Below are 144,179 nucleotides of genomic sequence, written 5' to 3' on the forward strand. Positions count from 1 at the left end.
TAAACTGGCTGTGTGCACATTCTGGCACAGCAAGCTGTGATCAAAATAAAGGAAGTAAGAGCAACCTTTGGAACTTTTAAATTCATCTGACCTGAAGGGCATCCTGTGGTCCAAAAGCCAATGTATCTTGTGCGAGTAAATGGAATTTAAGTGGTTTTGTAAGCAAGTTGAAACATGAACCAGTCTTCTAAACCAGGAACACAATTTAGCACAGTTAGACAAGGTTAAGCCCAGTAACATAAATAGACTTAAATGCACCTAACAGAGATTTTCTCATATATATTCATTTTTAGGCAATGCCTACAGGTATTAAAAAGGGACGCGGGTGACGCTGTGGGTTAAAGCCTCAGCGCCTAGGGCTTGCCGATCGAAAGGTCGGCGGTTTGAATCCCCGCGGCGGGGTGCACTCCCGCTGTTCGGTCCCAGCGCCTGTCAACCTAGCAGTTCGAAAGCACTCTCGGGTGCAAGTAGATAAATAGGGACCGCTTACTAGCGGGAAGGTAAACGGCGTTTCCGTGTGCGGCTCTGGCTCGCCAGAGCAGCGATGTCACGCTGGCCACTGACCCGGAAGTGTCTCCGGACAGCGCTGGCCCCCGGCCTCTTTGAGTGAGATGGGCGCACAACCCTAGAGTCTGTCAAGACTGGCCCATACGGGCAGGGGTACCTTTACCTTTTTACAGGTATTAAAACTCAGAACTGGGGGAAGAGAGAGGTTAAAGCAGCTTCTTCTACCTTAGGAAACTCCTTTATGCCAGGTCAGACTTTTGGTTCATCTAGCCAAGTACTGTCTCATCTGCCTGACAGGAGCTCTCTGGCAAAGGCTCTCCTCCTCACTGGTTACCCAACCTTTTAGGAATACAGGGAGCTGCCTTATACTGAGACAAAGCAACCATCCACCTAGCTCAGCATTGGTCACATCGGCAGACGCTCTCTGGGATTTCAGACAGGAGTCCCTCCCAGCTGAACCTGAAGATGCCAGGGTTTGAACCTGGAACCTTCTGCATGCAAAGTCAGTGCTCCCCCACTGAGCTGCAACACTTGCCTAATGCCAGAAACCCCAACATAACTGTTTGGGTTAGAGCAACTAGATGGGGAAAGAAACTGAGAGCAGAGTGCATGAGCAAGAAGAAGGTGGGCAGGGAACGCTGATGGCTTGCAGTGGCAAAGGCAAGGCCGCCCTCTGTGCCCTTGCACGCCTTGCCCTGCACACCACAGGCAGTCCTCCTGCCTGTCACAGTGAGAGGTGCTTTGCAAGTGCTTTAAATAACATTGCTGCAAATTGCAGGTCTTTTGTGCCTCAGCGGCGTCATTCAAACTCTAGCGGAATCGCTCAGAGCACAAAAGCATGTGCTGTGAGCCTCCTACGCTGCTTCTGAAATTCTGTCCTCCACAGTTCAGCTTGTTCCTTCCTTTGCTTTCTTTGGGCAGAAAATGTGTAAACACGTTTCTGCTGCGCATAGTTAGCTGCACAGGAAGCAACTGCAGAAAACAAAACCTGCTTCTTGCCCAGCCAGCTGCCCCAGGGCAGTCCACAAGCAGGGCTCCTCCCATGGTTGCTCTGCACTAGCTGCTATTCAAGGGCATTAGGAGATTTGAACTGTTTTGTTTTTAAAAAAAGGAGTTTTAATTGTATTGTTTTAGTATTGACATGGGATCCTTTAGAGCAGGCATGGCCAAACTTGGCCCTCCAGCTGTTTTGGGACTACAATTCCCATCACCCCTGACCACTGGTCCTGTTAAGCCAGTGTGGTGTAGTGGTTAAGAGTAGTCTCATAATCTGGGTAACCGGGTTCGCGTCTCTGCTCCTCCACATGCAGCTGCTGGGTGACCTTGGGCCAGTCACACTTCTTTGAAGTCTCTCAGCCCCACTCTCCTCACAGAGTGTTTGTTGTGGGGGAGGAAGAGAAAGGAGAATGTTAGCCGCTTTGAGACTCCTTAAAGGGAGTGAAAGGCGGGATATGAAATCCAAACTCCTCTTCTTCCTCTTCTTCTTAAGCTAGGGATGATGGGAGTTGTAGTGCCAAAACAGCTGGAGGGCCGAGTTTGGCCATGCCTGCTTTAGAGGAAGATGTGGGATCTAAATTTAATAAATAAATGAGATAGCGATATGTCATACTCCACTTACTTCAAAATGTGGCAAGCCTGCCCTGCTGCTCATTCTGCTGGGCAGGGCCCTGGACTTCTGCCCCAAAGTCCTGCCCTGATATAGTGCTACTGAGCACAGGTGCTGTAAACTGATACATATTCCTAAAAACGGTTCTCTAATCCTATCAACCTGAACTGGTGCTGAAATGACATTCTATGTTCAGCTGCGCTTTATTTACTTATTGGCATTGTCACGCTGACCTCATCTTTGCTGCTGCCATCACTTTCATGGGTTATTTCATTTTACTGTTTCTAAATGATGGTTTGTTATTATGTGCTTATGGTGTACAGTAGGGGTCGTGAACCATTTTTGGCCACCTTCGCCCATGGCCAGTCCTCCAGGGGTTGTGTGCCATAGGTGAGCATGGCCCAAAGTGGGAGAGACTACCCCACATTCTTATTTGCACACACAGGCCACAATCTGTCAAATGATCCAGCTGATGACTGGGGAAGGAGGAGAGCTGAATCCCTATCAGGGTGTTGGGTTAGGTCAAAGGATTTAAACTTCTCCACTCAACTCATGCCCCATTTGTGCCACTGTTACAAGAAATGGTGGGGGACAGAGCAAAAAAAAAAAATGCTTTGGGGGTCCTCATATATAGCCATCCCTAGTATACAGCAGAGGGACACGGGTGGCGCTGTGGGTTCAACCACAGAGCCTAGGACTTGCAGATCAGAAGGTGGGTGGTTCGAATCCCCACAACAGGGTGAGCTCCCGTTGCTCGGTCCCTGCTCCTGCCAACCTAGCAGTTCAAAAGCACGTCAAAGTGCAAGTAGATAAATAGGTACCACTCCAGTGGGAAGGTAAACGGCGTTTCCGTGCGCTGCTCTGGTTCTCCAGAAGCGACTCTGTCATGCTGGCCACATGACCCGGAAGCTATACGCCGGCTCCCTTGGCCAATAAAGCGAGATGAGCACCGCAACCCCAGAGTCGTCCACGACTGGACCTAATGGTCAGGGGTCCCTTTACCTTTAGTATACAGCATTTTACTTCATGAAAGCTGTCCTGTGAGGGAATTTGCCCAGGAAGGCAAGTGGGAAATATCTTTAAAAAATAAATATGTAACACAGTAACTGTAGCATCTCATGTATGCACTAGGCGGACCATGTGTTAGCTCCACCATTACATACCTGTATTCCCATCTTCCTTCAGCAAATGGCCGTTGGAGTTGTACCACTTGTACTCGGGCCCCGGATTACCTTGAACGTTGCAGTCAATCAAGGCACTGTAACCTTCTTTGACTATAATGTGATCAACTCTGGAGACGACCACAGGCAAAGATCCTAAGAGCATATGAGTGTGGTTTAAAGTGCTGTTCGTGACATCTTCAGCAGCTGTCAAGACTGCTAGCAAGATGGAAAGGTGTACGGTAGTCCAATAGTACAAAAGGAGGTGGTGGCTGAACATGTTCATCTGTCTTCTTGTGCACTGCAGAGCAGACTTAAGGATGGGCCAGGAATCGTGTAGTGCACTGTCCTGAAGAAGCCACGGGTAATATTAACCTCGATCCATGAAATTTTAAGAGCCAAGAAAACAATACCCTGCAAAATAAGACAAGTAATATCAGCAAATGGGAGTGAGGAACATTACTGAAAGTGGAATAATATGTCCTTAACCAGTCCAGCTATGCCAACCTGCTTACACCATGAGAAGCCAATGTGGTATCCTCCAGATGTTTCTGGACTCCAATTCCCATCAAACTCAAGCATCATGGCCAATGGTCAGGGATGATGGGAGGTGTAATCCTACAACACTGAGAGGTAATCACACAAGCACATATGTAAAAGGCTGCTGGGGGGAGGGTCCAAAAATATTTAAGCACATATGATTTTTGTGTGACAGAATGTAGCTAAGGTCATAGCCTATAATGCAGGCAGAGCCCTGAAACACATTTGAATGATTATAACCTTTTAGCAGTCAATTATCCAGCAAAAAGCCTCTCTACTGGCGATGCAATTAAGGTTTTACTAGAACCAGAATGTAAATTGTGATCTGTTCCATTAAAGCAGTGCAATGTGGTTGATATTATTAATAGAGCAACAAATCTATCAATAGTTGAGTCATGGGGGCAGAAAAGTCCAGCAATCCTTGGAAACAACTGTAGCACAATAGGACTTGAGAAGATGTGCCCAGGGAGTAAATAACCATCTCTCTGCTGTTGCTGCCTCCCTGTATTAGTGTTTCAAGAAACACCAAACAGCTGATGTCCAGAGTAAGTGCTGTAAGGACCAGGAGGCTTTTCTTTCCTCCCCGACTGAGAATTGCCCAAAAGCAGAAACACCAAGGGGAATGGTCTGCAAAAAGCTTCTGCAGAAATTAGGCTAGCCCAGTAGCTTCAAATGTCCATGGCTGGTGAGGATTTTCACAGCCCTCAGTTGTAATCCTTCCCTTGATTGTGTCATGTAATGAAGAGTAGAAAGCATTATGGAAGCAAAATGTTGTCACACCCCCATTAATCCCAACACAACAAAGCAATGCTTGGCCACCTCTTTAATGTGGTACTGTGGCCTGCAAATTAATTAAATCAACCATTTATAATGACATAGGACACTGTGAATTTCATGAAGACATGTTTTAAGAGTATCCAAACCAATGTATTTCTAAACAAGATTATCATATGCAACCTACAGATTTTGGCTTGGAAGGAAAGGCAAAACATTAGGATTTACTGATGCAGCACACAGAGGCGGAGGAAGGGGGTGAAGTGGGGCGGTTTGCCACAGGTGTCATCACTGAGAGGGGTGATATTCGGTGTGCCGCCCGCCCACGACTCCCAAGTCTACCCCAAGCCGTCGGGGGAAGGGGCGGAGCTGTTCCGCCTTGCTGGTGGCCTTCCCCCTTCCCCCTTCATTTTGACATCTCAGGAGAGGCTTGGGAGTCATGGGTGGGCTGCACACCATTGCCCCCTGCTCCCAGGCTGCTTCTGGGGGTAGGGGAAGCGCCTCCTGGGCTGTCAAAAGGAAGAGGGAAGAGAGGAAGGCTGCTGGCAAAGTGGCCCTGCTCCCTCCCCCTCCTGCCCAGGAAGCAGCCCACCATGGGCGGCTCGCTCCATCCCCCATGGATGGGTCGCACCACCCCCATGGGCGTCTCAACCCCTGGGACGCTTGCCCAGTGCTGGAGCAACTAGCTCTGCCTCTGGCAGCACATTGGGTTCAAAAGTTCACTGGAAATGTGCAGTCTCAACGATATGAACTCAAGGCAATGACAGGCTAGAAAGGATGGTCGATAAGTCCCACTCATTGGTAGCTGTGATCTCTCTGGCTTTTCACAGTTTTTATATGAGCAAGCAATTGTCTCCAACTCTATGAGCCATTTATAGTTGAACAACATCACCTCCGGGATCTCTCCATCCCCATCCTTTTCACTAGCGCTAGCTGAATTATAGGCACTGAAACACACTCAACTTATATACTGTGGCAGGATTTTCATGGCACCACACCCATCTGAAAGCTACTACACCAAAATGCATGTGTGCATACCTTCTCTCACAATAAAATCTCTTTCTTCCCCTCTTCCAACTTCCCTGCAGCAAGCAGAAAAAGGAATATAGCAGACGAACAGTATGATCTGATGTAGCACAATCCTATGCATTATTCAGAAGAAAGATCTACTGTCTTCAAGGGAACTTGCTTCCTAGAGAGAGTGTACAGCATTAGACACAGCTGACAGTGTAATCCTCTTCATGTTTACTTGGAAGTAAGTCCCATTCTGTCCAATGGAGATCACTCATTAGTAAGGGTTCTTAGGAAATGCGGAGAACTGGTTAGGGGGAAATGAGAAACTCTGTCCATTCCTACCTAAACGGCCTCGGTCCAGTATACCTGAAGGAGCGTCTCCACCTCCATCGTTCTGCCCGGACACTGAAGTCCAGCGCCAAGGGCCTTCTGGCGGTTCCCTCGCTGCGAGAAGCCAAGTTACAGGGAACCAGGCAAAGGGCCTTCTCGGTAGTGGCACCCGCCCGGTGGAATGCCCTCCCACCAGATGTCAAAGAGAAAAATAACTACCAAACTTTTAGAAGACATCTGAAGGCAGCCCTGTTTAGGGAAGCTTTCAATGTTTAATAGGTTATTGTATTTTAGTGTTTTGTTGGAAGCCACCCAGAGTGGCTGGGAAACCCAACCAGATGGGCGGGGCATAAATAATAATATATTATTATTATTATTATTATTATTATTATTATTATTATTATACTTAGGAACATAAATTACTTCTGAATAAACATGCATAGGATTATATTAGACAGGGTCCTTTCCATCAACAGTCTTACCAATCAGGAACAGCAGGGTTGGTTTGTTTTGTCTCATTTGTTTTCCCCACCCCACTCCATGATGGAATACAAAAGGTACTGTATGTTTATCATAGGAAAATTGGCAGGTATATTCAAATCAAGGCTAAACTTACCCAGGTACATATTATTTCATGTGCAGATAGTATTTCTCTTAGCAGTGGGCACGAGTGCATTCTTTGCAAACAAATCTGTTTTGTGATACTTATTACCATACACTGGACCTGCAGTCAAATTTGCTTGCTTTAAAGCCACATCACTCTGCCACATCTACAAATCACATGTTGTAATGTGCAAATGAAGCATTTAATCACTCCAATACCAGTTCTGGGTGGAGTGTAGATGCAATAACTTCTCTCATAGTAATCTCTTTCAGACACATCATTAATTTTGGGGAAAGGACTGTATAATCATTTCTTTCATCTGCTCACAGATTCAAGTAATTTTAGTTATACCTATAGATATGGGCTGGAGAATCACAACTCAACAAACTGCACAGCACAACAAATGTAAATTTGGATTTAAAATGAGTGATACTCTTATTTCTTTCTTATGAGCTTGTGAAGTCAAAACAGTTTCTGCCTTCCAAGTTTATTGGAAATTTTTTTGTCCTTGGTGTTACATTTGTAAAAGTTCCACCCTAGAACACTTACAGTGTAATTATGTACATGTAGGCCTGCATATGTCAGGTAAATTCCTGCCATGTGCTGGTTTTCTGGTGTAGAAATGGCATAAGGGGGGAATTTTGCCGAATCATAAAAATGTCAATGAGACTTACTCTCAAGAAAGTGGGATTAGGATTGCAGCCTTCATGTGATACTGCATTTCCTTATCAGCAGGGATTTGAATCTCTGCAAGATGGGGTATAGCTTCGCTGTGGGGAAAACCAAGTTGCTGTGAGCCTTCGCTAGAAGCAAATAAACTGAGGAACACCAAACCTACAACACACACCCAGTCTGGAAGCACCCTTAAAACACAAGTATCAGAGAGCTGCATAATTACGAAATAGCACAATGGAGAACGTACAAGCAGCAAGAACATTTTTAACAATTAAGTAAAAGTGGCATGGGAACAGGAAGAAGGCTGTGTTTGCTTTTTACAAGCAATGCCACAGGCACTGTGCATAAGTGCTTATGATACTTGCACAGCCACATTCCATGCAGCAACTGAAAAGCAATGAATGATTGCAATAATTGGCAGAGGAGTTGCATTTCGACAAGTTTTTCCAGCCAAATGAAAAGGACTCTGTCTTATGTTATGCATTTCAAACCCTCTTTGCAGTTGTTCTTTGTATTGTTTTTAAACATATGTTTGCGGTTTTTATATGTTTGCAAATCACCTTGAGACAGATCTGTAAAAGGAAATTCGTGAATTAATGATTAGTGCTACCATCATGACTAATAATAATTTCCCAGTTTATAAAGTATTGAACTTTGAATATGGACTCTCCTTGAGAATATAAAATGTGCAAAAAGCCAACATCCTCCACCTCTCTAGCTATCTGCTCACTTGCGGAGTAGCAAGTACCAATGAAGGTAGCCAAGTTATCATAGTTTTGTTCTTTGTGCATGGCCCCAGCAAAATCTTTCTTTGACTTGTAAATGCCTTCAGCATATGGATCGTAACAACAGGTCTTGAAACCAGAAGGTGTCACCTTCATTTTCTTTTAAAGAGCACAACTTGGAATAGCCTTTTGCCATTATCAATGGGCAGAGCAATCTTGTATGAGTAGGGGAGGGAGAATTTGTGATAGTAAAGGAGGTAGCCTGAAGGGAAAGAGGTACTCCAGCTGTAGGGCTTTCATCTCTCCCCAGCCCCACCTGGGGGCATCTTGGGAGAACAGGGGAAGGAACAGTGCAAAATCCCATGGCTCCCGGGATGCCTTCTTAGTGACCACAGGATTGTGCCCTAAATGTCACCACACATTACATTCCAACATTAAAAGCTAAAGGGACCCCTGACCGTTAGGTCCAGTCGTGACTGACTCTGGGGTTGCGGTGCTCATCTCGCTCTATTGGCCGAGGGAGCTGGCATACAGCTTCTGGGTCATGTGGCCAGCATGACTAAACCACTTCTGGCGAACCAGAGCAGCGCACGGAAATGCCGTTTACCTTCCCGCCGGAGCGGTACCTATTTATCTACTTGCACTTTGACATGCTTTCGAACTGCTAGGTTGGCAGGAGCAGGGACGGAGCAACGGGAGCTCACCCTGTCATGGGGATTCGAACCGCCGACCTTCTGATTGGCAAGCCCTAGGCTCTGTGATTCCAACATTAGTCATCCTCAAAAGGAGATCCACTGAAATCAATGAACTTAAGTAACATGTCTACTGATTTTGATGGATCTACTCTGAACATGATTAATGCTGGATATCACCTATAGGATGGTTATGAATTGGATTATGGATGCAAAAATCACTTTTGTGTTTGAATTTCCAATAAAATTATAATGCTCAAGGCATGGGTGGGGGGGGGGACTCTCAGTCCAATCCATGCATTCCAGGTGGGTTTGTATGGGAGCAGCAATCTATGAAGCCCCTAGGGCTCAAGTGTCTCTCCAGATATTGTTGACCTCCAACTTCCCTCAGCCCCAGACAACATAGCCAATGGTCAGACATGATGAGAGCTGCTGTCTGGAAACACTACTAGGGGGCGGGGATTCAGAAGCATGAGAGATTCCCACATCTGCAGTCCCCAGAGTTTTATATAACATCTGAATCAATGCTAAGGCTGAAATAAAAAAGAAAGAGAAGAAAAGAGTAAAGTTCTTCCATATAGAAACATGCTTTTTCTGTATGAAAATGGTTTAGTGGATTTTTTGTGTTGAAATTTATCTGCATGCCTTTTAAACAATATTGCTCTGCTGGTAAAAATCTGGTCAACAGAAACAACACGGTGCAGCTGAGGTGAAGATTTTTTAATAAATATTTTTTGATGAAGGTCTTTTTTTTTTTTTAAAGTTACTTAGTTCCTTGCTTGGTTGATTTCATCTATTCTTTAGAGGAGTTCTGAGGGGCTTGTGAATACGACAGCTGCATAAATCATCTGGATTTATTTAGAAGCCCTGTTTATTTATGAGGGCGGGCAAGTCACTCTCTGTAGCTTGGTACACAAAGCTATTATTCCAGAAACAGCTGTATCTCTTTATTAGATATTTGTTTAACTCATTACAAGAATACCCCAGGCAATGACTTTGAGTACAGCTGCTTCTTCAAAGCTGTAGTGCATGTGGAATATATGCACGTTAACACCACATATGTATCAGGCAGTTAAATCCCTCTTATTGTTAAGAATGAAGGAGAGAAATGCAAAATCAGGACTCTTAGGCTAATTCCCCCCATCTTCTGCCTGCAACCTCCCTGCCACACCACTTGCCTCTCCCCCTGCCCATTTAACTGTTTCCAGTGTTTAATTTCCAAAAAAAGATCTGCTAGGGCTCAGGGCTCTGTTTACGGAAGCCATCCTCTGATCTGGAAGCCATTGCCCCTAATCCCTGATATGCAGGGAAAACTGTTTGCGGCCACTCAGTGGTTAGAGAAATACAATCTGCACCTGCTGGAGAACTCTTTCATCTATTCCTATTTCATATGCTTCCTATGGTTCAGCTATGCGCAGGCAACAACACCCTTCTGTTTTCCAGTACGCGTAATGAATCAGCCATTAGTCAGAGACAGGAATAAGGAGCAAATCTAATTTTGTGTGCTTGCCCTCCTTGCTTCCTTTCCTAAAACAGAAGCAAGATGCAAGATCCAAACATGGAAAGTGGTACATTTTATTGAATTCCAGGTGTCCAAAAGGGCTTGACTTGTTACGGGACAATAGTGCATTGCTACTAGGAAGAGAAAGACAAGGCTAAATTGTAGATCGTGCTTTAGGGGATGTGTATGCAAACTTATCCCTTTATCTATACAGGGTGTCTAGAGACTTTGGTAGATCTCATAAGATTTGCTAGAGCCACATCAAAATCAGTGTTGGAATACGGCAAGCAGTATATTCTGGTGAGCTGGACCAGGCCCTCCTTTAGAACAGGAGCAGGGAAACGTTTTCAGCCCAGCGTCCAAATCCTTTTCAAGACAGCCTTCCAGGGGGCCACATGAAAGTGGTGCACAGGGCCAGATGCGAAAGTGGGAGGAGCAAGACATATGAATTTTACCTTTGTATGATGAGTTAGTTTCTTCACACTCACACTTCCCACCCTCCAGTCAAACAAGAAGCATGGTCAGAGTGCAAGGACACACTACAGACAGGCAAAAACACGTAAGAAGAAGGTGCAAAGCAGCTCTGGTGATGGGTGTGGCCTGAGAGAGTCCCCATAAACAGAGTGTATTCTAGGGGAAACCCTATAGTGTGCGATGTGAAATACAGAAAGAGAAAGACTCTCTCTCTTGAGAATGAATCCCAAAGTTCCTTACCTCCTGCATAGGCAAGAAGAATCAACAGGGCATGGCAACAAAAAAAGGCAGCAAGAGGGAGAAGAACCATAAAAAATCAGGGATATTGAGGTTTCATGGTTCCTTGATATGATTTATAGGCCCTGTTGGCCTCTGGTCTCCAGAGTGTATGGAGGAACCAACACAAGATTCTAGGGACGGCAAACAGTGTCTAGAAAGTATTTGGCATTCCTGCATTATTGCTATACATACTTGCTATTAACTCATGTCTGGCCATAGATACCTAAACTTAAGGAGCTTAAACAAAGGGAACAAAGAAAGAACTAAAGGACACCAATCCATCCAATTTTTCAAAACAGCCATGGGATTGGAGGAGACCTGCTTGTGTAACGAGGTGTTTGGGCTCAGAAGTACTATCAACAGTCCCAGCTTAGTGATAATTTGCAATGGGTTTTACCCTGAGGCCATCTCTCCAAGCCCTCTGCCACTACTTCCCTTTCTCTAACGCTTACCAGGGAGCAACAACAGTGGGAGCAACTTTGTGGCAGGGCTCCTGTTAAGACGTTGGTGCAGTTGCAGAGGTATCCCCAAATGCAAGAAATTATAGGGCAGTATTCAGCTGAATAATTGTGTGAGCGGAACGACTTCCACAACAGGACCCTGACCCCATGGCAATCCCAAATCTGATCCAGAGTGTTGGGGGATCTGCCAGAACAGAATTAGGGGGTGCTGGTGGGGGGAGAATGGAAGAAGTCCAATTGGGCAGACAGAAGTTCCACTTGCACAAGGAGCATAATAATAATAATAATAATAATAATAATATTGTACCCCACTCATCTGACTGGCTTGCCCCAGCCACTTGGTGCTACTTTGAATACAACTCATAGTAAATACAGTCCTCGGAGCGTCTGTTGCCTTTAGTAGAATAATGAGAGCTACATTTCCAATGGTTTGTGTTGCAAGCATGCAAAACAATATCCTATACTGGTCCTTATGTTGAGATGGGCACTGCTGTAGCAGAGCTGAAGGCCTAACCAAGGACTCAGTGCGAGGCCTCTCTGTCCTGCTACCCAGGTTGGGGTGGGAAAGGAAAAGGCAAATACCGCAACAGAAACTGAACCCAAGGGTTCAGCAAGGTCATCCCAAATTACAGGTTTGGGTGCTATCACTATTTCAAACTAAGGTGCAAGCGTATTTCTGACTTGGGCCTACAGGTCAAACATCCTTAATCAAACATTTATAATCCTCCTGGTTGTTAGGTGGAGACTGTTCTTAAGGAACTTGCACACATTCTTAAAAAAAGGGATTAACTCCTTTTACAAGACCACAAAGTGTTACTATTGACAATAGTGTTACATTTCCTCAAGCTTTTTTTTTTTTTTTAATTCACTGAACAGTTTGTAGTTCTCATAAAAGGTAATGTTTCAACAAAAGGCTCCGATACTCACAAAGGAGAGAGAACAAATCTGCACAATACCACCCCATTTCCGAAGACCCATTCGTAGGCGGTGAAAGTGGAGGGGTGTGTTCAGGGATTAGTTTGGGGATGGGAAGAAATTCTATGAATTTTTAGTTTCCTGGGAGCAGAAGCTCTATATCCCACTTCTTATATATCTTTAGGTGTCATGCGAAACAATTCCTTTATAACCAGGCTTTTGGCTTTTAACTATCTGTAGGCTATTAGAAGTGGGTAGAATGTTTTTAATGATTTCAATGTACCTGTGTGGGTTTTGTTTTTGGCTTGTTTGTTTGCAAGTTGCTTTTGGTTGCCTTGGGCAAGCTAAAGCAACAAACAAATTTAATCAATAATAGTAATATTCAGTGTTGCTGTTGTAGCAGCAGCAGGTCTCTGGCCAATTACCATGTATACCCATAATGCTCAGTGGAATGACACTATGTCAGAAGGATAGGCTAATCTGTTAATTTTGGTACCAATCAGTTTCTCATTTTCTCGTTTTAAGTTCAGTTCACCACATCACCTTGCATTTTTAAAGAACTTGAAAATTCATCAATATTTTAGTGTGAATTTATCTGAACATGTTTGTATGCATTTTTTATACTATATACACACTTTTGGAAATCAATTTCCTAACAGAGATATATTTTGTGTGTTGTTTTCACTAACATATGCACACGTTATCCTAGTATGTGCATTTTTGTACACATTACTTGCACTGCAAAATTCAGAAGTGTGAATTTTGAAGGTGGCTGTGTTTTGCTTCACATGCGGTTTTGAAAGTGCAAATTAGGTAGCTGTGCCTTTAAACGCACACTCAGTTGAATTTCTTCCCAATCCTTAGTCAGTGTCACTCCAAGTGAGGCTTCATGGAGGAACATGGCAAGCCCACTCTATGTTCGCATAATTGCAGCATCTGTTGATCTGCAGTCTTCAAAATCTCCCTAAATTTCTTTCCATTTCCTACCTACACATACTTCTCCATACACAAATCTTCAAAAGAAAGGTTCTGAGATAGAACCTTCAACTCAGCTCTAATATCTAGGGCTTAAGGGCGTAGACCTATTTCTGTAAGCTGCATGTTTTTTTTTTAAATTATAATTATTATTTATTTGATGTATATCCTGTCCTTCCACCCACAGGACCCCAGGGGCACATGTAACTACCAGGTGTTAATGAATGGTCTTTCCTCATTCCAATATCATAAGATAGATACAAGGAGGCTGATTACCAGTTTTGTGATTAGGACCAGTTTCTGAAACATCAGAAGCAGTTCATAAGCAGTTATTAAATCTAATCTGAGCAAGTTAATACTTGCAATTTTAGAATAATTGTTTTAAGTCAATAATTAGCATGACAAAACTAATATATTTACTAGTTTTGAGGCTGCAGTAGGAATGAAGGCAGATTTGGAACTCTAGCAAAGCAATGGACTTTGCAAAAGTACTCAGGAATCCTCATATAGTTTGGGGGGAATGAAGTCTTAGGGTGTATTTACACCTGTAGTAGTAATGCTGTTTGAAGTGACCTTATAGCTGGAGATGGCCCAGAGCCTGAAGCTTCCAGGAAGGCCTCTAACAGGATTGAAGGCAGCAATGCTGCCATATTATTTGTCCCCCATCCACAAGCAACAAGAATTCATCGACTTGCTAACCATGAATTTGTAAGCTCTAGCTAGCTAAAACAGGATTGGCCAATAGCTGTTGATAGACCTGTTCTGTATCTTTTTAAACACAAAGCAGAGACATTTTCAACCAAAGCATTTCTCATGTGCTTGCTCTTTGCCAAAGGAAATGGCAACAATACTTTTCTATTTATTGGAGCAAACACATTCAGAATACATACATGAAGAACACCCTTAACACTTTAGTGTAAGGATGCAAAGTGGGTCATTCACATTTCATTGAGGTGAAAGAACCCCAAATTAATTAAACTGCAGGATTTTAACACTCCCCCATATTTGCACACAGACCTATGCATAATGCTTTCTTTTGAGTTATAAAATGAAAAGTTTTCACATTTTCCTCTGCATTTCATTTTGTTCTCTAGTTTTATCCAAGCTTTTCTCTCAAGCTTTTCCTTGCAGACTAGGCCTATGAATGCTTATCTAAAATGATTTTATTATTTAACATGGGCAAAGACAGTACAGTCTCTTTTACTGAAGTGCCAAGGCATCTGGGAGAAACCCAGAACATTTGGACAATAAAGCTGTTGTATATGGACATACTTTATCCAGTCCCCAAACATTGGTTATTACATTGTAAACAAAACACTTCTCAGCACTTCTCAGCTCTTTTCCAACAAGGTATTTATAGTGAAGTGGCTACAATGGCTTTTTTATGAGCGCAGTTTAATCGGGGCTAAATCTGAACAAAATCACAGCCTTCGCTAATATTTTATGAAAACCAAGGGACTGCTGGGACAGACTGAGGTTTATGTGGATCCTTATAATAAGAGATCTACAGTGTGGGTCTCCCACATCCTTGGCAAGAAACTTGATTCACTTCTATAATCCTTTTTTAAAAAAAGTTTTTTAAATTGTTATTTCATGTTATAACGTGTATAAAACAGAGATAACAATTATAACAACAGACAACAATTAAAAGATGAAAAACAAAACTTTAAAATAGGCACATAAAAGAGTTAAAATAAAAGTTCAAGTAAAGACTATCAAATTGATCAGGTATCAAATAGTTCCAGATCTGCCTTGTTTGTGACAAGGCTTGTCTTGAAAATTAAGGCTCCACTGTATATGCCATCAAGGAATGCCAAATCATATAAAAAGGGTCTGGAGGTTCTAGTCCATGTCAAAATCTCAAATTATGTGTGATTTTCTCCATTATAGCTATACCCCTGAGTGAGCAATACCAAGCATCCAGTGCAAGATTTGGGGCTGTTTTCCACTGAGTTGCAATGACGGTTTGTGCTGCCAAGATCATATATAATTCTTTTGATTTCTATAATCCTTGATCTGCCAGCCCCAGTGGTGTCATTGCCATTGTTTAAGAAATACACCGGATCTCAGGCTCAGCAGGATGGGCCTTGAAATATCCATGGGCTGTAAGCAACTCTCTGACTTTGGAAAGATGTTGGTATGGGTCATTAACCAGGTCTACAGTTGCTGAAGAAGAGTAATGGCCTGTGTCGGCTACTTTACCTTGTCAGGTCCACTTCCTATGTGACGATTATGTGGGGAGCGGGAAAGATTAATAGCTGTGGCTTCTCAGTGAGGATGGTAGGTAATTTTCCAGAAGCAGCTAGGAATGCAAGCCCTAGAACTCATTTCTTACCACTTGGCAGAGTGAGGCAGCTGCTTCAGGGGGCAAATGTTGAGGAAGGGGGAGCAGTGGCAAGGTGTTGGAAGACAGAGCTGTGTGTGTCACACGGCCTGCCTTGCACCCCCAAAACTAGCTTGCTGCTTTCAAGCAGGTGGAGGATGCTGTGCTGTGTTGAAATTATTGCCAGTCAGGCTAGTTTTTGCATGTGGATTAGCCACTGAGAGCCTTTTCACCTCAGGCAGCAAAATGTCCCATTGCCCAAGGCATGAACCATACGAACCCTTCTCCCCTCTTTTTCCTGGGTGCAATCTGTAATTTTCTCTGCTGCTCTCATAAAGCATGGTGACTCTGTGCTGTTTCATAACTGCCATCAGCTCCAGCTTCTCAGATGCAATTTCTTCTTCACAGGTCTCTGTATGATTTTGTTCTTATGATAGATGCTCGCAATAACTCTTTAGTGCTCTCCCAAGCTCTGTGGGATAGGTAGATTGGGAGCTACTTGCTTTTTCAATCTATTGAGCATCTATGGCCTATAGTGTGGATTTAAGGGCTACATTGTGCATTGGGATTATATGGTTCTCTGTTCCTGCTTACGTTTTGCTTGTGGACTACTATTCGGGCTCAGCAGCAAGATATATATTAAATTTCCTCCAGTGTTTATCAGATGAAAATAGATACATGTAACACCAACAAAGTAAAGTGAGAGAATGGCTCATATATGAGACAGTAGATCAGTTGCGTGGGAAAGCTGCTTCCATGGTGATCCAGTGACTCGTGCAGCCTGTTAAGAAAACTTTCAAGTTATAAGTCCAACGTACACATTACTGCTACCTAGAAAAAATTGGGGAGGACATTGCTGGCATGGTAGATTACCATGTGTCCCACCTTTGCTTAAATACTGTATAAAAATGTTGACTGGGGATGGTGGGACTTGGCGTCCAACCACTTCCACAAAGCCACCGGTTTGCCATCCCTGATGTAGATGGAGTGATGCAGGAACAATCTTAAAGAAGGCAGCAATCACACTAGTCCAGCTCCCATGTTTATGGGAGCTAAAAACACTCTGGCAGCCTCTGTGTTCAATAACAGGAAAGAATATATACCAAGTTAGACCAGTGGTCCATCTAGCTTTGAACTGTCTGCAGTATCTGAAAGGCATTCTCCAGGGTTTCAGTCAGGAATTTTACCCAGCCCAACCTGGAGATGCCAAGAATGGAACCTGAGACCTTCTGCTGGAAAAACAAACAAGCAAGCACCCACCCACCCACCCACCCACCACTGAGCTAAAGCTTCATTCTCAGCTTCCCTAAGTTGAGAGAGAGATAACAAGAAATGTCTGTTTCCTTACATTAATGGAGAGCTCTGGCTGGCCACTACTGGAATCAGAGTACAGGCCTTGATAAACTTTGTCTAATCTAACAAAGGCAGCAGCTTCAATCGCATTGATAAAAAAAATTATGTTGCACTGATGTACATCAAAAACGAGAACTCCTATCAACCAAGTAGATATTGTACCTCTGAAACAAAGAGAGGACATGACCTTGAAAAAGGGAAACACTTGTGGTTCTGGAATTGCAGCAGGGGGGGGGGACCCATCATTGGACAAGTTATCTTTTGTGTGCGGGGAGGAGGTTCTGAAAAGGTTGCATTTCATTCTCTGAAAGATCCAACCATATTATTGGAGCGTTAGAAATGTATAGTGTCACATGTGAAGTTTATATATTACAAATGAAATAGGAATGAGTTGGATGCTCTTGTCTGCTTTGTTTCACACAATTTCCCTTCATTGCAGGGTTTGTACTGCTGAAGTGGATAATGTCAGGTTGCTACGAAAAGCATGAAACTGCATGGCTGCTCCTTTAGGCCATTTACAGTATCCAGATAAGCATCTTGTGGAACTATTCTAATAAGAAACACCTTTAATTAAAAGTGCTGAAAGATAGCAGACAGTTTAAATTAAATTCAAGGACTTTTGCAAAATCCCAATTTGAAAAGGTTATTTGCTTGCATTTACTGCTTCAGAGAAATGGATGACAAATTAAACACCAAGTTCAAATTATCAAGGTTGGGCTGGGTGAAGGTTAGGGAACCCTTAGCGTGCTTCTTAGTTAAGTTTATGGCAACATTAGTATAAACCCTCTTTTGGATATTGGGCCACCCACAGCCCACAGAAAACATCCCTGGTCTCTAGCAAGCAGGGATCAAACTAGGCATGTATTGCATTGGGCAACAAGGCAAAATGAACAAAGGGAACTTCAAAACACAAAGTGCAGCATTGGTCTAGCCATGGCATCATACCCGACTCCAAGAATTACCTGATGGGTTTGTTTCTATCTCTCTCTTTTGCAACGCTTTCATTGCATTGTTATTCCACCGAACACTCCCAGGCAGGCATGAAACAAACTCGCTCCCCAACCCCTAAGTCGCATACACACAGATTGCCATCAAAAGCACTCACTCCAGGCCTTTGAGCTGTACTTGGCCATTTCAGTACTTACTAAATAACCCTTCCTGAACATTTCTCTTTTCCTGGTTGTGCATGCACTATACTTTTAAAGCACCCTGAAAACACATTTCCCCCCTCAAAGAATTCTGGGCACTGTAGTTCACCCCTCAGAGAGTTACAATTCCAAGCAACCCATAGCAAACTAGAGTGCAAGGAATTTGGAGAGGGCTCTGAGTGTGCTTTAAATGTGCCTTTTGGGCATTCCTTTACACAGCCTGAGACTAAAGAAACATTCCATATTCGTTGGTGTCAACTCTGATAGACCCCCTTCCCAGAAACAAGTGCTCCAAAGGCAACACAGTATCATCCTTATGTCTAGTTTGTTCAAGGACCCAGTTCCTAGAAAAATGTCAAAGGTAGGTGAATGGGATTTGAGGTTCTCTCACTCACAAATATATCCACCAATGGTATCAAATCCAAGGCAATCTCCAGACTGTTAATGCTGTTTACTTTGGATGCTCTAAAAATCCTTAATTCCTTAAAAGAAAGGGATTGTGACTTAAGCCTGCTGGGCCTTTTTTGGCCTGGAAGTCCTTCTTCACGCAAAATTCTGCATATGCTCAGATGCACTCTCTTAAAAAGTTTCATTTTCTTTTTGCTTTACTCCCATATGACTTAGACCAAATGAATCTTGCTAGCAATCAGAGGCACGCATCCTCCTCTCCTTTCCCCTTCCTCTCCCGTTGCCTCTTACAGAACCACCCTACACACGTCTACTCAGAAGTAAGTCCCACAGAGGTCGGATTCGTTTTCTCCCAGGTAGGCGGCTGCATTAGCATGGAGATCGCCTGGAGCGCTTTCGCCCGAAGAAAGGCGGTAAGATCAATGTGACACATTTAATAGCTCCCTGCTCTGGCACCGCAGAAGCCCTGCCCGAGTCTCACGTCGACTTTCCACGGTTTCATCATCCCCATCAAAACCTGTTTCGGGCGCCACACTCCTACAAGTTGCAACAAACAGAGCGGCCAGAGCAGTCATTCGCCTGAAAACATCCTCTCTCTCTCCAACCACCCCCACCTCACTTCGCTAGTAAGCGTCAGCGTAGCTGGAAAGGCGATCTCTCCCCATCCCACCCCACTTTTCTTTCTCTCTCTCTTTTTACCTGCAAATCACCGTCCCGACGTTACTCGCCGCCACTGCGCCCGGCGATACGGCAAAGGGAATGGGATACAGGAGTGCTCGCAGCGGCGGCTTCCTTCCTGCCGTCCCGGCTTCTGGACCGCAGTCGTCCTTACGAGCTCCGCCGCTGCGCCTCGAGCAGCTTGCCGGGCGACGCGTTCGATTTTGGAACGCCGGCGTGTCCACGAAGGTTCCACCGTGGAACGTCGGGACGCTGCAGCATTCCACGCGCGCGCGCGCCCTGCGCGCCTCCCCCGAAAGCCGCAGCGCCGTCGCCGGCTCCCTCGTGCAGTGAAAGCGGCAGCCCCAGAACTCCCCGGCTTCGGCGTGCATAAGTAGGTCAGAGCGCCACTGAGCATGCTCGAGGTCGAGCCAAGCTGCTGTGAAAATGCGACTATCCTCCTCCTCCTCCCTCCTTTCCGCAGCCGCCGAAGGTCGCTCGCAGAACCTAGAGGGGGCACCGGGGTGGGGTGGGGGGCGGGAGAGGCTTAACCACTAGGAAACACTCCCCTTTGTCCTGTAGGTAACCTTGGGACAGGAAGATGGCAGATCTCCGCCCAGCAACGTGCAATGACAAGGGATAACGCTGCACAATTAGTATCTGGACCGTAGGGATCCCTTGCAGAAGCTTTGAAAAGGGGTGGTTGTTGTTCGGTTACTATTCAGCAGACTGCCTTTAAATACAACTGCCTATTTGTTGCCGGGTTTTTTTCCTCTACTGGGGTAAAGACTGCTGCCTTCACAGCACACAGATGTCTGTGTCTGTTTTAAATGACTGGTACCCAATAGGAATCAATTAAGTCTTTCTGAAGAGCTACTGGGATTTATTTGGATTTCCTGGGATTCTGTCCAAAATATATATATTTTTTGCAACAAATTGGGAATTCCCTCAATTACCCAAAGAAGGGGAAAAGACATTTAAAAAGCACCTGCTGTATAGTAGTAAATTACCTTTGTGCCGTGCTGGTAATTTAACTGCTAATTAATATATTCTAAATGCCTGCCTGGAGGCCTTCATCTCTGTCTTCTGAAATTGCGTAGATACTAAACAGGAGTGGCCACTGCCACCCTTAGTCTTTGCTGTGGTGATCGAGGTTCTGGCTAAAATGATAAGGGCAGTCAAAGTCAAGAAGGCGGAAGATAAACCAAACCTCTTTGCAGACGATACGTTACTGATGTCGCAAGACCCTTCCTCCTCCATCTGCAAGCAATCTTAGAACAGTTCTGCCTGGTAGTTGGACTTGAAATCAATTGTGCCAAGTCTGTTATATTACCTGTAAATGTGCCACCCAATGAAAAATCTTGCCTTTTTTGCTGAATCAGGTTTCACTCCATTCTTCACCAGCTTTAGATACTTGGGGGTTGTGATGAGGAGGTGGGTGGGTGTGCAACTTCTGCCAAGTGTGGCATTGAAACTCTGGAGTTTGAAAGGAGCTTCAAAGCTGGAGCCACCTTAATTTTAACGGCTCAGAGAAATTGCTGCTGTCAGAATGCCAATCCTTCTGAAGTTTCTATACCTCTTCCAGGTTCTGGTGTCAATCCTCGTAGTGAATATTAGGAAATGGCAATTGTTATGTACAGTACTGAGTTGAATCGGATCCAAAAGGCAGCTGCCTGGTTGGTCCTGGAACAATAGGCTCCAGAATGCAGCAGTCTGATTGGTCCACAGGAGCCACCCAATCCAGCTCCAGGTGGAAGTGAATCTGCAACCTGATTGGCCTACAGGAGAATCCTGGAATTAGCCAATCACGTGGGGCCCATTGTGTAAATAATGTATATAAAGCAGACATTCTGGGGGAACTTCCATTCCTCTTCACCACTATGAGCTGAATAAAGAGCATGAAATCTACTCTCGACTCTGAGTATATTTCAGCAATGTTTATTGAAAGATTTGCTACCAGAGTGAAATGAAGCAGCTCATCCCCATCATTAAAGTGTACACCTCTTGTGTGTGGGTAGTTACATAGGGATCTACACTTATCTCTAAACTTTGGATATAGAGGGAATGATAGATACATCCTCTCCAAGCATTGTTGGACTACAATTCCCATCATCGCTGACCATTGGCTAGACTGCCTGGGGTTCATGGGAATTGGAGTATGATCTCAAATTAGGAGGGCACCATCTTGCTTACAATTGCAGTAACCATTCAGAAGGCACGAGTGCATTATTTTGCCATTTGGATGGAGAATGAGTTATATAAGAAGCAAACAAACAAAGTCTATGGAAATGAATTATATAAATAAGTAGCAGGAGAAATCATCGCCATTTTAACAGTATAATTAGCTTTATCCCCCCCCCCCCCATTTCTTAAATTTGTTTTTGTTGCCTCTTGGTGGTCTGATGTTCACCAGCCAAGTAAACTTCATTAAAAAAATATTCACAGATTAAATTGCTTTTCAATAGGATTGCATTCCATTCATTGCAGGACCAGCATAATATGAATTATAGAACCTCAATGAAAACAACTTCTTCTTGTCTGTAATGCATGCAGAAGAACAGGATGCAAAATTTGACAATGATCTACACAAGAGCTAGAGAGTGAGGTGCAGGGCATGATATTTAACCTTCAAAAGATTCAGGATTTGGGTCATGAGGGAAAACAGCCAAATTATTCATGAGTGTGACAAAGAGATGAAATGTGTAGACTTACACATGTCAAAAGAATACTGGAAGAAAATATTTCCTCTAGCCTTTGATATCAGCATTATGTACTGTTTAACAAAACCAAACCAAAAGAATCCTGGAAAGAGAAATCTGCCTATCATTTATTTATTTAAAATATTCACCCCTTACCTTTCAACTAAAATTCTCCATGGGGCTACTTTCTAAAATTCTCTTTTATACCAACAATCATATGAAACTAGCAGAGTGTTCCGCTCCTTGAGTTTTGCCTGCTGGGCTGGATAGGAAAATTCATAAACCAGCTTTTGCTGGTAGAGTACAATGCTGATCTAGTGAGAGAGAAGCCATGCCGTCTTAGCAATACCCTTGTACAAAAAAGGAGGAACAAGAGTAGAATGGAAATATGGCAGGACACAAGTGGAGGTTAATCAGAATCCTGCTTTCACTCTATGTCCACAATGCCTTTATGGTATGATTCTAAAACAGGTGGCCAATGAAAACATCCCCATTAGAATGCAATGGAAAGCCACTTCTCACTGGCTGTCCTTTCAACTGCAACAGAGATTGTGATTCTGACTAACTGGAGCTAATCTGGGCACAACCCTAGGAGTACAAAAGTCTCAGAACACAGCTCATGGGTACAACATGTGGCAAGGCCAAAGCTGGGTCCAGGTGTGATCCCCCCACAGCTAAATGTCACCTAGTAGACTCACCCTTGTGCACCCTCTGTGGTGGACTTGCTGTTAGCAGATCTATGCCACAGCAATCTGCAGCCAGAGTCTGTAAGCCTCATGTGACTTCTGGCAGCAGTGACCCTCAAGGACAAGGACACATACTCTAAGTATGGATTTTGCAGGAAGGGTGTCCTTCCTAGCAATCTCCAGTGTAGGTACCGCCATTAAGTCACTAGATGATTAAGTCACTCGATGGCACTGAACTTAGTTGCATGTGAATGGAGTCAAGACTGTCCTGTGTAGGTTCCATACATTTTGGAGTCAGCCAGCCATTTTCTTGTTAAGCTTCGAGGCTGGAGTGTCCTCTGAACCAGTGTTCTTCAACCCTGGGTCCCCATCATCGCCAGTCATCTTAGCCAATGATCAGGGATTATTTGATATGTAGTCCCAACAACATCCGGGGACTCAAGGTTGAAGAACATTGCTCCAAACCTTCCATGACATCTCCCACCCTGCACTGATGAAGGTAACAGAGTGCCCACTCGACCGCTTGGATTGGAAGAACAGGCACTACCACAGGTGCCAAATTATACCTGTTGCGCATTTGTAAAAACTCAATTGTTTACTGTGGTGGCACCTGCACTTTGGAACTCCCTCCCTGACCAAGCAGGAGCTATCACTGTACTCTTTTTGGTACCAGCTAAAGGCTACCCAGATGCTTAGAAAGTTGAGATAATGTTAACCTGTATTTAACTTGTGTTTTCAGTATTTTTGGGATGGTTTTAAGCAGTGGCGTAGCGTGGGTTGTCAGCACCCGGGGCAAGGCAAGTAATTTGCGCCCCCTAACCCGTGGATTTGCGCCCCCTAACCTGTGGATTTGCGCCCCCTAACCCTAACCCCCAGATGTTGCGCCCGGTGCGGCCGGCCCCCCCTGCACCCCCCACGCTACGCCACTGGTTTTAAGCAGTGCTTTTTTCTGGGGGGACACAGGGGGACGCATACCCCATAACATTTTGTGAATCTAAGTTTGGCCTCATTGAGGGGCAGTATTTCAATATGAGTAGGAAAATGAGAGTACCCTAAACATTTATTTATTTTTAGAAAAAAGCACTGGTTTTAAGTATGGATGTATTTTTTTCTTGGCATTATTGTTTTATCTTTTTGTAAACTGCTTTGAGGTGTACTTTTTACAATCAAGCAGTGCATAAATTTTATTAACATTTATAAACGTACACGCCTCCATATGTAGACATCCAGGAGATTATCATTGGGAGTGGGAGAAGCTAGGCTGCTGCATCAGCCATGGCTCCATGCAGAAATCTCTCCTGTATCTGGATTTCTGTCTTAACAGAAATAGGATTATTAAAAATTGATGCTCAGGTAACTTTCAGAGAATGTGCTGTTCCTCCCTCTTCAGTAATAATACTACCTTTCTTCTAAGGCAGCTGTGGGTTAAATGAAAGAATAAAAATTGCTGTTGGTTGCACATCAATAGACATTCCAAGGTGCACATGGCACTAAGTGACTGCTCTGTTCTCAGTGCTACTCAATTCAGTGGCTGGGAGAGAGATGCAAGTTGCACACATTATATAGGCAGTAGACCACAGAGTGAGGAAAAGGGGTTGGGTCAATGCTTTCCAAAAACATTTTTTAAAAAAAATTCCAATCATGAAATGGAGAGTCCCAGGAAACCAGTGGACATGAGTTCAGAATTTTGCTTTCTCTGTTGCGTCTGTATGTTTTCTACCCTGCACTGAATAGCAACCACGGGAAGCACACGAGTAGGACTGGAGCACACCAGCACTTCCCACTCCCCTGGTTTCCAGAAGCTGCTATTTGGAAGCATGACTGCCTTCAGCTGTGGAGGCAAAGCATGGCCACCATGACTAGTAACTCCAATTCAAATTAAGGGCCCTGTGGCTGCTTTTAGAAAAAGAGAATCAGACTGGCAAATCCAACCACAGATCTTCCATGTAATGTCTTGTTAGGCACCGAACGATTGATGTGCTATCTGCACATGTGAATCAGCTCTGTATGTATTGACAGATGAAATAAACATTTATTTAAAAAATCTGATGAGTTTTATTGCCGACATTCCCAATATGGCTTGAGGAAAGGTCTTTCCTACCTAACTAGTCCATCTCCTCCCTTCCTCCCTAAAGCATCCACAGTCAAATATTCATTCTGAAGGTTAGAATGCAGTATTGTATTGTATTGTATTGTATTGTATTGGTTTTGGCTGGGGGAGCAGTGTTCTTAATATTTAAGGTTAAAAACGTTCAGTTTTACATTGCAGAGGAATCATGGTAGTTATATATTCTTATATGCACCACCTCAAAAATAAATTATTAATAACTTCAATGTGTTTTTAAGAGTATATCACACTGGTAGCTATTAATTTTACAGAGTTACTTGACCCTATACTTTTCAATCATAGATAATTTTTCATGAAGTTCGGGTGCCACCTGGTGGGAGTTTGATGTAACTGGGACTAGTGGGGGTTTTTTATTTTAAAAAATATACTGTATATAAAACCTTTACCAGAGATTTCCTCTCTAACCTTCTGAAGAGACTGGGTGTGCTCCCCTTTTTGGCTTTGGTAAAAAAAAATCCATAGAGCTAAAAGGAAATGGCAGGGAATTTATCTCAGCATTGTACTTCAAGCTAGTCTCTTGCTTCTCCTATAGGCGCAGCAGCCTTGAATCCAAAGCAGAAAGCTGCCATGCTCTCTGACTCTTTTCTACGGTGTATAAGCAGGCAGCCTCCCTTGTGCTCTGACCTGCCTCCTTTGTGGGTTCTGATTTCTCAGCAGTGCTCTGTGCGAAGGCCAAAGTTCTGTGCGAAGGCCAAACCTCTCACCTTCTATTCTGCTCAAGTCACTATGTTATACTTGCAGCACCCTGAGGCACCCCCTAGGCTCAGCTCCCGGTGTGGTGGAACTGTTTATACCACCCTGAATCTACCTGTCTCCCCCCTGTCACCACTAACAGACCCTCATCAGGCAAAACCGCAATCCTAAAAACTAATGCTGGCCTTTGCCTTATTAACTAAAACCAGGGCTCAGGGAGGGGCTTCTCCAACTTGACAGTCTGGCACTGAATCTTCCAATGGCCCAACTGCCTACCTTTTGTTTCGTTAACAGCTCAGCCATCACTAGGCTCCGTTCTCCTAACAACCCACACTCAGCAAGGCTGGCTTGGCTTGTATTTTCAACATAAGTGGTTTGGCACAATTTAGCTCCTCAAACCTTGATTAATTCCAACTTTTATTGGGCCCAGGAATTTAGGGGGTTTGCACCCCACAATCTCATGACAATAATTTTGACAGGGTTTTACCCTATGAGCCAATGAATCCCTCCCAGCCACCCTGTCAGGTCCTCAGGAGGCTCCGTGTGCCATGTTCCTCATCAACTTCACTCTGCACTCGGGTGGTTTTTCCTGGCTGGAAAGTTTCCTTGAACTGTGTTGAAGCTGCTTGCTTAACTGGATTGAGAGGTGGGTGGGTGGGGGACTAGAAATCTCTGGCTTCTGCACAGCTGAAATGGAACCCATGATATAAAGAGTGACAGCCATTGTTTCACTTCTTGCTACGCCTTTGGCCCTGCTCCACACTGGCATACAAACCCTGGAAGGTTTTCTATGAGGAAATGCGTTTTCCTTGCGCTGGAAAATGTCCCCTACACCAGTTTACAACATGATCTTCTGTCTGTGATCCTTTCAACTGGCAATGCCAAGGATTAAGCCTGGAATCTTGCATCCAGTATATAGGATGCTACATCATACCCAGCCAGGGCCCTGGTCCATCAACATGGTGCCCATAGGTTCCATGGTGCTCACAAAGTCCTGTCAAGTTCCAAGCCAAGTTCTCCATCCTCCTCACACACCCTGGGTGGAAGTCTAATCTTGAGGAAGCTATCTCCGTCTCTTTAGTAGTTGTACACGTCTGCAAAGGCATCCACCTTCTGTGCTGACCACAGGAGAAAAGCCATGAGAGTTATCAGCGGACACTAGTATTGGACAAAAAGGAGTTCCCCATGAAAAGAGATTGGTGGTTAAATGACCTTGGGAATTGTGGTGTCATGCATAGAATCTAGTGGCTATTATGTTTAGGAGAGAGACCACTAGAGGGAGTCAACGCAAAGGTTTATAATTTTTCTAGGGATGCTAGACTGCCCAGGTTTGCAGTAAAAATAAATTTCTCCAATGACTATGTAAGCTTGTGCATGTTGCTGTGGGTAATCCAAATTTTAGCTCTCCCTTTCCCTGGATGGAAGAAGGCAAAGCTGGCTCCGGGTTAGTCAGGTACAGCAGCAAAAAGGCAGGGCTGGCCTTTTAAATTCCCTTACAATGCCCCTGGAGCAAATCTATGTCAGGGACCAAGAGGAGACACTTGGGCCTGCTCTAGCTCTGGGCTGCTGCTGGTTTTCCTTTGCTCTGTGCTGAGAGAACCACCAGGCTTGTGGGAGCTGTAGCTAACATTTTGTATAGGTTCAGCAACAAGTCCTTCTGAGGGCTTGGGTCATTGGCATTTGCCCCATGGTGACAAGCCCTGGTGCTGAGTCTGGAAATAGATAATTCTGCTATTTCAAGATGTGGGTTTTGTTATGTTATTGAGAATACATTAAGCAGCATTGGAATAATGCTCCAAAAAGGAGCTTGAAATTTTACCTTAAGTAACCACCAAATAATATTAACTGTAATAAATTATAGGTCACAGTAATGCTTGCTTGCTTTTAACAAAAGCAAAAAATCCGCACTATTTAAAATAATGAAAGACTGCTGTATAATCAATGATTTATTTAACAGAACATTCTGTGAAATTAGAGGCACAGTTTTGAATATTAGCCAGTGAAGATTTTGGTAAAAGCTAGTTCGCTGTAAGTATCAAGCAGTTTCTTCCTTTATAAGTTCAGCCAGTATCTGGAAACCCTAAAAAAAAGAGCAAGAACATGCTTTCCAAAATGCTCATAGTTCATCTTGACAAAGCTCAGTATTATTTAAGTAATATTCCTGTAGTTAAACAAAGCCCATTCATCTGAAGGAATCCAAAGATGGGCTTTATTGAATGGTGTGAGCAACTAATTTAAATAATAATAATAATAATAATAATAATAATAAACCTACTCTTGTGGGAGTGCTGTCCATTAATTAAATATTCGTTTTAGTGGACTAACTCTCTTAACTATTAATGCAAATACCGTTGTCGCCTTTGATCATTAGGAATTCATCCAATACAGATGATACTTGAAAGTTATGTGCAGTGCAGTGCAGTGCGCTGATCCTACATATGCTTACATGAGAGTAAGCCGCACTAAACTGAAACTTAATTGTGAGTAAACATGCATAGGAATGCAGTGCAAATTTCTTTTTACTCCGATCTTGCTTGTAGGCTTCCCATGGTGGGAAAAGGGTGCTGAATTACCTGGGCCTTTGGCTTGATCCAGCAGGGTTCTCATAAAGCCATTACTATCAGGGCTTTTTAATAACAGTACTCACTGCTTACAAAGTACAGGCACCTCTTTTTATTTTGCTACCCATGGCAGCTATTTAGTATTTGAACCCACAGTATTTTTCAAATACATAGATACCTAAAAATGCAATGATTATTATCATTCTATATGAGTTTAGATACCATTCTTATAATACTTCATGGTGCTTCCCTTTTATGTTTATACAGCAGAAAAAAGCTGGTCATTCAGTAAAACAAATAAATATTCCTATTATCATGCATTTCCTTCTGGCTTCTCAGTGTTTTGGTGTGACTTCTGGAGAAGAAAGACTTTTCTGCTTATGGAAAATCTTAACCATGTGCTGAGAGCCTCCATAAAAATGGAGAAAATCGAGAGAAGTCCTCCTTCTGTCCACACAGAGGAGGCACTTGATAGTGGGGGCAGCTTATTATGCAGGAGGAACAAAAGCTTAACGGTAGCTCTAACGCTATGCAGGCCCGAGGTCTCTGGTTCAGCCTTGGCACCACTTGTTAAAGACTGGGATATCTGGGAGACTGATGCTTAACCCAGTATCCCAAAGCAAATTCACCCTCCTGTTCTTGCTTGTTGGATGTAGAAGGTAGGGCAGGTGAAAAATTCCCTGTCTTGACTACTGGCTGTCATCACATGCTCCCGTGATGGGACGCTTTTCTGCTTTCAAGGTGTGTGCCTGTGTGTACGGTGGGGCTGTTCAACACTTCCTTTCTCAAAACTGAGCTGGCCGCAGAACAGGAATGGGCAGATCAGGATCTATACTGGTAGTGTCAGCATTTTCGTCTCTCCCATTGCAAGGATCACCAGATCATGTTTGTTTTACTTTCTGTCTGAGAGAAAGGAGGGGGCGGAAGCTACTCTTCCAGACTTCCATCCCTAGTAATGTATTTTTTCCCCTCCTTTGATCTGTCTAGAGACAAGATGGCAGTATGAGAGAGCTGTTTCTCTCGTACATGTTTGTTATGTTCTTTTATTTGTTTAATTGGAAGAAATAAATTAGGTATGCAACAAAACCTCCACAGCTTTCTTCCGTTACTCTGCTGCATTTGAGGTGCTCACATGAGCAAATGCGAGTCCACTGCACCAGGACCTATTCCTCGGGAATGCTGTGTTGCTGTCCCTACGTTCCTGTGATCGGAAGGTCAGAGAAGGTGCTCCCGACACCCAGCCCATGCAGGCACCGAAGACGTGGGCTGAATATGGGTGTACGGAAATCTAGCGCACTGGCTGATTTACAGCAAATTGGCAGGAGAACATAGGAAACCGCCTTATACAGAGTCAGACCATTGGTGCAGCTTGCTCAGTGTTTTCTGCACTGATTGGCAGTGGCTCTCCAGGGTTTCAGACAAGGTTCTGGATACAGCAGCAGTATGAAGACTTCTGCTGGGGAAAACCTCTTTCAGAGACTTCTGAGAACACCTTTATCAAAGGCTAGATGGTCTGCTTCAGAGATGGGTTTTGGGTTATTTCCCAACCTACCTGCTTTCTAAGAACCCCTTTTTAAGTTTCTGAAGTGACAAATACCTATATCTGACAAAATAAGTACCGTATTTTTTGCTCTATAAGACTCACTTTTTCCCTCCTAAAAAGTAAGGGGAAATGTGTGTGCATCTTATGGGGCGAATGCAGGCTGCACAGCTATCCCAGAAGCCAGAACAACAAGAGGGATCGCTGCTTTCACTGCGCAGCGATCCCTCTTGCTGTTCTGGCTTCTGGGATTCAGAATATTTTTTTTTCTTGTTTTCCTCCTCCAAAAACTAGGTGCGTCTTATGGTCTGGTACGTCTTATAGAGCGAAAAATACGGTATATTTGCTCCAGTATACAGTGGTACCTCGGTTTACAAACGCTTTGGGTTACAGACTCCGCTAAGCCAGAAGTAGTACCTTGGGTTAAGAAATTTACCTCAGGATGAGAACAGAACTCGCGGGTCAGCAGGAGCCCCATTAGCTAAAGTGGTACCTCAGGTTAAGAACGGACCTCTGGAACAAATTAAGTTCTTATCCAGAGGTACCACTGTATTGGTTTGGTGGCATTAACACAATACATTGTAGTTAAAACTTGTCTATTCACTGCTGTGTTGTGTGTGTGCCTTTCTTGTATCTTCTTGGCTTGAGTCTTTCTGTTTCAGCAGCACATGTAAAATACTGGCAGTATATGGAACCGGAAGGACACTTTAAGCATAACCATAAAGTGTAAAAATGATCACTAGGTGGTAAAGTCTACTGGGAGTTCAAAGAGAGGGCAAAATATATGCCACTTCTTTGCAAGTTATCAGACTTTTATTGTAATTTAAAATTCTTAAGACGAGACTGACTGAGAGTATTGGAAAACCCACAATTATTTTAATACAGAAAGAGAAAGTCAATGTTTTTGTAACGATCCAGAAACCGACTGTGATTTATTCTTCGTTTTTGTCAAATGCACCTTGTTCCCTTATTCCTTTTTATTCACAACATAAAAAAAGAAAACAATTTGCACTTAAACTGGAATATTCAAGCCAATGGGTTTGGTAATTTTTCTAATGTTTCCAATGGGGCTTATTTACTTGCACTAATGATTTTCAATAAAAACTGTTTCAGTTGTTTCTTCTGACAGAAAGAGAATGTCAAATCAAATGCAAAAAAACCTCCATTCCCTTCCCTGGAACCAAGATGCAACAATTGGCTGTAGTCCTATACATAATTAACATACACACACTGAACTCAAGAGGAGTTTCGTCTCTGTAGACGTTTACTGGCACTGGCCATCACAGTTACGCAGCAACTTAAATTCCCAATCTACACTGTTGCCAGGGACTTCTCTCTGCTGCTGGGCAAAACACCACAGAAGCCCCTGCTGTGCTCGCTGAATCCTGCTGGCAGTAGCTAACAACCTAAATCCCTAAATGGGACTTTTGTAGGCAAGGGCAGAGCAGGGCCATAGATGAATCCACTGGGTCCACAGCAGGCCCATTTCCCTCAGAATGGCCCAGCTCAGGCCCCTTTGCTGCACCAGCCTGAGAGTTGGCACAGCAAAAATGGACAATTCAACTGTTTCTCCCATCCACACATACCCTTGCCCCCTGGCAAGGTTGTGGATCCAGCAATTAATCTACCGCTCTATGCCTACTGCTTCACTTAGGATGGTGCAGTCCCATACATGTCTACTCAGGAGGAAGTTCTATTGAGTTCAATGGGATTTAGAACCATAGAATTTTGCTTCTCATATAATTCCTTTTTTTTGGACAACAAGAGAGTAGATTGCACTTACCCGGTCCATTTCATCTGGAGTAGCGAAAGAGTAGGAAACTCTGACATGAGGAGATGGTTCTGAGGGATCAATCATATAAGGTTTCCCAGGAAGTAAAGACACCTAAAAATGTTGATTATTTTTATGACTTGTTCATTACTTTTATTGCTTGTGTGTATGTAGATACTACTAATTTATCATGCATGAATATACTGTTTGTAGATCTGTTATTGTCCACATGTTATCTCCGCATGTTTACGTAGTGAAATAAATGGAAGGGAGGAGTTATAGAATGGAAAATCAACATATTTCCATCAATGAAAGCATATACTTTAGCCCAACGAACAATCTTTCCCTGTGTCCTATTGCACTAGCTTGTACTGGCTTCCGCTAGCAGAACAGGGTAGTTTAATCCGTCCCCTAAATTTTAGTTATCTCAGATAGGAGTAAGAAATAGACCTTTCCATACATATTAAACTAGAGAAAAACTGCTGAAACAAGTTCATTTCTGGCCTGCTTATTATAGTACACTTTATTCTTGTGGATGATGTGGGCTCATAGAAAGCAATCATATTACTTACGTAATATGATTTATGCTGTAAAAAAACATAGGAAATTAAATTCAAAAGGATAAATCAATGGTAGTTCTATGGAGCTCCACCTTACTGAACTGGATTACTTGGCATGCATTTATATTTTTCAGGAGTATTTCATTTTCAGTTGCAGAATTTCTACAAGAAGTTCTTTCATTTGCATTTTCCTCAGAAACGGCTTTTTGTTGCTAACACAACAATGAGGCTATAACAATAGAACTGGTAGAAGCTGAGCGCCACAGAAATTTATGGACTGCATGATTGGGTTAGAAGCAGGGATGCATGAATTTCAGCCCTCCCCCCTATTTTTCCAGCCTTAAGATCAATTTTACACATCTCCACACCATTATACAAGTTGTCTTGAGAATTCATCAACATTTTGCTGTGTATTTCTCCCAGTATATACACCTTTGTATGCAATTTGCCAAATAATACACATAATTGGATGTTATTTTAACTAATATATGCATTTTTATGCACACTTTCCCCTAATGTGCCCATTTTTCTACACATCACAGTTGTATTGCAAAATTCAGAAAAATGAAAAATTCAAAGGATACAAATGAGCCTTATCTAATTATGTTTGACTCAGAGTAGGTCTACTGAAAGTGCTGTAAATAAATTAATCATGTCCATTAATCTTAATGTGTCTACTTTGAGTAGGATTAAGATTTCTTCGGGAAGTGCAAATTAATCAGGTTTGCAGTAAAATGCAAACTAAAGCAGAATTTCTTTCTCATCCTTATTCGGACATGACAGCCCAGTGACATCAGCCCATTCACCCACCAACTCCACATCATGATATATTTCAGCCTTTCCCATTACCACAGCAGTAGAGTAATCAATTTTTCCTACCCCTTTCTCCAGTGCTTTTTCCATGACCATCTGGAATGTATCTGTAACCCCCTTAATTTTAATCCACAAAAATAGTCCAGCATTAGGAGCATGCCACTCTGCTAAGCCTAGAGGAGAAAGCACAACAATGAAGTGAAAGCATCCCAACAAGCTTATCAAGCGTTTGTGTTTTTAAAATATTCAGTGCTTACGACAAACACAGTGGTGTAGCAGAACACTTCAGCCTTCTTCACCAGGGCCTCAGCCAAACAGTTTCTCATGTCAGAGGCCAGATTTTCTACCACACTCAGCCAACTAGCTATCATAGTCTTGTATATGTATTGGTTTTGAGCACACGTGGTCCTTGGACATTCCAAGGGTGAGTTCACACAACCTGAGCTTCATGCTTACATGTGGGTCAGTTAAACAAGCATTAGAACTGGAGTTTAAAGTTGCCATTTACCATAATACTGTTTTTCTGCTTGGCCCAATAGCAAAGCAATGTCTCTTTTTCTGATAATGTGAGACACATCCAGATACTACTATGGTGGTGTTATAATCTGATGACAGTAAATAGAAGGCACAAAATGAAGCCCATGTCATTTGCTAATCACACATCCAGGAAGTACCATTCCATAGTTCTGGTTGGCTAATTTATCTATAAGGATCTCCTCTAGCAAGTTCTTTTTACCTTCCTGCCTTCCAGACATACCTGCTTTTACTCTGGAAAACAAGCGCTACTGGCTGCAAAGACTATGTTAGAACTGTCACCAGTTCTTGACAGATGTATGGTTGCACCCAGAACAACCTAAGATACCTAACATGATCTAGAGCTCTTAGTCTCATGAAGTGAAGGCCAAGAAATGTGCTCTACAGGCTAGTCTAAATGTTTCATTTCTAAAGCAGATACTGCTTAAAATAATCTCTCTGTGTTGCATTTTCCACAGTAACTCAGAGTGCAGCACCTAATGGACTTTTCTCAGCAGGCAGTTTCCATGCACTCATTCTTGACCGTGGCTGGTGCCGCCAACACGAACACTTGACATGATGTGGACAAATAACTTGATAACCCATGCTGTGCACACCAGTGGCGCATGGAGGAGACACACTCCATTCTGTTTGGAGTTCTTTTGAATGGCAGATGCTCGTTTCAAGGGGCAACTGTTTGACAAGTAGTAATGGCAACCCTAACCCATCCGTTTTCTCACTCCTACCATGTTAAAATCATCTTAGTCTTTGTGTTTCTTCTTTAAATCTGTACAGAATCTTTTGTGGTTTGTTTTTTTTTAAATCCGGGCACATTGTTACATCTAATTGCCCATGGGAGTGAGTTCACTGACCTGTCAGCCATTTGTCTGCTGCAGCAAGCATCGCGTCGCGCTGTTTTTTGTAGAACTCTGCCACTCTGAAAACAACCAATCAATGCTTGCATTCTTAGCGAAGAAAAGTGGGGGTCATGTGTCAGCCGTAGCACTTCCATTAAATTGTTCTAGACAAGTCACATTCAGAACTAATATAACTTGAACAGCAATACAAGGCACTCAATCTCTGTACTGTGGATGGAGACTATGGGCAGTTGCTTAGGTCACACAATAGCTGGCAACAATTTACTGCAGAAGAAATGGCTAGCTTAGCACTGTTTCTTCTACTACCCCTTTGATGGATTAAGCAAAAAAATGCATTGTGGCCCACGATCTCAGGTGTGACCAAGAAGACAGCATATATTTGGGTGAGAATTTAATGATTGCATCCTTCCTAGTTAGTATGATTTCTTCAGAATTCATTTTGCTTATAAGTTTGAGTGAAAAATAAGCTCCCCAAATTCTCCACCCCATTTGGGTGGGGAAATGGACAGGATGGGTTTCTTTGTATATTCTCCTACATAACCCTAGGCTGTCCACTTCTTCCACGATGTAGCAGCAGTAAAGTTAATGGGAAACCTCTACCGGCCAAGAACCATAACAGAATGAATGAATGAATGACATCAAGAGAAACAGGGAAGGTAAGTAGGACACATGTCAAGGGGAAGATGGTACCATATAAGACACAATTTTCCCCTCCAAAAAAGTAAGGGGAAATGTGTATGTGTCTTATGGAGTGAATGCAGGCTCCATGACTTTATCGGAAAAAATGGGAAACCTCCGGAGCATCCCACTGTGCTCCGGAGGTTTCCCGTTGCTTTTGCTGAAACAAGGAGAGCAAGAGGGGGTGGTGCGCCCCGCCCCCTCTTGCTCTCCTGGCTTCGCTTCACTGGAGAGGTGCTGCGCAGCTTTCCCTCTCTGCACAGCACCCCTTCAGCAAAGCGGGAGGAGAAATGGAAGGGGCTCCGTTTCTCCTGCCGCTTCGCTGAAGGGTCGGTGCGCAGAGAGGGAGATTTTTTTTTTTCTTGTTCTCCCCCTCTAAAACTAGGTGCGTCTTATGGTTGGGTGCGTCTTATAGAGCGAAAAATATGGTAAGTTAGAGAGGTCCAATGGTTGTAGAAGAACCCTATCCCTAAAAAGGCATGCCCAGTGCCAGGTCCTTTATTCTTTTGGTGTCATACAAAGACCTATACATCTGCTCAGGTCTTTTAATCTTTTATCTGGCTTTACTGGCAAATGCTAACTGTTTCCTGCTTTCATGCAGTTGTTCTTTGGAGTTGTTTTATTGTAATTTGATAGCTTTATTGTTCTTCATTGTAAGCCACCTGAAGATCAATTATTTCAAAATAGAATGAAGAGACGGTAGGACCATGGAGAAAGTTTTCACAGGCAAAGGTGCTTTTTTCTGATCTGGTGCTATGAGATACTGTGGTCAACTGTTAACCGTATCCATTAACTATAGCCTGAGCCCAGTTTTTGCCGGGGAGGGCGGGATACAAATAAAAAATTATTATTATTATTATTATTATTATTATATCTATGGAATTGATGAAAGTGACACTTACAGGCTATGGACTGTGAGCATGTTAGAAACATAAGGAGCTGCCTTATACCGAGTCAGACCACTGGTCCAATTAGCTCAGGACTGCTTGCACCGACTGGCAGCAGCTCTCCAGGGTTTCAAGCAGGGAGTCTCTCCCAACCCTCCCTGGAGATGCCGGGGATTGTACCTGAGACCTTCTGCATGCAAAGCTGATGCTCTATCACTGAGCTATAGCCCTTCCCCAAATGCTAGCATTTTCATAATCCCCTTACCGGTCTGCATTATCCAGAAAACCCTTTTGCCCCCACTTCTTAAGAAGTTCCATTACGATGACCTGCAAGAGAAAGCAAGAAAGCACCCAATGTGATGTCACAATCTAAATAAAATATACAAGATTTGTGTATTCACCCTTAGTTCCCAGAATTCCTTGGAGGGGAACCATGACTGGGAGCGCTTTGACTTTTAGCTGAATTCTATATATGTTTATTTAGGATCAAGCTTTCAATTGGGGCCCCAGTTTCAATTAAGTGTTATCAGGATTACAACTTTAGTTTTTGAAAGCAATCCAGTATATGACTAATGCTTACCTGTGCAAAAGTGTTGGGTTGCATTGTTGAGGCCTGAGTATGTAGAACAATCTTGTCTATAAAAGGTGCAGGTCCTGTTATAAAGCCTATTCTCAAACTATAGAAAAGAAAATACAACAAAGAGTTGAAAGACACACACCCATTTGGCAAGTCCCCAGTTTTAAATTTTGTCCTATTTTGTTTTGCACGTTGTTTTGTACAATGCTGCCTGGATTTTGTGAGGGCTGTCAAATCACTGAGAACACCCATAGCCATGCAACGAGCATTTAAATTTGCTGTATTTGACCGATTCAAATGTCGTTATCGTTTCAAAATCTCCATCGTAACTCTGATTTAAGGTGATAGGGGCATTGCTACAGGGAGCATGTTCTGCATTTCCATATTCTACTCACCCGGAAGAGATAATTTTAGAGAAAGAATCACCTCTGATAACTCGACCATCAACATCCATTGAAAGAAATGATGGCGCTTTAGTCTTAAAATGCAAATAACATAATATTATTAAAACAAAACAAACCAATATTAAGGTTTCGTTTGCCACAAGAACTATGTGGAGGTGGGATAAGAACATAAGAAGAGCCGTGTTAGATTCAGGGGCAAAGATGTCAGAGGCAAAGGGATGGAGGCTGTCAGTGTTATTTACTGCTGAAGTGGTCCACCTAGTCCAGTACCTAGTCCAGGAGGTTCTGGACCACATAGCTATTTTCAGCAACTGGAGTATTGCTTCCAGCAGTGGAGGCATAACATAGACATCAAGATTAGTAAACATAAATATGATAGCAAACTATTCCCCTGAAAAGTACTGTAAGAAATGGGAAGGGGAAAAATTGTATTTTTTTCCTACCTAGAAGTTGTACAAATGGTGCATAGAACTTTTTTTAAAAAACGAACCAACCTCTAGACACCAGCACAGATCAATGGAGACATTGACCGTCATCATCATGCCAAGCCTACAGATCAATGGAGATATTGACTATCATCATCAACATGCCAAACATGGGCCTAGGAGAGCCCAGGTGTGTGTAGGGGTCTCTGAGCTGATCCTGAAGTTTCTCTGGGATCTGGAGGACCTTTCCCCATAAAAGACAGAGGGCCATATGTTGCCACTGTGTGTGTGCTCTTTACAATGCATTGAAAGCACCTGGCACTAATCATGGGGCTTGCACATAGCCAGGAAAGTGGCTTTGGGGAAGCTACAGGATGAAGCAATCAAGGTGTTAGAGGCAAAGATACTGGAGCTATCAAAGCATTAACTTCTGATCTAGCATCGTTGCTAGAAAGAAAAATATGACCATTGCACTTAGACATGATGGAGGACAATAAAAACTGGATATTCTTAAAAGAGACAAGCTAGGGCAAGGCAGAACTGTGTGACATGTGACTCAAGACTGTCAATCATCTACACTTGGGTTGTCACCTGCTTTTGGGGGAAGAATTGTGACTTGGTAGTAGAGCACCTGTTCTGCATGTAGAAACTCCCAGGCTCAATTTTTGGTATCTCCTGGTAGGGCTGGAAGAGACTCCTGACTGAATTCCTGAAGAGCTGCCAACATTCAGTGTAGACAATACTGCTCTTGATAGATGAATGGGATGACTTGGTTGTAAGGCTTCCTATATTCCTATGTTCTTGAGCCTAAGTGCCTAAGGAGCCTTAAAATGTAGATCAGCGGTTCTCAACCTGTGGGTCCCCAGATGTGGTTGGACTACAACTCCCATCATCCCTGAGCTCTGGCCTTGCTAGCTAGGGGTGATGGGAGTTGTAGTCCAACAAAATCTGGGGACCCACAGGTTGGGAATCGCTGATCTAGAGGGTGAACATGCTTTTCTTTTGTGTCAAGAAGAAAACATACACAGAGCAAACCAATTAGTACGTTTAGTTTGGTAAGCGCTATTAGTTTGATTTTACCTTCTGAAACTGGATGAAATAGTATGGATCATCTTCTATTATAAGAAAGTTGTATTCGTGGGCAAGCTAAAAGGTAAACCAACAAGAAAAGAAGAGAAAATAATTTTGTGGGATGATCAGTGCATACACAACTATGGTTTGCCAACAAGCCAAAGCAATAGTGGTCCTATCAAACATGAGAAAACCTTGGAAAATTGATGCGCCCCAAGTTTATGTTCATGTTTCCCATTTTGTGCAGAGTCGATGAACAGTCACCTCAGGTGGCAGTGGAGGGGAGGAGGAAGCAGGGGGCACTATGTTGTTTTGCCTCAAGTGGGAAAATGCCCTGGGTTGGCCCTGCTTTCTGTGAACTCTCCTTTGCTGCCTTCTTCCTTCCATTCTTCCTTTGCTGTTCCAGAGCAGTGAGGATGGGAGCACAGAGAATTTGCTTAATTGTTTTGGGAAAGAGACATCTCTCTCATCTGCTACTGCATTTGTAGGACTGCTCTCTCTTTTTTGATTAAAAAAAAAAAAAGGTGTCAGTACATAGGCTGCAAAGAGGAAGAAGAGGTGACCACACTCCATATTGGTAGGTAGTTTCTTAAAAAAAGCAAAAAAAGCAAAAAGAAGAAGCAAGCACAGTTGTCTATACTAAATTGCTGCTCTGTATACCTGCCTAGGGTTGCTTAGTGGAAATGCTGTCTTTGTTTCTACTTAAGATGATGCCGGGTACCAAGGATTACCTGGTAAATCTCTTTTTTGCGTTCCGCTGTCAGGGAGCTCCCAGAAGGATTGCCACCATTAGGAACACTGTACAGGAACTTAGGGGGCTTGTCCGTGAGCTTATGCACATTGTCTGATTTCCACCTGGAAAGAATCTCCTTCAAGCCTTTGGGAATGATTCCATGTGCATCACTAGGTACTTTGATGATGTTACATCTCGAGGCTTTTAGCTGTTTATGAAAAGAAACATAATTTATTATCCAATCCACAGAGGCCATTAAAACCAGGATATTATTTCAGCAGCTAAGCTCGAAACCACTTGTATACAGAAGTCATATACCGTGCCCCTTAAAACTGGTTCTGAAATGTCATATGCTGGTGGTAGTAGCTGATGGAGGATGGATCGCAGTTAGAGGATGGATGGCGGCTAACAGATTGAGGTTGAATCCTGACAAGAAAGAAGAACTGTTTTGGGGGGACAGGAGGTGGGCAGGTGTGAAGGACTCCCTGGTCCTGAATGGAATAACTGTGCCCCTGAAGGACCAGGTGTGCAGCCTGGGAGTCATTTTGGATTCGCAGCTGTCCATGGAGGCGCAAGTCAATTCTGTGTCCAGGGCAGCTGTTTACCAGCCCCATCTGGTACGCAGGCTGAGACCCTACCTGCCCGTGGACTGTCTTGCCAAAGTGGTGCATGCTCTAGTTATCTCCCGCTTGGACTACTACAACGCGCTCTATGTGGGGCTACCTTTGAAGGTGACTCGGAAACTACAACTAATCCAGAACGCAGCAGCCAGACTGGTGACTGGGAACGCCTGCTGAGATCATATAACATCAGTCTTGAAAGACCTACATTGGCTCCCAGTATGTTTCCGAGCACAATTCAAAGTGTTGGTGGTGACTTTTAAAGCCCTAAACGGCCTCAGTCCAGTATACCTGAAGGAGAGTCTCCACCCAGCACCGAGGGCCTTCTGGCGGTTCCCTCATTGCGAGAAGTGAGGTTACAGGGGACCAGACAGAGGGCCTTCTCGGTAGTGGCGCCCGCCCTGTGGAACACCCTCCCACCAGATGTCAAAGGAAAAAACAACTATCGGACTTTTAGAAGACATCTGAAGGCAGCCCTGTTTAGGGAAGCTTTTAATATCTGAAGGACTATTGTATTTTAATATTGTGTTGGAAACCGCCCAGAGTGGCTGGGGAAATCCAGCCAGATGGGCGGGGTGAAAATAATAAATTGTTGTTGTTGTTATCCTAAGAGGGGATTGAGACTTTGTAGACTCTCCAAACCCTCCCTGCCAGATTTGGATGATAACAACTTCATTTTCCCATGAGGGATGTTGAGACGTGTCGTTCCAGCCTCTTTCCTGTGTAGGAAATGGATGCTCTAAGTCCCCATGCTGACATTGCCACCTTTGCTGCTGTCCCTTTACCGGGATAGAGGCAGGGGAAGGGGTGGAGACAGTGGGTGCTCAGAGATTCAGCTGAGCACGCCTTCGTGCAAGCCTGATCATGGCAAGCTTCATGTTCAGGGCCTTGCTTGGACGGGTCTAGTCATGAGAAATGAAACTGAGCTGCTTGCTATGCAAATATTCCTGTTGATTCGTCACAACATCCACACTGACAATGAAAAAAACCCATGAAGAACAGGCGAACACAAGGGAGGCAGTGGTAGGCAAAAGAAAGCAGCTCCTGGTCCTGTTTTGTAAACTTTAGGAATTCAAAATGGAGGCTCTGTTAGTGTGGTTCCGGACATAGCTCAACAACTTTTCTGTCCGGATTTTCATCACTGTTTGAAAATGGCAAACCTAGCTTAGATACATAGCTTGTAGCCACCAGAAGCTTTGTATCCAGCATTGTGGGCCTGATTCTATGGAACCCCCTCCCAGCTGAGATAAGACAGACCCCTCTCCCTGTTTCAGTTCGTTGACAAGGACCTCCCCCTACCATCAAGGAGGCATTTTCAGGAAGTTTTCTGTTTTTATGATTAATTGATTTTATCCATATTTTGTAATGTACACCACTTAGAGACTGAGATAATTAAGTAGTATATAAATACCTTAAATTAAATAAAACACTTGTTACTTTTTGATACAATTCTTGTCATACATGGCAAACCACTCAAGGAGTCCCAATATGAACTTTTACAATGGCGTGTTTATGCACCAAAGAACTAGAGTTGGCATAGCATCTGGCTGTGATGGGACCCCAAAGATAACTCACTGCTAACATTGCCCCATGGAAGTTCGGCTCCTCTACAAGGACGTTGTCGCCTGGGTTGATGAGCATATCAAACGCCTGCAAAAAAAGATCAAAAAGGTTTGAAACAGTGAGCATCCTACTGGATTTTAGTGGGTGGTGTGGTGGAGTCCTATCCAAGTTTTAATATTCAAACCTAATACTTTACCAATGTTGATGTAAGGCATCTCACCACCACCTCAACCCCCATAGCAATTAGGCTTGGCAAACAAAAAGAAAAGTCCTGTTTTTCTCTCTCAACCTAATTGCCACAAAGGCAGGTTGGGGCCCAAGAAGGGAGATGGCAAGGTAGATTCAAGTCATCAGGTCATATATGGCCCACAGGTTGGCCAGTCCCCCCAATCTAAATGGTGACATTATCTTGCTCTTCTTTTGACACCAGCCAGGAAGGCTGTCCTGAATGCCTTTGTATCTGAGATATATAGCAGAGACATGCTAGGAAATCTTTCTCTGGTTATATCTGGGCTGTGGGAATCATTGTCCCCTGATTCTGTTTTTGGGCTGCCTTCTTAAGATATCCCATCAGAAGTTCAATTTATCTGGCTGACAGTTGATATCTATCTGCTTCCCGGTTTTAATCTTTTCTTCCATTAGTCAAGTGTTTTTGTTTTAAAACTGGGTTTGAGCAACTTTTAATTGTGTAGTATTTGGCCTTAGGTCCTTCTCAGAATTGGACAACCAGAATTAATCTCATTTTATAAATAAATAAAAATGATAAAATTGCACTACCCCTAACTTAGATTTTACACAACTTTTTTTTTTTTACCTTGAGCATATAGTTTACATATAGATGCTAAGCACAAGCAAACATTACAGAACTAGAATGCAGAAGATTAAAAACAAAGATGATAAGGAACAGATCTCTGGTGAATAAAACATTCTTAGGATATGTCCCTGAAGTCAATCATCTCTATAAAGAACAATGGACGTGCATCTATTTATCTATATTTAAGAATCAGAGTTTAGAACTACATAATTGGAAAGCTACATAACTGGAAGAAATTTCATCTGGCTCTGTCTCCACTGAGGACAGGGGTGCCAACTTGAATAAAAGATTGGTGGGGGGGAGCAGGTAAGATGTGGCACACACACTCCATTTGAATGCCAATGGCCATCAACTTTGGACCCTCATCCGGCACCCTCAAATATTTTATTGGGGTGTGTGTGAAGGAACCTCGGCCCCTTGGACTCCTATGACTTGGGACAGGAGTCAACAGTTTCCATGAGCTTAATTCTGAAAATAGGATAGTTCTGCTGGATGAAAGGAAGAAGTAATTTTAATTGATTTCTCCTTCTCCTTCTCCTTCTCCTTCTCCTTCTCCTTCTCCTTCTCCTTCTCCGCTGTTCAAGAGAGTTGGAGGACCCTCCTGAACAGTGTAGGAAGCAGCATGAAGGACTGAAGGAGGAACAGGGATTTGATAAAAATCCCTTCCCTTCTACCAGTGGGGACCTCCAATGGATCTCAGACCCTTCTATGGAAAGGAACAACAACAACAAAAACCTGATGGAATAATACACTTGTATTTTCCAATAGTGCTCATGAAGCAGTCATGTCAAGTCTTTATTTTCAAGTATTAACTTTGCTCAGCTGATTTGATATGATGGGGAAGAATCATCAGCAGAAAAATATCCTTCCGATTTAATTGCCATAGAGGGACTCAGTGGGCATTTGGCTCAGTTGTCTGAACTGACATGGTTCTGTTGACCTTTGAATCGCTCGTACTTTAGTAAGGCCATCCTGGCTGCCTGAAGTGAGACATATCTTCATTTGTCCTTTCTCAGGGGTATACGTCGCTGTTGGTGGGTTGTGGAGCTTCATCTGCAAGTCTCTGAACCAAGACAATAAGTTGTGCATTCTGGAAGACAGAGATTTTATTCCTCTTTTTAAATATCCTCAGTTCTTCATGCATAATATACCACTTCAGGTTAGCTTGAAGTTAGTGCGATGAAGAAAACAAAACAAAACAAAACAGAAATACATAAACATCTTAACACTTACTTAGAAATGGATATGAAAAACTTATTTACATGGACCAGGAGTGTTTTCATTAGTATTATTTTAAATAACAAGTCTTTTGAATAAATGACTAGGGAGTTGCTTGAGCTAATTAAGAACATAAGAAAATCCTTGCTGGGTAAGGCAAAAGGGCCATCTATTCCAGCATCCTGGGCTCACAGTGGCCCACCAGATGCCTGTGGGAAACTCTGGGCACTCTCCCCCCAAAGTTTTATATTAAATTGTAATTTATTTTGTATCTGTTGTGCATCCATGGACAGAGTTCCCTGGAAAGAGGGATTGTTGGTTAAACCACTCTGGGAATTGTAGCTCTGTGTAGGGAATAGGGATTTCCTAAAAACACTCAGTACCCCAAACAAACTACAGTTCCCAGGATTATGTTGCAGAATACACCTGCAATAAAACACCAGTCTGGAGGGCCCCTCTGCATGATTTTTCATCATACCCCTCTGTAGCACTGTACTGAAGAGCTCTCTTCATCAGTTGTTCTCCAATTTCAATGGTGCTTCCATCATTGAGGGTTATACTTGCTGTTTTCATTGGGAAATAGTTAGGGTTTGGCATACCCCCACTAAGCATGATGACGGTAGACGCTGTCATCTTCTTTTCCAGTTCATCTGCCGTTAACACGAGTAAAGAATATTAGTTAATAAGTTAAAAGATATAATTAACAGAAAAAATGAACTTCAGAGGAAGCCGAATGTGAAAGAAAATGCTATTCTTTTTTTAAAAAAATAATTTTTATTAGGTTTCTTACAGATGTAACCTAAGAAAAACAGAAAAAAAGAAAAAAGACAAGATCACAAATATAAACAAAAAAGAGAGTAAAAACAAAATACCAGTAAACACCTACAACCTAAACACCTAAACAACACAAATTAATTAATTATTTAAACTTCTAACCTCATAAACATATTTTGGGCTTCCCCTGAGCCCTCCCATCTGAATTTCCTTGTAATTAAAATGTAGCAGTTTTCTGATATCATTTCTTTAAAACCACAATATTCCAATTAAAATAAATTTTCTTAACTTTCCTTAAAGTTCTAAATCTTATTTGTTTAATTAACTCTTAATTTAATCCTAGGCCTATTTTGGTACTTGCAAGTAATTTCTAATTTTTAATATCACAGTATTTATTCAAATCGTCCTTAAATTTCTTCCACTCTTCTTGGTATTCCTCTTCTTTTTGGTTGCGGATTCTTCCAGTAAGGTCAGCCAGCTCCATATAGTCCATCAGAAGTAAGTTTCACTGCATTCAGTGGAGTTTCTTCCATGTTGAGTGTGTGTAGGCCTACAACCTAACTATTAGTTTTTACTGTTATGCAGTGATGTGTGTATTTATGATGTTACTGAGCAGTAAATTACAGCATTGCAAGGTTGCCTTATATACCTGGCTACATTATTTACTCTGATTGGGAGCAACTTGCCAGGGTCTCAGGCAAAGGTCTTTCACATGACCTGTTACCTGGTCTTTAAAAATCTGGAGATACTATCAGGGATTGAACATGAGACTCTGTGCAAACCATCTGCTGTACCACTGAGGTGCAGTCCCACCCAATTTATTATTCATTTATTTCATAAAATTTATACGCGCTTGATTGTAAAAACCCCTCAAAGCAGTTTACAAAAAGGTAAAACAACAATACCCAACAGCATTATTCTTCCGAATTGGAACTTGTACTCTCCTCAACAAGACTTTTCTGAGCATAAGCATATTCTATAGATATAAAGCCAGGAGAAAATGATAATTGTGAAGCAAATCAGGTGATGACTGGAAAATGCAACTACTCACTTGAAAGTCTTGCAACGTTTGGTTTCCTTGCTGCACTTATATCGGACAGGAATTTGGAGTAATCCATTTTGATGTGACAAGCAGTGAACTGGTTCCTTAGATTTCCTTAGAAAACTGCAGTAGAAATTAGACACAGATAATGATTACACTTGTATGTTCTGATCTCTTTCTCTTAGCACAGAGAATGCTTCAGTACTTTATGTTCAACTGCTCACGTGTTCAACTAAGAGCAATCAAATATCTTTTCAAATCCAATATTAACTAAGGGGCATTCTCTGAAGCTGAGGAACACAGGGCAGCCTAAAACAAGTTAAAAACGCAATGTCATTAAATACAGTAAAAAAATAAATCACATTAACAACAGGCAGAACAACAAGTTCCAAACAGAGTTAAAATCACCATCATTTTTTCTTCTTCAAAAAATGCATTTATCAGGGATAACAAACTTCTATAAAGTAGGACTGTGCTAATTCTTCATGCATGCACATATCAAGGAAAAATATTGTGTTTTTGAGAAGCAAAATAGGTTTTCTCATCATCACATCTCTCCCTCTCCCTCTTCCTCATGTGTGTGTGTGTTAGTGTTATATTCACACCTGTTCTTGGCCACTGTTTCCCCAAGTTGCGACTGCTTCAGCTCCACTCTGCCCCTCTGATGTATAGTTCCAGGAGTGGTCCTACTCAACCAGGGACCACAAAATGAGCATGATAATTCTACCGAGTGGAAACATAGTTGAGCTAAGGTGAACGTAATATTTTCTAGACTAGCGATGTGGGTCATCGTAACCAGCCAGGAATTCATTGCCTCTCTAAGCAGGCAAATCATCTGCGGATGAGAATCATTCACAGTGTGGATTGCTGTTTTTCAAGTGGCAGTTTGCCACCACTGAAGTGGCAAAATGTTTGTTCACTGCAAAAGAGATGGGCGATTCCCTCTCCCCCTGGCAAAATGTGAACTGGCTAGGGGGGATTATGTCTCCCCCCCACTCCTGTTTGGTGTGTCCCCAACCTATTTTCATGGGGAATAAAGGGACCTCCATTTGGCTTAGCCCTGATGTAAATGAAATCAATATTGTTAGCTTCTGAATAAATCTTTAACACAAAAAATTAATAAAAGTATGAAACTTACAGTCTGCAGCTTGATGTCGGAAAGAAGGGCAGGAAGCACCAAATGCTCCAACAATAACAAAAAACAACAACTTTTTTTCTTCAACCGTCAGGCACAAAGAAAGAATAGTAGCAATGCCGAAAGCTGTTCTTCTCCTAAGGTGAATATAATATAATTGTGTTTTTCTCATAGCTTCCCTCAAAATCATAAATCTCTAGCAAACTTTGGCCAAGTACTTAATTATTTACCAAGGAAAATCAGTTATGAAAGTTTAGACTCTGGACTTACATCAGGAATAGCTCAGCCTTTCTCCTTATCTCCTCTCAAAAGCTAGTTTGCTTCCAGTGTGAAACAGCAGCCCCTTCAAGCTTGTCTACCCAATAGTTCACACAATCACCACAGATAAAACTGACCCAATGACTATATTGACACCAATTAGGGTGCCATTGCAGAGAGAGAGCCCTCTCTCTGACTGCTGCATAAGAGATAGTTCTTTTGATGCAAAACAGCCAGGCAGACCTCAACTTCAGGTCTTAATAGACAGACAGAACTATGTGGAAGCAGCTGCTTCTTTGAATAAGCCCCTAGTTGTTTGGGACTTTATAAATTAGGCCTTCATAATACCCTTCTGAAAGACAGGTAAATGACCATGTGTATCCCTGCATACGAGGGACGCGGGTGGCGCTGTGGGTTAAACCACAGAGCCTAGGACTTGCCGATCAGAAGGTCGGCGGTTCGAATCCCCACGACGGGGTGAGCTCCCGTTGCTCGGTCCCTGCCCCTGCCAACCTAGCAGTTAGAAAGCACGTCAAAGTGCAAGTAGATAAATAGGTACCGCTCTGGCGGGAAGGTAAACGGTGTTCCCGTGTGCTACTCTGGTTCGCCAAGAAGCGGCTTAGTCATGCTGGCCACATGACCCGGAAGCTGTACGCCAGCTCCCTCGGCCAATAAAGCGAGATGAGCGCCGCAACCCCAGAGTCAGTCATGACTGGACCTAATGGTCAGGGGTCCCTTTACCTTTACCTATTCCTACATACAAAGGTGCTCTCCTCATTCAACCCTTGAAAAGTGTTTCCCACTGCATTTTACTTAAAAAAAGGAGAGAAACTTGGCATCTTGCATGGCCAAAGCTGTGGAATGTTAGATTAAACATACTGTTATGATCCTCGGCCAGGTACTCTCCTTAAAGGTAATGAAATAAGCTGGGTGGCAGTAAGAATGCAGATCTCTCTCCCTTTTTAAGCCTTCAGTGTATTGCTCTGCATCTTAAATAAGGACAACCAAGAAATCAGTAAGCTTTTAATGATAGTTCTTGATGAATTAGTAGCTTTTCTGAGAAAGAATCCAGTACCCCACCCCACCCCCTGTTCTTAAAACAACAACTTAGTTTTTTGCTTCTCTGGCAAGAGAAACCATAGCCTATGCTGTATTGAACTGCATGTTCTATAACTAATTAATTTGCTGAGTTCTTAAACAATTACTCTGTCTATCAAGCAAGAAACATGGCTTTATGCCCAGTCATGACCAACCTTTGATTCAATACTACTTAGCAATCATTTATTTGCTTTTTTAAGGTGTCCCAGGGGCCACTGAAAAGGCCAGGACCTTCCTCCAATGCCAGAGATCCATTATCAGAACCTCCCTCTCCAATGCCTTGGCTTCCAACTTAAGCTGGAACTCTAACTTCAGTAGGGCAAAATTCTGGGTAGTGGTGGGCGAAATGGTCAATTTTGGTTTCATCCCATTTAAGTGAAATTCCCACATTCCTACCTCACTTTGCAAATGTTCTAAATACAAGAAGTTCCCATAAAAAGTCACCTGCATTTTAGTGCAAAATTCTCCTAATAATGCACTTTTTTTGTTTCCCCCAATATACATATTTTTGGAAAATTCATTTTTCCTTAATAGAATGCATCTTTTGTATGTTATTTTCACAAATATCTACATTTTTTATACCCTTTATGCTACTATGTTCATTTCTGTACACATTACATGGCTGGGGAATCGAACTGCAAAATTCAGAGAAGTGTGAATTTTGAAGGATGGCTGTGTTTTGGTTTGTGTATTGTTTTTGGAAAGTCTAAAATAGGTAGGTTTCCCTTTAAATGAAAACTGAATCTATCCCCCCCCCATCCTTCTGTCAAGGCCATTCTGGGTCATTCCAGGCAGCAACTGTATCCGAATGCCGCCTGCCAAACTTGGAGAAAATTTAGACACTTCTTAGGCTGCCTAAATCTTTCCCTCCCCTTACCTATTGTTTCCAATGTGGCAACCCTCCTCTGCCCTCACTCCCATTCTGCTAGCACCAATCCAGCAGAGATGGGGGTTAAAGTGGTAGGTTCACCTTTGGATTTCACTACACACCCCACTTAGCATTGCATTGTTACCGTATAATTTATCCCCCTTTCCAGACGATTGTCACTTTCCAAAGTGACTCGCATTGGTTTTTAAAAAAGGAAAGGAAAGAGAAAGAAGCCCTGCCAGCCAGCCAGCCAGCTTGCAAACCAGAAAGACGAAGGTATACAAGGTGTGATGCGCTTTAAAATGTTCGACATTTAAAGAAATGAGCTTTTGAGGAATGACAAGGAGAAAGGTCAAGCGTGCTACATGTTGAATTAATACATATCACCGAAGTGCGAGGGTGGGTGGAATATCCTATCAGACAATAAGTCCAGGGTCTAAACCAGTACAGGTTTACCTGCCTAGTCTGTAATCAACCTTTTGTGCTGCTTAGATCTTGGGTTCCAGTTTCCGTTATCTAATCACTCAGATTCTGTAAATGAATGTTGCAGCATTGGGATGGTGGCACACATGCTTAGTTTATATCGTTTATTATAAACTGGATGCATTTACAGTATTTTTTATAGTGGACATGTTTCTTTGCTGCTGTCATGTTTTCTTTTTGGAGTCTCCTATTTTGATAAATGGGGATAAAAACACATGAATCGCTACAGAACAGCTTGAAGATGGGAAGTGTTGGATGTTGAGCAGTGAAGACCTTGCTCATCGCCCCCCCTCCCCCACCATAACTTGTTTAGTACTAAATGCTGTATTATAAAATGTTTCAAAACTTTAGCTGACCTTATCTGGAACGAAGATATGGTCCACCATCAATCCTGATTACACGACCTGCAACATTGAGAGAATTGCGGTTATACGAAGTGTTAAAAGTTAAAAGCAATCCATTAAAGTCCTAGTTTTTTTCCAGCAACAAAACATTACTGATTTCCTTTCACATAGTGTGAAAACAATGTTTTATGTTGCAACAAATCCTAGTAAAAAAAAATTAAAGCTATAGTAAACATGTCACGGAAATATATCTTCCTTGGGACAGTTGTTTTCCTGTGGACAGCTGATATAAATCATTTTTAATTGGATCCTGGATACAAAAGAAATACCCAGGTAATATTTATCTATCAGAGTTTTGACATGGTTAACAAATTTGTGGAAGGTCTAAACAGATAATATAGCATAAACATCAATACATAAAACAGTGATGGATAATGCTGTATCAAGTGAGTGAATGTGCCTATTAAAATCTGAAGATGTTTGGATAATGGAGGCTACCTGATTGTCAATGCTTATTTTTAATTTGTTAAAACGCACCTCCCATTTGAATTTCATATACTGTATTCAGGCTATAATTCTATACTCGGTGATGTGTGAGTAAACACCATGGAACTCAATGGAACTTATTTTGAAATCAACTTCTGTAGGATTTCATTCCAAACTACGGAAGGGTAAGCTTTTGGTACTGCATGTTGTGGGGTGTAAGCTGCCAGGGCACTAGCAGCCTAGACCCAACTGAACACTTGGTGCAGGTTGCCAGAATAGGGTGCTGTTGGTCTCTTAATGTGGTTAGAGGCCACCACTGCTGATGGTCAAAAGGAGGCACAGTAGCTACTAGCTCATTAAAGGCAAAAAAAGCAAAGGACCCCTGGATGGTTAAGTCCAGTCAAAGGCAACTATGGGGTTGCGAAGCTCATCTCGCTTTCAGGCTGAGGGAGCTGGTGTTTGTCCACAGAGAGCTTTCTGGGTCATGTGGCCAGCATGACTAAACTGCTTCTGGCGCAACGGAACACCATGACGGAAGTCAGAGCACACGGAAACGCCGTTTACCCTCCCGCAGGAATGGTACCTATGTATCTACTTGCACTTTTGGGCATGCTTTTGAACTGCTATGTTGGCAGGAGCTGGGACAGAGCAATGGGAGCTCACCCCATCATGGGGATTCGAACTGTCAGCCTTCTGATTGGCAAGCCCAAGAGGCTCAGTGGTTTAGACCACAGCGCCACCTGCAGCCCTATTAGCTCATTAAGGATCAGCTGACACAAATGGCCAATGAGATTCTATTTGGCATCATAATACCTCGAGTTCTGGCTTGCTTCCTTAGTCTAAGCAATTTATTTCAGGTACAGAGCAAGCTGTAATTGGACTATTCTAGCTGACCTCTCTGCATCCTTCCCTCCTTGTGACTCTGCTCTTCACTCATTTGCTTACCAGCTCACTTGATCACCAAGCTACTTTCCACCTCATCGGTCTGCCACTTGCTTTATCTCCAAAATGCGGCAATAGGAAGGTTCTTGGAAGTTCAAAAGGGTAGATCAAATGGTACAGAACAGAAATGACAGACAAGTTACACAGCTAACGCCTAATGGATATGGTTAAGGCAGGTGGAGCAGAAAACTTGTGCAAGGAATCCTGTGGAGTTTATGAGGAAACTGCTGTGGAAACAATGAACACGAAACCAAGGAGAGCAGATGAAGCAGATTTTAGTACAGTACTTTTCAACTCTGATATTCTCTGTCCAAAGCAGTACCTTTAAAATATATACATATACATATAATGTAACAGCTAATGAGGTGATAGAAATTCAGACACGTGTTGCTCACTTTCACAAAGAACATGTGCATACAATTCTGGAGTGGCTCAGGTGTTCTGTACAAGACTGGATAACAGAGCTTTTACAAGCAGAAGGTTCTCCAAACCACATCTTTTGATATCATTCTGTGACTCTGTGGGTGTCTCTGTCCCAAAGTTCCGATGTAATATTTTCTCTGTTTAGGGAAGTTTTTAATGTCTGATGCTTTATTGCATTATTATTATTATTATTATTATTATTATTATTATTATTATTAATCATCATCATCATCACCATCAATTCTGTTGGGAGCCGCCCAGACTAGCTGGTGAAACCCAGCCAGATGGGTGGGTAAATAAATAAATTTACATCTGCTCCCCACCTACCACTGAGATGGGAATCTTAGAAGGTTGCTCAGATGGGAATATGGCCCTATTTTTGAGAAATCTTACCTGTCCCCCATGAATAGTTAAAGGCTCAAGAGATTTGCACCAGGACAATGACATCTCATCATCTCATGTTGTCCTCTCCCATCCAGCTTCTCCACCATCTTTGCACCCTTTATTGCAGTTTGTTGAAGCGTAGATGGCAAGCTTCTCAGCATACAGAGTTTGGTTGCTCCTGCTGTTGTTGTTGCTCCTCCTCCTCCTCCTCCTCCTCTGTAAAGTACCATGTACATTGATGGCATAATAATGATGATGTTTTGAGTTCTGACCCACTTTTCAAAGTGTTCCTATAGTAACCATGGCACAAGATTGGATCAGAGCTTTTCTTTTACATTGTTTTGTGTTTCTAAGTACTGGAGAATTCCGTTTGCTGAAATACCTTCTTAACAACAGAATAAAAGTCCTTCCAGAAACAACCGTACTCAAAGCAGCCAAAACATAATACTATCCGGTAAGGTGCAATCAAAACCCAGACTTTATTTAGCACAAGCCAATGATGTAGGCAACTGAAAATGATGACAACCACCACTTGCTTTTGGAGACACTTTCCGTGGAAGCCAAAAACTTTTATAGCAATGCGGATCAATCTTTTGTGATAAACATAGCAGAGCAGTTCACTCCCAACTGTGGGATTATTTAGTTTCTCAATAATAGGAGTACAAAGCACATGCTTTCTGTCATTTCTCAACACCAATACTGAAAACAACGCAACTCGAGTGTAATATAGTGCCTTTTATTTGAACTCAAAATAAAACCTTACAAGCAATGGGAAATTGTGCTGCGCTAAAATCTGTCCTCCATTTTCACAAAAGTTGTTCTCCCTTGCAAAAAGGGCTTCCATTTTGCTGCCCTGTTCTCGGGGAATTTTGGTGGGTGTCGGGTTTTGAGCTTACCTTATCATTGTGAGGTAGCTGAAGGTGCTGTGTGGTTGAATTTCCATTAAACATTAGTCTACCACTTTGCAGCTTGTCTTGTTACCTGCATTTTCTGATCCTTAAAAGCCCCATGAGAGGAATTGCCTCATGATATCTTCCCTTGTGCTTTGACCAAAGCATGGCCTACTTGGAAAGGCTGCAGGGTGTAGACTGCTGGTGAGGTGATTTGAACAATGAATGAAAGGCCATAATCTTTACCACCTCAAAGTAAGGTAATCCCAACACCCATGAGAGTCTCACCCAAACTTTTATCTTTCCCTTTGCTATTTCTAACACAATTTCTTTATTCATTGATGGAGAACGGTTAAAAAATGCAGGAGATTTTTTGGGGGGGACAGCACTTGTAGAAATTACTTTCCTGCAGTGTGCTGGAGCCTTGCACTAATGCTGTCATATCATGTCACAGCCGACATGTCACAGCTGTGCTTGGTTGTGTCAAATGTCCAAAGAGTCAATCTGCAAATAAATAAACAAACAAACAATGCCTGCATGAACACTAAACACAACTTTTCTGTCAACACTTTCAGTCAAAACCTTCGTTTCTACGTGGTATTTCTTAAGGAAAAAGGAAACAGATCGCCCTCAAAGGACACGGCTCAGAGCATTTTCACAAAGTTGCCTTTGAGCTTCTGTTGCATTATTTATGTTAACATTTGAGCGCTGCTCATGCAAGGAAACAAAGCCGAGAAGGGGCATTCGTAGTGTGCATCATTATTCTGGTCAATGTGGTGTTTTATATTGGCATTACAAACTTGAATGATACAAGAGCCCTTTAAGCCTCGTATGCAAGTCCAGAGGTGAAAAGAACAGGAGCAACTTAAAAACACTGATTCAAAAGGCACGACTGCAGAGAACCATGGAAACTGGTCAAACACCTAGGAAATCTTGATGGTGAATATTTACATTTCCCCTCTCCAATGCATTTTGGGAACATTGGGAACAGGCTGATCCACAGCGGGACCAGAGTGGGACTGTTGTGGCATAAAGCATTATAGCCCCGGCTGCCTAACTAGGGTCTTAATCCAGAATCAGGTTCTGCCACAATGGCAATGTGTGCAAATCTCACCTCCATTTAAGGCACAGCTATAGGTGCTTGGACATCTGTCTGAATATGCAGTCACCAAAGCGTGTGCTTTGGCAGAGCTTTACATGCTCTGCACTTCCCCTCAATGTGCTCATGAGCGTGTCCCTTCAGTCCCCCGCCTTCTGCAGTTTCTACAGCAATTGTGACAATGATAAAAGCAGGGTCTCCGATCACACAGAGAAGTCTATTTCATAGAAAACCTCTTCAGGCCTTTCCCAAGCAACATGGGGACGACCAGCGATGGAGGGAACCCCCCCCCCACACCCAGCCCTCATCTACACTTTCAGCGTCTTCATGTTCAGACAAACATCTGAATATGCTTTACGGAACTATAATTTGACATATGTTATAAATCATGGCGAAAATGTTTGACTGCACATGTGATATGTCCCAAGGCATTTTCTTCTTTTAGCATTAATAGTAAAGTTTGCAGATCATGTCAAAGAACACTGGGTGAGATGCAACCCTCTGGCACAAGTGGAGACTGCATGCAGGAGGAGAGGTAATAATGTCTCAGAGTATCGCCTCATGCTTTATGAGTTGCTATTCTCCCCCCTGGCCTTTTGAGAGAGCTTTCACCGGCCACCATTTGAAATGGGAAGCTCTTGAGCCACCATCCACTAGCAGAATCACTTGTGCTGGGTGAATTTCTGACCATGCTATCTTCCTATCAAGCTGGCATTTTGCAAACCAAAAATGTCATACAAATACACAGACAATGTTTATCACTTCGAAGCTTTATTCTCTTTTTATGGGATAAAACTGTTTTAACGATTCAGCCCATGAAAGGGAGATTATAAAATGAGATCTGTTTAAAACAGATTCAGTTCTTTAGTCTTAAGTACAATGTTGCTATATGCAGGGTGCATTTTGATAACATAATAATTTATTAATTTATTTATATTATTATTATTAAAAATTTCTACACCACCCTTCATTCGAAGATCACAGGGCAGCTTACAATATAAAAACACCAAATTACATAGCACAATACCCTCAAAGTATTGTTATTAACTAAGGGCTACAAATAATAATAACCAAACCCCAATAATTTGATAAAAACATAGCATGCAATCTATGCTATCATCTGTCAATAAAACTATCCACTACAAGCTCAGGAAAAATAATGATGAGCAAACTTTGCTGCAAAGGCACATTTTCAGTTCAATATGTATAATGTTTCTAGTAGAAATATTTGCTGATTCCACCCCAAAACAATGTCAGCAAGTAAATGTTGCAGGTTATCACCTTGTGTGATTTTAGTTAAATTGTCTGCTCCCTCCTTCTCACTACTTAAAAGGAATGTCCCCATAATGACTATTTCAAATTGCAGAAAGCTTCTTTTGGAACCTGAGAAGGATCAGAGCCTTCCATAAAGGGAATTTATAATGTCAGTAAAATACTTTTTATGGTCAGTAATACCAGTGGGGTTGATTTGACGTTTGATAACACAGACAGTTCAGTCTGTGCCAAGACCTATTTTATTCACTTTAAAAATATATTTGTTTAACCACCGTTAGCTGACTATGTCCTCTGTCTGCCCCTGCCTAGAAAATAACATTTATGAATCAGCACAAGCTTCCCAGATGTATTCAGCCAAGAGAATTCTTCAGTAGACTGAGAAGATTCTGCTCTTAGCAACAAAACTGAGTCTTTGAAAGAATTCTAATCCAATAATTGAAAATGCAAGAATAAATGGATTCCCAAGTCTATAAGAGAAGAATCCAATGAATATTTTTAGGGGCACCCATAATTGCTCTAAGGATTCTTTTCTGAGAATTTTGCAGATCAGTTGAGATCAGAGGGGCCCCAAGGTTGCACTTTAAGCCATGATCAGTTAATTATTGTTCTTATATTTCTCACTCACCCTTCACCATAAGGTCTCAGGGCTGGTTATAGCAATGAAAAATACAGTATTAAAATCAGTTAGAACAGTCAGAGATTGTTTGAGGACTTCGATATTAGGAAAGAACTTTAGGACCCCACTGGTTGCCTGTTCCACCTTCAGTCTAAGAAGTTGAACGTTTACTTTCCAGTTGCAGATTTCAGGAAAGCAAACTCCCAGATAACAGATATAATCAATCCACTTAATCATGTGATCATAAATGCTTCATAAAGGCCTTAGATATTCTACCAAGAGAAGGCACTTTTCCCTTTTCAGAGTTAATATTAAACTTTTTATTAAAAACAACAACCATGAGAAAACCTCACAGGCGCTGCTGGAACATCAGAAAATTAACAATGTCAATCTGTGTAGAGTAGTAAGGACCATTTCTTCTTGGCAACTGACACTGAGAAATCATTTTAGTAGTGTGGCCATCATATATATTATCATCAAAAAACTAGTAACATTGAGAGATACTTTTAGCACGGTGGTTATATATTATGTAAAAAAACTGAACAGAAACAGGGACAAATATGATGGCTATCATTACTATAATCTGCATCATGTGGTCAGCAGAAGTAGCTTTCATCTGCATTTTTGTAGTTCAATGGATCTCAACCTTTTTTGTCTGGGTCAGAATCAAAAATTGCTCATGACACACTGAATTTTTTATTGATAAGAAATAAATTGGAAAACAAAAAGTAACAACTTCTAGCACTGTTTGATTTTGAAAAAAATATCTATCCATAATCTGCGAATATAAATAATAAACAAATTATTTAAACAAATTATTTTGATAGTATACTATACCACACTTAAATGTTTCTTTGATCATCCTTGAATCTTCCCGCAACACTTGCCATTCTCTCCTGCCACACCAGTGAGAACCACTGATATAATTTATAGTGTAATCCTTTACATGTTTACTCATAAGAAAGTCCTTGGCCCAACTTACTTTTGCCATTCCCATTTCGATTTCAGGGATTCACTGCCAAGTGGAAAGAGTTCAATCTGCTTGCTTTCCTTAGACAGATATCGGGTTTGCCATTCTGCATGGAGAGTGCAGCTATTTATTTGGAAATGGGTATTTGATCAGTTGAATGTAAATTCTGGGAGGATGCCATGAAATGGTGGCTGCAGCCACGCTTCTTAGCAGTTCTTGCTACTTCTTTCCTTATTACTTTCAGACTCTTTTGTTCAGTGGATGATAGATGGAGAAGATGCAGGGCACCTCTACTAAAGTCTGGGTGCTATTATGGTTTAAAGGTAATTTCTCATTAAAATCTGGGGAAAACATGTTGATACACAAAAGGGGGCGTTGTTTTATAAACTATTTCAATCTAGCAAAAATTAGCAAGACTCATTGAGGGCAACACTTCAGCCATAGCTTAATTTAGATCTTCCTGAATAACCAGAGCCAGTGTGGTGTAGTGGTTAAGAGCGATAGACTCGTAATCTGGTGAACCGGGTTCGCTTCCCTGCTCCTCCACATGCAGCTGCTGGGTGACCTTGGGCTAGTCACACTTCTTTGAAGTCTCTCAGCCCCACTCACCTCACAGAGTGTTTGTTGTGGGGGAGGAAGGGAAAGGAGAATGTTAGCCGCTTTGAGACTCCTCTGGGTAGTGATAAAGCGGGATATCAAATCCAAACTCTTCTAACAATATTCCAAGATGTCAATATACAGCCTCTAGCAGCAGATGGGGCACTTTAGGTGCACTGCTCCCCTGTCCTTTGTCTGACTGAGTCACTGCAGCACACTCGGATGAAGAGAGGGAGGTTTCTGTGGCAGTGGCCAGGTTGGCATGGTGAATTGGCTGCACTGGAAAATTTACACTGTACCAACCTTGCCACTGTATCCCTCTCGCTCTCTGCATGCTGCAGCGACTCTGTTGGATGAAGCTCAGTTGAATACTGCAGCCCCACCTTATTATCTGCTATGGACAGCCTGAAAACATCAGCACCATCATGAGGGGAAAGGCGTGCATTTTACGTCACAGCATACTCTGCAGACCACAGGTAGCCAATGGGATGCCCGCCAGATGTTGCACTACAACTCCCATCATCCAATGGGCTATGGTGACTGGAGCTGATGGGAGTTATAGTCGAACAACATCTGGAGGTCCCCCACAACGGCTCTCCCTGCTGTGGACAGTTGGGAAACCCCAGTGTGTTCGAAAAGGCTGGAGTTTCGACCGTAGATTCTTTAGCTTATCAAGGATTTTTCGTTTGGTAAAATCATAAGGCTTCTTTGATGAGCTCAGCCAACCTCTGAAAACCCTGCAATAATAAATAAGAATGATAACTGGTTAGGATTGGAGCCATTCAAGCGTGGGTTCAGGGTCTGCCACACAAGTCTCAACAAAGCCCTATTTATTCTTTGACTATTTTGACTCATGAGCACATGTGAAGGCACCATTACAAGGAATGGGAAGATGTGCACTTTCCATACCTCCTCCCTCCAGGCCCCATGTCTATCTTTCATGGTCCAGAGCTAGATACAGGAAGTGTGTACAGACCTTCTGTGGCATGTTTGCTTGGACAGGGACCTTCCTGCTTCATTTCTAAATTAGCTGATTTGGCAACATTCCTACACCAAACAGGAATGCTTTGAGCTCCTTCCTTTGAAGGTCAAACCCTTGGCCACTGTTCCCAAATGTTCCTCTCTCTGAAGGGCCAAGTTTCCACAGACCTCGGGGGATTGTGCGGACTTTACAGGGCTCTCTGGGTGATGCAGGGCCCCAGACTTGCACCTGTGAGTCTGGCCGTAGTGACAATGATGATAGGAGGCTGAATGATAGCAAATCTGACCAAAGAGTTGACAAGCTGGCAGGCACAGCAAGACTGCACTCACCTGATCAATCTGGCTTGGAGAAGAAAGCGAGAAGGAAGCTCTGACGTAAGAGCTGGGATCGGAGCTGTTAATGTTAAACGCTCTTCCAGGAACCAGCAGCACCTAAAGACAAATCTTTCACGTTCAGTTCGTAAGCTTTTTCTGCCTCTTCCAATATTAGACACTGTTAAAACTATGATTACCTCCCTCTCTCCCAACATCATTTTAGGCCTAGGATAGTATAGATTTTCATACTTGTTTCTCCAAAGCTTTCTTCATTATCAACTCTTGTGTATCAGAAACTCCCTTGATTTTCATCCATAGAAACATTCCAGCTGCAGGTGAATGCCAGTCTGCTAGGCCTTAAGAGAGAGAGAGAGAGAGAAACAGTCAGGGAAAGGAAACATGTAAGAACATAACTTTCATGCAATAATGTAACTTTTCTTCTTTAACAAGTTTGGGTTTCTTTTACGTTCTGTGATGATTTACTGTAAGACTCATGAGCTGCTCTTAAGCCATCTCCTGTGCACATCTTCTCATATACTTTTCTGAACAAATGAGGGAAATTATGGACTTCCTCCCTATGTTACCTTCCTTCTTGCAGTACACCTCCATCACATATAGGAAGGGTGAGGGACTTTTTTCTGCCTGAGGGCACATTCCCTTCTGAGCAATCTGCTAAGGGCCACATGACACTAAGAATGGGACATGAGACAAAAGTGGGCAGGGCAATGGATATAAATTTTACCATTGTACAGTAGGCTAGTTTCTACATACATTGACACACTTTCCTATCCCACCTCCAGGGAATGAAAGAGGCATTATCAGAGTTGAAGGACACATTCCAGCCAGGTATAAACACCTGATGAAGGTGCAGAAAGGGCTGCGGAGGAGTGTGGCCTGGAACATATCCAGCCCCCAAGCCTGAGGTTCCCCTACCAATTTGATTTGATATCCCGCTTTATCACTACCCGAAGGAGTCTCAAAGCGGCTAACATTCTCCTTTCCCTTCCTCCCTCACAACAAACGTTCTGTGAGGTGAGTGAGGCTGAGAGACTTCAAAGAAGTGTGACTGGCCCAAGGTCACCCAGCAGCTGCATGTGGAGGAGTGGAGACGTGAATCTGGTTCACCAGATTACGATTCTACTGCTCTTAATCACTACACCACATTGGCTCGCAATGGCATCAGTGCCGGATTTACGTATAAGCTAGACAAGCTATAGCTTAGGGCCCCCCAAAAAATTTAAAGGGAAAAAAAACTGGATGCACATTTCTAAAATAGAAAATAAAAAACAAATAAAATAAAACCTACATAAAGCAACGGTGTTTTGTGTTGTCTAGGCACCTATGATGTAAGTAATGGGCCCCGCTTGCTAGCCTGCTCCCTAAAATATTACTGGTTTGCTCATTTCTGTATCAATTACTTTGATAAAATACATATTTTGTTATGTGCGAACAGCTTTAGAAAACTATTAGGTCCATAAATTACCATATAGCATATATTCAACACAAAAAACAGCAATAATTTGTTGTTGACAAAGGACAGCTGGACATATAAAGGGCCCCATTACCTTCAGTAGCTTAGAGCCTCATCAAACCTAAATCCGGCCCTGAATGGCACATACAGGAACAAAACAATTGATTTACAGTTCAAATATTACTCTTGTCTTCAAACCTTTTAGCCACTTATCTGCTGCCACAAGCATCACATCCCGCTGCTTCTTGTAAAAGTCCACCACACTGGAATACAAACATCACTGAGGAAAAGCCATTTCAACAAGAGAACTTTTGAATCATTAAAACTCTGATAGCAAAAATGAAGAGTACGAGTTTATAAATGAAACAGAAATCTGTTACAAACCAAGGGCTGGAGTGAACACAAATGGCGACTGCAATGTGGAAGCTGGTTTTAGTCCCTCGCCATTCATCTGCGTGCAGTGGCTTATCACACAAAATGAAATTTCTTGTCAGTGCTTTTTAGGGGCAGGCAGGTGGGAGATAGTGGTGATTTAGAGAAAAATCCCTAAATCCAGTGGTGAGTGACATGTAAAGAGTCCTCATGGGGCACATATGTTAAAACTACATGGCTGGTCTTTGTGTATGCATATCCTCTTTGGTGCCATAGATTTCAATAGATGTAAATAGCGCATAGGTACGCATCACCGTTTTGAATGTTTAATGTTCATAGCATTAAGTATGCAAATACTGGTGCCATGTAATACTGTGCTCACACTCCGCCCCCACCCCTGGTAGGTCTCTACATATGCTTCTCACTATAGTATGCTATTAACAAGTGTGTGTGTGTGTGTGTGTGTGTGTGTGTGTGTGTGTGTCTGTACTGGGGCAAGGTAAGGCTCTTAAAATGGTACTATTAATTGGCCAGTTGTAAAATAATACATGCTTTATGTTTCCATGGCAGTTCTATGTTATTTAAGTATTTTTATCTTCCTCTTCAGCAAAAAAAGGTTCCCATGGCAGCCTATGTAAGATTAATAAAAACAGTAACAAAAAAGGCAACCTTGACCGCAAATAAATTTGCAATTTAAAAAGACATGACCTAAAAGGAATGCAGAAGTTGGAGGACACCGTCAGTTCCTGGAGTTACAAAACTCTTGACCTGGCCAGCTCTAATGGAAATTCATGGATAGATAGAAAGGAAGAGCCAAATGGAGCTGGTCTCGCAACACAGCTACTGGAGTATATGCTCTTCGATGCACAAAATACAAAAAGTAGGACCAATGAAGTAATTATTTGCCTGCAATAGACACTGCACACAAATTGCTTTGTGAGGCAAACTGGATGACACTAGCTGTCTTAACATCCCTAGCCTTCTTGGCAGTTCCACGGTTCCTTAAGTTTATAATTAGCCACTCATGGAGTGGCTTATTTCTTGCCCTCGTTCCAAAGGTCATGATGTACAGCCTTGCTTGGTATAAAAAATGCAGCAGTTATGTCTGATAATGTTAGAAGTAGAGGCCTGATTCTAATCATGTTTCCTTGAAAGTCTTAAGCATGGAGCCTTGGGCTACTGGAAAATAGCCCAACGTGAAAACAAAATGACAACAACATAGTAATGTAAAATATACACGCATTACCCATCTACGTGGTCCAAGAAACCTTTTTGTCCCCATTGTTGAAGAAGCTGGGCTATCATAAGCTATGGAAGTAAAGCTTAGAGTAAATATCTTATCAAGCAGAGACTAATAAACAAGCTAGAATGCCTAGGTATTGGAAAACATGCATGCCGTGTTTACTCAGAAGTAAGTCCAGTGAGCCTTACTGTCAGGGAAGTTACGTAAGATTACATCCAAAATTCCCTTTAACCCCTTTAATTTATTAGTTAGTTATTTATTGCTTCACATTTATGGCTCACCCTTCTTTCCCAAGTGGAGCTCAGGGAGGCTCACACCAATAAAACTACATAACTCCGAACAACATTATATTACAGAGATTAAAGCCAGCATGGTGAGCCTGTAAGCCTGATACAGCTATTCTTATCTCCCCCCAAGGTTTTTGATCTCTATAAATCTGTATGCCCAGTTCTTAAGGTGTTCCACAACTACAGAATAACCCTGTCAAAGTGATTAGGCCCAGTGTTGCTGTGTAAGTTTTAAGCGGTGTTCATTTGCCCAGAAGCAGAGACTGCATGTACCGCTCCCTTGTGTGTTGCCATTTCCCTTTCCACCATTCTCAATTATGTTGCTAACTCAAAGGAATAGAAATTGAATCGACAAGGGGCTAGTTGCAAAAAGCTCTAGTTCCCATAACATTCTGTGTTGTTAATTAACACCACAGATTCCAAACGCTTAAAAGGTCTTTTTAAATTAAACTCAACCCTCTTAATTCATAATTACTTTTAATAATAAATTAAAAGTAGTGCTAATACGTGACAATTACACTTATTTATCTACACACACGCATGTGCAAACTTTGTGAAAATTATGCTGAAATTACTAAAAAGGTGGACAATTTTACATAATGGTTTTCTCATTGGTTGGTATCCAATTTGTGCAATGTGAATGTTCTGTCAGCATAAGGATTTCTGCTTGCACAATTCCACAATGGAATAGTCCCCCTTCTCTCCCAATGCACCCCACAAATCTACACCCCAGGAGCTGCCCCAACCCTCATGTTGTTACAGTGAAGCTTTCCACAGTTGTTGCATATACTTTTAGAAACCTTGTTGGCTCTTACCTGCGTGAAAGTACTGGTATGCATTGTGGAAACCTGAATATGCAGAATAACTCTGTCGATGAGAGGCTTGGGACCAGTTAGAAACCCTATCCTTAGTCTATGTAAAAAAACAACAATTAATTCAAATTGTAACATTTCATCATTTAAATATGTAATTACAATTCAATGCATTTGTGCTGGAATACCTTCCTTTGCTCCTGACATTTATCGTGACTTTCAATACATAGAAGAGAATTATGAGAGAGGAAGTAGAAGGAAAATGAGACAATACTACAGAAACTGGAGAAGAACTTAGGAGTTCAAGCACCTATAGCTAAGGAACTTTTGACAGCTCAGGTGAATGCTTAGCATTTGCTGTACTTGCACTCTCTAGAAAAGAGCAGAATTTAGTTCTCAGTAACTGACAAGAGGGAGGACAGAGTGGCAGATGGGGGGGGGGGAAGTAAGTGAAATAAAATTAATGGGGAAGGCGAGAAGCAGTCTTTCTTTAATGGTTATAAAGGTAAAGGTAAAAGGACCCCTGACCATTAGGTCCAGTCGTGGCCGACTCTGGGGTTGCGGCGCTCATCTTGCTTTATTGACTGAGGGAGCCGGCGTACAGCTTCCGGGTTATGTGGCCAGCATGACTAAGCCACTTCTGGCGAACCAGAGCAGCGCACAGAAACGCTGTTTACCTTCCTGCTGGAGCGGTACCTATTTATCTACTTACACATTGACGTGCTTTCGAACTGCTAGGTTGGCAGGAGCAGGGGCCGAGCAACGGGAGCTCACCCCATAGCGGGGATTCGAACCGCCGACCTTCTGATCAGCAAGTCCTAGGCTCTGTGGTTTAACCCACAGTGCCACCCGCATCCCCTATGGTTATACCAATAGTTTAAGGCTCTTTCTGCAGTGTGTGGCTGGAAAACCCAAGCTCAGAACCCACATCATTGCATTTCCATTTTGGGGCATATGGTCAAGAAAGGAAAAACCGATATTACCCAGATGAGAGGATCTTAGAGAAAGAGTCCGTCCTGATAACTCGACCATCAATATCCATGGAAAGAAATGTTGGTGCCCAAGGCTTGTGGAAAGAACACAAAGGTCAGTTAGTAAAAATTAACACGAGAATTCCAGTGCTTTATAAGCAGAAGTATAAGAGGGGTGTATAATACATTGTGGAAGGTTAGTTCTACTAAAAGTAGGCCCATTGAAATGAATAGATCATTACTAGCTTAAGTTTATTCATTTCAATGACTCTACTCCAAGAAGAACTTAGTTGGCTCCAACTCTTAAAACGTACATAGTTTTTAACCTATTTATGCAGCAACACAGACATGCCCCTGATGTCAGAGTCCCACATTCTTTCTCATGCCTTCATTGCCAGAAAGCATCTTGTTTGTCTGCATGAGAAATGGCAACGTTTGAGATGACGGCATTTCCCAGCTGCTACTATGGCCATTTTGCTTTTCACCACTTGCCAGAGCCATTGAATTCAGTATATGGTTGGAGATTTCTTCTTTCCAGTTGTCAGGAGCCAAAAATAAGGGCTGTGCCAATGGTGAGAAAATCCCAAATGACTGGGCACTGACTGCAAATACCACCAAGCGTGCCCATTGCCATTGGCTTTTTGTTGCTAAAAACCACTTTGGAATACAAGGATGGACAAGTTTTACCCATGCAGGAGAGCTAGTTGGAAGACTGAAGCCCTGTCAGCTGGGTGGGGGATAAAGGTAACAGAGGGATGAGGTAAAAAATGTTTTTTTAAAGATGTGTGTATGTGCGCGCGTGTCTGTCTGTCTGTTTATCTATCTATCTATCATCTATCTATCTATCTATCTATCTATCTGTATTATAGTAACCTGGTAAGGAAAAGGCAAGACACAAATGATGAAGAGCGAAAGGAAGGGGAGCAGAGGCAAAAAAGTGAAGGATAAGGAGAAGAGGAACTGAGGAAGAAGAGGTAGAGAGAGATCCCAAACAGGATGTGCTCTAAGCTTAGACAGGAAATGGTCTGAGCCTCAACAGGAAGGAAGGAGCAAAGTATTCTGTCACGAGTTCTGAGTGTTTCTGTCTGTGAGCTGCAGGAATAGCTGTACTGCCCACTTCAAGACCTCTGTCATCCACAGGTGAAAATATGTGTATTTTGTATACAAAATAAAAAAGCTCAATAATGTGAATTTGTGCATTTCAAAAAATGTATATTGATGTGTAAACAGAATGGAACAGGCTCATGAATAAATGTACATTAAGCTGATATGAACCAGACATGGACTGATCTGTCCATCCCTACTGCAAAAAATGAGGCACATGACATCCTTTTATTTTTGCACTTTTGCAAATGCCATGATGAGAACATAACTTTCCGCTTGGTGGGGAAAGAATAGGGAAATATCATTTCAAAATACAATCAGTAATGTGGTATCAGCAGGATGCAAGTTAGAAGAGATAGCAAAATCTATGCTAGCGCACAGCAGAATTGAAAACTCACCTTATCAAACTGAAGGAAGTAATATGGATCATCTTCTATTATAAGGAAATCATATTGTCTTGCAAGCTGAAAGGGGGGAGAAACAACAACCCACTGACACATACGTGCAATAAAATATTTAATCAAATCAGAAACATTCTGTTCCCCAAATGGTTCCCCTTTAAGCCATTACACCATCACACAAAGTAGTCTTCAGGTGTGTCAGGTGAATCCAAACTTAGTTTCAAATGGAATTATGAATAAGCAGTGGAGATTTTTGCCCTGATCCTAAGATCTGTGTGCATTCTCACATGCACCCACATCTCTTGAAAATGCTGGGATTCTAATTACAGTGGTGCCTCGCAAGACGAAAAGAATCCGTTCCGCGGGTCTTTTCGTCTTGCGAAGCAAGCCCATTGACGGAGTAGCGCTATTAGCGCAATTGGCGATTTAAGGGCTAAAAATGGCTTTTTAAGGGGTGGGGGATTAGCGGTTTTGCTGCTAAAATGCTTTTAGCAGCTTAGCGATTCAAAATAAGGGGTTTTGGAGCAAAAAAAAAATTTCAATTTTTTCCGTCATTTTTCGTCTTGCGAAGCAAGCCCATAGGGAAATTTGTCCTGTGAAGCGCCTCAGCAAACGGAAAACCCTTTCGTCTTGCGGGTTTTCCGTCTTGCGAGGCATTCGTCTTGCGGGGCACCACTGTAATTCCAATGGAGAGAGGGCATGCAAAAGCATATGGATGCAGGTTAGCACTTTCCATGGAAGCTAATTAAGAAAATTGGTCTGGGTAGCAGCAATCCATATACGCTTTCAGGCTCGAGTGGCTGGAAGTCAGGAGGATCAGAGTGCAGTATGCCAGACTCTAAATGAGTGTGTTTAATGCTTTAATCACAGATTTAAAAGTATATCTGTTAATTGGGCAAGTCATTAGCCACATGCAACAGATTTCTTCTAAAAATTGTATTTGCTTGAGTACATAAATATGGAACTTAAAAGAGGGATAAAAAACCCCTTTTACATCCCAACCACATTGGCGCCACAGAACATGCATTTCATATATTTCTGTCCCATCTTTGAGGATGATCCATCACCAGGCAATTTACAATAAACATGTTAAAACCAAAAACAACTGAACAAATGTGTGTGTGTGTGTGTGTGTGTGTGTGTGTATGTATGTATATATATATATATATGTAACTGATTAAAAGCATATATGGGGGAGGGGTCAGCAATAAGATCAATACAACTATTGATCTTCAGGCCCAGGCAAGTTATTATGGATGTGGTGGTGGCGGCTGGGCTTCAAATGACCTAGTCCCAAGGCATTCTAGACTTTAAACAAATTACGTACCTTGTTGAACTCTCCTAGAATTAAGAAACTGATGTGTTTACAATCACGACCAAACAGCACATCTACTAGCAGCACTGCCACTTTTATTACTCTCAGAAATCACATTAAGTCTTGGAGGGTTCATTTGGGGTCTGATTTCCATACAGATGGATCTTAGCAGCAGCAGCGGCAGCAGTGGTTTCCTGACATCACATCACAGCTGCTGTTGTGGCTTACTGAGAGGAAGGGGGTAAGACAGCAGGAAGATTGGCTTGGTGCAAATGCCCTGGTGGAACCAATTGGTGGAACCAATGCATATGGCATTCCTATGAGTGATTATTCACTGCACTGATCTCTCTGCTGCCCCCCAATGCCAGGGATGGGAGTTCAGTTAAGTGTCCCTCTCCACCCACCAACCACTACAGATGAGAAGATTTCTGTATCTCTGTGAAGAGAATGTACCAAAATCCACTGACCTTTCCCAAGAGTCCCTGTAATATAGAGGTCTGTTCTCCACTATGTTCTTTATTAGTCAATATTTTGCTAGTGCCTGAGACATAATATCCAGCAGGTTCGCGTGATGTGAAACCACCTCCCCCACTTTTTTTTTTGCCAGAGCAGTGACATTAAATGTGCATTTAATGAATATACCTGATAGATTTCTTTTTTGCGGTCTGTCGTCAGTGAGGCTCCAGTAGGATTGCCACCGTTAGGAATCGTGTAGAGAAATTTGGGGAGGCTGCTGTTAGGTTTTTTGGCATCTTCTGGATTCCACCTGGAAAGAACTTCTTTCAGGGCTTTTGGAATAATGCCATGTTGGTCACTGGGAACATTGACAATGTTGCAGCCCAATGGTCTCAGCTGGTTTATAATAGAAGACAAGAAGAATGAAGAGCGTTTACTTAAGCAAGACATTTTTGCATCACATGCTACAGCAGTTTAATGGTGCCTATTTACCTATAAATTGAGGATTGGGAACATGTGGCCCTCCATATGCTGTAGGACTCCAACACCCATCAGCCCCAGCCACCATGGTCAATGACCAGCAATTTCTCAAGGGCCACAGGTTCCCCATCCCTGCTGCCAATCAAAAAATGATCTTTACACTGCCTAATTCCCATATCCCACTAGCTGTTATGTAAAGGAAGCCTATGTTTAAGAAAGCAGATTAATTAAGAATCACTGAAAGCTCATTCTTGAACAGCTGACCACCTTTTGGGTTTACATTTTCCCTCTTTTCCTCCATCTTTTCACAGCTTGATCACACATGGTATCACACTCTGTTTGCTGCATGAACATTTAGTGTTGGGGAGGGGAACACCATAAAGCAGGCATAGGCAAACTCCGGCCCTCCAGATGTTTGGGACTACGATTCCCATCACACCTAGCTAACAGGACCAGCAGTCAGGGATATTGGGAACTGTAGTCCCAAACATCTGGAGAGCCGGAGTTTGCCTATGCCTGCCATAAAGTATATAGTGAAACCGAGGGTTTAAATCACATGGAACAGACCATAAAATATAGGATGGTATCCTGTGAAGTAGTTTCACTAGAACAATCTGGTGCAGATTTGTGGAGGGCACAGAGAGTGAGAAGGGAGAGAAGGAAAAAGGGAAGCTCTCTTGCAGAAGCAGAAATCCTTTGTAGCAGTTTGTGGTTTTGTGGAGCTTGAAAACTTGTTGACCCGTTCATGAGCAGAAGTTGGTCCAAACCTTAATCTTTAGCTTACCTTTTGTAATCATTTGTCCATTAAAAGAAGCATCAGTGTATATGGCAATATACTTCCTAAGCAAGAAAGACACAGAGCATTTCGCACCCCCACATCTACTTTCCGTCTAAAATATTACTGTGGAGTGGTGGGAATGGGAAAAGCAGCGGCAACAAGAGACCTTTGGGAGCAAATGCAGCTAACTGAGATTTTGTTGCATACGGGGTATAAACGATGAAGTAAGGGAATCACAGAAATTGTGTTTTGAGGAAGCAATTGGAGAGACCTAGAGACGGTGCTACATATGTATTCTAAGAGGGCATCTCTGGAATAAGGTATTGTGAGGGAGAATAGACAGAGATCGTCAAAAACAGGAGATCTACTTAGAACAGTTGAGGGTGCTATGAGGTGAAAAGTCTGTCTCGCTGTGTTCAGTGGGGCTTACTCCTAATAGATGTGCACAGAACCGCAGCCAAATGTGTTCATGTATCACAGGGAAGTGAATGCATGCTTACTGGCCTTTCTGAGCATTTTAGCATATCCTGCTATACAACTGATTTGCGGTCTGGTCGTACTCAGTTTCGAAATGAACCTTGTACCACCAATTTTTTTCTATGCCCAAGAATGCAAGCTTTTATAACTAAAAATAACAAGCTCTGCACCACAGTAGTAATGAGAACATCTATGAAACAAATGAGACAGGGGTGGGACATGCAAACAACATAAGGGTTGATTTACAGGCCAGAAAACCATATAAAAATCTCTATATGAACAAATAAAGCACACCAAGCTGTCCATGTGGAGAGGTTCACCTTTCAGGTTTTGAGAGTTTTATCGCATCCCTTCCAAAAATGGCAACGACATGGAGACGCAACTGTCACACGTAACCTGGCTTGCATGGTTGCGCCACGCTTTAAATGTTATAGATTGGCACAGGGAACCTCAGGTCTTCTAGGCATCTCTATCTGGCCCTCAGAACATTCCCTAGGCCACAGTTTGGGCCTGTCTGGAATGTGACCTTGAATTTTAATGCTTCTTGCTTGTCTGGACACAGTGGTGTGTGGCAACTGTGTGTACAAACCTGTGTCCACACTACAAAGGTGAAATGTGCACATGTTACTTCATTCACTTTTGCCTCTGGCACCCATTACAGATGCATTCTTAACACTTTTTAAATGTACAACTTAAGAATGCGATACACAAACATAAGAGACAGCTGAGACCCAGAACTGGACGCAGTTTCCTCTTACGTGTAAAGTTTGGGAGCAAAGCTGGGTTTTCTATCACATAATGTGAAAAGCAGTTCATAGTCTTATCTCTCATTCCCGATCGGGTGAAACTGCTGGAACCATAAATAACTTGCCTCAACAAAAGAAAGGATAATTGCTCCAAAATGCAAGGTATTCAGAAACAGGCCTGAAATTTCAATTATGCTAATAGAGCAACCAGAGGAAAATACAAAGGTGTGGGCAGTTATAGCTGAGGTTTAAAATAAAGAGTCTGCAATTTCTCTTTCTGCACTAACTAGCCCTTCATTTATTAGGCCATAAATGAAATGCAGCTGCATTTAAGTTTTATACTGGGCCCCCCTAGAATGGATAATGAAAAAATATTGCCAACAACACACTAAGTCGAACCATAAATCATCCAGACACCACAATGATTTGCAGAATCAGGGAAGGCTGAACTGTTGTATGTAATATTGGCAGGAACAAGATTTATCCCAGTGTTTCTAGGCATCTACAGCTATTATACATTACTGTATTTCATCTAAATGCACGAGGCACGTGTTTAAAACTACAGAGCCGCAAAGCCAGTTTTTGCACATGAAAGCTCGCCGTTTAGTTATCGCTACACAGTCCCTCCCATGAACAGGAATGTGTGGAGAAACCAGATGTGATGCTAACAGCACAGGCCTGCGCAAATCTACTCAGAAATAAGTTCAACGGAAAAGGTCTGTGTCCCAGTGGACACAGGCAGGAGGTCTGTGGTGAAATCCCCAGCATCTCTGACCAGGGCTAGGAACCTGCTCTGCCTGAAATTCCAGAGAACTGCTGCCAATCAGAGTAGACTGCATGGGCCAATGGCCTGACTCAGCATAACACAGCTTCTTATATTCCTATAGACAAGCGTATACAGGATACCAGACCAAATGTGTCTCCAGTAACTATGTCAGGGTTTTTTAAAATAGCAATAGCAGCCAAAGGGGTGGATTTCATTAGGACTGTAGTGTGTGGCAAGGGGAGGTTTAACCTTTATTAACCCACTGTGAATGTGACGAAATTCTGCCACCACCATCCTGTGGTTGCAATTATGCCTGAAAGAAAATCTCCCATTGGGATGAATGGGTGACTCCCTCCAATAACAGCTGCTGGAAGGATTTTCAAAAGAAGTACAGCAGCAATGATGGGGTTAAACCTCCTGATCCTATGTGCTGTTGTCTCAATGAAAATTACCCGGAGTGGTTTAATAATAAACAATTCCTCTTCCTAGGGTCTGTTGGGAATGTAGTTGGGAAAGGGACAACTCTCAGCACCCTTAACAAAACTACAAAGCTGTGGCTTTTACAATGTGGTTTCGTTGTGCTTTAAAAGGTTAGTATAGATGTGGCCCATGTGTCTAGAGTTCAGAAAAGGGTTTAAAAAAACCTCTCTAGTCCACTGTTAAGCAGAAGTCAGAGTCAAACCAAGGACTCAAGTTTACAGCTGCTAATATAATGTCTTAGTGTGTTTTAAGTGCATTTTGCAAATGTGACACTAGATGGTGCTAGTGAGCTAATGCAAAATTCAATATATTTTTAAAAACGTTTTTTCAAAAAGCATTTTCAGAGGTTTTTTTTTAAAAAAATATGTGTAGATTCCACCCCATTTGTTTTTAGGTGGAGATCTGAGCTATACCAGCACTTGCCACTGTCATAGGCTTCCAGAATGATGGAATACTCACAGCTGCCAGTGTCCCGGGATAGGTGGGCGCATCTAAAAGGACCGTGTCTCCCGGATTAATCAGCATTTCAAATACCTACATGTTTAAAATATATAACATATAATATTGCAAGACTTTCTGTGTACAATTAATATTTCTCTCTACTTCTACAGTAAGTGCCTTATGGTAGTAATGAGTTAGTTATTTTGTAGACCAAAGTTGATTCTAAGATAGAAAAAAAGTATTATGGGAAGTAGAGAACTACTCATTGGGTGATTTATGGCTAAACCTGCAGGGGGTGCCCCCTCAAAAATATACATTCACCCTTTCAATAATGTCCAGGCCAGAAAAAAACAACAACCTTGCATAACACATTACAAATGAATGCTAATTAAATGGATAGCAAAGTTACGGCACATAAAATCCTACTCAACTGTACTATCACAGTCCAATTTTGTGCTCCTAAGAATATAAGTGGCAACAAAATGGACCGAAAAGCCAGAAAGCAGCCCCTTATTTATATCGCACAAAATGCTCATTTCATGGTGTACTTTGCCTGTTTCACAGGTCGTTGGCCAAAACAGTACATATTCAGTACAGTGGTACCTCGGGTTACATACGCTTCAGGTTACAGACTCCGCTAACCCAGAAATAGTGCTTCAGGTTAAGAACTTTGCATCAGGATGAGAAGAGAAATCGTGCTCCAGCGGCACGGCAGCAGCAGGAAGCCCCATTAGCTAAAGTGGTGCTTCAGGTTAAGAATGGACCTCCGGAACAAATTAAGTACTTAACCCGAGGTACCACTGTAATTACATGCAACCTATTAATAAAGAACAATTACTTTGTCAGTTTCAAAACTGCATAGATTATGATGTGAAATGCAGCAATTCTACTCTAAAAACAGCAATGTGGAATGGAAACAGCCTCCTGAGAACGGGGCTTGTGTACTTATATCTAACTACAGATGTGCCTGGGACATTTTTGGTGTTTTTACATGTAAGAAATGATGCTGATGATGTTCTTAACTTGGGTACTTGCAGCCACCATCACTGTTTGCCTCTTCCTCTGCCTGGGTGTTTGTAAGCCTGGATGGAGTCAAGAGGAGGACAGATAGGGCTGGCCCAAGACATTTTGCTGCCTGAAGGAAAGGGTGAGAAATTGCCTCCTCCCAGTCCCATTCGAGGTTCAAAAGCTCAGCGGACCACTGAAACTTATTTCAACATCCTCCAGTGCACCCCAAGGCAGTGGCTTAGTTAAGCGGCTGCAAGACAAGTTGCACAGCACATGCACACAACACAGGGCTTGCTGCCCTTCAATATTTTCCACCTGAAGCGCCACCCTCATGCTGTTTCATGGTAGGGCCAGCCCTGAGAACAGAGCAGCTTGGATTAAACAGGCAGGCTGATACTGAGCTGAAGAGGAACTATTCCCAGCAAAAGATGTGGCAGTTTGGCTGCTTTTGGTTCTTCTTCTCTTGCCTTTAGGATTTCTGAAAATGGAGCCTTGCCTAATTTTCAAAGAAGTTCAAGATGGCTTACCCCCCCCCCAAAAAAAAACCAATGAGAAAAATAATAAAATCTCTATTAAAATCACTAATGTTAACAAATCACAAGGACCAAATTAGAGGAGATGAAGGAGACCCATGATCTGGAGGGAGGGAGCAGGCAAAAACTGGAACAGGGTCATGGTGCTGGAGAAGGGAACTTAAACTTCCATCGGTGCTATTTTCCAGATGCAAGTCACACACACCAAAGCTCCTATTTGTCCTGCTTGTGAAAACATGCAAGTTGTTCATGTCAGATGTATCTAATCTTCTTCAGCTAGAGCTCTGGAGAAGTGGCATGGCAGACTTCCCACAGTGCGATCCTAAGCCTGCCTACTCAGAATTAAGTCCTGTTGAATTCACCCAGGCTTGCCCCCAGTAAATTGAGTTAGGACTGCAACCTCAGTTGGCAAAGGAATCCTTCGAAGATAAGAATTCAGGTAAAGCTGAGTTAAACATTTAGGAGGTAAGAACTATGCTGACACCATATTAAAAGTACATCTGTATGGATCCTAAGATATTACCGTATTTTTCACTCTATAGGACACACTTTTCCCCCTCCAAAAATTAAGGGGAAATGTGTGTGCGTCCTATAGAGCGAATGCAGGCTGCACCACTAAGCTGAAAGGCAGAACAGGGAGACGGAGCGCTGCGGAGGGCTCCGTCTCGCTGTTCTGGCTTGGGGACGGCTGCGCGCAAAGCCTCTCCAGGACAGCGGGGTGAAGGCACCCCGCTCTCCTGCAGAGGCTAGCAAGGCTGTTCCCAAGCCAGAACAACGAGACGGTGGGCTCTGTCTCGCTCTTCTAGCTTGGGGACGGCTGTGCGCAAAGCCTCTGCAGGGCAGCAGGGCGCTACGCTGCAAAGGCTTCAGGGATCTTTGAGGCTGGGGGTGGGGGGAAGCAGCGCTTCTCCCCCTCCTATGGTCCGGTGCGTCCTATGGTCCGGTGTGTCCAATAGAGCGAAAAATACGGTATGTCAATATTAGTGTGTTTTATCTACCAGCCAGTAGTTGAATCTTTGAAATGCAAGGTAACAATGCATTGAATTGAGGAAAACAGGGAATAATTATCATAACCTTCAACATATATTGCTTTTGTCTTACTTTACTCAACCCTTCTTGACTGCCGGTGGTGACACACAACTCCATTTTCCCCTTTTCAGGCTGATACTCAACAGTTGGAGGGTTGTGAAGATTCTTCTGCAAATCCTTCAGCCAGGATAATAGCTCTGGAATGCTAAGCAAACATTTCTCTTTCAAATCGTTGCATCAATAAGCTCCTCATAATAATGCATTACATGTCCCCTTTCAAGATTCTCATCCTTTATTGATCTAACTTTAGATCTTGGTTGAAAATATTTTTGCCTCAAGCAATTGGGAGAGGGAGAACAAGAATGGATGCAGCTGCCTGGCCAGAAATGTTAGCCACCACTGTCTTACAGCCTGGTGCTGCTTCAGGTGCAAGGGACTATCCAAGGCCTACCCATAGAGCTGCCACTTCCATAAAAGCTTCCCTGTTCCCTTGCTACTAGTATAAATTTTCACCAGCAACAGCGAAGAGGGTTCCTGTGGTGGTACTCTGTGCACTTCCACAAAGGAGCATGGGACACTGTGCCTCTCTGGCCAGGATTTATTTGCAACCCTCCTCTTGCTATTTCAAAAACGCCACTTGGATCCACGAAATCTGTAAAATACCCTGCAGAGGCTGAATACTGGAGAGCTCTCTTCATTAAGTCTTCCCCAATTTCAACCGTTGTTCCATCTCCACTGGTAATTCTAGCAGTTTTGAAGGGGAAAGTATTGGGGTTTGGTGCCCCTCCAGCCAGAGAAATCAGCGATGGAGGAGACCTCTGCATCAATTCAGCTAAAGTAAAAGAAAAGCAAAAAGAGAAGAATGAAACTGAAGATCCTGTATCAGCAGATACTTCCTTTTAAACCCCTCCTGCATTTAACCCCCTCCTTATTTTAATTATTTAGATTTCCTACATTAAGGTTACCAAATGTCCCCGTTTCCCAGGCACAGTCCCTGGATTTACCAATCAGTCCCCATACAGAAGGCATTGAAGTTGAAAAGCGTCCCCGGATTCATTGAAAAAAATCTGGTAACTTTATCCTACATACTCTATCCCAAGCTGTCTGGGCAGGTAACAAAAGTAAAATGCAGAAAAATGGGAAAACTGTATAACCAAGAAGCTCATTCAAATCTAAAAGAAACCTCTACAAACATTAGTAGAAAGCTAATGTGCATATGCCTTCTGCATATGAAGTGTGTGAATGAGCCATGACCTCTCCCTAGTGGTGGGTGGGGGAACAATTCAGAAAAGAGAGTGTTATTCAAGCTTCCACTGGTGCGGGATCAGGAAGCCAAGTCCTGTGAGCAACTAATGAAACAGCTGGGTATATGTTTCTCACGTGGAGAAGAGCAGGTGAAGGCGATGGCAGCAGTCTCCAAATATATAAAGAACTGCCTTGCAGGAGATGGAACAGACTTGTTCCCTGCTGCTCTGAAGGGCAACCAATCAGTGAAAACTGTAAGGATACAGATTTGGCCTAAGGAGCAGGAGAATGTCAGAAGAGTCTGCTGATTCAGGCCAATGGCCCATCAAATCCAACTTCCTGTTCTCACAGGAAGTGGCCAACCAGTTGTTTTCAGGAAGTCAGCAACCAAGGCATGATTGCAACAGCACTCTGCCCATCAACTATTCTCAGCAACTGGTTACAGTGGTACCTCGGGTTAAGAACTTAATTCGTTCTGGAGGTCCGTTCTTAACCTGAAACTGTTCTTAACCTGAGGTACCACTTTAGCTAATGGGGCCTCCCGCTGCCACTGTGCGATTTCTGTTCTCATCCTGAAGCAAAGTTCTTAACCCAAGGTACTATTTCTGGGTTAGCAGAGTCTGTAACCTGAAGTGTCTGTAACCCAGGGAACCACTGTATACAGGGGCAGTCTTCCTAAAGATAAAAGCCATACAACAGCGGGACAGAGGAAGTAATGGGCTCTTTGCTGGGGGTGCTAAGCAGTGGTTGGATGGTCATAGGAATGCTGTAGTTGCGTCCTGTGTTGTAGAACCTGCACTGAGTAGTGGGTTGGACCAGGTCTCTTCCAACACTGTAAAATGATCCTTTGATAGCTCAGGCCAGGCGTTCCCAACCTGGGGCCCTCCCAGCTGTTTTGGACTACAACTCCCAGCTGGGGCTGATGGGAGTTGGAGTTGGATACCTGCGGGGCCCCCAGGTTGGTAAAGGCTGGCTTAGAGCATTGTTTAGGGCATAAGGGTGCCTGTGTTGGCCCTTCTGTTATTGCTCTGCATACCTGTGGTGTCAAACCACATAGGCTGATAGTTTAGTGAGCTCATTTATATGCTGCCCACATAAAGTGGCAAGGAGGTCAACTCAGCTGGGCTCTTGCTTTCTTCACCTATAGGGCTACCTACCACAAAATCATATGAACAACCTAAGGAAAATCAGAGGTTCTGGTTCGAGCGACAAAGTATGTACTTACTGAGGAGCCTTATCGGAGATGCTGTTCTTGCAGCACTGACTGCAGTAATGAATCGTGAGTAATTCATGCCTAAATCGTCAAGCACCGGACTTGGCCTCCAGATAAACTGGACAATGGTTAAAATACAAAGCAATAAAAAGAAACAGTTTTTTTTCATTATGCTATTTAAAAACATCACTATAAACACTCTAAAAGAGCACTGACAAAATCTATGGCACTAGTTTTGCCAGTGGGACGTTGATATGTAATGCATTATTTCTGTATAAGCTGTATAAGCTGATCTGATTAGCTTTGCTTATTGAGGTTTGGCTGACTACGAAAGAAAAAGGGGGAAGCGATACAGGTAATAGATCTTTAGCTTAGTTCTGTTTATTCAAAATTCCTAAATATTCTCATGCCACTATGTGGCTTGTACTGATAATAGAAAGGGTAGCTGTCGTAGCATAAACATACCAAAACACTCCAGCTGAAGTAGATGTGTCTTAAAGGTGCTTGACGTGAGCTGGATCTTGCCCTTTGTGCTCAGCTGCATTGGAAACACATAAGAGTAAAGCAATGTTATATAAAATTAGCAAAAATCAGTTACAATACTACACAAAGGAAAGGTTGGTTTAAGAGTGGCTAATTTGAACGTTCTTAAAAAGCAAAGGTTTTGCCTTCCTTTCTCATGCTTGTTTAGAAGGTCCAAAGTTGAGCCTACATGATGCATCTATCACTCTCCCATTTCTTGCCCCCAAACACCTGAAGCTACGCTAAGAGGATAGATCTTTCAAATCCCCTGAATTGCTGGTAAACAAATGGGCCTATTTTCAATATCAAAGTTTCCTTCCGCATTAGGGATAAATAAGGCGGCATATTACTTGGTAGTATTGCACTGATTAGTATGATATTTTCTCCTCTTTCTATGGTTAATTCCTCAAAAGTCTAATCAGTTCTACAAACACCACTACTCGGTCAGTGTCTTAAAGATGAGCCACACAACCCCCAAATTGGTTATCAGCACCCAGAAAAGTCAAACTGCACTTTAATTGGCTGTGCAACAGAGTCATTGTCCAATTGCTTTTCTCTTGCGGTTAGATCAATTTTTCAACACGCGACTGATATTTTTGTCTGTTCGCTTCATCAAACACTGAGAATTGATCCGGCTGTAATTAAATGGAAGCTTTTCCACAAAGTCAGAAGTAATTGGCTTTGAATTTGCTGCATGCTCAGATCTCTTACATGAACCAGATCTCAGTTAAGTCACAATTCAGCCCCGCTTTAAAGTAAGTAAATCAGATTTTATTATAATCAGTGAATTGAGAAGGTAGAGGACAGGTGATAGAAGCTGCATGTTCTGCTTCTTTCTATTTTATCCATCTGAAAGCAGTTGAGGGGTAACTGTGACCTTCATTTCCCCCGTTACTTCTAGGCAGAAACAAAGATAAAACAGACTTAGAGGCATGACAACTGTGCAATCTTTACAAGAACCTGCCTTTGTTTCTTCAGCTGTATATATCTACACTGCAAGCAGTCATGGGATGCCTCAGCACATCAGACTGGAAGAAAAGATCCTGTCTCGAGAAAGAACAACAGAAAACAGTCTTTCAAAATGTTTTCAAACAGTGTTATGCCTGTCTACTCAGAAGTCTGTCCTACAAAGTTCAATGGGAGTAAGTTCCAGGTGTGCAGAGCACTGCAGCCAAACTGATTTCCCCTCCCAATTTCCTAGCTTTCTACCTTCAACACAACCACATATTCTAGCAAAAAAATACTTAACCTAATGTTTGAAGCTTCCCTTTTGTAAAAATAAACCAGGATCCATTTAGTTAAAATGTAAACGAATCCGTGTGTATGCATGTGCTGAGAGAATCAAAAGATTCAAAAGTGCTTGGATGCTGAGCGGTCTCTTTTATTGAATTCATAGAAAATAAGTCTGTATCAGCTGAGAAAACACAGTTATGTTCTACTATCTGCTTTACAAATTGCAAACAATTTTATGGAAGTAGTTCTTTATGCTCCATCTCCTTGCTGAACATTTTCCCTTTGTACATAAAAATTATTCTACGTATTTATGTTGAGGGGCGGGAATTAAAATCCTCATTTCATTATTCACTGCAGCAGCAAATGATCTTCCATATAGCAACGATTTCCCTGCTGCAAAGAGAGTATCCCCACCTCCACCCACAATAATCCAAGACTTGTTACCATACAGAAGGACTGTATTGTCTAATTTTGCATCCTTCCTATTTAGTGTTGACAAATAGGTTTGTGTAGGAAGCTGGCATGTTAAAAAAAAACTGTGTTCACACAGAACAAGCAAGAGAGAAAGGGAATGTATTCACAAGACTGATACTGACACTTGACAAAACCACTATTCCAAGTAGTTGAGTACTGGAAATCTACTGATCAGTTTGAAGGCATGCAGCTTCTTGTTTCCTAGAGGTTTAAACCTGGTGCATGTATAGTGAGGAAGTCCTTCCAAAGTATTCCTTCAGTGCAGCTGTGGAACAGAAATTTTGGTAGTTTAGACCACAGGTGTACCTAGGCTCCTTTGCAACCTTGGCAAGGAGCTAGTAGTGCCATCTGACTGGTGAGGGGCCCCCACAGGGCTGCTGTGACAGAGCCAGAGTAGAGGTGTGATTTTAACATCCTTGGTGGGGGTCAACCTAACCAACCCCTAGGTACACCCATTTTAGACTGCGATTCCTTGACCCCTGTAGTAGTGGATATGTGTGGAGAGACCAGGAATGCCTCCAGGCAGAGGCTTACTATTGCAAATGGGGTGTTAGCAATAGCTGCTGCTGCTTTTTTAAAGGTAGTGGGTTTTTCCAGAAAAGGTAAATCTGGATTAAGTGAAGGAAAAATATAGGCTGCCATTTTTATGTCAACATTATGTGGTGTCTGAAACCGATGCGCCAGAATGAGGGGCACCACCCCACAATAAACACCTGTCCGGAAGGCTCTAAGAGCAGCATAAATACAGGTTACTGGCAGGCATACAGGACTCCAATATGCCTATGTAGCCAGGCATTGTGAAGAATGGTACCTGTTCGTCATACTGATGTTTGTGACTTGCTGTAGCATCTGCACCTGTGATGGGCAAGCAGAGCTGACAGAAAGACTTCAGGAAGCCTCTGTAAATATGACTGTGGGGCACACAGGACTGCTTGGCTATAAGTTTGGATTTTGAGGGCAGAAAACATTCCAGCAGGACTCTGTTCCACCTTGCACTTTCTAGAGCTGTGGTTGCTCCCAGGGGGGCAATTTGATTTTTAAGGGGGGCAATTTGAGAACATTTAGACCAAGTTAATGGTCTTCTAGGCTTCCTCCATGTGAACAGGAGTTTGCTTTTTTAAAATAATAAGTATTATATGTCACGGGTGCAGGGCAGCAGATTTTAGAGATGCTTAGGTGGGGCATAAGGGAAGCGGGTGGTGCTGTGGGTTAAACCACAGAGCCTAGGACTTGCCGATCAGATGGTCGGCGGTTCAAATCCCCGTGACGGGGTGAGCTCCCATTGCTCGGTCCCTGCTCCTGCCACCCTAGCAGTTTGAAAGCACGTCAAAGTGCAAGTAGATAAATAGGTACCGCTCCAGCGGGAAGGTAAATGGTGTTTCCGTGCGCTGCTATGGTTCACCAGAAGCAGCTTAGTTATGCTGGCCACATGACCCGGAAGCTGTACGCTGGCTCCCTTGGCCAATAAAGCGAGATGAGCACCGCAACCCCAGAGTCGGCCATGACTGGACCTAGTGGTCAGGGGTCCCTTTACCTTTACCTAGGTGGGGCATGGCAAAAAAAGGTTGGGAACCACTGTTCTATAGTCTCTCGAAGATGGCCTTTTGGTATTAGCTGCTATCTGATCCTTTTTAGCTGAAGAAGCAAGCTCTGCTATTAAGAAGAGACCTTCTCCAGACACCCACGACCCTTGACGTGCACCACTTTCCCTTTGCGCGCCTGCCCATTCCTTTCGCATTCTAACCATTTCCCCTCCTCTATGCCGACTCAGCGGCAGGGTCCCCTCCCGGAAAGCATGGTCCACGTGATTAAAAAGAGCGACTCCGAACATGCGCAGAGCGCACACCGTCGCATTCCCACAAGGGGTAAACAGAAGCTTGACAGGCGGCAGCGGAGAGGTTGAAACGTCAGCTCTGGCTTGCTTCTCCGCGCTAGTTCAGCAGCAGCAACAACGCCAACAGCCGCTGCTGCAAAACGTCCGGGGATCCAGCAAGTCTGGGATCTGCGTGACGCGCAAGGGGCGTCCGCTCGCCAACCTCGCTCTCCATTGTGCTGCTGCTCGGCCCGAGAGGGGGCTGCCAGCTCCGCGGTTGTGCAGCCTGCAGGGAGAGCTGGAGCTCCGGCAAAGCGCAACGGCGGAGCGCGGCCGAGTCGCCCGGCCCGGCGCCATACTAACCTTTGCCGCCAATGCTCGCCGCTGCCAACCGGGCCCTGGCGCGCCTGATGAAGGAGCCGCCGCGCCGCCGCCGGTCTTTTCGGGGCCCGCCTCTCCGTCGCCAATTACGGCCTGCAACGCCGAGGAGCCGCTTGTCTAGCCTTGTCCCTGGCTCCCCTTCTGGGCATGCACGCGCGCAAGCTCGCTTCCAAGAGAGCCGACCTTGATATGGGCGCGAAGAAGCGTCAACATATCCCCAACTCAAATAATGCGGGTGGGTGGGAAGGAAGCCGCTCCTCCCTTTGACTTCATTAAAACACACACACATTCTGTATACTTTCCAATTAAAATTTAACACCACGCTAAAAAACACACCGAACATTAACAGCAGAGTTGGATCTGGACCAGAAAAAGGAAAGTTTTCTGTTCGGCTGCTTAAAGCTCACTAGCAAGAATCAATGTGTGCAGGCATGCTGTTGAACATGTGCAGAGTTCTACCTTTCTTTCACTGTTGCTGAAACCTTCCCCGGGCCCCAAATAAAAGGTGTATGCTACTCGCATGCTGTTGATCATGTGCAGAGTGCTACATTTCTCCCACTTGCTGAAGCATCCCCGGGCCCAAAATAAAAGGTCATATGCTGTTGAACATGTGCAGAGTGCTACCTTTCACTATTGTCGAACCACACCCAGTCCCCAAACAGCGTTATTGGCTTCCCAAGAATAGATGGTGTAATTTTTTGTCACAGGGTACATTTTATAAGATGCTTGCAATGTGTTTTATTTTATTAAATTCCCTTATACATTTTTTAAAATACCTGTACGCTTTAAAACAGATATCCAGTTAGCTGATCACTCTAAAACCCAAAGGGAAAGCTATTAAATGTTTAAACATTTAGAATGAGTGGAGCATGAAAGGTTAAAAAGCTGGCATTCCTACCATATGTATTTATGTGTGTTCACTTGAATTAAGCATTTTTATCACCTCAGTTTTTGTTCCAAAGTGATTGGGGGGAGGGGAGAGAAAAGAAAATTGCCAATTTTCTAAGGGATTATGTGCCAAGACTTTACCCAAGGCAGTTTTTAGGATTTAATTTCAGTGCTGTGCCAGCAGGCTCTCAGTCAAGTCCTGTGATACGAAAACGGTTTTCGTTTCTGTTCTTTTAAAGGCATATAGTATGTGACCTAATTCTGCAGGAGATTTCAGGTTGCCTTCCTATGCTCTGTTTTTGCACTCTTGCTTAACCTTAAAATAAGTAATGCAATGTTGCTTCGTGTCTGACGGTCCATTTGTGGTCTAATTATTTGTTCCCTTTGACCGCTAGATGTCGCCTGTGCACCTTAGTTTGTGAGTGTGTGTGTGTGTGTGTGTGTGTGTAAAAAGACAAGTTCCAAGCAGAACTGTGCCAGCTTATTCCATTTGATAGTAATTGCTTCACTGCAGGCAGTTTGTGAAATGGGAAGGAATGAGTCCCGCTTGAGCTATTACCAGGCTGAATTTCATTGGAAGGGTTAACTCCAGTCAGGAGCCATTAGCAGTTAGCGAAATAACTAAATACAGAGTGTATAGAATGTGATATTGTTAGATTGCCTTCACAAATGTGTGCATATGTAAGGCTTGCTTTGACATCAGCAAGGAAGTGATAGATGGTAAGAGAACAAGTGTTACAGCATTATAAAGTCAAGAGAGTCCTGGAGTCATGTGACTGCTGGTGCTACTAAGCATTTATTCAGTATCGGAGCCGTGTGCTAGGCAACGCTCAGCACCCAGCTGGTGTTCTTTAATAGGAGAAACATGTGTATGGTCATCTTTAGCTCTTCATTGGGTTCTCTTTTAGCGGTTCTGCTGTGCAGCACAGCATATGAGAGCCACCTGCTAAAAAGCTGTTTTCGCCTTTCGAGGTGTGTGCAAAGAGCACAGCGAGTGGTCCTGTGACTTGAAGGTCTAATGACGCTGGTTTTTTTTAATTTTAAAATTTAGACGTGTTGTGTTAAATTTCTATAGATTTTGTACATCGTGGCCCATTTGCAATAATGAAAATATTTTTCCATGCTGAAATTCAGTAATCTGTGTCCTATTTCTTCAATGAAACACTAAAGGGCTGCTATTTTATCTCAGTTCTGAGTGCATACAGTACTAAACCTCCTTTAACCATTTTATCCATGATGAGGAAGGTTAATTAAATAAATAATCCCAGTACAGTGGTACCTCGCAAGACGAATGTCTCGCAAGACGAAAAACTTGCAAGACGAAAGAGTTTTTTGTTTTTTGAGTTGCTTCGCAAGACGAATTTCCCTATGGGCTTGCTTTGCAAGACGAAAACGTCTTGCGCCTTTTTCTTAAAACCGTCAATGCATTCCTATGGGAAACCATCAATGCATTTCCTATGGGAAACCGTGCTTTGCAAGACGAAAAATTCACAAGACGAAAAAACTCGCAGAACAAATTAATTTCGTCTTGCGAGGCACCACTGTACATTTTAATATTTTCATACACCTGACACATAATATTTTTTGCAGCCCTGAAAGATAGTACGTTAACTTAAAATCTTTTTTCTTGATATTTCCCAGGAAGAGAAAAAATATCTCTGGCATTTCCATTAACTACCTCCAGTTATTTTCTTGATAGATGTCTGCTACTTGTTTTCAAAATGCATAAATGCTTAGCCTTCATACATGCCTCATAGAAATGCCTGCTTGATTTCCGAGCTAGATTTTTTTTTAAAAAATAAAAATAAAATCCCATGAACTATGATACCATCTGAGTGATCATTATATAAATGCTCGATTTTAAATATAAGTGCTCGATTTAATTGTTTTAAGTCAGCTCATTTGGAAGTACAGACCAACACTCAATACAAAATCAAAATAAAGCAGGGTTGCCACTCTTGATCAAGGTGTCTCCCCTGCCAGGTAAGTATCAGGGTTGCCACTCTTTTTGGGTCCGTGGGCTCATTTGCAAACCAGCAGAACTGTTGCTGGGCATCACATGATGCTGCAACTTTCCACTCTCCCTGAAATACGACTAGGACCTGGGAGACCAGGGTTCAAAACCCTACTCAGCCTTGAACCTCACTAGATGACCTTTGGCCAGTCACTGCCTCTCAGCCTAAACACATGTGGTTGCAGTGGGGTTTCAGTGAGGAGGAGAACCATGTACACTATCCTGAGCTTGGAGAGAAAGGTAGGATATACATGCAGTGAATCATAAATTCATTCAGTTTATATACGGCCCTGCATCTGAAGATCCCAGGGCAGTTCACATGATAAAAATACGGGATAAAAGAAGAAAATAAAGAGAACAAAAACCAATCAAATCAAAACAACCCCCCCCCAAAAAAAACACCCCACACATTTAAAATGCTGTATCAATCAGCCAAAGGCTTGTTAGAGAGGATGTATAATGATGAACCTCCCTGGGAGAGCGTTCAACAAATGGGAAGCCGCTGTAGAAAACACCTTTTCTCATGTTGCCACCCTCTGGACCGCTCATGGAGAAGGTCTATGAAGCAGAGCCTCAGATGAGGATTGCGGGGTCTGGGTCAGTTCATATGAGAAGAGACAGTCCCACCCTATGATTAGGCTTGAAAACAAGCCTCCTCTTGACTAAAGATGTCATCTTCCAAACGTAATTTCAACAGGGGGTTGCAACTCTCTGGGCTCTTGGAAAGAGCCTCTGCTAAAATGCAACTTGGTCTATGACTAAGGGTAACACTTAAAATAACTTTTATCAACTTTGAGGATGACTAAGCCCACTGGATACTGTTACCGAAACATACTAGGAAAGTTGCTTAAGTCGTTTGAGCATGAGATGCTTAATCTCTGGGTCGTGGGTTTGAGTCCTACATTGGGCAAAATATTCCTGCATTGTTGGGGTTGGACTAGATGACCCCCGTGGTCCTTTTCAACTCTGTGATTATATTATATTCTACTAGCCATGATGGCTATGTTTTACCACCACTATTAGAGCTGATAGGGACGCGGGTGGCACTGTGGGTTAAACCACAGAGACTAGGACTTGCCGATCAGAAGGTCTGCGGTTCGAATCCCAGCGACGGGGTGAGCTCCCGTTGCTCGGTCCCTGCTCCTCCCAACCTACCAGTTTGAAAGCACGTCAAAGTGCAAGTAGATAAATAGGTACCGCTGTGGCAGGAAGGTAAACGGCGTTTCTGTGCGCTGCTCTGGTTCGCCAGAAGCGGCTTAGTCATGCTGGCCACATGACCCGGAAGCTGTATGCCGGCTCGCTCGGCCAATAAAGCGAGATGAGCGCCGCAACCCCAGAGTCGGTCACGTCTGGACCTAATGGTCAGGGGTCCCTTTACCTTTACCTGTTAGAGGTGATAGGTACCTGAAATACCAATTTCTGGGCATCCCAGGTGGGTAGAGTGCTCTTGTGTTCAGGTTCTGCTTGTGAGTTTCAAATGAGCATCTAGTTGGCTGAGTTGTTGTTATGTTCCAATTAAATGTGCATGGGATCACTTTTGCAACCATGGTAACTAAAATTTAGCACAAATTGGAAGGGTTTTAAAGTGATTTTTGAAGGCCAGCTGAACTTATCACCCATTGAATTTGTCAGGGAAATAAATTTAGTAATTTTTGGGTAACGTGACGCACTAGTTTTTCATATAAATGATTCCACCTACCCAGGAGGAGCCATCAGTTGTACGATACCTCATATGCAATCTAAAGAGCTACAGTCAGGAACATTTCACCACATATTGAGCTATTTGTCTAGAGAGCATTTACACTAAAGTATGTCCTTTTTCATAGTCTCCTTTGAGCACTTAACATTGTCATTGCTCATACTGTAGTTTCTCAGTTTAATTGTTTGTTTATATATATATGTGTGTGTGTGTGTGTGTTGCATTTGTTGTTTTGTTTTAAGCAGTATACAAATATATTAAATAATAAAAATAACAAACCACTCAAAAACTTGCAGCAAGTTGAAAAGGCAGCAGCATTTGGTAATGATTGCGTTGTGTCTACCTGCCCTCGATTCTTCCGTTTGCTTCTCTCTAATTTGTGTTTTAACTGATCAGTTTGTCATGGCAAAGGCTTTGGAAGGTGATTCCTAGAGAATGGTTGGTGGGTAGAACAGAGTTATATTTTTTGGAGTGAAAAGCAAAACACTGTTCTAGCTTGTAGAGCCGATGGGTCACAATCCAGACACTAACTTTTGGCATGCTCAAGGGCTTCTGTGCACCCAGTGGGACTTCCCCCATTATGCAACGTGACAGGCAGTGTGGCATAGTGGTTATAGTTCTGGACTAGGACTTGGGTTCCTGGGATTCAATTCCCCCTTTGGCCATGAAGCTGACTTGGAGACTTTGCGCCATCATCTTGCAACCTCCCAGGGTTGTTGTGAGGATCAAATGGTGGGGAGAGAGAACTATGTATGTCACTTTGATCTCCCTGGGGGAAAGATGGAATAGAAACATAAATATAAATTACATTTTTTTATTATTATAAAGTAAATAAATGCCACAAACTGGTTTCTGAAATTCTCCGTGTTTTTGCATATAGGATTCTGTTCAGATAAGCAAAGGACACATGTTTCTTTGGATTATTGCTATGAGCTGCAAACTTTCAGGAAATGCCAGGGTAATCAATTGTCTCTCTTAGTTTTGAGATTGCAAATGGAATTGCTGCGCTTGTCCTCTTTTTATTTCACCTCCAGTCTTCGTGATGCGGCTGAAACCTTCACAGCATTACTACAGAGGTGATGAGCATTTCCCTTGCGTGACTGGTTCAGTCATATTTGACATTTTATATCAAATGTAGTCAACTTTGACTGTATCAGGAAAAGAAAACATCCAGTTGCAAAGGTTTGTGCCAAAAGTAAGGGCCAGGACCTTTAAGTCATAATATTCAGTTTCACCATTTTCTTCCAAATATATAAGCACTGCTTCCCCCAACCCCCATTCGAGAGATCCATTTTAGGTTCACTATAATTGCTATCTTTTACTTCAGGCTCTGTAAACTCTAGTTATCAGCAGCATTCCTATTAGACAATGAGCCAGAAAAGACTTTTCTTTTTCAGATCAAATTTTTGTCTTTATGGTGAAGCCAAAATTGGATGGAGCAAAGATCAATAATGTATCCAGCTAATACACTAAAATATAAATGAAATGAATCATAAGAAATGAAATTACTTTTCCTGACAACCTAGAGATAAATACTGTCCTACAAACCTGCCGGCCTGTCAATTTGGATTTATTTTGTTGGTGATCTAGGAATACTATGCAAACCGTAATATGTGAGGCCAATCTTTCAGTACTGGAATAGTTCGAAGCAAAACAGATTGTGGCTTAGGTTGTTGATAATCAGTAAGTAGCTATAAATAGAATTTCATAATGAAATATGGTTCGGTAAATTTCTTCCGTTGGCTCTGCCTGATCCCACGTCTCACAACAGAAACATATATTTTAAAAACAACAAAGATTTTTCTAACAACGCTAGCCATTATATACTTATCCTCCATGTGGTTGTATAATCTTCCTAAAGTTGTTGAAGTTGGTGGCCATCACAACAACTTGCAGTAGCAAATGCCATAGTTTATGTACTGTGTGAAGAAATGCTTCCTTTTGTGTGTGCTGAATCTCCCAAAGTTCAATACTTGTATTATGGGAGTCTTAGCTGAAGGACTATCCAGTCCTCACCAGTTTTAAAGGCTAAAAACCATAGGAAGATGCCTGCAGTTCCTAGTTCACATTTAGCACCTGGATAGCAGATGCTCAAGTCACCTGGTCACAGTATTTCTTAGCCACAATGGGAAGGGTGAGGAACCTTTGGCTCTCCAGATGTTGCTGAACTGCATCTCCCATCAGCCCTAGCAAGCATGCCCAATGGCCAAGGATGATGGGAGTTGTAGTTGGAGAGTAACGCCTGGAGGGTCAAAGATTCCAATACCTTCACTATGGTGAAATGCACTTCTATTTAAATTCTTTTAACATGTTAATCTACAGTGGTACCTCTGGTTACGAACTTAATTCGTTCTGGAGGTCCGTTCTTAACCTGAAACCATTCTTAACCTGAGGTACCACTTTAGCTACTGGAGCCTCCCACTGCCGCCGCACCGCCACTGCACGATTTCTGTTCTCATCATGAGGTAAAGTTCTTAACCTGAGGTACTACTTCTGGGTTAGTGGAGCCTGTAACCCGAAGTGTTTGTAACCTGAGGTGTTTGTATTCTGAGGTACCACTGTATATGAATAAATCAGCATGGGTTAAAGCTATACATTGCCACTTGCACCTTGCCCGAAAAGATAACCCCCTAAGCCACATGGGGCTTTTGTGGGAATTTGAGAAGTTGGGTGGGAACAGGCACCATGGGAGTAGGGATTTGGAAGGAAGGAAGTCTGTAGAGCAGAGCTTTCCATACCGTGTGTCACGACACGTTAGTGTGTCGGCTGCAGTGTGTAGGTGTGTCGCACAAATGCTGGAAAAGAATTACAGTGGTACCTCGGATTACATACGCTTCAGGTTACATACACTTCAGGTTACAGACTCCACTAAGCCAGAAATAGTGCTTCAGGTTAAGAACTTTGCTTCAGGATAAGAACAGAAATCGGGCTCCGGAGGCACGGTGGCAGCAGGAAGCCCCATTGGCTGAAGTGGTGCTTCAGGTTAAGAACAGTTTCAGGTTAAGTACGGAACTCCGGAACAAATTAAGTACTTAACCCGAGGTACCACTGTAGTTTAACCTCCAGTTTGCTAGTGAAACAAGAATTAACTGTGTCGTGAAATGATGCATGTCTAAAAAGTGTGTCACCAACATGAAAAGTTTGGAAAGCTCTGCTGTAGAGAGGGGGTTCCAGAGAGTTCAGGAGCAAGCTGGGAAGGCGAGTTAAGGCAACTGGTACCACTAACCTGCTTCTCTCTGATATGAGGCTTCCATAGAACAGATGGAGCTCTGCCCTATGTTAAAACAACAACCCCTCCACGCTCTAATCTCTGGGGGTGTCTCCAGACTGCTACTAGTTTGTGGGAGGGATTTAAAGGCATACAAGAAATGTAGCTTTACACGATTAAAGCGGATTAAAGCCATCTGTCGCCGGAGTGCAACAAAGCCACTTAAAAATAACAACAACCAACTTTTTATCATGAGGGAAGTGAACAGGGAAAGGTACAGCAAAGTACGAGATGAACAAATGGTTAATGGGATGACCCTGCAAAGTAGAACAAGATTGCCTAGCCTCCACCTAAGCGTTGTGCAAGCAGACCAGGACTAATGCTCAATACATAGGTCATGTGATGGAGCCCTGGCTCACTTTGAAATAATGGTAGATGGAAATAAAGATTGGAAGAAGAAGAAAAAGAGGAGGAGGAGTTTGGATTTGATATCCCACTTTATCACTATCTGAAGGAGTCTCAAAGCGGCTAACATTCTCCTTTCCCTTCCTCCCCCACAACAAACACTCTGTGAGGTGAGTGGGGCTGAGAGATTTCAAAGAAGTGTGACTAGCCCAAGGTCACCCAGCAGCTGCATGTGGAGGAGCGGAGACGCGAACCCGGTTCCCCAGATTACGAGTCTACCGCTCTCAACCACTACACCACACTGGCAGGGGAAATGGCATTTCCTCTGGAATTTTCTTTCTTGGAGGGAATGCTTCACTCCATTGCAATGCTGACCGTCCTTACTGGAGGGAAAGCACTAGGAGACGACTTCTGCAAATTCAAATATATTTTGTAATCTAGTCTGAAAGAAAGAAAGAAAGAACAAGAAAAGAAAGAAAGAAAAAACTTTAGGTAGGAACCAGCCTTTCGTCTTTATTTTCTGTTTAGGAATACTACCAGAGCTCTAATACAGTTAATTAGTAACAAATTCATTGTCCCCTCAGGGAACCTGAAGCTGTTATATGTAGAACCTTAAAACATCTGCAGGAAACCAAACACCTCAGAAATTTTCAGAGCTCTGGGACCAGCACTATGGAAAAAGAGATGCATTTTCTATGCCAGCATTGTGGGTTTTTAATCGTCTAACTGTCAGACTTTAGAGAGAATAGATCACACTTTAGAGGCTAGATCATTACCATAGAAGTCAAGGCAATGGTGACTTAAAGAAATCTACAATGTTGCGAAGCTAAAATGAGAATAAGAATCCAGCTAGTCTGAAAAATGAGAAGGCAAATCCTGAGGTTACTGGTAACTCTGCCTTTTAGATTTACTTGTCCGAACTGTCAGCCGAAAGTGAGAGAAGGGAGATGGCTAGATAAGGCCCAGTTTTAAGGGAAATGACTCACTGGGTGATAGATGCATATAAAGTAAGGAAGAGAAAAATGGCTTGTGAAGACAACAAATGGAAATGCTGAAATATCATGTGAACAGAATCCCAGAGAGCTTTTCAAGAGCCTATCTGGGTAGCTGAGAGTATCCCTTTGGTAGTGTTGTCTCATTCATGCATCAGTACTAATGATGTGGAACATGTGGAGATGTTGGCAAGGCTGGCTTCAGGTGTGAGAGGGGCATAGGTGAAGTGCCTTCTAATGGGCCCTCGCCTGGCTGCAGAGGCAGTCCTCTAAGCAGCACTGGGCAACTGGATCCAGCCACCCTTTTAATGTCCCACAATGACCTACAGTGATGTCAGGGGTATTGTAGGAAATTAGAAGATGTCTAGATCCATCTACCTGGCCCTGCCTGCAACGCTAGACTAGGGCACGCATCAGAACTGAACCCTTCCAGTGCCCTGGAGTCCTAGGTGCTGATTCTTGGTGGTTATTTTCTAGTTTTGGAAATTCTGTTGTCTGAATTTTAATTTTTTCATTTTCTATTTTACATAGACAAGTGAAATAACACAAACATATAATCCCCTTTGACTCCTCCCTCCCACATTGTGGATTGTAATATAATGATTTCCCCTTCTGCATCGCTTTCATAACTCTATTCCTATAAATCCTTTATCATTCCATAGTTCAAAATTTTGCTACAAGTTTTCTGTCAATGTGTGTAGTTGTTTACAATAGTTTTTCAAATAGATTATAAACTTTCCCCATTCTTTATTCAAGACCTCCTCTTCCTGGTTTCTAATCCTTCCTGTAAGTTTTGCCATCTTGGCATAGTTCATCAGTTTTATCTGCCACTCTTCCTTGGTCAGAGTTGTTTGCACTGCTGGACCCCTCAAAATAAAAAACCTGTTCTTCCTCCAAAGCTCTTGTGATGAGTGAGCTGTTCACGGAGCTCACCGTCTGCTACCATTCCACAGTAACCTGGAAGTCTGGATGAATTTTTAATCTGAGTTAGCTTTGGTTGGCCCTAACACCAGCAGCAAGCCTTGCATATTTCATTTCCATGTGAAGTCATTGGTAGTAGACATTGTCATTTTCAGTGTTTCGACATATCATTAATGTGTACATTAAAACAACAACTGTGTGAAACTGTTCTTTGCATCCAACAATTATTGTGAGCAAAAGCTTTCAGGGAATAAATAATACAAAGTGCATGAGCACTTGTAGTAGTGCTAAGGCACCTGCTTTGAAAGCCAAGGGGTATTGCAAAAAGCAAAACCATCAACACAGCTGTTGCTATTAAGAAGCAACAAAAAGTTGCCTGCAAGCGGAGAGCATCGTCCCACAATCCAAATAAATTTCTTCTGGAACCATCATGTGTACTTGACCAAGCCAGAAACAAAGCCCATTAATGATTTCCATTAACTTAAATGGGCCAGGCCCAAAAGAGCGAAAATGAAAACTGGGAAGGCGTATAAACCCGAGGGAGTTAGAATTACTAATCACCTTGACTATGGTAGTTGATTTGCAATACTATATTCTCTGTAGCATAGCAAATGCATTGCAAAGTGATTTTGATCTTATGTGTTGCTGTTACTCTGGAAAAATGACAGTCGGCAGTGGTCTGCAGTGGAAAAGATGCTCTTCATTTGTCTAACAAATAACCCATTCTGGGTTGAATTTGTTCTTTAATGAACAAAATGTTGTATGCTCTGTGGTTTTCAGTGACAAATTAAAAGCAGGCAGCTTGATCATCAGCGCTTTCTTTAGGTTTTTAAACAAGTTAATGTTTTTTCTACTATAGCTGAACTCAGAGCTGTGCTTTCCCAAAACTTTTGATATGTAGGGCACAGGGTTTAAATTGGGGAAAACCTTCTTTTTACACACACACTTTCTCTCTTGTTGCCCTGAGTCCGCAAAGCTGAAGGGAAGCACATTCTGGCCTCAGCTGTAGGCCAGAGGACCACCAAGAGGCTGAACCTGCTCCCTTTCAGGAAGAAGACCCACTGGGCCCCATCCACCAGCCAGAGAAGGGGCAGCTTGCAGGGTGCTTGATTCCTCCCTCCTTGGCTAAAAGAACACACTTGGCTCTCTTGCCCTTTGCTCCGGCGCTACAGAACTCAGGGGAGGCACTCACTAGCGCCTGCAATTGGCAAAGGGTCTGAAGGCTGCTGCCATTTCCATTTCAATCTGCATTTTATTAATTGTTGTGTCTTGATGAAGTGATACTGCTCATGCTGAAGTGGGTGTCATGTGGATTTTAAATGGATAGTTTTACATGTTATGTCTGGTGCACTTATTGTGTACCATATTTTTCGCTCTATAAGACGCACCAGACCACAAGATGCATCTAGTTTTTGAAGGAGGAAAAGAAGCAAAAAAAATTTCTGAATCTCAGAAGCCAGAACAGCAAGAGGGATCGCTGCACAGGGAAAGCAGCAATCCCTCTTGCTGTTCTGGCTTCTGTGATAGCTGCGCAGCCTGCATTCGCTCCATAAGACGCACACACATTCCCCACTTTTTAAGAGGGAAAAAGTGAGTCTTATAGAGCAAAAAATATGGTATACTGCCTTGTAGGATAGTGCCCCTGAATGAATGAATGAGGGAATGCAGTGCTATTTTTCTACAAAAAGAGGTGCTGGAACTCAGTTCTGGTGATTTTCTGCTGAAAAAAAGTCCTCTGAGTGAATGAATGAAAAGACATTTTAGCAAGCTGATTGTCATAAAAGTATTTTGAATGGTTTTCTCTTTGTCCTGCAAAACTGGAAACAGAAAACAGAAAGCCCCTCCTCAGCTTTACATGCATACACTATGTGATACCAGTGGGCAGTTTTATAGTAAATGATCAACAATCTGTGCAAGCTTTTGCCCTTTCTACCTCAGTTTTTTATGTGCAAGCTTTAGTTACAGACTGCACTAAGAGTACAGTGGGCTTATAGACTAAACACATTGATTTTTGAAATGGTTTCTTTCCTTCTCATTTGAAATCTCTTGCTTTGCAATGTAGATTCCAAGCAAACAAGCAAAGGCAAGGAGAGGTTTTGATGTATGCTAAGCCTTCCATTAGGATGTGCCTCATGGCCTACGGGATTCAGTCGGTTTCATCATTTTTTAAGCTGAAGCAATTGCTTCCTTCAGCTATGTTGATGGAGTGGTGCAGGACCATCGATTGTTGCAGCCTGGAGACTATTTATCAGGTTTGAAATTTAGTGATGTATATTTAAAACTACAGAATGCCAGGACGCTTCACAAAACAACACTCTATAGATGAACATGGCCACGTCTGGGTACCTGACTGAGGATTTTGAACAGCATCCAGACAAAGAAGCAGTAGAAACAGATGAGCATCCTGACAGGTAAGCTACTAAATATAAAATGATGGCAAAACCAGAGTCAGTTGAAAGGGAGTTGAAGCTGTCCTATCAAATGATAGGAAGCAGAGGAGACAGTGTTAAAGGGGCAGCCTGAGGGGTGCTAAAGGCATAGGTGGAGGTTGCAGAGCTGCATGGGTTAAGGCCTTGACCCCTGCTGCCACTATGCTCACTGGTCATGCTGGCTGCAAATTTGATGAGCATCTAAAGTGGCCCAACATGTGTGTATATAGAGCAACTTAAGACAAGGGGAAATAATAGGCAACATAAGAAGCTGCCTTAGGAAGTCAAGTCTTTCGTCTCCTATTATCTACCTAGTGTCATCCTTATCACTTGTCTCTGGTTCATGAAGAGGGGCTTTAAAATGCACATGGAGCTATTTGCCTACAGAGCAGTGGCATAGCGTGGGGGGTGCAGGGGGGGGGGCGGCCGCACCGGGCGCAACATCGGGGGGGGGGGGGCGCTCGCACTCGCAGCTCTCTGCCCCTACCTGGCTCACTCACTCTCTCTCACTGCAGTGCTGGCTGGGCGAATCCGATCCGAGCCGCTGGGTCGCCGCCCACTGTGGAGGGGAGGGTGCCAGGCGTGCGGTGTGGTGCGGAGAGAGAGCGAGGGACTATCTGGGGGAGGGACAGTGCAGCGGGGGGCGCAAATTACTTGCCTTGCCCCGGGTGCTGACAACCCACTCTACGCCACTGCTACAGAGGCTCCCCCATTTCCTTTCCTTGCTTTTGTTGCCATCTAGACCCTCTGGCCAGTAATAATGTGGTAGCATTGCAGAACGACTGAGAAAGCAGGACAAATCCACTACCGATGAACTAATTTTTGTGTCAAAAACATGTTGCAGAGTATACTTCTAATAAAACACCAGTATGGTTAAAGAGGTTCAAATTAAATAGTACAAATTAAATAGTGAGTGAAGTTGGTTCAACTCAGTGTTCATGTTCATTCACAGCAAAGTATTCAATAGGTGTGCATTTTCTGTCCCTCATTCCAGAAATTTATTTTAACTATTTAAAAGTGTGGTATTCAACTTAGATTAGACCTGCTGAAACTAACAAACGTGGCTAAGTTAGGTCCATTCTTTTCAGTAGGTCTACTCTAAGTGAACCTTAGTTGAATACCACCCAGCATTTCAAAAAACTCTAAGCTTTGTACAGCCTAAAAAACAGACAATATACCATTAAAATATTAAAACGAAAAACAGGCTAAAACCGATAAAACAGCAATATAGGAACACATAAAAGAGACCAAAACAGAGATTCAGAGGATTCAGAAACACTAAACAGGCTCCAGGCTTAAGGGTCAGGCTGGCCATATAAAGAGGGTACTAGCTGTGAGATGTCAACACAAGTAACCGTTTTGAGGGTACATCTTGTAAAGAGAGCACATTTATTTCTCCAGCTGGAGGGGGGAAAAAAGAAAACTATGGCAAAGGTGCATTTATATGTTGAACAGTAAACCTGGGGCTCTCATTAGGACTGGGAGATGCAAGTTGAATCAGCAGGTATTGCTTAGCTGCTGGTCATTGTGCATTAAAGCCACAATTGTGATTTTATGACTGGCCAATGAGTGCTATTGATTCGAGGGCTAACAGCATAATTACAGCAATTCATATTTATGACACCCTTTTACTGCACATAATTACCAGGCAATAATGACATGGTAGATGTTGAATGGTGGTGACCCACAGATGCTTCCAGTGGCCCCATAGCATCACATTGAAGACCTGGAAAGTCTCTCCACTAATGTTTTCAAGGTCCACATATTCAGGATGTATTAGGAAGCAGAAAACCTTTTTGGACTCCTTTTAAAGTGGTATTTCCACCTGAAAGAAATAGAAGATTATACAGTCTTGAAGCTTAATCATAATAACAACATATATATATATATATATATATATATATAGGCATTGCTCAATGCAAAATGCCTCTGAGCAACTTACGGTTAAAGCAAAAACATAGAATATCACACATACATTTTTTAAAAAACACATAAGCATTATAAAACATGCACCGCCAACAAAACTCCACTTTAAGCAAAACTCTGAAGCACAGAGTCTCCATTCAGCAAATAACAAGCCCAATAGTAAGCCACCAGCTGAGAAAAGATGCTAAACGCGTCTTTAAAGATGCACCAGAAAGCAATAATTACACAAAATAGATGAGCTTGCCGCAAGCCTGCCCCATTCACAGGCCCTCTCCATGGCAACTTAGCAGCAGAACAATAGTTTTCAAATTGTGTCTGGGGAACCATAGGAATCCTTGGAAGCTTACCAGAGGTTGTACAATGAGAAAATCAGCAATGGCAGATGAGTTTGTGACCTGATGGCCGAATAAAGAGACAGACACAGAGGCTGGGTTGAACTAGGGGCACTTAATGAAGATTAAAAACTCATAAAATCCCTACAGAAGAAGAGGAAGAAAAACACCACCACTGGTATTGGAGCGAGCCTTGACCTCAAGTAATGACCACTCCCCACATCAAACACAGCCCCCCCCCCCAGATTCTATGTGGCTCCCTAAAATACAACCTGGCTTTGCCCCCTCCCTCGCTGGATACCTGGAGGTTCCCGCCTAACCTCAGACAGTTAACCAATCCCAGCGGGGCGAGGGGCATTGCTAGGGGGGTTGGCCAGGTAGGGTGGGACAGCCCTGCCCACACAATAGAGGGTGGAACTTACCTGGGAGTCCTCAGTTGGCTCCAGAGCTTCTCCCACCCTGCCCTTCCTCATTTATGCCTTCTTTCGCAGGCTAACCTCTTCTCCACAGTTTTGTGGGCGCTGCTACGTAATTGGTTGCTGATAAAGGACCAGGAAGGAATTTCCCTGCATTGGCAGGTTTTGCCTTCCCCGTAGCAAAACGTCACAACTTTGGCGGATTCAGGCCTTGGGCAGAATCCTTTAGTCTATCTTCCCTAAATGGGTGTGAAAATAATACATAAAAATACACTATAGATTCACAAAAATGTGTATATTAGGCAAAATTGCACACACAAATATGTATATTAAGAGATGGTCACACTTAAATGCTTATGAATTTTCACAAGGCCTTTCCCTCCATAAACCAACATGGAAATATTGAAAACTTAAAACTGGAGAATTGAGAAATAAAAATTGATGAATTTGTCCATCCCAGGTGATGGCAAGGTCCATTGGGCTCTGGGATCTTCTGTAATATGCAGGAACTCTGGGGTACTTTGGCAGGTCATTCAATCTGGAAAATGTTCCAAGCAACAGACAGAAAATGTGAATTGATACAGAGGCTGGTGAACAAAGAGGCTTTTATTTCCCAAAGCAAATGTCTACAAGGTATGTTACAAGCAGAGACAAGATTTTGGCCTTCAAACAGGGATGAGGAAATATGCTTTGATGGAGGGGGGAAAACTCATTGCTTCCTTGGATATAAATTGTATTGCGTTTGGGATGGAACTCCAGATCACATCTTTGTAAAAAGCTTTGTCTTGCAAGATCAACAGTTTGGGAAGAGTGTTCACTGTTATTCTATTCTTTCTTTATTTTTCTTTTAAGGACATTTGGGTTGCTAGTCTAAGAAACCAATGAAAAGCAACCAGGTGTATTTTAATTAATTGATTGTCTGTTTTTATGTTCTTTGTATACTGTGTTAGTTTTATGATGCTAGCTGCCTTGAGCCTGGCTGCGGTCAGGGATGGAGCAGTACAAATAAATTATTATTATTATTATTATTATTATTATTATCATTATCACTACTTCTACTATTAAATGGTTGCCATGTGAGTCGCTTCTGGAATTCTTTAGCTTTTTCCATCGCAAGAGCATCTAACCCTTTGCAATCAATCCGTTCAGCAACAGTGCATCTGGGTGTTGCCATTCTGTTGCTATAACTATTCCTGCTGCCAGCATTAAATGCGAGAGTTATTGATGGGATTTCATCTTATTACCCTCATCCGAAGCCCAGAAGGGCATATAAAGGAGATAATACCACCTGCTGGCTTGCCAGGCAAATATGTAACTAGCAACTTGATCCCAGAGAATTTTCATTTTAGCAGATTATCACAAATATCAGGATGCTTTGTCTAAAGAGGTATATACTGCCAAAACCCTGGTTTGAAACAGTTCCTCATTTTTATTTCCCTCCCCATAACTCTGCAGATTGTTTGGACAATGGCGTTCTTTTGTTAAGTGATTTTGGCATTCTGTGTTGTGTTGGGTCTTCAAAGAGAAATTGGCTGCTTCTCTTTCCGTGATCATTAAGGGCAGGCTGTGTGGTTTATACACACAATTGACAGTTGTCGTCAAGGGCTGCTTAACTTGTCAGTGATATCAATCCTGCATTTGGATGATCTCACAGGTTTTGTTTTCAGTGCTAATTCTGTTTCAGTTATGTGATGCATGCACTGGTTAGGAGGTTGGCAAAATTAGAAAATCTCATGCAGGATGCACCTCAGATCCTTAGAATCTGAGCTGTTACTAATTGGAAGCTAATTGGGCATTTTTAGGAGCTAGTCAAAAGAAGACAGAATCAAGCCTGTCTCTTTCCATGTGTACAGGATGTTCAGGGTTCCAGTTTCTGTGCCACTAAGAAATTGGCAAAGAAGGGGAAGTGCCCATAGCTCAGTGAGAGGAGACATGCTTTGCATAGAAAAAGTCACAGGGTGAGACTGTGTACACACCATACATTAAAAGGGAACTGTAGCTCAAGGGTGCTGGGAACTGTAGGTCTGTGAGGGTTTGCGCTTTAAATAGGGATTGTGCTTTAAATATATGGTGTGCATGCTTTCTGACACCTCCAGTTGAAAAAGTTCAGGTAGCAGATAATATGAAAGCCCTCTGCCAGTCAGAGAAAACAATCCTGAGCTAGATAGACAAGTACCCTGACCTGCTCTGTGTGTGTTCCTAAGGAATTTGCTTTTGCATGGATGCCAAATTTGAAAATGTGGATGAGGGAGAATTGACACCCCCCCCCCCAGTTTGCCATCTACTGCTACTGCTGTTGCAATGATGCCTGCACCAGCTGCTCTCAACCAAGGAGTAGCAGAAGTGGCCACTATTTTTGTGGCAGCATTCAAAATTCCCATTGTTCTAGGTGCATTTTGCGACAGGGAATTTCATTATTGCAAGCAGTTTCTGAGCTCTGGGTACAGAACCGCACCTAAGATTTCAGATTAAAACTGCAAAAGGACCTTTTCCTGCCTCCCCACTTCCAGCTACTCTCTGAAGACTGGAGAAGAGATCCTCTTAAGAATATTAGAGGGGCAGGCAGGGGAAGGATTAGACCATGTGAAAAATGAACATAATTTAGCTGTAGTTCATTCATTTTCAGCTTTGTATTCTTGTTATAAAAAAGCGTGCCTAGACATTCTGTTGTTGCGCCCATAACCTAGGATTAAGGTGCCATTTAGCTCCTAGCTTTCATATCTTAGTTTCTAACACTGTGCTGCGGTGAGTTTCCTATCAAAGTCATATGTTATGGTGTGCGCATGCATGCAGAAGTAAACAAACTAACTAACAATCATCAGAACAGCAGTGGCAACTGCCAGGGATGGATGCTGAATATCAGAAATGGAAGAAAGATTGTTATGAAAGAAGGTCGTTTCCCTCTCAGTATGTAAGTTGCCTCTGGATCAATATCTTGCTGCAGAGGTTTTCAACCTTTTTTGATCGCCCTCCCTTGTGGAGGGTTCCCTCAGCCTCCTTTCCTCTGCCCTCTCCTTGGGAGTGCTCCGAGCAGCCACTGCTGCCACCCCTGGATTCTGAGCTGCCCCGTTGCCCCAGACATGCCTCCTCACACTGCCCAACAGGGGCTTAGGACTTGTATGTTTGTTCCCAACAGGAAGGGCTGGCAGACTGGCTGTCTGCGCTACCTCACCTGCTTGCTTGCTTGCTTGTTTACTCTGAGGCCACATCAGCTCCTGGCAACCAGCATCTCCTGGCCAGCCCCAGAGGCATCATTCGCCTAGAGAGCTTGTAGGCAGGACAGCTGCAACAAACAGCTGTGCAAGCCTTTGGGAGGCAGAAATGTGAGAGGGCATCAGAGGAGGGAGGGAGGGAAAGAGGGACAGGGGCCAGTGTTGCCCACGGCACCCCTGACCATCATTCAAGGCACCCCAGGGTGCCACGGCACACTGGTTCAAAACCACTACCTTGCTGATTTTACATATATTGTGTATTCATTAATTCTTTAAAATTGGATTGCTTTGAGTATCACAGAACCAGGCCTTGCCTAATACAAGGACCAGTGGGAATTATGACAGCAAAAAACATGAAGAACGATACCACCTCATTTCACATCCTACCCTATCTCTCCCTTGTATTTTATTTTAAAGATTGATACCCCATGTATCTTCTTCTTCCCTTGGTTTTCTCATCCATGCTTGAAACCTGGAGTGTATTCCCCTTGGAGCAGGTATAGATTCTTGTTTATATTTGCTCTGTATCGAATCATCGAATTGTAGAGTTGGAAGGGACTATGAGGGTCATCTAGTCCAACTCCCCGCCATGAGTTATTGCTTTTGATGACACATATTACGTAATAGATGGTTGACTTAAACATTTAACCAGCTGTTAGCTTTTCTCTAGTAGGACTAGCCAGAACCTATTAAAAGGTCTCTGACTGGTTTTCAAGTGCCGTTTGTTTCATGATGGCCAAAGTCTACTCTGTGTATGAAACGGGTGGTAAAGCTAACAGTGAGCCATATGGAGAAAACAAAACAAAGCAACATGTGCAAGGGATTCAAATGGAGCACGTTGCACCAGGAATACACATATGGATGCTGATTGCTGTGCTCTAACAGAGTCTCATAACACAATCCAAAGTCTGAGTGCCAGTAATGTGTCGTTTTCCAAGTGGTATAATACAAACACCATCATTCTGGGACACTGCTGATAAAATGACGATTTAAGTGTTTGCACTCATGCAAATCGTAGCCATTGCATTTCACCCATTGCTATTCCATTGGTCTCAAAGTGCGTGAACTGTGCCATGATGGCCCAGTTTGCTTGCACAAAAGTCCTGTTGCTGTTGTGCTGCAGGGAAAGCAAGCAAGCCTGGCTTGTCATGTTGCCCAAACCTGGGCCATGATTTGTTGCTCCCAAGCAATCCATGAGTGGTAAGCCAAATGCAAACCTTTGTTAATGTTTGTGCTTTGTTTGGAGAAAACAAACCACCAGTTTGGGTTTGGATGAGACAATAAGCAGAGCCTGGCTTGTTTTTTCGGTGGTGTATCTGTCTGCAGAAGTGGAGCAGTGTAATGCACGCTGCTTATGCACAGTTTGTTTTAAACTATGGTTTAATGTAATGTGTAAACCAGACCAGCCTTTTATATGATCAGAACCAAGCTATGTACATATATCTACTTGGAAGCAAGTCCTATTAAGTTCAGTTGAACTTCCTTCCGGGTAGGTGTGCGTACAGGATTGAAGCACTGGAATGTGTAAATGTATGGTTGTATGGACGATTTGATACAATTGTGTTGTTTAAAGACTAGTGGGAGTACTTTGCAGCTTGTTTTCTTTGACTTTCTAGAAAGCCCAGTTATCACTCCAACCTTGTACACCCTGAACCACTCTGCAGTAATTATGTGGCCCCTGTGACAAGAGAGAAGCCGTTATTTGCAAAACGGTATGCCATTTTGAGATACTAAATCACCACAATATTTCTGTAACTTGGGGAATACATAATGGGATTCTGCATCCTATGCTTCCTAGTCTTTTATCTTCATTTTGTGCACTTGGTCACTTCAAAGACCTTGCTTGAACATCAAAGGATGGCTTTTGAAGTCTCCAAAGGTACGAGCCAAGAGCTAATAGGATTTTCTCTCCCACCTCCAGGGGATTTGAGTAGACTGTCATGGTAGAATCATTCCTTTTAGCATTCTAATAACCAATCCCTCAAGGAAGCTCTCTGCATCAGAAGACAGCAGTCACTACCAAAAAGGCCTCATTAGTTTTCCTTATAACACACAAAAAGAAAAAGATCAAGAGGGCCCTGTCTGGAGAGATTCTGACACATAGGCAGGCCAAAAGAATGAACTTCTTGTTTTGAAGCAAATGTCTGTGCCTCTACCTGCCTGGAGTTTGATTCTGGGTTAGCGGGAAGTTGTCTTGATGGATGTGACTGTCTTGAAAACTAAGGACATGCACAGTCTGAATTTAGCATGTTTGTTCAAAATAAAATTCCATTCATTTCCATGACATAGGTGCACACTGAAGGGCAGTTCTTGTATGTTTCAGATTTTTGTCCTCCAGGGACCATTAAGGGAATGCAATCAAACTTTTAAGTATTGCTATACAAAAAGAAAAAGATCAAGAGGGCCCTGTCTGGAGAGATTCTGACACATAGGCAGGCCAAAAGAGCAAACTTCTTGTTTTGAAGCAAATGTCTGTGCCATCTCTCAGTTTTGTACATTCATGACCAATTAGTTAGGTTCTTGCACTTCTTTCTTCTTTAGGGCTGTGGTCTCCCTGCTATTTAACTGGAAATAAATTCCACTAAAATCAATGGGACTTAGTTCTAATTAAGCACAGTTTAGCATTAGTTAAATATATTTTAGCCCCAGTGTGTTAGATGTTTCTTAAAAAACCTTCTTGCACAAAAAACTGAAGCAATGTGCAAAAGTTTTAATTAAGGATGGACATGCTTTCCAAAGTGATTTGATGTCCCTTTTGGCTCTGTTGTGTCTTGATTTGAGCAGCTGGCATTACTTCACCTTCAGATTATGAAATGTGAATCCTTAACTTCACAGCCACCTGTGCGCTCTCATCCAGCAGTTTTGGGGAAATTCTTTCTTTCTTAAATATTTTTTATTAAATTTTACACAGCAAATTTCAATTTAAACATATCATTAACCTTAACATTTAGGATTCTCAGAATCCCTTGACTTCCCACCGCCCTTCCCTGGTTTCCATTGTCAATCCCTTTTTCCTTCAGCTTATCCTATTTTCTCCAATTTGTTAGAAATATTATTAACCATTTCCCATTGTATTTTGTACATTACAAGTAGTACTCTAATCCTGCCAAAGTTTTTAGTTGTTCTCTTAAATACATCATAAATTTGTCCCATTCCTTCTTAAATTTCTTCTCTTCCTGGTCCCTGATTTTTCCAGGCAATTTCGCCATTTCAGCATAGTCCACCATCTTCATCAGCCACTCCTCTCTGGTTAGAACTTTGTTATTTCTTATCCATATCACCATGGGTCCATACTGGAAAGCAGCAGCAGCAGCAGCAGCAGCAGCAGCAGCAGCAGCAGCAATAACCTCTTAGTGCTGTATTTTCAGTAGACTGATTAACCATTAAAATGATGAAAAAACCCAAACTTTCAGCATTACCAAAATGCTCATCAAGCCACCACTCTGACTCTGGCAGGGAAGACCAATACAATCACACCTTAATTCATCTTGACTTGTATCCAGATCGTGGCAGTTGCATTTAGGTTCCATTGACCGAAATAGATTTGTTCATTCATTGAAAAGAAATTAACTCTTTCTATTGAGACTAAGTGTGAGTAACTTAGTCTGTATCTAAAAATGATGTGATTTTTAGGGTAGGGAGGGGACATGGATCCCTGCCACAAATAGCTGCCTTTCTACTCTGTCTCTCAATTTCCCCCAGCTGTGCATAGATGGATTTTTAACAACAGAACGTCCTGGTGGAGGAAATTATTTAGAGAGGAAGGAAATGAAAACATCATTTTTGGAGAAGCTTTATATCCATCTCTCAAGACACAGCTGTTTCAAATAGTTCATTTATGTCATGCACAATTTAAATATCCTTTGTTTTCCAAATGTTTGTGAAGATTTCATAATTATTTACTTTCGCCGAGTGAAAGGAAATCCAGCATATGTGGGAATCTACCATTAAAAATCTTGTAATTTCATAATTTTAAACTGTGGCATGTACTCAAAATATGAAAATAATAGCTCATTAAGGTCTAATTATAGCTAGAACTTGCAATATGGGATAAATAACACAGTATTTTTAAAAGAACTGAACACATAGTTCTAGTCTGTTTAAGGCAGTAATCACACATGTATTTTAAAGCCCTTAAATTCACAATCCATTGAGTTCAGTGGTATTTACTTCTAGGTGTGTATATCAGATTAATGATCTCTTAGGAATCCCCACTTCAATTACCATGCAGTATCGCTGAGTGGTGTTTTTCCTTGTTCAAAGCACCACATATACTTTGACCTAGGAATGGATGAATCTGACAATTGCAGTTTCTCCCATTTTCTCATTTCTCCCAATCTTAAATCCAGCCCTCCACGTTTCCACATCTGTTTCTTTTTTTAAGAAACACAACAAAACAAGAAGAGTCCTCATGAAAATTCACCAGCATTTTAAGTGGGATTTCCCCCCCCCCCATTATACATGCCACCTAATAAACATATTTTGCAAAATCCACTAAAAGAATGCAACTTTGCACATTATTATTTTCATTTTGTACAGATTTTACCCCAGTACATGAATTTTTGTACACATTACGTGACTGGGGGACTGCATTACAAAATTCAGAGCAAAATTGCGTATCGGTTGTGTATCGGTTCAAGTATTGTTTTGGAAAATGCAGATAAGGTAGGGTCACCTTTGAATGAAAAATAAATCTATTCCAACCCCCCCCCCAAAATCTTTACTTCTGCCTTGGATGCAACCTCATACTAGTGCAGGGGCCTGCAACCTTTAAGACAAAAAGAGCCACTTGGACCCGTTTCCGAAGGAAAAGAAACCTGGGAGCCGCAAAACAAGCCAAATGTAAATAACCACACATTCTTCCCCTTCCCCCATTTCTCTCTTTTCCCTGAGACTATTTCACATAGCAAAGAGGGGTATGGTACCTCTCATATCCATTTTTTGCAAAGCACCATGTGCATAGAGGGCATTATACAAATTAATACATAGAAAAGTGTCTGTCCCTCCCTGCAGTTCAACTCCCTCTCTTTTTACTAACAGAACATATCCATTCCTTCTGCTTTCTCATCATTCCTACATAGCAGCATTTATAAACCAGTGCCAGAGAAACTGGGTGAAAGGAAGGTGAGAGGGAAGAGATATGAATATTTATGTGTGTATATGTATACATACATACACCTACACAATTACAGGTTTGAAGCCAACTTAAAATAAAAAGAGCTGGTAAGCAAAGGAATCTGTGGTGCTTTCCATGGGATCCGGGGACATGTCAGCTAATACTCTTCCCTTTCTTCTTCATTTGCTTGTCTCTGCAGCAAATCTCGAGGGAGAAGGGCAGAACTGCATAGGCACGAGAGAACGGGGGAAATCCCGCATGCAGGATTTTGGTGCCTAACAGCCCCCCTCCCTCTGCAATTGCTCTCGTGCTCCCCCGCCTCTCTCTGAGGCCGAGATGCTGCATCACGGCACCTGCTGGCTACCTTTGGATCCCCTCCTCGTCACTGACGTAATTCACCCCTTCCTCCCTGACAGGGAGGGCGGGCCCATTTTGTGGTTTACCTCAGGTGCTCTCCCTCAACTTGGCGGCCACTCAGAAGCAAGGCACGGAAAAGGATCCCGAAGCACCACTGCCACCCCTCTCTCTCTCACACACACACACAAACCCCGCCCTGCCATTTCCCTCGAGCGCGCTCTCTCTCTCCCTCGCCTCCAGGTGCCTCGCGCACGGGGCTGAGGGGAGTGTGGCCTGGGAGAGCGTTCCCCCTCGCCGCCGCCGCTCGTCCTACTCCGGGGGAAGCTATGAGCCATGAAGCCGCCTGGCAGAACTTCCCTCAGGTGGCAGAAGCAGCAGCAGCAGCCCTTCTCTGGCCGCCTCCGCCTCCTCCTCCATCCCAGCAGCCGCCGCCTCTCGAGCTCCACTGCCGCCGCCGCCTTGCTTTGCCCGGCTCGGCTGCCCAGCTCCATCCCCCTCCTCTTTCTGGCGCTTCTGCTTTTCTGCTCAGGGTCCCCGAGGATCTGCGGAGCCGCAGCAAAGGTGTAAAAGAGCCTCATGCAGCTCCGGAGCTGCGGGGTTGCCGACCCTTATACTAGTGCAACAATGTCTGTTGGTTCACCAATCTTTTGTTAGACTGACTGGTGTCTAGTGGTCAAGGATGATCCGTCAATGTTTCTTCAGGGGAAACTAATGGCAGCAAAACGTCTCCTGATAGCTGGGAATCTCCTTCGGGTGTTTAGAACAAGATGGCCATTAGACCTTCGATAAAGAAATTCTCTTCCAGACTACAAAACAGGAAAAGAGAAAACCTGAAAGCTATTTGCAGTTTGAACTGGCATAGTAAGGCAGAGGGGGGAGAGAGAGAGCTGAGAGTTTTTAGCTGGAAATAGGGAGGCAGGGTGCAATCTTGAAGAAAGGGTTGCACAAATTGCTCTCAGGGGATGAGACCCCCTCAGATGGAGTAGCTGATTATTCCCAGTGAGCTTTGACAGACACCATAAGTCTCCTATGTGTGTCATCCAAAGGAAACCAATCTCAGTCTCACTGCCCTTGGAACTTCCCACTTCTCAGAAATAAGAAACGGATAACAATATGATGCGTAACCCTGTCTTTCCTGTTCGCTTACCACTCTGCCCCTAAATGCAAAGCAATTCCCTTGTAGACCAAGCACGAATTCTTGCCAATTTCTCCTTTGAGTGTCTTGTAAGTATCTTCCCTTGTTTGAGATAGAACCCCCTTCCCTTAGATCCTTTCACTCGCTTCTCTTCTGCCTCCATATCTAGTGCGGAAAACACCATCTTCTTTCTTTTAAAGCAGTCCACAGCTTGTCACGCCCTGTCTTTCACCCTTTAATGTGTACTTATCAGAGAGCCACTGCTAGCCCAAAGCATCCTGCTGCCTGAATTGGTACCCTGGTGGTGCCCCCACCATCTGAAGCAGACTCAACATTAATTAGAATAAAAATTAAAACTTGTTGTACCATTCATATCCTGATTTATTGTTTTTTCCTATTCATTCCATAGTGCAGTAATAATAATAATAATAATAATAATAATAATAATAATAATAATTTATTTTATTTATACCCCGCCCATCTGGCTGAGTTTCCCCAGCCACTCTGGGCGGCTCCCAATCAAGTGTTAAAAACAGTACAGCGTTAAATATTAAAAACTTCCCTGAACAGGGCTGCCTTAAGATGTCTTCTGAATGTCAGGTAGTTGTATATCTCTTTGACATCTGATGGGAGGGTGTTCCACAGGGCGGGCGCCACTACCGAGAAGGCCCTCTGTCTGGTTCCCTGTAGCCTCACTTCTCGCAATGAGGGAACCGCAGGGCAGTATGAAGCAATTTACATAGCAGGGCTTGCTCTCATTCCCCACAAATATTTTATTCAAGTTGGCGCTCCAGATATGCATTGTGAGTCCCTTCAAATTCCAGACAAACACATGGATGACATGGCGTGGCTGCTATATATATATTGGCAATGGGGTGGGGCTGTCCCACATAGCCCTGTGATGTCCCCACATCTGTTCTTGGAGTGTGTGTGTGTGTGTGTGTGTGAACCCACCTTCACATTCTCCTCCTCTCCTAACATTCCCACCTGATAGATTTACAAAATACTTTGCTGATACTCTTTCATTTATGCCTTGTTGGCAACATCACGCCAAATTTCCCTGCTATTCAAGCAGATGCTTTGTTTACCAGATTTAATAATTATTTACATGTCACATTTTGATCCATGTGGCCATATTTGCTCTCCCCTCCACCCTGAAGACTCAACCCATTCTCCTGAAGGGTGAGGTTTGTTCTTCGTTCATCAAATGGCACAAACAGTGAAATCCTAAGTACTTAGCAGGTGCCACATAATTTACTTAAGTATATTATGGGTCATTTATCGTTATGGATCCTAACAGTATGCTACATTATTTACACAAGACTAGAAAGGAGAGTGCAGCCAACAGATAAATGCCTCATTGCCTTCCACAACCCATCATAGCTTTATTGGGCCAAGAGAAGATCATCCTGAAAGACGCATTGCATTCCTGGCCAGTTTTTCTCCCCCACTTCCATTCGTCTCTTGCTCATTTCAGCTGCAATCCTGCATGAGCTGTTCCTGGGAGTAAATGATATCAAACACAGTAAGGCTTACTTCTCAGTAAACATCCATGGGCTTGTGCTGCATGGCAATGCTTCAGTAACATCAGTGCGGGCATGAAAAATCCCTATTCCTAAGGTCTCAAACTTGCACATATTTCTTCCTGAGTAATCACGCGATCAGTATTCCTATATTAAGGATGGAAAATTGAGGCCAGGGCAGTGGGACCAATCCACATATGAGTGGCCCAGATGTTGTAACATATCCCCCAATATTCACAAGAAGTCACTGCAGAATTGAGGACAAGTCTTGTCCCATCCAAAAGCCTGGTGATACTTTGATTTTATTAAAATCAGATGCCACCTTTCCTCTGAGGAGATCAAGGTGGCATACATGGTAATTTCCCCTCCCTCATTGATCCTCACACAGCAACCCTGTGAGGGTGCATAGACCAGGAGATAGGTCCCTCCAATGAACTTCATGGCTGAGTGGGGCCTTGAAATTTAACTTAATATAGTAAATCCCACCCCCTATTCACATGGAGGTGGATATGGCTCAGAAGAGGCACCTTCCATTTCCCTTCATTCTGTTTGGTGGAATCTCCACAAGCACCATGCAGATCCCTGGATCAGGGCTCTAATGACTAGCCAGAGGCCAGCCAGTGAGCTTTTAGTGTAGAAGTCAAGGTTTTCTAGCTCCTTTTCCCACTGGCTCAGTCTGCTTCATGCTGAGCCCAGAACAGGAGTGGAATGGCAATCCATCAGAAAGAGGGATAGATTTCAAAGGTTTAGGCTCATATCCCAATCAGCTCAGCTCAATAGTTTCTGGCAAGTCACTACCTCTAGTTTTCCATCTGTTAATGTGCCGGGGTGGGGGCAGTGGGTGGGGAAGGTGGCCAGCTTCAAAGGGCTGCTGTGGCAAGGGATGCGAAGAGGACTGTAATGTATTTTGCCTGCAGCTGGCGCCTTGATCCTAAACATTTGTGCCCTGTCTGCGATACTGGAGCAACAGCTCTGCCATATCAATGAAGAGCATCATCATGGCTTGCGAAACTTGCACTGGCACCGTGTTTGCTATTTGTTGACACTAAAACCCTCCATCCTGGGCATTTAATCTTTCTTTTTTAAATTCCCCCCTCTTTTAAAACAAATAAATGTATTTATTGATTTTCCTTTTTAAAAGAAACATGTAAAAGTTAACCCAAGGGGGAAAGAAACCAACAACATTGAACCAAATCAATAGCACTTGTCCAGCGAGTCAGATTCATTTATTTATCTGTATAATTTTCCCTCTATTAATCCTCACCTTCTAGTGCCTATGCACCAGTCAGGTGTCATACAATAATTTGAAATCATAATATAATGCACATTAAAATTCCAGCAGTGAAAAATTGGTCCCTAAAAGTGACAGGTGAGGCTACTAACCCTTTTTGCATATTTCATCATTCAATATTTCCACTAAACCATTTAAAAAAGGATCAGTAGTTATTTAGATGCCTTATTTCAGGGATAGCCAATATGGTGCTCTTCAATTGTTACTTGGACTACAACTCCCATCATCACCCCTATTGACCATACTTGCTGGGGCTGATGGTAGTTGTAGTCCAGCAATATCTGGAGGGCACCACACTGGCTATCACTCCCTTATCTGTTAGATGTGGAAGTGCATGGCACCAGGAACTCAAACAGCACTCTCCTGCAATCTGGAGACAGGGGAAAAAAAATCTTATGAGCAGAAAATGCTATATAAACTTGAAAACATTCAAGGCACTGGGGAACAAAATTGCCCCTTTTGGAGAAGAGCTTTTCATAAAACATAAAAATAAAGCCATCTGAATTTAGTCACTCCTGTATGGCAATTTCCTCGGGTACCAATTACCTGGACCCCTTTGGTGTAGCATGTCTGCTGAATGATTAAGGAGAGGATGAAGAATATCGCTAAAAATAGACAAGCAAGGCGGAGTGGGACAATTAGCAATTTATTCAGAACTCATCATTGAACAAATTAGGACCCATTAAAATTTGCTACTGTCTTTAATGAAGGTAGCAGCTGCTGTGCCACTTCTTATAGAAGTGATAATATCTTAACACTACACAAAGGAATTTGTTTATTTCTATTCCCCAGACCAAGCACTAGACAGGAAAGTCAGCAGGTGCTATTTTTGCAAAAATTGAATGCATTATGAACGGGTTCATTATTCCCCTGATTTCTTTGCTCGTTTTTTTCTCTATCCCCAGGTCCTCATTAGTAAATAGGGGAAAATAATTTATAAGCTATCAGGAAAACAGTTTCCGTGGATAATGAATGTAAAGTAAAGCCAGGGAGAAGTCAATAAAACATTGATCACACGTAATTTACCAATAACTTTACCCCAATGACATGGGTACTACTGATTGTTGCAGTGATAAAATTTAGGGACCTGCCCTATGAAATCTGATGGTAGGAACTGGAGGATGAGTTATTGCTGGTAAAAGGAGATGAGCCAACTGATTGTGATGCCACATGATTGACAGGCATCATGTTAAAATCCATTGCGCAGGGCTTCCAAGCGCAAAGGGCATTGTCAGTCTTTTGCTTTGCAAACCTTCCCACTCAGTTCCTTCCAGTTTCCAATTTCAGAGATTGAAAGGAGCGGCATGGGTCTGCTTCAAAGAGCAGCACTTGGAAGCAGGGGTGTTTTCCACTGAATAGAAACCACTTCCCATTCCTCAAGCAAGCTGCATTCCTGCCAAAGGAACAACCAGGATCCCATTTTAAGCTCCCAATTGTCCATTTGAAGCCCTGTCCTCAACAACCCCTCACCTGTCAACAGGTGTAGGGTAAGTGGGCATGGCTCCTCCAAAACAGCCTCATGGGCCAAAATTTGGCCCATGGGACTGGAGGTTCCCCACTCTTATCCTATTGTATCAGCCTCTGTTGCTTACAAATAATACTAAAATATACAATACAGTGGTACCTCGGGTTAAGAACTTAATTAGTTCTGGAGGTCCGTTCTTAACCTGAAACTGTTCTTAACCTGAAGCACCACTTTAGCTAATGGGGCCTCCCGCTGCTGCTGTGCCGCCACCACACGATTTCTGTTCTCTTCCTGAAGCAAAGTTCTTAACCTGGAATACTATTTCTGGGTTAGCGGAGTCTGTAACCTGAAGCGTCTGTAACCTGAAGCATCTGTAACCTGAGATACCACTGTACAGGAGCTGCACAATGGAATGCTGTTCCTTCACTCTTCTTTGTAGATCATACCAGTTAGATGGACACAGTAATATGTGATAATCACATACTTATTTTTCATGGTAGGAAGCTGACAGCTGTGTTTGCCCTGTTGTTTTCAACATAAGTACACAGCATGCATTTGCAAGAAAGGAGATGCACATGCGACCATCATGTGACAAAATGTATATGTCTTACATAATTTTTCCATGAAAGAATTCATTAAATGGCCTTAACAGTACAGGACTTAGTCCCAGGAAAGTGGATATAGGATTGGAGTCTTAGGTTGTAATCATAAACACACTAACTAAAGAGTAAATGTTCATAGGATTTTGCTGGAACCTCTCAATGAAAGTTTCATTCCTGAAAGTCCTAATTGCTGCCTTGTATAATTGAAAACAAGCTAGTTAGAGGATTAACCCTTTAGACTGTTGGCAGTGAAAAATAGCACTTGTCTTGTAGCACATTAAAAGCTAACGTGTATTATGGGATAAGCTTTTGTGGACTAGAGTCACGTTTATTAGTTGCATGCAGTGATGTCATAAGTTGTGTGTGTGTATGTGTATATGTGAAAACTTGTAAGCAATAAGATCATATAACAATGTAAGGCAAATTGAAGCTGTGTCAAATCAATTAAATCTTAAACGTATGCAAAACAAACCGGGTGGATTCCTTTCACATCTTTTTGAATTCTTTAATAGGCACTCGAATATGCTCTCTCTGTGTTTAGTTTTACCTCAGAATGCTTAAGTTGGAATAACAGACTTGAAGCCTCTGAATGCCATTGGAATGAAAATGTAGAATAAGAGCAGCTTTTGATTTGTTCAGCAGTAACTCACTTTCTATTCACGTCGTCTTAGATGCCTGCGGTAAAATCTTAACTTCACAGAAATCAATGGCTCCCTTTAACTTCAGTGAAGTCTGGATTTCACCCTAGAGCCAAGTCTTGAAGGGTGGGGGTTGGGGAGAAAATCTTCATATTCATATTCAATATGAATATAAACACACAGAAGGTGCCTTTCTGGGCATCAAATTTGCTTAAACAAGACCTGGAAACAGACCTCATCGCAGGAGCTGCAGTTGGAGCTCTGCACCATTTAAAACCATATACTCTTCAGAAGGGATGGGGAGAATTTAAATTGAATTCATATATAAATTAAATAAACTTAATTCACCTTTTTCAAAGCAAGACATCAACCAAAAACACTTTGAAATTTGCACTTATCTGAATTTTGCAATGTAATTCAGGCAATGTGTGTACAAAACTGCATATACTGAGGGAAAATGTGCAGAAAATGCATATACTAATGGAAAAAACATACAGAAATGCAGAAGTGATGCTTTGCAAAACTTAGTATATTAGTTAAAATTGCATACAAACATATATATTAGGAGAAGTCTGAACTTAATGAATTTTCATGAGGAGGAGAGGCAAAGTGTTTTCCCCCATCTGCCTTTAGATAAGGAAGTCTGAACAAAATGTGAAATGATTAAAATGGAAGAGATTTGGTACAATTAAGGAGAGGGAGGGAGGGAGGGAGGGAGGGAGGGAGGGAGAGAGAGAGAGAGAGAGCGCATAGGATTAAGTTGATGGGAAGTCTGAAAAAATAAGTTGGAGAGAGTTCAAGAGTAGGGCGGTGAGCCTATAACTACCTACTAGGGAGGAAGTAGCATTGGGTTCAGTGTGGTTTACTACTGAGTAGATGTGTGTAGGCTTGGAGTGCAGCTTGTACCATTTTTTACATGCAGTCAGATTTTTCTTTTTACCCCCATTGGTTGCAAAGCTCTTGCCCCAGATGTTTCTGTCTGTGATCTAGCATGGAATGTTCTGAGTTATACAGTGCACACAGGTTCAACTCAATGCTTCATATGTGTCCACCAGAATATGTGTAGCTGGCAGAAAACCTGTAGCTATCATGTTCTAGTGACTGAGATAATGTAGGTCTGTGATGTTCAGAAGAGTCAATCTCATCCTCCCTTCCATTGGTTTTCTTTAAAGAGTTTTGCATAGGTCAATGCAATGTTTATGGCCACGCTTGTTGTGCCTTACATTACTGATGGTCAAGAGTGAATATCTGGGAGTCAAAGCAACTCTGAGTTACTAAAAGAAGTATCAGAAGGTACAATAAATCTAATCTTCTCAGTTAATGGGACAAGGGCAGTGTGTGTCTGTCTGTCTGTGTGTGTGTGTGTGTGTGTGTATGTGTTGTGTAAGACTTCAGAGTTTCCACTCCTTTATTACACTTCACACTGTTCAGTTTACAGTCCTCCCTGCCCAGACTCACCTCCTTCTGAGAAGGATTAAGGGGAAAGAAAATCACTCAAGTTTTTCAATATCATATTATGTCTGAGATAAGCACTGGCTCTTCTCAGGTCACAGTGCGCCGTCTCTCGCCATGTCCTCTTACATTCAATCTGTGAAGGCAAATTGAGCATCACTGCTTATAGACTGAATACGAGCATTGGTGACCTTGATGAAAAGAAATAAATCTCTTTTTACACCAAGAAGAAGAAGAAGCAAGAGCAGCAAATTTTCCGCTAGAACTGTAATTTCCAGGCACCTGATTGCCCAGTGATGATGGAAACCAAGAATGCCAGATATTCCCACACATTTTATTTATTTGTTTACCAATCATATTTATATGTGAATGCCCAATAACATTGTTCTCGGAAGTGGGGGAGGGGGGAAGAAACTCAGAAACACAGAATGATAAAACACACACCTCCACTGAACTCATCAGTAGCAAGCAACATAGGTCAGCCAAACAGGGGGGAAATATTTTTTATATTTGGACAGATTTCATATAGTATAGGTTGACTTCTGTTGGTTTGCAACTCGGCCACAGCTTTCATGGATTCTTTCCTGATTTACTTCCATTGACAGCCTCTTTTTTCCTTAAGAACACAAATGCTTTGTCTTGGGGTGTTCAGTAAGGTATCTCAAGAAGCCATGAGACCTTCATGAAGTCCAAAATATAGATATGGAATTGGAGAATTTGTTGATCTTGATCAGGATCCAGCCCTGGTTTCCTGCTCTCTGTGCCACCAGTTCAGAGATGGAGCTGTAGGCAGGTGATGATGGGGTACTTGGAGAATTCTCCTCACCTGTGGAATCAGCTGATACCAGACATCCTGTACTTGAACCACTGCCTGCTATAAAACTCCCAAGTCTCATGCACTTCCTTAGTCTTGGCACTTCCTTGTTGTGGGAGTTCATTAGGCTTTCAGCGTGTGTTCCCAGAAGTCTGTTGGTATGGCCACCTGTCTGCCTGCTTTGGGGCATTTGTGCCTGGCAATTCATGCATCTGTTAATAAAGCAATCTGAACATGGAAGCAGGCTTGTGTTGCGAGATTACCCTTTTGATTTGGATCAGTGCATTGTGAAGCATTCTTTTTTGGGAGTGGGGAAAACGTGGTGATCTGTGCTGCACTGGATCCGTGTTTTCAGGCTGCACAATCCTGGCGGCAGATTGCACCAAGCTGGAGAAGCACCTGCTCTGGTGGCTGTGCCTGTGGAAGGGCTGGCATTTGCTGCTGGACTGTAGTCAAGAGCTCTGCCTTCTGTGATATTGTTTATTCATCATATGACGATGACAATTCAAAACTTTCTTGAGCTACCTATTATCTCTGGCACACACACACAATTTATGTTGCATCTCTCATTTTTGGCAGGAAAAATATACCTTATTGTTTCCCCCCACTGATGGGACTGAAAAATGTATCCATTTGCAAGGCTATAATTTTTTTCCAGATATTTGTGTTCATGTATAAATGATTTGGCCAAGTGATTTGGAGTAGTTTTGCCTCTTAGATAATTGCAAAGTCATTTTAAATAACTATGTCTTAGATATTTGAAATTCCACTTGTTTCTTCCTTTCTTTCAGACTAAATGCAGGATTGTACTTATTCCCGATGACCTTGTAAAGCTGCTTGCTGAAACTCGATCATGTCTTGGAGGCTGATATAAATCTCATGCACGGTAATTCTGGGTTAAATAACATTCTAGCAAAAAGTAAAGAATGATTCATTTTTAAAAGTGCATTGTCAGGTTGCCAGACTTGTGTTTTGATGCTGATCACTATTGCATTTAACCTTGATTTTCTGTTGGACTGAAGAGTCCATGTCAGATTTATAGGTATTTTATCTTGACTTTACAGCATTTTCTTCTCCTTAACACTTTGCACTTTTTCAAGCTGGCTCTATTAATTGCAAAGGGAATTGGTGATTTGTGACAATTGCTGGACTATATTTGTCATGATTAAATTGTAGCCTGTTCTGTTTTAGCTTATATAATTGAAAAAGGTACTCTGATACAAGTCTGGTAATGTAGAGAGAAAGGAAATCAAGTTGATTGGTTAAGGCATTATTCACATCAGATTTTCTCTGACACACAATCCTTCAGCTCTATGCTGCACCCTGTGTGCTGCCTTCTTTTACTTTGGATTATAAAATAGCAGAGAAATCTTGATCACACCTTCAGTTACTCCCTGAGTTTCTGATGGAGTACACAGGCTCCACTTGTACCTTAGAGATGTGTGTACCTCGAAATCAGGATCCAGCTAACTGCTAAGCAAGGAAGAGGTATCTGGGTTAGATGAAACTGAAGAAAACTTGATTTGCCAGCAAATTCATATGACCATGATTAAAAATGGAAAACTGGGGAGGGGGAGATTATGCTGGTAAATGGTCAACTACCTTCAACAAGATGGTGTTACTTATTAAGGGCATACAACAATGGTTTGATGATTGGGGCTGGTTCACACATGCATGTTGAACACTCAATGACTGCAGCATCGTGATAACATACTTGGGTCTGATTAGATACAAGCCAGACAGAACATTCATATGATCTAAAAAAGAAGCCAAAGATAACATTGTTGTGAGGTTGAGAGGGTCAGTCTGAATGGTGCCTGAGTCGCTTCTAATTCCTGGGATCAGAGGAAACACAGCCCAGAATAACTAAGGAGATAGTACAAGAATACTTGGCTAGTTTAGATGTATTCAAGTCTCCAGGGCCAGATGAACTGCATCCAAGAGTATTAAAAGAACTGGCAGATGTGATCTCAGAACCACTGGCAGTCATCTTTGAGAATTCCTGGAGAACAGGCGAAGTCCTGGCAGACTGGAGGAGGGCAAATGTTGTCCCTATTTTCAAAAAGGGGAAAAGAGAGGACCCAAATAATTACCGCCCAGTCAGTCTGACATCAATACCAGGGAAGATTCTGGAGCAGATCATTAAGTAAACAGTCTGTGAGCACCTAGAAAGGAATGCTGTCATCACCAATAGTCAGCATGGATTTCTGAAAAATAAGTCATGTCAGACTAACCTGATCTCGTTTTTTGACAGAATTACAAGCCTGGTAGATGAAGGGAACGCAGTGGATGTAGCCTACCTTGATTTCAGCAAGGCATTTGACAAGGTGCCCCATGATATTCTTGTAAAGAAGCTGGTAAAATGCAGTCTTGACTATGCTACCACTCAGTGGATTTGTAACTGGCTGACTGACCGAACCCAAAGGGTGCTCATCAATGGTTCCTCTTCATCCTGGAGAAGAGTGACTAGTGGGGTGCCACAGGGTTCTGTCTTGGGCCCGGTCTTATTCAACATCTTTATCAACGACTTGGATGATGGACTCAAGGGCATCCTGATCAAATTTGCAGATGACACCAAACTGGGAGGGGTGGCTAACACCCCAGAGGACAGGATCACACTTCAAAACGACCTTGACAGATTAGAGAACTAGGCAAAAACAAACAAGATGAATTTTAACAGGGAGAAATGTAAAGTATTGCACTTGGGCAAAAAAAATGAGAGGCACAAATACAAGACACCTGGCTTGAGAGCAGTACATGTGAAAAGGATCTAAGAGTCTTGGTCGACCACAAACTTGACAGTCTTGGTTGACCACAAACTTGACATGAGCCAACAGTGTGATGCAGCAGCTAAAAAAGCCAATGCAATTCTGGGCTGCATCAATAGAAGTATAGCATCTAGATCAAGGGAAGTAATAGTGCCACTGTATTCTGCTCTGGTCAGACCTCACCTGGAGTACTGTGTCCAGTTCTGGGCACCACAGTTCAAGAAGGACACTGACAAACTGGAACGTGTCCAGAGGAGGGCAACCAAAATGGTCAAAGGCCTGGAAACGATGCCTTATGAGGAACGGCTAAGGGAGCTGGGCATGTTTAGCCTGGAGAAGAGGAGGTTAAGGGGTGATATGATAGCCATGTTCAAATATATAAAAGGATGTCACATAGAGGAGGGAGAAAGGTTGTTTTCTGCTGCTCCAGAGAAGCGGACACGGAGCAATGGATCCAAACTACAAGAAAGAAGATTCCACCTAAACATTAGGAAGAACTTCCTGACAGTAAGAGCTGTTCGACAGTGGAATTTGCTGCCAAGGAGTGTGGTGGAGTCTCCTTCTTTGGAGGTCTTTAAGCAGAGGCTTGACAACCATATGTCAGGAGTGCTCTGATGGTGTTTCCTGCTTGGCAGGGGGTTGGACTCGATGGCCCTTGTGGTCTCTTCCAGCTCTATGATTCTATGAGATCTAGCAAGGGTTAAAATCTAATGGAAGGACTACAATCTCATACTAGTCAGGCTAGTTTCTTTGTGAGATGGCTGCAGTTACCATCTAAGTACTGTTAGTAGTATAACAAAAGAAGTTGTTCTGTGCCATTAAGGCAAATGGGTGGGCTCCCTCCTTCACCTGGCTGGTAATCAGAAGACAAAAGCAGTGTGTGAGAGAGCTGAGCTAAAGGCAGGCAGCAATAGGAGAGACAGAGCTATGTTTGATTGCTGCTTAATAGACTATGAGTATGGGAGCAGCAATACCTTTTGGGGTGCTAATGCTGAGAAACACTCCCCCCCATCATAGGTAAAGGTAAAGGGACCCCTGACCATTCGGTCCAGTCGTGACCGACTCTGGGGTTGCAGCGCTCATCCCCATCATATATATGTGCAAATAAACCATATATTTGAAAGACACCACAGTCTCCACTGTGTCTCCTTCCAAGGATCCCAAACCCTGGCTAAGCACCTGCAACCCCTGGGATTTCTCACTGCTTGGTGAGTGCTGTGGTATGTAACAATATATGAAGGGTTCATTGTATGTGCATGGTGCTCTGAGCCTGCCTTCACAGCTGAACAGTCATGATGAGCATACTAAGCTAGAATCTAGGGTAGTGTGTAGTTTAGGGCATCACATGTTAAGGGCACTGGGAAACTGGACAATGTCCAGAGGAAGGGAACCAGGATGGAGAGGGGTCTAGAAGCCATGTCCTATGAGGAAATAGCTGGATATGATTACTCTGGAGTAGAGAAAGCTGAGAGGACACATGATAGCTTTCTTAAAATTCTGACTATCACACAGATAGCGGAGAAGCCTTCTTCTGTATTGTACCCAACAAATGAGTAGAACTGTTGGGTGCAAATTGCAAGGAAGTAGATTTCAGCTAAACTTTAGATGAAACTTCCTAACAGTAGGAGCTCTTTGACAGCAGAACAGACTGCCTTGGTTTCCTTTGCTAGAGGAGAAGCTCAGATGACCGTGTGACAGGAATGCTGTGGATGCATCCTGCTTGGTAGTTCCTGAATTCAGCCAGTTGGACAAGGTAGCTTCCAAGATCCAACTCTTAAAAAATTGTGCTGTGATCCAGTGGTGGATGGTGTCCATTGGAACTGGTAGGGAGGATGGCAGGGTGCCCAAACAGTAAATGGAACCTGAGCAGATGACAGGCAGAGCCATCTAATTCTAGTTTTCTCCCTATCCTCTTCCCTGCTGAGTTATACAAAAAAACAACAACACTGAGACGAAGGTGGGGGAAGCTGACAGGCTGTGCCAACCCCTGGACTGGTTGTAAGTAGGAAGGTAGATAGGTGGGAACCGGCTGAGGGGAGACTGAGCCTGGTGAGTTGTGCCCTATTTGCCTTCAGACACTACCCCACTGCTTGTGATCAGTCTTTCTTCCCATTTCCTTGCTGCAAATAAGAAACTGGCTTGTAATCTTTAATAAGGAGAAAAAACCCACAATCACAATCCTATTCTTTAGCATTGTTGTCTATTACCTTTTTGGTTTTTTTAAGTTCACAGTGTTTTATATCAACACCCCAGCCTTTTGTCTTGAATTGGTAAAATGCTGTGTGTTAGCAAAACCTTTCACTGGAACAGCTACGAATGATGAAGTGTTTAATTTGGATAAGATAGTCAGCAGTGTTCAAAAACAAGAATTGCATTAGTGTTCAGTCTCCAGCTCTAAGATTATTCAAACCTTGTTAATGAAACCTGACTTCTAGAATAACAGAACAATCTTTTAAAGATAAGTTTGTATTTGCATTATTTACTATTCTAGACTATCTGCTAAAACTACCTGAATAAAATATCTTTCATACTGCATACAAGGCTGTTTTTTATTATTAAACATACCCTGCTGTTCAGGATCATTTTTTAAAATCGTAGGGTAAATAGTTCTGCACTATTGAGCACATTATTATTATTTCATTTTACTTTCATCATCATCTCTTTTTTGCATTTGTTCTGTTTTCTTAATTATTGATTATTGCATTAGCATCATAACTGTTGTTTCTCTGATAAGAAAAATGCTTAATTCCAGGGGCAAACGAAAACCTTAAACACTTTGCCTTAAACAGGCGTTATTGAAAAAAGCCAAACATTGTGTCATATAGAACATTCCTAAATGCTGATAATGATGGGGTTGGGCAAACTTCTTTGGGAAGAGCATTCCACAGCTTGGGAGCCACCACTGAGAAGGCGTGTTGCCACCCTCCACACCTCCCTTAAAGGAGACACAAGGAATTATAGGATGGTTACCACTATTTTAATCAGTAAAAACCTCCCCAAAAACAACAACCCTGGAATGATGACTTCAATATCAAGTAATAAATAACAAGACAGCATAACAAAAGAAAACCTTTCAAAAATTAACAAAAAGAGAGAGAACTTAGTGGAAAGCATGAGGTCTATATCGTTCTTGTGGAATTTATTTGTAAACATAGTCTCTGATGAAAGGAATTTTAAAGCATCTTTCTCAAACTGGAATATAATAGGTTATCTTAGATAATATAATAGGTTATCTTACACACAAAAAAGCAGTGTTCTCTAGGTTCTATAAAACTATTCAAAGGAGCAATAGATTATTTCCAGTTCTGTCATGCCGTGATGCCATTAGTAACTTGATCATTGCTTGTAAGCACTTCTGATCAACCACGTGATGTAAATACTTGCTCATAAAACATCTTTTCAATGTGTATTCATTTGATTTTATGTTTAGAAACAAATGAATGACCAATATTTTCTGATCAGGTGATTAGTCACGTAACTGAAAGCAACAACAACACCACTTCTGGAAAAACAAACTAGAGTATAGACTAAATCTCAGCATAGCTATCTGCTGCTACAACGAAATATGAAGTGCTACTCTTCTCTTTCCTACCTCTTTCTTTTAAAATTCTGCTTGTAATGCTTTAAGCCAGCCTGACAAAAAGGACACTATAAATGAATCTACACATCAGAAACATCTGCTACGGCCACATGGGAAAACAGTGTAGAAGGCAAATCTCCTTTCAGCTTTTTTTCCTTCAGTAAAACACTCTACAGAACAATCTGCATATCTGTTGCTGTGAATAGTGCTAAGAATTCAGGTCCAGCTGGCAGCAGACTGGAATAATAACTCTTTCGAGTAACACATCCTTCATAATCCTGTTGCCAGGCTGTCCTCAATCTACTACCGATTCCAGGAGGTGGATATTATTTGCACAGAGGCGAAAATGTGGCAATCACCATGCTGCCGTCTTATGTCCAGTAGAGAATCCAGTCTCTCATCTAGGCTTTGACATGACATCTTAGTTGCTGGTGACAGTGGATGCTTGTGAATGGATCATCAGTATAGTATCATGTTGGTATGGATGGATTCCACCCTCTCGGGTGGAAACCTGTTTTTGACAGCTTGGCTGGGTTTAAGGAAAGGTGGTTTTTTGTTGTTTTTGTTTAAAGAGATGCATGGGACACAGTGGCGTCACAAGGTGGTGGTGGTGTGGTGGTGGTGCGACCCGGGTTCCATGTTTGGGAGGGTGACAAGAAGGCACCCCGCGGCATGCTTGTACTGCTGTCCCGGCCCGGGCGCAGCGGTGCGAGCAGCCATCACGCTGCCGCAGCCGCATGTGGAGGATCCTCCGTTTGTGGCTGCAGCCACGAGCAGAGGATCCTGCCACCGTCTGTATGGCGTTCAAGCAGCGCTAGTGTCAAACCACTACGTACAACACATGTGCAGTGTCACACGCATGCGCTGTACGTAGCGACGCCGAACATGCACTGTACATAGCGGTTTGCTGCTGGCGCAGCCCGAGCACTGTACGGACGGTGGTGGGATGCCTCCGTGGCTGCTACAGCCGCAAGTGGAGGATCCCTATGCCGCTGCTGCAGCCGCGAGTAGAGGATCCGGCCATGGCTCCCCCCCTCCCTGGTTTGCTGTAAAGCAGCAAAGCAAGAGTTGCTTATGGTGAGCCGCCCCCCCCCAGTCTCCCTCCCTTCCTGGCTCACAGTAAGTGGCTCCCGCTTTACCGCTTTACAGCGAGCAGGGGACGGAGGGAGAGGGACGGATGGGAGCCATAGCTCCCGAGAGGACGTAGCTTTGCCAGCGCCCCGGCAAAGCGGCATAGCTCCTCCCTTCTCCCAACAGCTCGGGGTACTTGGGAGTCGCAGGGGTGGGGGTGCAGAGGCGTAGGAAGGGGGAGTGGATATTCGGTGTCCGCCTATGACTCCCAAGTCTACCCCAAGCTGTCAATGTGTGTGCAGGGGTGACAAAAAAGGTTCCGCACCGGGTATCACCTGGGCTTGCTATGCCTCTGATGGGACATAAAAATAAAAATAGTGGGTTATAATAATCCAAACAGAAACAGAAATCTCATCCCTGGGCATGGTTTGAGGGCACTTTATGAACCCATCTTTCTGAGGGGCCTTCATCATTTGTCGGCGTGGGTCTGTTCAGGGTTGGGAGAGGAAGCACTTGGCAAACCCATCTGTGCCTCATTGAGTTCCATGATGGATTGAGGTAAGGCAGGCTAGAAATATGCTTAAATAAATAAGCAAAGAAATCAATAAAGCCAATTATGAAACATGCTATACTGTAGCTACTAGATCAAGCATTTCAAAACAACTCTGAAGCCTAAAGCAAAGAAAGGAAATTTAACATCTTCCAGTAGGCTAAAAAGCAACCTAGTTAACACCCATTACAATAAAGCAAATAGCCACTATCCCATCAAAATGTCAAAAAAATCCAGTCAACAGCTAATAAAATATAACATGAAGCATAAGTTATTATCCCAAGCATCCCATTCACAAACTTGTTTCATACTCCCTAGCCGGTTACCATAGCCTCCTCAGAGCCCCATCTCTCTCTCTCTCTCTCTCTCTCTAGAGCAGGCTTCCTCAAACTCGGCCCTCCAAATGTTTTTGCCCTACAGTTCCCATGATTCCTAGCTAGCAGGACCAGTGGTCAGGGATGATGGGAAATATAGTCTCAAAACATATGGAGGGCCGAGTTTGAGGAAGCCTGCTCTAGAGAAAGCAGGAAGACAAATCTTCCCAGATATTTGACAGAAGTCTAGTAGATAAATCTGGACATCTCCCAGATCTGCTGTTCTCCCACACAAAAACACCCATAGCCAGCAGCAACTTATCACTTCAAGATGAGCAGAATTTAGTTTTGCTGGATCTGCTTTTTTCATTTAACTAGAACCTCAAGTTTTGCCAGCAAGAGTCAGGAACAAAATACAGAATTAAAGATCAGAGTGCCACTAAGTGCTGGTTAAGCCTAAGAATACGTTTTCAGTACCAGATCTAAAATAAACTAAGTTGATGTGTAGGTCTTGCACAACGAAGATGATTCCTGACAAAACTGGCCTTTTAGTGGTAAGGAAGAGGATGGCAGTATGCACTGGAAAATGTGGGATCAACACTTGCTTGACGCAACATTATCTAATCTCCCTAAAAGCAAATCAGAATAAATGCTCAGTAAACAGATTGTCTAGAAGTATATTGTGCTGGTCCCGGGGGTAAGGTACCTTGGGTGTAGCAGAGTCCACACGAAGAGGGGCAAGGTCCGAGGCAGAGTGCCGGGCGGTGAACAGGAACGCTGGAACAGGAGGCTGTGCAGGGAACAGGAACACCGGATGGTCGGGGACAGGAGGCCGAGCAGGGAACAGGAGTACCGGATAGTCAGGAACAGGAGGCCGAGCAGGGATCAGGAACGCAGGAAGGTCCGAAGCCAACAACGACGTTGCTCCCGCAACCTGGGGCCGGGCTGACTGGGCTTTTATCCTCTTCTAAGGCCAGGGGCGGTCCCGGCCCCCAGGAGCCCCGCCTCCTCTGGCCTTAAGGCGAGCACTCCTCCTGGGGGCAACCAGTTCCCTTCGCCTCTCTGCTCTAAACCTCTGCAGATCAGGAGAGGCCGAAGGGTTACTGGGCCCTGGAGGAGGCTCACCTGTGGCCACTGAGTCGTCAAGCCTCTCTGGGGCCAGAAGGGCTTCACCTGGGGCCAGCTCCTGATGCACTGCCACAGGTGCAGGCTCTTCAGCATCTAGGCCTTGCCCCAGTTCAGCCGGCCCTGGAGGCGGGGACTCCTGTGCAGGCCGGGATTCCTCTGTTTCATCCTCCGAATCGGAATCCCAGGCCATCACACCATCCCCCCTCCCAGGCCCCCCCCTCAACCGAGGGTCCGGACCCGGCTTGCCGGGGTACGTCGCATGGAACTCTCGGAGGCAGGCAGGTGCGTGGACGTTGGCCGCAGGTTCCCAGGAACGGTCCTCCGGTCCGTACCCCTTCCAGTCAATGAGATACTGCAGCTTTCCCCTGCGGTATCGGGAGTCCAGGATGCGTTCCACCTCGTACTCAGGCTCTCCCCGAACCAACACTGGCTGCGGTCGGGGACGGTTCGGGTGGAACTCGTCGGGTGGGGCCACCGGACTCAAAAGGGACCTGTGGAAGACCGGGTGAACCTTCAGGGTTGCGGGTAACCGGAGACGAAATGCCACAGGAGAGACTTGGTCTACGATAGGGAACGGGCCGGTGAAGCGGGCGTCCAACTTCCGCGAAGGTCGAGAGGGGTGGAGGTGGCGAGTGGAGAGCCAAACCAGGTCACCGACGCGAAGTTCCGGCCCCACCTGGCGGTGGCGGTCGGCCTGGGCCTTGTACGCTTCCTTGGCCTGGTGCAGTTGCTCCACCAAAAGCTGTTGCTGGGACTGGAGCTCTTGAAGCCACTCCGTCACCGCCGGGACTGCGGATGTCGGCAGCACCTCTGGAAACAGCCGTGGATGATAACCATAACTGGCCTGGAACGGGGTCTGCTGGGTGGACGCATTCACCGCGTTATTGTAGGCGAACTCCGCCAATGCCAGGTGGTCGACCCAGTCATCCTGCTGGTAGCTGCAGTAACACCGGAGGTACTGCTCCAGCACCGCGTTCGCCCGTTCCGTCTGGCCATCGGTCTGTGGGTGATAGGCTGACGAGAGGCAGACCTCCGTCCCGAGGGTCTGGTGTAGTGCTTGCCAGAACCGGGATGTGAACTGAACGCCCCGGTCGGACACCACGCGCTCAGGTAGGCCATGCAGGCGGAAGACATGCTGAAGGTACAGCTGAGCAGTTTCCTTGGCTGTGGGTACAGATGGACAGGGAGCGCAGTGCACCATCTTGGTGAAATGGTCGGAGAAAACCAGAAGGCAGGTACAGCCACGAGACGAGGGTAAGTCCACTACAAAGTCCAACGAAACCGTGTGCCAAGGGTGCGGTGGAACTGGCAATGGCTGAAGTAGGCCGGGGGGTCGCCCGGTAGGTCCCTTAGCGCGCCGGCAGACATCACAACCAGCAACGTAGCGAGCCACGTCAGCCTTCAGGCGGGGCCACCAAAACTCTCGACTGACCAGATGGGTGGTCCGATACCGTCCAAAGTGCCCCGCTGCTGGGGCATCATGGGCCATCCGGAGAACCTCCAGCCGTAGTGGCCCTGGCGGGATGTACAGACGACCGTGGTGCAGCAGAAGGCCCTGATGCAGAACCAGCCCCGGATACTGTGGGCTGGACCCTTCAGCCAGCTCCCGGAGTCGTTCCTGGGCCCAAGCGTCGACCCGCTGCTGTTCCCGCACCCGAACCTGCAGTGGCTGCGCCTCCTGGGTGGCCAGGAATGCAGTCGGAGGTAGGATCGTGGTGGGTTCTGCTTGCTGTACCGTGTCTGCGTTGTCTTCAGGTTTCCGGGACAGGGCATCCGCCTTCTGATTCTGAGAGCTAGGGATGTAGCGGATCCGGAACTGGAACCGGGAAAAGAACAACGCCCACCGGATCTGTCTTTGGTTCAGCTTGCGGGTGGTCTGGAGGTACTCCAGGTTCCGGTGGTCGGTTCTCACCTCCACCGGATGTCGTGCCCCCTCAAGATGGTGGCGCCAGACCTCAAAGGCTACCTTGATGGCCAGTAGTTCCCGCTCCCACACAGTATAGTTACGCTCCGCTGGTAGGAGCTGGCGGGAATAGAAGGCACAGGGTAAGAGTGGCGCTTCAGGACCAATCTGTTGAGACAAGACGGCACCGAGAGCCGTACTGGAAGCGTCGGTCTCCACCACAAAGGGTCGAGAGGGGTCAGGATGTTGTAAGATTGGTGCCCTCTGGAAACAGGCCTTCAACCCCTGAAACGCCTCCTCTGCCTCCTTGTCCCAGGAAAACGGCGTCTTTGGGCGCAGTAGCCGGGTCAACGGGGTGGTGCGATGAGCATAATCAGCGATGAAGGTCCGGTAGTAATTGGCGAACCCCAGGAAACGCTGTAGGTCCTTGCGGTTCCGGGGTGCCGCCCATTCTTGAACCGCTGTCACCTTCCCCGGGTCCATTTGCACCCCATCTGGAGAGAGCCGGTGACCAAGGAAGTCCACAGTCCGCTGATGGAACTCGCACTTGCTGAGCTTTGCGTACAAACGGTGCTCACGCAAGCGCTGCAGCACGGTCCGGACATGTCCCTCATGGCGGGCCGGGTCACGGGAGTAAATCAGTATGTCATCCAAATACACCACCACGTACTTGTCTAACAAGTCCTGAAACACGTGGTTGATGTAGCGTTGAAACACAGCAGGCGCGTTGCACAAACCGAAAGGCATAACCAAATATTCGAACTGCCCGTACCGGGTCCCAAACGCTGTCTTCCACTCATCCCCGGCTCGGATCCGAATCAAGTTGTAGGCCCCCCGGAGGTCCAGCTTGGTGAACACCTGTGCCCCTTGCACCCGCTCCAGCAGCTCCGAGATAAGGGGCAAGGGGTACCGGTCTGGGACGGTAATTTTGTTCAGGGCTCGGTAATCATGGCAAGGGCGGAGTTCCCCACATTTCTTCTTAACAAAAAGCACCGGTGCCGCGGTGGGCGAGGTGGAAGGCCTAATGAACCCACGCTCCAGGTTCTTGCGCAAGAAGTCCTGCAAAGCCTCGCGCTCTGGCTCTGTTAGGGAATATAAGCGACTCACTGGTAAAGGCGCTCCGGGTTGGAGGTCTATGCCGCAGTCAAAAGGCCGATGCGGCGGCAGCTGGTCTGCCCCCCGTTCCTCGAACACGTCCTGGTAGTCCTGGTACACGGCTGGGAGCGTGGGTGCTGCCTCCTCTGAGGGCGCGGACGCCAGCGTTCCGGATTGAGCATGGGAACATGGGACTGGGAAGTGCACGGTCCGTTTGACCCAGTCAATCTGAACGTTGTGGGCTTCCAGCCAGTCCATCCCGAGCACCAGGGGGAAGCGGGGCATAGAGGCAATGTCCAAAGTTCGCAACTCCCGGTGCTGCTGGAGACACAGGACCAGAGGCTGGGTCTCCTGAGTAACGGCACCTGACCGCAGAAGTCGTCCGTCAATCGCTTCCACCTGGACCGGTACTGGCTTGTTCCGAAGTGGCACCTGATGATGGGCGGCAAAAGCAGCGTCCATATAGGAGCGGGTTGCCCCTGAATCTACCAAAGCATGGGTGAGGATCCAGGGCCCACCTGGAGGGTATAAACGTACCGAAACCATAAGATGTTGCAAGTCCATTGGTGCGGGCCCATTCTGTACGGTTTGGGACCCCCGGTAGCTAGGGCCATCAGCTACTGGGGTTGGCGGTTTCCCTGCGGCTGGCGTTTCTCAGGGCAGGACCGAGCGAAGTGTCCACTTCCGCCACAGTAAAGACAGAGATTTCCATCCCGACGCCGCGCCTTCTCTGCGGGGGAAAGGCGTGGCCGCACTGCCCCGAGCTGCATAGGCTCCTCCGTTAAATCAGTTGTGACCGTGGGGCTGCCGGAAAAAGCTGGTGCCGTGAACTGGAAGTGTCGGCGACCCCGGGCCTGACGACGATCCTCCAACCGGTCGTCTATTTGTAGACTCCGTTGAATGAGAGTGTCCAGCGTGGTGGGGCGTTCCATTGTGGCCAACTGGTCCAGTACCTCGTCCGAAAGCCCTTCGAGATACTGGTCCCGCAGTGCCGAGTCATTCCAGGTCAAGTCCTGTGCCAACAGCCGAAACTCCGTGGTATATGTGGCCACCGTGGACTTGCCCTGTTTCAAATGCCGAATCGCCCGGTTGGCTTGACTCTCTTTCTGGGGGTTGCCGAACGCGGCCTCCAAACGATTGCAAAACCCCGTATAGTCTGCCAGCAAGGGGGAGTCTTGCCTGAGTAGCGGCAACGCCCACTTGGCCGCCTGGTCCTTTAACAAGCTAATCAAAAAGTGCACCTTGGTACGGTCGTCAGGAAAGTTCCGGGCTCGCCCCTGAATATACAGTTTGGCCTGGGCCAGGAACATGGGAAAGCTGGCCGGGGCTCCATCAAATTTCTCAGGCAAAGCCACTGGGTACTTGCCCGGAGCCGGGGCGTCGGCCCCAGGAGCCGGTAGGGCTTCCAAGCGTTGCTGAAGTGCCTCAACCGCGTCACTGAGCTGCTGCACGGTGTGAGACAAGGCCTGGTTCTCCTGGGCCAAAGCCACCAGTGCAGCCGCCTGTTCAGCCATGGCCTCTGGCTCTTCCCGAACGCACCCCTACGAAGGGGGAGTGCGGGAGGTGGCGGGAGCAAACTGTGCTGGTCCCGGGGGTAAGGTACCTTGGGTGTAGCAGAGTCCACACGAAGAGGGGCAAGGTCCGAGGCAGAGTGCCGGGCGGTGAACAGGAACGCTGGAACAGGAGGCTGTGCAGGGAACAGGAACACCGGATGGTCGGGGACAGGAGGCCGAGCAGGGAACAGGAGTACCGGATAGTCAGGAACAGGAGGCCGAGCAGGGATCAGGAACGCAGGAAGGTCCGAAGCCAACAACGACGTTGCTCCCGCAACCTGGGGCCGGGCTGACTGGGCTTTTATCCTCTTCTAAGGCCAGGGGCGGTCCCGGCCCCCAGGAGCCCCGCCTCCTCTGGCCTTAAGGCGAGCACTCCTCCTGGGGGCAACCAGTTCCCTTCGCCTCTCTGCTCTAAACCTCTGCAGATCAGGAGAGGCCGAAGGGTTACTGGGCCCTGGAGGAGGCTCACCTGTGGCCACTGAGTCGTCAAGCCTCTCTGGGGCCAGAAGGGCTTCACCTGGGGCCAGCTCCTGATGCACTGCCACAGGTGCAGGCTCTTCAGCATCTAGGCCTTGCCCCAGTTCAGCCGGCCCTGGAGGCGGGGACTCCTGTGCAGGCCGGGATTCCTCTGTTTCATCCTCCGAATCGGAATCCCAGGCCATCACATATATATAGTGAGCTGGTCAGAGCTGATCATGCAAACTGGGGTGAAGGGGACTTACTGAATGGTGCTCATGACAAAGCTGATACCATTTTTTTATAAAAAGCCAAAGCCAAACACATCCTCATTTTAGTCAGTGACTGTTTTTTCACATTTACAGGAATTTCATGTTGGACATCAACACTAGTGATTTTTCAACGTGTACATTGTAACTACATTCATATAATTTGAAATTCATAAAAACAACAGAAAATTTATACTATTTTCAGTAACCTTGGGTTTACTTGAAAATAAGAATTATTGTTAAGGTAAAGGTAAAGGTACCCCTGCCCGTACGGGCCAGTCTTGACAGACTCTAGGGTTGTGCGCCCATCTCACTCAAAGAGGCCGGGGGCCAGCGCTGTCCGAAGACACTTCTGGGTCACGTGGCCAGCGTGACATCGCTGCTCTGGCGAGCCAGAGCTGCACACGGAAACGCCGTTTACCTTCCCACTAGTAAGTGGTCCCTATTTATCTACTTGTACCCGGGAGTGCTTTCGAACTGCTAGGTTGGCAGGCGCTGGGACCGAACAACGGGAGCGCACCCTGCCGCGGGGATTCGAACCGCCAACCTTTCGACCGGCAAGCCCTAGGCGCTGAGGCTTTTACCCACAGCGCCACCCGCGTCCCAAGAATTATTGTTAGTATGGTGTAATTAGGTGTTGAAGAGAAGTGAAATATGGAAGCATATTCTACTCTTCCCCGCATTTCTTTACACGGAAATTAAAGCACAGCAACTGGAAAAGATAAATCAAAAGTCAGCGTGTTTCACAACTGCCTGATCAATGTAGCTTTTCAGCCTTGAATAAATTAACATGAAACACGTCAGTCTTCCGCAACTCAAGAATTCTCTGATAGTAGAGTAATTAGCCTGCTGAAGCAGCAGCATAACATGCATACCAAGCTTTGTTGATGAGAGAGACAGCAGTTGTTTCAAACCACTTGATGCCCATATGGAAATTTCTGGTTGGGACTTTAATTGTAAAGGAAAACAAGCTGCCTTAAAAATAGGAAGCACAGCCTCAGTCTGCATGTGGATAGCAAGTCAGTTGCATTTCTGGTTTTTTATTGCTTTCATCAAAGCGTAATGCATCCTCTCTTATTCAAACTCTACTATGATTTCCCATCAAAATATATGGCATTGCTGAGACTGTTGGTCCATCTAGCAGTACAGCGGTACCTTGGGTTACAGATGCTTAAGGTTACAGACGCTTCAGGTTACAGACTCCGCTAACCCAGAAATAGTACCTCGGGTTAAGAACTTTGCTGCAGGATGAGAACAGAAATCATGCGGAGGCAGCAGGAGGCCCCATTAGCTAAAGTGGTACCTCAAGTTAAGAACAGTTTCAGGTTAAGTACGGACCTCCGAAACGAATTAAGTTCTTAACCCGAGGTACCACTGTACCTAGTCTACTCTGACTGGCTTCCCAGGGGCTCAGGCAAATGTATTTCCCAGCTCCCCTGAACCAGATACTCATCTAACTTAAGATACCCATGATTGCTGAGTCTTTTAGTGTATAATTCATGTGTTGTAGGAAGGATAGGAAACCCATGTCCCTCACTTATATTGTTGGACTGCATCTCCCATCATTCCTGAATATTGGCCCTACTGGGAACAACAATTGGAGTGGTGAAGAACCAGGTAGTTACCCTTTTTAAGCAAGTAAACTGCATGCAGAGAAATTGCTAAGGCCCAGCAAGTCAATATACAATACAAAAGTTTTATTTATTACAGAGCGTTGACTAGTTATAGATTAACATTGGTTGCTCAATGTTTATTTTTGTTTCATCAGCCTTGAAATGGACGCTGAAATTGCTTTGATAAATGGATTCAAGGGTTATAGAGTTTTACTCTACCTTCTGTAAATGAGTATGTGTCTTCTGATGAAATGCTGTTTTATAACTTCTGTAGCACTTCTTACCAATGGCAATTACTGCAGATGCAAAGTGTGAAACTAGGGTTGTAACTGTACTTACACATCAACAGAACAGAAAAATGCTTCACCAAGAAAAAGAGGATACCTCACCACTGCGTATTTTGCCAAAGTATTTTGTTTCTTTTGACTTGCTCCAAAGTTGAGATAAGTAATATCTGTATATAGTGATACAAATGATGCATATCATTTAATAATCTTGTAAGTTGTCATTAATGTGGCCTATCTATGGCTTTCAAAGATGCATGTCTTGGATGGATCTTTAAATTCCATTTTCAGCAGACAGTCAGATTGTCAGTTTAATAAATTGAAGTTGCCTTATTGCAGCTTTTTTGGCCAGTGTTCCATTCCAAGCCCATATTAATATTTTATCCCCTATAATATTATTACATGATGCAGGCTTTATTTAAATGGATTTGACGGGCCTCTTGGTTGGCTTGACAACCAGAGGGAAAAATTAATGTTCTGCATTTAATCTCGTCTCAAGGCGCTAAATTATTTTGGAGGTCGAAGCCGTCATGCATATCGTGCTAAATTATTGAATGTAATAACTATTAGCCAGCTGTCTATTTATAGAGTTTTTAAAAAATTGTTGTTTACTTCGTGTGTCTTTAGTTAATTTTGTAGTGATTACCTCTTAAGGTTTTTCTTTGCTCAGAGTAGTATGGTACCTCTCTATTTACACTAACCTGTAGTTGTAATTTGTATAACCAGCAATAGCAAAATCAGTGGCTGAGCAAGTTGTGGATGTTTCATGCTGACAAACTGCAAAATGTATGCACTCCAGAGAAGAAGCACCATCTTCCTAGCTGGGCTGAAGGATATTTAACTCCACCAATTTATGGCGGAAAGCATGTTCACTACCTTAAAACACAAATGTATTGCCAAGAGGGAGTTTCTACCATCAAACACACACCTTTATGTGGAGATAATAAAAGCAGATTTAATGAACTAGCATAGTGTAGTTTATTGCCTTAAAATGCAATCTGCTTTTGTGAAACAGATATATTGAAAGATAGGCTGAACTATAAAACGTTGTTAGTGGCTGTTTAAAAACTGTTATGGTGAACAAAATCACACAGAGAGCTAGGATAATATATTTGCTATCCTGTTGAAGGCATATGTTTTCATAACACTGCTTGTCCTTTGCAACCATAACCTGTATTATGAGAGCAGGAATGTGCTGTGTATATAATGCATAATATTGATGTAAATGGCAACTATACCTATCAATTTCTTCAGAATAGTCTCAGTGTGGAGGAAACTGATCCACTGGGTATATCTGCATGTTGTTTCTTCCTGGAATAGTTCTTGGACCATCCCATTAGTTCATATCTTCCTTTCCTCCCAGATTATTTATAGCCTGAAATTCCAAAGCTTTTTATTTGCAGCACTCCAGTAAGTAACTATTCTAAATGTGGTGTTTTGTGAGGTTAACGTGCTCAAACTGTTTTATTTTGACAGAAACATCAGTCAAGGCCAATGGGCTGTAATGAAAGTATGCATTTAAAACACACACATGGGAAATAATTCTTTAAAAAAATCTTTTGTTACTTTCTGCAAATTGCTTAAGTCAACATCCTTTATAGCACAATGCTATACATGTTCACTCAGAGTAAATGCAACGTGCTAACTTCAAGGTTAAGTGTGCATAGCCTTGCAATTAGATAATAATATTTATGGGCAAAAGCAATGGGTAAATACCAGGACCAGCCTCAGAAGTCAGCACTGCTGGGCATCTGCCAAGGTCCATACGCTGCATGGGGCCCACTGCCAACCCTTGGAACCCTCAAGCCCAGCTTCTCTTCCTTACAGTTACTGCCTCTTTAACTATCCTCTCTAAGCAAATGAGCAGTGGTTAAGGGAGGCAGAATGTGTCGTCTTGGGTTCTTTCCATTTCTCATATTTCCAAACTTAGATTCGGCTCTCCACGTTTCTTTAAAATTCGCAGGCATGAAAATTCTTCAGCATTTTTATGCAGAATTCTAATAAATACATTTTTCCATGCAGTTTTGGATAATACACAGGCCTTTGACTGATTAATATTCTACAGCCTTTTAAATGTGTCTGTGGGAAGGGGAAGTTATTGTTTTGTCATTTTCTAATTATTGACTTGTGTTTTTATTTTGTATTTTATTCTGTGAACCACCCTGAGATCTTGTGATGAAGGGCAGCATACAGTGGTACCTCTGGTTACGAACTTAATTCATTCCAGAGGTCTGTTCTTAACCTGAAACCGTTCTTAACCTGAGGTACCACTGTAGCTGCCAATGCGCCAATGACACACAATTTCTGTTCTTATCCTGAGGTAAAGTTCTTAACCCGAGGTACGACTTCCAGATTAGCAGAGTCTGTAGCCCGAGGTGTTTGTAGCCCGAGGTACCACTGTATAAATTTAATAAACAGCAGTAGCAGTAGCAGCAACAACAACATCTATCTATCAATTTATCCTTCCATCCATCACCTCAGTCATCTCCCTTCTTATTCCAAAGGCTGTTAAATGTAGCAAATCTCTATGTGGGCATGCACACACACAAGAGGAAAGATATCTAGAATGACTTTCAAGTTATAGCTGCTGGTTGTGGTGTCTAAGTAAATGGTCCCATTTGACTTTGGAAAGCCAGTACAGCTTCCTAAGAAATTTAGAGTGGGGAGGGGAATAAGCAAGAAGAGAACACAGGACACAATGGTCTAGCAGCAGATAAACATGACTGTTCCTATCAAATTAAGAGGCTTGTGCTATAGGTCCATGCATAACCTTTGCAGAAGGGTTATGTGGAAATGTTATCATTTCCAGTATGAAGATCCATTATCTAAAACAGGGGTCAGCAAACTTTTTCAGCAGGGGGCTGGTCCACTGTCCCTCAGGCCTTGTGGGGGGCCGGACTATATTTTGAAAAATAAATAAAAATGAAAAAATTCCTATGCCCCACAAATAACCCAGAGATGCCTTTTAAAGAAAAGCAGACATTCTACTCATGTAAAAACACCAGGCAGGGCCCACAAATAACCTAGAGATGCATTTTAAATAAAAGGACATATTCTACTCATGTAAAAACACGCTGATTCCTGGACCATGCACGGGCCGGATTTAGAAGGCGATTGGGCCAGATCCAGTTCCTGGGCCTTAGCTTGCCTAGGTAAAGGTAAAGGTACCCCTGCCCGTATGGTTGTGCGCCCATCTCACTCAAAGAGGCCGGGGGCCAGCGCTGTCCGGAGACACTTCCGGGTCACGTGGCCAGCGTGACATCGCTGCTCTGGCGAGCCAGAGCTGCACACGGAAACGCCGTTTACCTTCCTGCTAGTAAGCGGTCCCTATTTATCTACTTGCACCCAGGGGTGCTTTCGAACTGCTAGGTTGGCAGGCGCTGGGACCGAGCAACGGGAGCGCACCCCGCCGCAGGGATTCGAACCGCTGACCTTTCGATCGGCAAGCCTTAGGCACTGAGGCTTTAACCCACAGCGCCACCCGCGTCCCATTAGCTTGCCTACCCATGATCTAAAATAATGGTTTTACCCAAATAATTTCATATTCATATGAAAAGCTCATGGGAATTCTTATTCTTATTCTTATTATTTGAAATTTTATTTCTTCCTTTCACTAAATACCTTTTGAAATCTAAATGAAATCTGGAATCTGAATGTGATATTGAGCACAAGTTTCACACTTAAGCAAATGTACCACTACAGCTCTGTGCTAGAAACAGGGGCACACAGCTTCAGTGTATTCCCACAGATGCCAGCTATACCATTGCAATTAGATCCAGCAGAATTGAGATCAGAACTCAGCATGGCCTCTGAAGTTCTTTCACTAATTAAAAATTGATTTTTGGTTCTTTGTGGGTAAGACTTGTTAGAAACAACATGCAATCTTTTCACTCTCCCTCACTGTGTCCAGTGGTAGAACAATTAGCATGTGAACTGAGTCAAGAACTGACTCTGAAGCTGATTCCATGTGAAAATAGAAATACATACATACATACATACATGCATACATAATTACTGTGAAATGTAACTGTCTGGTTGGCAGGAGTAGAATTCCACAGGCTTTAATATAAAGCCAGATTCAAGTTGATCCTAATTTATTTCCGCATGATTGCTCATTGATTTCTCTTTCGTTGTTTTGTTTTGTTTTGTATTGGCAAGATCCTGCAGTTTATTTGACTGTTCTGTAAGTAACTGGTTTCCACTGGCCCATATAATTTAAATTTGGTATTCCTGAACAGAAGGGATAAGCAAACACACAATTCAATTAAATTGTATCTCCTGCCTTCACGAGAAATAATCCAGCAAGAGAAAACTGTGGCCCACTTTACACAAAATAGAAGAAGATCTATGTGTCAGTAAGGGATAGGTGTGAAAGCTGATACATTTTGCATTTATAGATGAACTTATGTACCTAATTTTCTCTTCCTGAAACAATACATGAGCAGAAATAGAGCCATACTTTGAAATATGTACTTCTCCAAATTCTGCATTGCGGTTATCATCTTAGGATAAAGTATGGCTAAAATGCTATATTAATGAAAATAACATAACATTTAGCTTTCAATTTGCTTTCATTCTTGTGGATCTGCAGAGAGTACAGAATAGGATGCACTGATTTGTCTAACTATTAAGGATATAATGGGCCTGTTCAATCAGATCAAGATTCATCTGGCTCAGTATTTTGTTTCTCAGAATGGCCAGGCAGATGTCTCTAAAACAGAGGCAGGGGACAAGTCCTACCATCTTTGGCCATTGGTGATGTCCATCACTCATGCTGGGCTAGGCCAAGAAGTTGACACCAAGACATTGCTTTATAAGGAAGACAGCAGAAGGCAAAAATGATGAAAGTATACAGCTCTCCTGCCTAAATGCTCCTTAGTTAACCAATTGAGAAAACCTTTTCCATACGTTCTGTGGGTTTCATGCAAAAGTAGTTGATATGCAGGAGCCCTGACAAGCCAACTTACCTAGAGTGAAGGATGGAAAGCTCACCCCTAAGAATTGGCAAGGTTATCAAAAACCAGGAAGCTAAACTGGATTGACAATTGCATTGTTCCCGTTCCTCACTAAAACTCAGGCCACTTACATTCCAGTCTCTGTGCCTATTGAACCTGATTCTGCTGGGTATTAGTTATAGTTGTGTCACATGAAAAGGGACTAAGGTGGGGAAATGATTGAAGAAAAAGAACCTTACAAGGAAAGATAAAAATAATAGAATTCTACGCTGCAGTAATGGTACATGATGACAGATATGTTCTATACATGATGAAAAGGGCCAATTATGTTTTGAAGCTAGATGACTGCTGTGGAGATTATCTATAATTGGTCAGCCTTTGTGTTCTGCAAGAGTATTTTCTTTTGTCTAAATCACAATCGGAATGCCCCAGCAATTTTGAGGATTCCAAAATAAGTCACGGAATGATAGATTCATGAAGAAATTTGCTGCTGCTTTAGGTGTATGATTAAAAACTCTCCCCATGTGCATCCATCTCTACCGTTTCATTTGAAAATAACAGCAGCTATCAGTTGACAAAGGGCTGGGCTGAACTCCTAGGGGAAGTAATTATAGCATTGCAGAACAGAAGGTAAAATTGCCATTTGCAAGCTATTTTATTAGACCGTCCCAAATATTTATCACAGTATTAGTGAAGGAACAATTAAATTTTATGTAGATTTTGGAATGTGCTAATAAAACTGTAAGGCAGTAAAATGCTGGAGTTTCACTAAAGCTGAAAGAAATTTATACTCCCAGCAGACTCGATTATCCAGATTCACTAGAATGCTTTTCATGGATAGAGGATATGGAAATGGAAGATTTATGTGTGTGAAATAATTCTGGACTTCCATTTTTTTTATATGAAACTATGTTTACGGAGTGCACTAAATCTGAAAAGAAGAAGCCCTCTAAACCATGGGTGTACCACATGAATATCTCACACCCTGCTTTCCTGAATAGACACACTACAGTGTTATAACAGTATGACAACTTTAAGAAACAGTGAATCATTATATATGCCTTTGTGGAACTTTGCACATACATATGAATTTAAGACCTGGCCGTGAGTGACAGTAATGAGGCCATAAATTGTTCTGCTCTTGTGCGTTTGTTTAGCAGAGTTCCCCGTCTTCTAAATCATAGGCCCACTGCTCAGTGCTCCTTCTTCTTACTTCTTTCTGAATTGCCTATCAGATATAAAAACAGCAGCTTCATTAAATTACTTCCCTGAAAGCACAAATTGCATATAGCCATCATGTAAATGGGAAATTGCATAGCTTTAATCCTCTACAATGCACTTGAGAGTTCTAACACCTATTAAATCGATATGTAACATGTTCTTTTCCCCATTAGGCATCTGAGAGCATGCAAACTATCACATTACATTTATGAAAAGCTTGTGGTATTGATCATTTTGCATATGCAGATATATTGGATGGATTGTTTCCACCGTAACTAGCAAGAGCTCGTTTGCTTTTGTAGATTAGTAGAATTGATTCTCCCCCAAAAATGATACTGTAGGATCAGATGTTGAGATGCAAACAGGCTCTGTTACCACATGTTTTTGTTCACATTTATCAGCGATTACCCATGTTAGGGGGGAATATGTTCTTGAGACCTGAGCCGAAAGACATTGTTGAGCCGGGCATGAGGAATAATGGACTGTTTTACTTTAGAAAATATGAGGAGCAAGTGCCAGACTAATTCAATAAATAGTTTATTTCTGAAATCAGAACATTATGCACAGAGGAAACATTCAGTCAGGACTGGAAATTATTTGGTTTGATAGAGGGGATCAGGATAGAGGGAATCTGGTTAGAAAGGAGGAACAACGTGCTGGCTGTATGAGGAGGCTGGAAGAAGGGAAAAAGAGGCTGATGTCAAATAAGGGGAGAGCACTAGGCACTAGATAGACATGCAGGAAGCCAAATTAGATTGGAAGGCATCAAGAAGTTCATAACACTTTGCTGGGAGACAGAGTGGGTAACTCGCTTGGGGAATGAAGAAAGGAAAGAAGCTTAAGTCAGGTATTTCCTACCTAAAGTAGAGGGGGAAAGTGTTTTTTTCTTCTTCAGAGAAAAGCTGTGCATAATAAGGAGGTTGTTCATTGGTGCCAAAGCACCTTTCACCAAGGAGCTCAACCTCACAGGTATAACCCTAGTGCAGGGCAGCCCAAGACAACATTTTGGTGCCTGAGGTGAACCCCAAAATGGCACCCCACCACACCCAGGGAAGAAGAGATGAGTGAAGATCTACATCAGGAACAAGGGAGTAATGGGTAATTGACATCGGGATCTGCTGCCTCTGTGAATCCTGCTGCCTGAGGCCCTCCCCTCTCCTTGCCTCATGGGTGGCCTGGCCCTGCCCTAGTATCTTGACTTGGAAATCTCCAGGAGTCCTGAGTCCAGTTTAGGGCACCAGAACTTTAATAAGGATATTGACAAGATGGAACATGTACATAGGAGGGCAGCCAAGAGGATAAAGGTTGTAGAAACCAAGCCTTACAAGGAATGGTTGAGGGAGTTGGAGAAGAGAAGACTGAGAAGTGATATGATAGTCATAGTCAAATATCTGAAGGGCTGCCACATGGAAGATGGAGCAAGCTTGTTTCCTGCTGCTCCTGACCCAAATCAGTGGATTCAGTTATAGGAAAGGAGATTGTGACTAAACATTAGGGATAACTTTCTGATGGTAAGAGCTTTTTGACAGTGGAACGGACTGCCTTGGAAGGTGGCGGACTCTGCTTCACGGGAGGTTTTAAAAACAGTGATTGGATGGCCATCTTTTCATGGATTCTTCAGCTGTGATTCCTGCACCGACCCTTTGGATCCCTTCTAACTCTATGTTTCCATGATCTCCAGCTTGCCCAGGAATGTGCGCAAAGCACACAAGGCGAAAAGCTGCAGCATATGTCCCCTGATCTCTGCCTACACTAATCCACAAGGAGGGATTCTCCTCAGTAGTGTGAGACTTCAGGACTCTGCAAATACTTTCCTCTCTGTCTGACCTCTTCAGCTAATCAAGCCATCATGGGCAAATTCTGATCTGGCCTTTGTGAAACACCTGCCTGAGGCACTGCCACCACCAGCGGACACATTAGCACTCATTAACTTTACTTAAGGATTTGAAAGCCAAAAAGCTCCCTAATTGAGTCTGCTTTCTACCTCTTCCCCTACCCACCCCAAGTTTCAAGCTTTCCTTTTGCCTTTGTTGTTTTAAAAGTTGGATTAGTTAGTGCTGCAGGAGAGGCACATAACATCTCTTACATTCATCTCAACAGTAGTTCCATGAAATGTTTCTGTAACAACCTGCAGATTAGTCCCTGTTTAATATATATATAATTTATCACTCTTTGCCTTTTGTAACAACAACAACAACAACAACAACAACAACAACAACAACAACAACAAGGCATCCTTTGATTCTTAGCATTGCTTATTGCCTGATTGCTAATTCCTGCTGGTATAAATGTAAGTTACCTGTGGGGACATCATGACTCTGTGGTCCTGGACACTGGTGGCTTTGCATGGACTCTTGCAAACCTTGGTCAGCCCAGCCCTGTGAACTCCAGCCTGAAATAGGATAGAAATTTAGAGTTTGGATTTCCAAGGGATCTGGGCCAGTACAGAGAGAATGCTGTAGGATTAGGGCATATCAGTTTAGGGGGTAAAAGTTAATTTTTGCAAATTTCTTCCCAGGGAACTCTGGGAATTAGTTTTGGGAAGTAAATAGGGGGCTTCTAACAACTCTTAGCTCCCTTAACAAACTGCAGTTCTCAGAATGCTTTGGGGGGGAGTGATGCATGTTTAAAGTGGTGTGATATTAGTTTAAATGTATAGTGCAGATGGGGCCAGAGGTTTGTGGGTATCTCCAATGAGGCATTTGCTTTTGTGTCTCCCTCCAGCTTTAGTGGTGTCACGGCATCATTTTAGCAGATTTTGATGTGTTTTCCAAAAACTTGGAATAAAAACCCATACAAAACAGCTGGTGCCAATCTGAAATATGGCACTGAGTTTCAAGAGATATGGTATGACTTTCTTTTCCACAGGAGGGCAGCATTGTACCAAAAAGAGGCACCAGGGACTTACAGATGTGCAGTTTTGATTCATAAGAATGATTATTCACTATAAATATGAAGGGAGCTGGTCTCTGAAACTAGTCTAATAAATCTAGGGGTTAATAATGTTTTAGTCAGATGATCACTAGGGTCCATAATCACTGCTCTTGATTCATTTATCTCTCTTTAAATCCTATATTGATTTTCACCAAGAATGCAACTAAGAAGGAACTTTCATCAAACTCTTTCCCTCTGGTTTGTAATCTATCCAGATTATCTGTTCTGCTATTAGCAGTTTCCCAGAAGAGTTAACCCTTGGTGTTATAATTTGCAATATTCTTGAAAGGTCACCTTTTGCATTTCTGTATTTTTTCATATTAAAAGTATTGCTGCTTTATGGAGTATGTGGAAAAGACAGAGTTCCGGGGACTGAGGTGCCTGCCAAGAGTATACAGCACGTTTGGCTTCTGGCCTACCGCTCCCTTCTTCTTTCTCCCACTATTAAAGGAGCATTTTCTCTTTTGCCAGCAAGGTAAACACACTTCCCTTCCTTGTCTCAGCGGGCCACTGCTCTAAATGGAGGGGGACAGGGGGAGAAGGACAACTTCTGTATATTAATTATGGAGAACTGGCAGCATGAAGCGTGGCAGTTTTGGAGGCCATTTTATGAAAATAAAGAAAACTAAGCAGGCAATTAAATTTTGTTTAGAGTGTATTACAGGCTGGGAGTTTCTCATTAAAATGGATTTGAGAGCAATTGTAGATTCTGGCACACGCTTTCCATTGAGCCATAACAATTCTTTTTTTTGTTTGTTTGCTTTTGTTCCCTTATGCAGTTTTAAAAAGGAGAGAGAGAGAATCCAAGGATAACAGTGAATTAAGTATGCCTACGAGCAACATATTCAGTCTGATAGGTTTTTCTTAGTGATGGTCAAGGTTGTTGCGTGCTTGCGTTGTTCAAAGGTGTCAATCCTTCTGGCTGGATTTCTTTGCCAATTAGGATGTTGTAGGAAATTAAATGAGATCCTTATAGTCAGTTGCCCTTTGCTTGATTCCTTCAAGGAGAATCGGGGCAGGAAACACAGCCTAACTCAAGAGGACTGCCTGCTCTGCTTCTGCTTGCACCTGTCCCTTGCCTGACCACCTGTCCCTCAGGCCCAAGACTTACTCTGTGACTAAGGCTAGGCAAACAGTGATGGCACCAGCTCTGCAGTGGCTGCTTAGATGAGAAAGACCAGTCTGGCCTTTTCTTCCTTTCCCCATGATTCTTTCAGCAGTTAAAGATGTTGTCCAGTTTGTTGCTGTGGTGTCTTCTGTGGGGGCTCCCACCTATAGCTCCCATCCTCCCCAGTGTATAATACCAATGACTGGCGATAATGGGAATTATACTTCAACTCCAATGGCCCCAAGAAGAAGGAGAGTAAAGGCACTGCCTTCTTCAGGGCTGGCCCTACCATAAGGCAATGTGAATCGGCTGCCTCAGGCAGCAGATTTTAAATGTCATGAGAGGGCAGCAAAAAGTTAATTTGTTATTATTGTATTTTTCCTGCAAGGGAGGAAGAAGGGTCTGCCTCAAGATCCAAAATAATTCGGCTGGCCTTGGGTCTTAAACACTTTGAAAGGGGCACCATTTGCTGCTCTGCTTCAAGAAGCAAAGTATCTGGGGCTGCTCCTAGTCTTTCTTCTTTTTAATTCTGAAGAAAGGATAGGGGGAGGCTTTTTCTCTCTAACAGTAGTCCTCTTCAATCCAAGGAGCCACTGCACTACCAGACCTTATGTTCTACCATGCCTGGTCCCAAGGCAAGTTGCTAGTAGGAAAGGAGTAGGAAAGACCTGTGCACCAAGTGCATGGGTGATGACATCTGAAGGGGTCCAATTGAATATTAAATAATTTCACATTGAGAGGTTTCCATGTTTGAGAGGGCAACCCATTTCTCCAGTCTGGGTCTCACACACCTCTGCTGTTAATCCAGTATCACATCTGTTTGATTGTGAGATGTGGCAATCAGAACAGTATTGCCAACATATTTTTCTCAGAAGGACTGTCTATCACAGATTAATGCATAAGAAGTTTGTGACCTAAGAGACACGAAAAAGGGAAAAAAGAAAACGAAGCTATAACCTATCAGTGATATAGACTTTGACTGCAAAATGCTAATTGGACGAAAATAGATCGCACAGACCCACATTTTCAAAGCACTGCTTATCAAAATTCATGGGGAAATCTCTGTGAAATAATTCATAATTAAAAGTGATCACTTAGGAAGAAAACAAACAATGAAGTAAATAATAGGAACGGGTGGACAGAATGCTACTGATCTTTGTGCAAATCAGAATGTTTGAAATGCATATGGAGATGTAGGCACAGATATCCCTGCTTATTAAAGTAGGAAGCTAAATTATCAAACCAAATCTGCTTCTGCCCTCCTATGTAAAAGCTCAGGTATTCATGGAGTAATTGCAGTTATTGTTTGAGTTGTCTGTAATTACCTTTCAATAAATGACAAATTATTATGGACCATTGCTTCTCATCATCTAAGGCAGTTATTTAACAATGGGCTCAAGCTAGGTGATGATTAACTCTTTGACTTGTCAGAGGTGAATGATAACTTACTCTCACTACAGTCCTACTTGAAACCCTGATTCATATGTCCAGGGGTCCCTCACCTTACCTTATACCCCCATGCGTATAAACTCTCAGGCCTTTATGATATTCATTATTGAAAATTAGAGTTTCAGTCCTCATTCAAAAACCAGAACAATAGGAAAACCAAACTAGAAAGGTGGAACCCAAATAGGGACAGATATTTCTGTGCAGGAGAGAGAACTTCCTCATAAACCTAAAACCTGTTAAAATCAAGCTGAACATTGGACAGGCAAAAGAAAGTAATTCTTCAAACAGCACATAGTTAACACTATAGAAGTTGCTTCCATGAGATGTAGTGCAGACCCTCCAAGTGTCCCTATTTTCCAGGGACATTCCTGGATTTACAGAAGCCATCCTGGGTTTTCCTTAGGACATCCCTATTTCCATCAGAGAAATGTTGGAGGGTATGGAGTTATGTGACCCCCATGCCAAGGAGATAAGTAACTATACAACCTTTAGAAGACATCTGAAGGCAGCCATGTATAGCAAAGTTTTTTTAAGTGTTTAATGTTTTATTATGTTTTTATATATGTTGGAAGCTGCCCAGAGTGGCTGAGGAAACCTAGATGGGTGGGGAATTATAATTATAATTATTAGATAGGACACCCCTATTTTCATTGGAGAAATGTTGGAGGGTATGGTAGTGATGACCACAAACTTTGATGGCTTTAAGAGAGGATTAGACAGATCCATGGAGGATAAGGCTAGCAGTGGTGGCTATTAATCACAGTGGTGTCAGGCTTCAGGGAATCGGATCCCTCCCCCAGTGGCAGTAAATAAGCAGATCAAAGGAGCGTTCTTACCAGTTAGTATCTTTAATGATCTCAGTGAGAGACAAGGAAATGTATATCTCTCTAGAAATGGCGTTGCTCCCAGTAAAGGTTTACCCCCCTCCGTCCCCATTAATCGACATCACTCCTATGCCAGGTAATCTGAGCTTGTTGCCGCTGAGGTCTCTGTTCAATCACTCTAGTCTATCTATCTGTCTATCTATCTATCTATCTATCTATCATCTATCTATCTATCTATCTATCATCTATCTATCTATCTAGTTCTATCACTCTAGTCTAAGGTGAAGGGGGATCAGGAATGCTGTCCAAGGACACTGAATCTTCCAGCTGTCTCTCTCCTGGTGTTTCCTCTTCTAGCTGTTCCTTACCCAGTATTTCCCAGCTTTCCCCCTCTGGACTATGCCCCTCTGCAAACCACTGTTCTAAATCAATACTGTCCTCCTGCCCTTGGGAAGGTTCATGAGAAAGGGAGTGGGGGGCTCCCACCATTCCTCCTCAGTCCAGCCCCTGACAAGTGGCAATGTTCTACCTCTACTGTGAGAAGCAATATGCCTCTGAATATAAGTTGCTGGGAATATGAGGATATGAGCAGAATAACACTATGATCAAGTATCTAGTGGTGCTGCGTCTCATTTATGAATTTTGCTGTGATAATAGGCAGCTGTAATTCTGCAGAAAGGTTGTGGCATCCAGACACAGGGAATCTTGTGTTCGTTTTTCTGATTATAATGACAGTGCTTCTGTCCTGTTTTCTAATGTTCCTTTCACATTGCAGTACCTGTTACGTTATGGAACTGTGGCTTTTTGACAAATATACCAGCACATCATGCTAAATTTCATTCACACCAGCTGGTGTGGAGTGACCCAACAATGAACCTCATTGTCCAACATGTTTCAATTCCACCATGATTTCCCCATCCGAAAAGGCAGGAAAGAACTGTATGCTGTCTACCGTCCCAAATTCAATTTTTCATGGGGTGCAGATGGATATCAAATAGCATGCAAATGAGTGCTAAATACAGTGCTTTTTTCTGGGGGGACGTAGGGGTATGCATACCGCTAAACATTTTTTGAATCTAAATTTGGCCTCATTGAGGGGCAGTATTTCAATATGAGTAGGAAGATGAGAGTACCTCTAAACATTTTTAAAGAAAAAAAGCACTGGCTAAATATGTGCTAGAACTAAAGAAGTCGTTATTATCATTGCTTTATTTCTGTACTGCTTTTTGGTTTAGTGCATTTTAGGTGATGCATGAGTTCAAGACTCAATAGAAGCTTAGTTAGGTAGTTGTAACTAGTAATTGTTGGACATGCAACTTCTCTCTAAACCAAGTCTCATCTTAAAATGGTGGAAGGTCATGCTCCTCCAGTTCTAGGCTCCCTTTCCAGGACATCAAATTTGGTAACCTCCAAAATGCACCAAAAACATAGCTATGTTGGTCCATTAGAAAAATAATGAACCCAAAGTAGGAGAATAGCTTCATTAGACCAAGGAAAATGTCACAAAGTAGTGAGAAGTTTTTAAGTCCTCCAGAATTCTTCAGCTGAACGGTAAGCGAAAAAGCACATAGAGCTGCATCAACGTCCCCACGATGTGCCAAAGGTCTTTGGGATTATGCACAGATTTATGAATAGCCGGTTAGACGAAATAAACAGTTAACAATCTTGTCAGTGCTTGTGAAATGTGTGTGGGATAGCTAGCAATAATAAATGGCCATCCCTCTTTGAGATCTACTGCAAGGTTATTATAAACTTTAAACAACGGTAATCTTTCTTCACGCGCAGGACAGATGGCCTGCTCTAAAGACTGGCCTTGCTTATTTTTCCATACAGAATGTCAGCCAAAGGTTCTTGAAGGAAAACCATTTGGCTGCTTTTGATTAAAAGGAAGTTTTTGAACACAGGAGTAATTTGGATGTTTCAAAAGAATTTTGTGTGCACTCAGAATCTTTAGAAATTGATTGTTTGGCAAAGCATTAAACACTAATGGGGATGACTACAGCAATTTCTTTGTCCTTTTAGGAGAGAGGGCTATTTTTGGATTTTCTATTGAAGGCGCATGGTGGTTTTGATTGCTCAGGATGTTTAGAAAGCATTATATATGCATGTTCGCTGCAAATGTAAGTTGACTAATTTATCCTGCACAGAATTTTAGTCCATGAACTAAAATATTTGCCTACTTTGAAAGTTATTTTTCTAAAGACAGATCTGATCCTGTGTGGCTGCATTTTAATCCATGCATCAAATTACTGCTTACTGAACAAAGATACTGCACTAGGCTAATT

The 144,179-nt window shown here is 43.2% G+C and overlaps 1 protein-coding gene across 1 annotated transcript; it reads right to left on the reverse strand.

Annotated features, from left to right (window-relative positions):
- Positions 1–3,415: 3,415 nt before the first annotated feature.
- AADAT (aminoadipate aminotransferase) lies at positions 3,416–80,495 on the reverse strand. Its single transcript, XM_083398068.1, has 29 exons — positions 79,967–80,495; positions 76,027–76,099; positions 75,574–75,679; positions 73,767–73,935; positions 73,176–73,308; positions 70,552–70,626; positions 66,552–66,761; positions 64,592–64,657; positions 63,102–63,184; positions 62,122–62,218; positions 61,023–61,084; positions 59,603–59,667; positions 58,183–58,289; positions 57,949–58,050; positions 57,342–57,374; positions 49,285–49,339; positions 44,779–44,883; positions 43,432–43,603; positions 42,693–42,825; positions 40,934–41,008; positions 38,737–38,946; positions 38,015–38,080; positions 36,501–36,583; positions 36,109–36,205; positions 35,794–35,855; positions 33,958–34,022; positions 32,639–32,745; positions 31,212–31,313; positions 3,416–3,687 (listed from the first exon to the last, which is right to left on the reverse strand). The coding sequence occupies exons 3-29, from the start codon at positions 75,638–75,640 to the stop codon at positions 3,556–3,558; spliced, it is 2,733 nt and encodes a 910-aa protein (XP_083254194.1). The 5' UTR covers positions 75,641–75,679; positions 76,027–76,099; positions 79,967–80,495; the 3' UTR covers positions 3,416–3,555.
- Positions 80,496–144,179: the final 63,684 nt, after the last annotated feature.

The sequence above is a fragment of the Podarcis tiliguerta genome (genome assembly GCF_965153285.1).
Source record: "Podarcis tiliguerta genome assembly, chromosome: 9".
Taxonomy (NCBI): Eukaryota; Metazoa; Chordata; class Lepidosauria; order Squamata; family Lacertidae; genus Podarcis; species Podarcis tiliguerta.

Bases quoted from the DNA above. Each gene is read 5' to 3' on its own strand.
- AADAT (XM_083398068.1), bottom strand. From the start codon at position 75,640: ATGAATTACTCACGATTCATTACTGCAGTCAGTGCTGCAAGAACAGCA. The intron at 73,309-73,766 runs GTATTTTACAGA...ATGTTTGCTTAG, and splicing joins CAGTATTCAGCCTCTGCAGG to CATTCCAGAGCTATTATCCT. The intron at 58,290-59,602 runs GTTTGAAGACAA...CTCTCTCTTAAG, and splicing joins AGCAGATAAGTGGCTAAAAG to GCCTAGCAGACTGGCATTCA.